General features: G+C 35.4%; 8 protein-coding genes and 1 long non-coding RNA gene across 14 annotated transcripts; 7 read left to right on the plus strand and 2 right to left on the minus strand.

The window, feature by feature from the left end:
- Positions 1–44,014: 44,014 nt before the first annotated feature.
- Positions 44,015–46,209, minus strand: LOC136821352 (uncharacterized). The gene is made up of 2 exons (XM_067077590.1): positions 45,257–46,209; positions 44,015–44,439 (listed from the first exon to the last, which is right to left on the minus strand). The coding sequence occupies exons 1-2, from the start codon at positions 46,014–46,016 to the stop codon at positions 44,015–44,017; spliced, it is 1,185 nt and encodes a 394-aa protein (XP_066933691.1). The 5' UTR covers positions 46,017–46,209.
- A 14,763-nt stretch (positions 46,210–60,972) lies between these two features.
- Positions 60,973–98,116, plus strand: LOC136821371 (RNA exonuclease 1 homolog). Of its 4 annotated transcripts, XR_010848727.1 has the most exons (20): positions 60,973–61,661; positions 62,045–62,259; positions 62,979–63,161; positions 63,466–63,732; positions 64,332–64,721; positions 65,340–65,456; positions 66,095–66,145; positions 66,896–67,067; positions 70,575–70,726; positions 71,067–71,235; positions 72,363–72,554; positions 73,327–73,458; positions 73,702–73,815; positions 74,073–74,146; positions 74,679–74,783; positions 92,416–92,531; positions 94,462–94,600; positions 95,575–95,695; positions 96,526–97,691; positions 97,756–98,116. XR_010848727.1 is itself a non-coding variant. In XM_067077606.1 (19 exons), the coding sequence occupies exons 1-19, from the start codon at positions 61,559–61,561 to the stop codon at positions 96,675–96,677; spliced, it is 2,964 nt and encodes a 987-aa protein (XP_066933707.1). In that variant the 5' UTR covers positions 60,973–61,558; the 3' UTR covers positions 96,678–98,116. The 4 variants fall into 4 exon arrangements, 3 of the variants coding, with proteins under 3 accessions (XP_066933707.1, XP_066933708.1, XP_066933709.1); XM_067077606.1 differs by having other exon boundaries at positions 96,526–98,116; XM_067077607.1 differs by having other exon boundaries at positions 60,974–61,661; positions 62,078–62,259; positions 96,526–98,116.
- Positions 78,636–81,225, plus strand: LOC136821379 (uncharacterized). 2 transcript variants are annotated; one of them, XM_067077617.1, is made up of 4 exons: positions 78,636–79,044; positions 79,680–79,763; positions 79,900–79,938; positions 80,364–81,225. In XM_067077617.1, exons 1-4 carry the CDS (start codon positions 78,762–78,764, stop codon positions 80,621–80,623), a joined length of 666 nt encoding a protein of 221 aa, XP_066933718.1. In that variant the 5' UTR covers positions 78,636–78,761; the 3' UTR covers positions 80,624–81,225. The 2 variants fall into 2 exon arrangements, with proteins under 2 accessions (XP_066933718.1, XP_066933719.1); XM_067077618.1 differs by having other exon boundaries at positions 80,481–81,225.
- LOC136821353 (uncharacterized) lies at positions 85,942–87,940 on the plus strand. The gene is made up of 6 exons (XM_067077591.1): positions 85,942–86,195; positions 86,302–86,599; positions 86,721–86,841; positions 86,944–87,143; positions 87,288–87,572; positions 87,719–87,940. Exons 1-6 carry the CDS (start codon positions 85,993–85,995, stop codon positions 87,938–87,940), a joined length of 1,329 nt encoding a protein of 442 aa, XP_066933692.1. The 5' UTR covers positions 85,942–85,992.
- On the plus strand, positions 88,100–89,584 carry LOC136821364 (uncharacterized). The gene is made up of 3 exons (XR_010848725.1): positions 88,100–88,150; positions 88,302–88,487; positions 88,654–89,584. It is a non-coding gene; the product is annotated as an uncharacterized lncRNA (long non-coding RNA).
- Positions 98,117–105,211: 7,095 nt separating the features above from the next.
- On the plus strand, positions 105,212–109,166 carry LOC136821318 (uncharacterized). Its single transcript, XM_067077554.1, has 4 exons — positions 105,212–105,550; positions 105,933–106,259; positions 106,972–107,247; positions 108,258–109,166. Exons 1-4 carry the CDS (start codon positions 105,317–105,319, stop codon positions 108,822–108,824), a joined length of 1,404 nt encoding a protein of 467 aa, XP_066933655.1. The 5' UTR covers positions 105,212–105,316; the 3' UTR covers positions 108,825–109,166.
- Positions 109,167–109,685: 519 nt separating this feature from the next.
- Positions 109,686–110,869, plus strand: LOC136821319 (zinc finger SWIM domain-containing protein 7-like). The gene is made up of 2 exons (XM_067077555.1): positions 109,686–110,044; positions 110,601–110,869. The coding sequence occupies exons 1-2, from the start codon at positions 109,853–109,855 to the stop codon at positions 110,802–110,804; spliced, it is 396 nt and encodes a 131-aa protein (XP_066933656.1). The 5' UTR covers positions 109,686–109,852; the 3' UTR covers positions 110,805–110,869.
- A 1,126-nt stretch (positions 110,870–111,995) lies between these two features.
- On the plus strand, positions 111,996–119,620 carry LOC136821332 (uncharacterized). 2 transcript variants are annotated; one of them, XM_067077567.1, is made up of 9 exons: positions 111,996–112,114; positions 112,433–112,550; positions 113,235–113,360; positions 113,963–114,079; positions 115,319–115,732; positions 115,939–116,050; positions 116,448–116,514; positions 116,941–117,183; positions 118,687–119,620. In XM_067077567.1, exons 1-9 carry the CDS (start codon positions 112,091–112,093, stop codon positions 119,425–119,427), a joined length of 1,962 nt encoding a protein of 653 aa, XP_066933668.1. In that variant the 5' UTR covers positions 111,996–112,090; the 3' UTR covers positions 119,428–119,620. The 2 variants fall into 2 exon arrangements, with proteins under 2 accessions (XP_066933668.1, XP_066933669.1); XM_067077568.1 differs by having other exon boundaries at positions 111,998–112,114; positions 115,517–115,732; positions 118,687–119,618.
- An 11,041-nt stretch (positions 119,621–130,661) lies between these two features.
- Positions 130,662–143,616, minus strand: LOC136821347 (uncharacterized). Its single transcript, XM_067077585.1, has 7 exons — positions 143,359–143,616; positions 140,000–140,347; positions 138,183–138,485; positions 135,065–135,370; positions 134,149–134,298; positions 133,747–133,773; positions 130,662–131,886 (listed from the first exon to the last, which is right to left on the minus strand). Exons 1-7 carry the CDS (start codon positions 143,420–143,422, stop codon positions 131,501–131,503), a joined length of 1,584 nt encoding a protein of 527 aa, XP_066933686.1. The 5' UTR covers positions 143,423–143,616; the 3' UTR covers positions 130,662–131,500.
- Between the last annotated feature and the right edge of the window lie 563 nt (positions 143,617–144,179).

Here is a 144,179-nt window from a genome sequence, read left to right on the forward strand (position 1 = left end):
AAATTACACCCGCCACCCCTAGCAGTTAGTACCCAAAAGTACGAAGTGTATTGATTATTGGCAGGTTGATACCACTCCCTGTTAAGCGGTTCTGAGTAGCCAACACTCAAGGATATCACTATTTGAAACCTGTTACTACTCCTCAACAGCCCTAACTTGGTAATTCTTCCTTATTCTAAATCTATAGAGCCTAATATATGAGGTAAAAAGCCCTTGAAATAAAAACCTTTTAGCGAATTAAATTAAATTACAATAGATCAATGGGGTATAAGCGAAATTTTAAGATTTCGCGGGGATTAATTTTCGCGGATGAGGGATTTCCTGATTTTTCGCGGGGATTTAATTTCGCGGATTGGGGTACAAATTAAAATTTTTGAAAAGGGTCAAAAATAAAATTTTTCCAGGAAAATTAAGAATTTATTTTTCAAGTAATAAGAGGGTGTTTTGGAATAGGGCGAGGAGATATGCATTACAACTATCAAAAGTTGAATTTGAACTTCCATGGTGCGGAGCTAAATTTTCACAGCCTATTTGGGAAAAAATCTTACATATCCTTTTAAATGTTTAATTTCAAGCCAGTTGGATTACCCTCATGCATTGAAAAGCTTTTAACAATAAGCGATTATTTTAGATAAAAAATTTTCAAATACCTCTTCCAAGTTTGTAAATTTGTGAAGAAAATTTTGAGGAAAACGATTTTTAGCTAACAAGCATATCAAGGATTTGACCTTTTTCGAGGGTTGCCTCATGTAGAAAAAAAAAAAACGATAAAAATAGAAATTTCGCGGATCGCAAAAAAAATTCAAATTTTTCGCGGAAACCAATTTTCGCGGATGAGACTTATTTTTGCGGATGACACCCAAATCCGCGAAATCCGCGATAATTAATCCCCGCGAAAATTTATCCCATTAAAGTAAGTCACGAACATTACTTACCTCGTATTCAAACAATTACCATGGTGATTTCGTCCCTTGAGACATAAAATGATTTTTTTATGAATAGAAAGTAGTTTTAATAAAATGCAATGGGAGTTGATCACCATGGCAATAATTTCAAAACGAGGCAAGTGTTGTTCGTGACGTAATTTATGAAAAGGTCTATTTAAATCTTTTCTAATTCATTCCCCACATTACAAATTAAGTGTAGATAGAGCCTTACAGAGCGACAACAATAAAAACAAGTATGAAGAGTAAAACAGATAAAGCTAAATAGAAAAGAAAGCTTATTAATTTGGATAAGAGCAGCCTTTTCTACAGTTAGTACCCTAAAAGTACCATTTGATTGACTTGAAATTTATATTGCACCACCCCTCAGAAGCGGTTAGTACCCTAAAAGTACCATTTGATTGACTTGAAATTTATATTGCACCACCCCTCAGAAGCGGTTAGTACCCTAAAAGTACCATTTGATTGACTTGAAATTTATATTGCACCACCCCTCAGAAGCGGTTAGTACCCTAAAAGTACCATTTGATTGACTTGAAATTTATATTGCACCACCCCTCAGAAGCGGTTAGTACCCTAAAAGTACCATTTGATTGACTTGAAATTTATATTGAACCACCCCTCAGAAGCGGTTAGTACCCTAAAAGTACCATTTGATTGACTTGAATTTAATATTGCACCACCCCTCAGAAGCGGTTAGTACCCTAAAAGTACCATTTTGATTGACTTGAAATTTGTAGTACACCACCCCTTACAGCAGTTAGTACCCAAAAGAGCAGTTAGTACCCAAAAGGTACTAACTGCAAAAATCGAAAATGGACCACCGCGGAACTAACTGCCATGATGTCTGAAACCAACTGCGTGAACCCCCCCCCCTCCCTGTGGCATTTTTTTAGCTTTGATATTTGATGATTCACATCACTATACTCTGGTGTACCAGTTTTGTTACTTTCTAGTCATCTTAATGAGCCTGAAATCAATTTTATCCCATAGCAAAGTAAAGCTTTATTACTTGTAATATATTTTTCATGCTTGAAGTTCATTTGATTCATTTAAAGTTAATTTACTGATAGCAGCAAAAAATTTTGAGTGTGTTACTTCGTTAGCCCATATCTGCCAATCAACAGTGTGATTGCAAACAACAACCACATATAGTTGACATGTCAAAGATTTATGTCCAATGCAGAATTTAAAAAAAAGTTGAAAAAATAAATTTAGGAAAAATGTTTTTCAATTTTAGCTTTTTTCGTGTAATCTAGGACCTTTATCCCCACGTTACGTTGTGCTAGCCACGCAATTTTAGCCTTCCGTGGGCTTTTTTCTAGGTTTTATAATAAAAAACAAACATATTTTTGAAATTTTCAAATGTCACAGAGCTTGCCTTTTTTATGAACATGTCCAAAAACCATCTAAACAGCTGAAAGGGCTTAATAAAAAATAGGTCTCCAATACCGGGTCATTTGTCTTATTTGGTCAAGTAGGTGGATAAATCTAATACACATTGTCATGTTTGCATTAAATTCTTAAAATAATATGGGTTGTTATAGGTTACTCGTTTAGATGTGTTCTTGGAACTAGAAAAAAAATTGTAAGAAATTTTCAGCCAAGCAAAGTTAATGTCCCCTCCCCCCAATTCATTTTCTTCATTTTGAATATGTATATTCAAATATTTAAACAAGTAAGTATTATCCATTGTCATTTACAGGTTTAAGCATCTTGCAGAATGGGCCGATTCCTCGCTTTTTAAAAGAAGAAGAACTCTTAAAGATTTTTTCCGAGACTGAGGCTGTTGATGAGTCAAAATACAAATACATTCGCAAAGCTTTACACGATCTTGGTATTTTGCAGGTAAACAAATATTCCAAAGCTTTTGACATGCCGCATTCCTTTCAAGCTGGAATTTTAATTTGAATTTTTTAATATGTTGCTTTATCTCTATAAATATTTTCGGAAGAGTATGGGAGCTTCGACTTCGGAACAGACTTCACTGGAATGCTTACCTTTCCTTGTTGGAAGTTAAGAATCTTCCTATTATTCTTTTTATTTCAAGTCTTTTGAGTTCTGGTGAGGTCAAAATAGATAGATGGAAATGAAGTACCTAACATTTTACTTCTTAATAAAATGGGTGCGGTGCAGAAGGTAAAAAGTACGATCACTACCTTTGATATTTTTCGAAAAAAGATTTGATTAGTGAGAAGATATGTTTGCTGAATGCGTGTAATGTTATCCAGATTGTTTTTGGTATACCCTGGTGATTTTAGTATCGCTCCAAATTGATTATCTTAAAACTCCCCCCATCTGAGTCATTTTTCAGTTGTGCAGCTAGAGCATAGTTTTCACCCCCTTTTTAATTCAGGGATGCCAAGATTTGCCTAAACTAGGTCAAATGAGTAAGGGGGTTTGAAATTTTGGTCTATTTAATCATATTAATAAAAACGCCTCGTGACTGGAATTCATTTTTTTTGTTTTTTTTTGAAACTGAGAAAAAAAAGGGGGAGTATTTGATTACAGAAAAGGTTATGGGTATAAAGTGTGGATAAATAAACCATACCCCTCCAAACTATGTAGAGCGCTTAGAAAATATTGGGTTGTTCACTGAATTTTTTTAATTGCAAAGCCTAAATGCTACATCTCTTCACTTAAATGTAATTTAATTGTTTTTATGTCATGAAAAGTAACGTTTAGCCACTTTTTTTATCAGGTTTTCCTTAGATTTCCAATAATGCTCCACTTGCTAAGACCATCGCCAAACTACAATCTGACTTTCAAAAAGCTTGTCCATCTCTTGGAACCAAGTTGGGAGGAAAATGGATCAAATGCAAACACGAGGCAGCGGTTATTGTATACACAGTTCCGGAAATATTTGAGACTTGTCCATGGTAAGTTCATTTTATAACTCTTGTGAGCGATTAGACAGTGGCTTATGTAACACGTGGAAAGCCTAAAGGGAAAATGGATACAATACACGTTTTTGTTTTATGCTTTTTTTAGAAACACATTTTGTTCACATTCTGGAAAGGCTTAAGATGACTCGGCTAGATTACTCTGATTTTTTTAAAGTTTTATTTTTCAAATTGTTCTCTTTTTTTTTAAGTTTTTTTTAAACCATAGATGAAAGTAAGATCGAATTTGAAAAAAAAGTTAGAGATTTGGTCGAAAGTTGAAAATATGGTTTGGGTTTATTTAATATTTCCGAGTGGTACAAGCGAGGGTCCGGGGGTTGGAAATTTTCGAAAAATTAACAAGCGGGGGGGGGGGCGTTTATTTGGCACCTAAGAGTATCAATAAGAGTTTAAAAAAAATAATTTAATAGTTCATAAAAATGATGACGTCAGCAAAAATAACGTCAGCAAATTTTTCAGCATGAATTTTAAGAACTGATTTTAAAGCTCTGATAAAAACCGGCAATTATGTTAAAGTAATCTTTTTTGCTTTCAGAAAATCAAAACAGAATTCGAAAATCTTACTTTGTTCAAACCCTACTTTTCGACTGGACAGCGGAAATACAAAGTTTTATGATGACGTCATCACTGCTACGATGACGTCATCACCGCTACGATGACGTCATCAACCTAAAATTTTATTATGAGCTCCTATAATTTCAGGGAACATTCCTGCAAAAATTTTTGTTCATAGCACTTCTAAATCAAAAGTTATTCAGACCTGGTGGAAAATACCTTCTTGATAGTAGTACATTCAAAAAAGCCTGATGATAGTAGGGTTAAAGTACAGTACGGCAAACTTTTCCGACCACGCCACCGGACTTTCAGGATAAGCTCAAGAAATCTTTTGAGTTGAAAATTTGTTAGTAATTGAACCCTTTATGTGTCAATGTCGAGTATATTGGACATGGGCTATATAGGAAGGTGAGGACCTCCCTGTAATGTCCAGTTTTTAAGCCAGCGAAAACCTCCCTTTAATGCCCAGTTTAAGTTAGTTTAAGTTTTTAGGGGTTTTACTTTCTATAATATCTGGACTATCCTGAATTAATAGGGAAAACCGTGAAAAGTTTTTAAAGATGGAAACTGCTATCAATTTCTCGCAATAATGAACTACTTTAAGGGAAGAAATTTTCGCAGGACTTTAATAAACACCTATAAGGAACCTGAGGCTGAGATTTGACTGTGAATCTTAAGGAAAACTAACACGTATTAGAAATCATAGTGTCCTCCCCCCTGGATTCAGGTGGGGGGGATGGGTTTTGAGGTCAAAAGGACGTATAGGGGGGAAAGAATTTTTTTTGAAGCCAGGGTGGGGGAAAACGAGGGGGGGATGGAAAATTTTCATTCTAGGCATGAGGGGGAACTCACCAAAATCAATTCAAAATTGAAAAACATCTGGTTTTATGAGATGATATAGCATAATGCTTAGTTTTATTGATATTATGGTTTAAAAACAACCATCCTTTCCATTTATTCTTGAATTAGAACTACCTTAGGGAAAACAATAAGCGTTAAGTTAATCAAATTACAGCTTTTTAATTTTATGCTTGAGGGGGGGGGACAGAAAAATTTTTGGAGGCAGGGTGGGGAAAAATGAGGGGGGTGGAATGGAAAATTTTCGTTCTAGGCATGGGGGGGGGAAGAGACCCTGAAGGACACTATGAGAAATATTGAACATACAGAATGAAAGAGGACAACATTTCATGGGGGGGGGGTACTTTTAGTGCTCCGTAATATAGGTGCTAAGCAAAGAAATTTTGCAGTTCGACGATTGTGAAAGATTTCGCGGATTGGCGAATTTGTAAAATTTCGCGGGAACTTGATTTCTTCCCTTAAGGTATATCTTAACTGGTTTTAGTAAATCTACTTATGACTTTGCCTAACAATCCCAATATGTTTCTAATTCTTGTCTTTTTAGGTGGTAACCGTACCCGAGTTGTTTTGGCCGATGTTTTACGATTTGTCACTGGATCTGAGGAGGAGCCGCTGTTGGGCTATGCCATTAAACCATCTTTAAAGTTAGTCCCAGCTATTGATAAAGATCACTTTTATCCTACCTCGAACACGTGTATTAACCAATTACAACTGTACACTGACACGAGCACTATTCCTTTGCCAGCTGAGGCTGAACTTTTTGCAAAGTTCGATACAGCATTTTCTATCCACGAGTTTGGATTGTCCTGAGCAAAAGCCTGAACCAATTTTAGGTTATAAAGCCTTGATGCAATACGGGAAGTTGTTTTATCTTGTGAATAGTCTAATTTAAGTACTTTGTGCAAATTTTATCTGTAAATATTTTTAAAAGCACTGGTACACTCAGACACTTAGGTTTTAAACGTTTTTATCTTGTGAATATTTTTAGAGAAGTTTATTCTGCAATTTAAACCCGGCTTTTCGGCATTTTCTGGAGATTTTATTATTGAGATTTTTCGCACAAAGATGCGTATTAGCAATGCCCAAAACAGGACAGAGTTCGATTTTTTAGAAAAATTTTTCCGAGCGGAACTGGCCCTTTTTGCTGAATTTCATTAGACTTTCCTATAAAAATCGCCGGAACAGCCAAGAATCACTGGGAAAAGGTCTTTCTTGAATTTCCTCAGTTGTACTTTAAATTTTTTCGTGAAACTTTGCAAAGTCCCAAAATTTGCCGAAAATCTTCATTTTCTTCGGGATTTTTAGCAAAACAGGGTTGGGTTGCGTACGGGGTTTGCGATTTCCGAAATACCGAATAATTTTGCCAAAATTTCCAAAATTCCGTAAAAAAAAACTTCCAATTCCGAAACTGTTTTTGGGGGTATTTTTCCTCGTTTTGATTAACTTTTCATCAAATTTGATTTTTCATGCATGAATTCCGAAAAAAAGGGATAAAAACTTAATAATACCGAAATTTCGAAGCAAAAATTCATGGATTTCCGATACCGAAGCAATTTCAGAATTCCGAAATACCAAAGGAATTTTGCCTGATTTCCGAAATTCCGAAGAAAAACGGCCGATTTCCGCAATTCCAAAAAACCGTACGCCTCCACAAAACTGGCCAAAAGCACTTAATTATGACTCTCCCCCCATTTTGTTGATTTCTACCTGGAGTACCCACGCCCCCCTTTATTCCACCCACCCCTACAATTAAGCACAAAAGAGTAATGCCGGAAATCGATAGCGATTGCCATTTGTTTATATTTTGTTCTGTCCCTTTGCGTTTTTTGTTATATTTCTTTTTTTATTTCCATTTTATAGTTGTCATTCGGTAGGTCCATTTTAGGTTGGTCTTGTTTTGTTTGTTTTTTAGCCTTTGCGTTATTTGTTATATTTCTTTTTTTATTTCAATTTTATAGTTGTCATTCGGTAGGTCCATTTTAGGTTGGTCTTGTTTTGTTTGTTTTTTAGAATTGAATTTGTCTAATCTCTAAGAAATAATACCAACTTCTATCAAAAAAGAGTCCCATTGTTCACTGATAAGTTCTATCTATGCACCCTTTTTCGGGACGTAAACACCAACTTTCAGCAATCCGATCGCATTTCCCTGTTTATTAGGCACTAGAGAGAAACCATTCAACCATTCGTTTTTGTTTTATTTATAGTTTATTTCCCAGCTCCTATACTCTATTTTTTTTTAATATTGCCATCAACATTCTGTTTAGCTTTTTGTAGAATCCTCTCCAGTTTTCAAAAGTAAACCTGACAGTCATCAGCAAATCGAAATTTACTATATCATTTAAAATAACTGCTTGTGCGAATTTTTTAAAACAAGGGTTTACTTATTAAATTTCTTTTTGTTGTCATTAAACCGTCCCTGGTAAGTTGATCCATGAAACTTTGAAGGATATTCGATAGGCTGCCAAAGGCCAAGTCCCTAGTTAGTATTTATCTTATTTTTTTTTAATTTTGACTTGTACTATTTGTTAATAAATATGTTTAGACGTTGCGTTGGTAATAGTTACTACCTTACATTCCTGTCCTTTTCAAATTCCCGTTTGTCAAATTGGATTATTCCTTAAAAAGATCTCGCATTATGAATGTACGAACATATTCAGCATGAGTCTATTGAATATATTTAGCTAACTTTTCCGAGGTAAGTTAAGTTTCTATTTTTTTTTAACTTAAATTTAGTCATTGGGCTTAGATAAGTCTTTGGAGTTTGCTAAAAACGCACTCAAATTATAACTGTTTCAATGAAAGGTATTTTTCATTCATCGGATAATATAAAATGATCAGAACAATGATGGATAAATCTCTAGAGCTGCATGAAATTCCCGGATTGTATACCTTAAGAGAAGAAATTTTCGTGAATTAGAGTTTCAAAATGGTAAATTTCGCGGAATTTAATTTCGCGAATGAGCCGATTTCAAAAGTCGCACGTAACTAATTTCGCGATTGAGAAATTTCAAAAGAATATTTTTTACAGAGAAAATGCTTTTCATAATTTTCATCGACATTCAAGACGATTTCAGTCACATTTCCAAACTTTAACAACAAAATAATAACGTCAAAGATGAATGTTTCAATGATAAGTCACGATTAAACTTCATCGCCTTCTTCTTCCTCCAAAAAATTGAATTTCGCGATGTAGACATTTTGATGTGTTTCGCGAAATTAAATTCCGCGAAAATTTCTTCCCTTAGTTAAGGTATTTTGAAGAGTTAGGGAAGCATTGTAGTCGCGAGCTGGGGAGTTGCTGGCTACAAGATTACGGGATACTGAAAATGAAAAAATATGATATAAGAGTGCGCTTAAAATTTGTAAATCCCGAGGGCTTATGTCATGCTTTGGCTGAAATGGGCTCTTCCAGAAAATGTTAGTACACCCGGGGTGGAGGACATATTGTCCGGGGATAGTAAAAATTCGTCAAAATTTGCCTTGTCCGGGGGTAATTTTACTTCGTCCAGGGGTAATTTTGGATGTCCGGGGGGTCAACTGATGCTTGTCCGGGGGAAAAATCACTGAAAATCGTTATATCCTCCACCACCCATATACAATTTTTTTCCGGAAGAGCCCAATATAGGATAGTTAAGTCATCATCCTAACTAAGTAAGGAGTAAGGTGAAATTACAGTATAATTTCAGGAACAAAATTTTCTTTTTTTTCTTTGCAATATTAACTTTCTTTAGCTTGAACACTAGCCTTTAAATCTGATATTCCACGCTAAAGCCCCAAAGGAGTGGGCAGGTTTAGCAGACATACCACTGCAAAATTCTTGACGGGGTCTCCCAAAATTCCGAAATGTAAACCTTCCGGATGCTGAAAATCACCCCGATCTTCAAAGCATAGATTGTTCAAGCATATAAAAGCTCTGTTTTTGGTATCTAAACAACGGCTCAATTGTTTTTTGAAATTGATGCCACTGGAAAATTGACTATATTTCATCACCTACTGAATTTTTTTAATGATGGAACAGTAAAATTTCTATCCACATAGGGGGCCCCCACATAGCGATTTTACTAGAAATTCTTATCCCTGCGGTGGGAAAAAATTGCACCTGGGCTGTGAGACAATATTGTTTTCTTTAAGAAAATGTTTGATGACTTGTCCCTTCCCCAGCTTTGCACACATTACTTCAATGTCTATGTAAAATTATATTGTACGTTGAATCAACGTTACGGATGGGATAGTCTAAAGTTTTGTGACGAACAAATCAGATAAATAAATCCAGAAAAAGATTTGCGTTTTACCGTTAGATTTAAAGGACGAGTCCCGGTTTTGGCGTAGAGTTCCAGTCTCATTTTCCAAAGTCCGGATACCCCCTAAAAAGAGGTCTTCAAAAGAGCTCATAAAAAAAGAGGTCTTCAAAAGAGCTCATAAAAAAAGAGGTCATAAAAAAGTGGTCTTCAAAAGAGCTCTTAAAAAAAGAGGTCATAAAAAAAGAGGTCATAAAAAAAGAGGTCTTCAAAAGAGGTCATAAAAAAGAGGTCTTCAAAAGAGGTCTTCAAAAGAGGTCATAAAAAAAGAGGTCTTCAAAAGAGGTCTTCAAAAGAGGTCATAAAAAAAGAGGTCTTCAAAAGAGGTCTTCAAAAGAGCTCATAAAAAAAGAGGTCTTCAAAAGAGGTCTTCAAAAGAGGTCATTAAAAAAGAGGTCTTCAAAAGAGGTCTTCAAAAGAGGTCTTCAAAAGAGCTCATAAAAAAAGAGGTCTTCAAAAGAGGTCTTCAAAAGAGGTCATAAAAAAAGAGGTCTTCAAAAGAGGTCTTCAAAAGAGGTCATAAAAAAAGAGGTCTTCAAAAGAGGTCTTCAAAAGAGGTCATAAAAAAAGAGGTCTTCAAAAGAGGTCTTCAAAAGAGGTCATAAAAAAAGAGGTCTTCAAAAGAGGTCTTCAAAAGAGCTCATCAAAAAAGAGGTCTTCAAAAGAGGTCTTCAAAAGAGGTCATAAAAAAAGAGGTCTTCAAAAGAGGTCTTCAAAAGAGGTCATAAAAAAGAGGTCTTCAAAAGAGGTCTTCAAAAGAGCTCATAAAAAAAGAGGTCTTCAAAAGAGGTCTTCAAAAGAGGTCATTAAAAAAGAGGTCTTCAAAAGAGGTCTTCAAAAGAGCTCATAAAAAAGAGGTCTTCAAAAGAGGTCTTCAAAAGAGCTCATAAAAAAAGAGCTCATAAAAAAAGACGTCTTATGGCAGCTATGGCGTTCCATAATTTTCTATCCTTTTGTATTATCAGCATCAAAATAATTAATGACACAAAATATTTTGAAATTGGTTTGAAAAGCCTTGTATTTAATCATCAGATTATTATTTCTGTCAAAATTAGTGATTTTGTCAGCGTAAAGACAATAGAATAATTGATTAGATTCATATCTCTAAAACTGGCCTTCCCATTTTTTGCCTACTAAATAGTATAATATTCAGTGTAATAAAGTTTATAGACGTCCTACTATGACCCTGTCAATATTTTTGTCAAATAGTTTCACTTTGTCAAAAAAATGACTGGTTACTTCAAAGGTCACTTTCTAGTATTCTGAGGACTTGATTTGAACCTTTCTACGGTGGAGAGAGCAGATCAACTCGATAACCAAAATTTATCTGGTCGCCGGTCGTGGTCGATGTTTAGAAACTTCCCTAATATTGGGTCATTTCAGACTGCGTGATTTCTGTGATATGATAAACAGTTAACAATAGGAAAACGAAGATAATAATACGAGAAAGATTTTTGACAGTGTGAGCACTTAAATACACGGGAATCCCCCTCGCACTGGTCGAATATCATTAAGTCTGGACACTAGTAAAGATATATTGAATTTCATCAAGCGCTAACCCAGCTTTGGTGCACCACTTTTGATGATTAGTAACAATAGAGGTGTGGGTGTCTATTGTTTGAAAGTAAGACGTTGTGTAAACAGAGAGAACGAGAGAGGGATAATAAAAAATTCAATTTTCTCTAAAAAGAATTATCTTCTAATTATGTGTCTAATTTTGTGTCTGAATGCGCCCTAAAAATGGATTGAGGGGAATCTGTGTGATGATTTTCTCTCGTTTTTAATTAAGGGTAAATAACCGATTAAGACAAACTCGTATCATATCTCGCAATGTGAATTGCCCCTATTATTTTCTTGTATTTTAGTTTCAAGTGTAGGTTGTGTGGGTTCACTTTTGAAGTTGGGGTTCGTGATTCGTCAAACAATAGGGCCTGTTCACATGGTCTGCTTGAGATTTGAGGCTAATTATCTTTTCGCCAGTGTGAACGGAAAAATAATTTCCTTTTCAGCAGTCGATAATCAAAAGTAAAGTTCTTTGCTTTTCCGCCAACGCTAGCCCAGCTTTTTCATTTGATTTGAACTTTCGAAACAAAAGAGCTCTCGAATATTTGTTTGTTTAAAATGTTTGTTTAAAATGTACAGCAAAATAGACAAAAGTATTTGGGTGTGTCGCGTCTAAAATTACAAGAAGAGAAGAAAAAATATCTAGAATAATGGAGCTGTGACGTCAAAGAAAAAAAATCAAGAAGGGAAAATGAATGCTAAAGTTATTATGTTTCTAATAAAGAGGAATCTTCTGATTTTAAATCGAGAAATTATCGAAAATCGTATCGTATTGAAATTTAGTGAGAATAGGCCCATTGTCATATTTGGCCTAATATAATGTTCTTATATATTTTGTTCTTATCTAAAAAACGTATATCCTTGGTATAGTCTTCATTTCATTTTACCAAATTAAAGCTAAAATATTCAAAAAATAATTTAATAAAAATTCGGCAAAGTTAATTCTCGCGAAATTTAGAAATACCTTATTCAAAGAAATTTTGGCGGGAAGAATATTTGGTCCATTTACCGAATTACGAATCCTCCAAAAATAAAGTTTCCGCCAAGTTTAATTTTTTTTCGCTTTATATCGCAATTTAGCCACTAAAAGTATGCAATGTCAATGTTTTGACCTCTATTTTCGACCTAAAGTCTATCCAGATATAATTGGCAGTGGAAACAAGAATGCCTGTAACTTTTGATAGTCAAATGTAATTATGGAAATTTTTTTTGCTTGTTTCAGAGAAACAAAAGTGCTATATTTGAATGTATTTTTGGTTGAAAAATTCGCGATTTTTAGCGGTTAAATTTGCGATTGCAAAAATTGAGCTTTTTTTCTGACTATGCTATAACGTTCATTTTTACACCAGTGGTAGTTCAACCTTAGGTTTAGAAGTTTGTTAAATTTCAAGGCGAACAAAAAAGTCCTTCGGAAGATATGGGACCCGAAATACCGCTTGGTAGCAATTTTCTGTGAAATATCAGATCTCCAACTTATTACTAAAACGGGGGTAGTGACATGATAAAACAATTGTTCGATCATAACACATTTTACGATCTCTTTAATGATCTCATAGCCAAACTGTGTTTAGTGTTTTGGGAATTAGCTAAGTTCTTTAATACCTTAAAAATAGCAAAGGCAATATAAGTTCATGCTTATCTTTTCAATAAAAACAATTATACTGTGATTTCACTTAGTTTAGAAATAATCAATGATACCAATAATACCAATGCACCAACACTTCCCAACTTTTAATTGCACTGTTCAAAAAAGATAACATAACCCCCGTTTTTAGTAATAAGTTGGAGATACGATATTTCACAGAAAAGTATTACCAAGGGGTATTTCGGGTCCCATATCTTCCGAAGGACTTTTTTGTTCGCCTTGAACAAACTTTAATATCTGTCGTCCGCCAAATTAAATTCCCGCCAAAAATAATTTTGCCCCTAATCCGCCAAATTAAATTCCCTGTAAAGACTTTTTCGGTAACTACATCTCTAATAGCTTATTGTTTTTGTGTGGTATCAATCGAAACGTGCAAAATCTAAATAACAATAATTAGAAGATAATTCGAATAAAAACTCCAGGACTAAAACTAAGATTGGATGCTTAGAAAACTAATTTCAAGTTGTTCGGTTTTCTCTGTTATGTAGGAATAAAATGTTGTTACAATTAAAAAGTACTACAAAAACAACACTAAGAATTTGCCGGAAATCGATATACTGTATTATACTTCACGGGTAATCAACAAGAGTGACAGAGTTCAAAGGCAAAAGTTTTTGGATGAGATCGTTTCTTTTTTCTATGTCAGCAAACTCGAAGAAATATATACATCTAAGTTTTGGGCCTAATCCAAAGGCACACGATGGCATATGATAAAAACTACCAAGATAATACACTGTGATGTGCTTTATGATGTTTCTGTCAACGTAATCAGCCACATTTTCACATACTTTCCTAGGCATCATGCCGATAGCCTTTTCCTCTACTGGAGAAGGTCCAAAAATTCGAATTGCGTTTGAGTCGTTGGTGTTGTGCGGTTCCCTTGGAACTCTCATCGGCATTTTCACTTCTGGTTTATTGCGTATTTTGTGATACCCATTAGCGGAAGCATAGAAACCCAAATAAACGTATGCATGATTCCACTTCTTTTCATTTCTATACATTTTAAAACTAAACATGAAAAGAGTAATTCTAAACAATTCAAATGTACAATATGTAACGCTGGATATGCAGCCTCTTACAGATTGAGAGATCACATGAAGTCAACCCACACAGAGGAATTCGACTACAAATGTAAATGGTGTGGAAAGGGCTTTTTACGGCTGGGTGCTAAAATAAAGCACGAAAATAAATGTAAAGTTGAGGACGATGATCTTGATGTCTAATCAACATAAAAATTGACTTTTAATATTGTGATTTCTTTAGTTTGTAAAAATATTCTTATGTTTTTTTTTCCTATTCATTGTAATAAAAAACACATACATTAATGATCTGGCATCAATGTGATCGAGAATGTGTTTTACTTGGTTGGCAAAAAGATACGAGAAGACGCGCTGGACCAAAATATTACAAAAGAAACATTGTAAGAGTTCAGTGAAAGATGTCAATTTCCCACAGGAAACTATTGATAAATAATTGAATCTTTATGGAAGCGCATGGATGAGATTATAAAGTGCAAGGGAAGCCGCATAGAATATTGACAGGTACAATATTTTATTTTGAACTTAGGAATGTCTGGGTATTTTGTTCTATTTAAAACAGGTTAAAATGTTCAGTTTTATGCATAAGGACTCTTACAGTAAACCTTCAAAACTATCCAGGCAAAAATAACGGTCTGCGGTGTAAACCGTTATATTAAAAGTTTTCTTTACTAATGGTTTACGCCTTAAACCCTTGTTTTTTTTTCAAAAATACCATTTTTTTAACGGTTTACACCATTTTTTTTACTAATAGTTTACGGTTACAGAGTTATTATACAAATCCTAATAACGTAAACAATATAAACACAAAAAAGAAAGAAAGCAGCGAAGAGGTCTTTTAGAGTCTTCTGAAGTTATCGAAAAACGAATGAAGCATTTTTAACAGGGTTCAATGATCACTGCGTCTTTCTCATCAATTCTATATTTCAATTCGAAAACGTTCCATCTGTTTTCCTTTCATCAATGTCACCGCTGATAAACTTCTTAACAATCTCGTGACTTGCTGTACTGAAAACCGGCTGCTTTTTGTCCCACAGGAGATCTTCTGCGTAGTGTGTTTTTTGGGCAGAGATATGAATGGATGCACCCTCCACCAAATTGAGGAAATTGTGCCAGGGCAAGATTTTCTCACTCCATCTGGAGTCGCTCCTGCTCCTACCCAAGCCAAAGTTCCGTATGCGGGGTTGAGAAAAGTGTTGAAAATTTCTATCAAGGGCATGAGTAAAAATGTTTTCCCACAGTTTGTAGATCCAGTGATGAAATTCACAAACTTTCTGCGGCCTTGGGACAGTGCGTTTTAGATGCCTGCAGCAAATTTTGTGATATCGATATCATTGATGTAAAGGACCTGAGCTGCCATTTTCATACCACTTGCAATACTCTGGGCAAGAGCATTCCAATTGGCCGGACACTTCAAAAATATCAATTATGGACATGCCTTTGCAGTCGCAAGCTTTCTCTGCGTTTTCGATTTTATTAATTCGCGACGCGACGCCTGTTCTTCAATATGAATTCAGCCAATTCAACTTTACCATCTGCCTTTTCTCTGCTCGCTTGCCTACATAACTCGTCATCAGTCTTAACATTCTGCTTTACAATCATCTCATGTTCATCCAAAACTGTGATCGATCTTCTCGAACTGGAACAACTTGCTGAACTTTCATCTGATTCACTCCTGCTTTCCTTCCTTTTGCGAGAAGCTTTGCCCGTTTTCGGAGATCCTGTGTAGACTGGGTGATTTGGACTCAACACATAGTTGCCTTCTTTAATCACATAGGTACACGCACTGTGATTCTTATATACGTGCCCATTGTAAAACTTTGCAATTTTCAAAAGCTGCGGTGATAATTTCTGCAAATTTTTCTGCACTTTCACACTTTTGTCTGTCCGCTTGACTGTAAGTCACCAAATAAACAGGCCGAGAACCAACTTCAGCCTTCTTGTTTTTTACTTTATTTAGTTTTTGACTTTTATTATCTAAAATAGAAGTTACCATGTACATAGAAGTTTTAAAAGATAGGACTTTCCACTTTTGGAACTCCAGACGTGCCCCCAGACAGGCCTTCCAAGCTTGCGGCTGAAGTTATGCAAAAATACGGACATTGTGAGAACCGCGTGGTCGCGACTCTTTCTTTCTAAGCAAATTTTGTGGGTTAGGGAGTCATGCTCTGGCATTTAATTAAGTGATCAATTTGAAAGTTGACATATGTAAACACTGCCGTGGAAAAAAACATATCTGGGATGTCTGGACAGTTATGTAAATAGTACATGTAAGGTCAATATTCCTTATTTCGCCCATTTTTCCTAGTATGTCCCTCCCCTTTTTTTAATTTTTTTTTTCAAAATTCAGACAATGTCGGACAAAATATTTCGCAAAAAGAATTGAAATAAAAAAAGTCCCCCCTTCCACCCCCAAAATTAGTGTTGATGGGTGGAAGAGGGGTGGAGGTGTGATATCCTTTTCAAACTACTTTCCAACATTTAATCGGGGGTAAAGGGGGTTTAGGTCTGATTTAAAATGAGCTTTGCCAATATATTTTGTCCAACATGGTAGTTTCTATAAATATGAAAACTAGATTATAGGGTTATTCTAAAAAATAATAGCTGTTTTCTTAGACGACTACGTTTAAAGTGGAATTTGCTGAGCTTACAGTTGCATTTAATATCAGAACCTAGACGGAAATTACATAAAGACACAAAAAGTTTCGACAAGAATAACACTCAGTGAGCGATATATTTCATAAAATAAAAAGCAGCAGTGAATTTGTATTGGATACGTCAGCGGCCTAGAAGAATAAAAGAATATGTTGATAAATCGGTTAAATCGTTGTTAAATAGACCGCTTGGAAAAACAATGCAGATTACTTTTTCTTCAAAAAAGTCGAAGGAAAATTAAGAATATCCCAAGAATATCCCAAGAATATCTCACCCTCAGCTTGGACAAATTGTTAAGAATACTTCACCCTCACCCAAAAATCACTATTCTTATAAAAAGAGGGTAGACTAGTTTAGACGAACTGAATTCGTCATGAATTGTAAGCAGTCCGGTCCAAAATCTTGAGAGCCGTTGAATACTAGCCTACCCCCTACCAATCCAGTACAAAACTTTCTACAAAGTTTGTATAGGCTATTAAACATCTAGAATGTGCCTAAAATAATATTTAAACATACTAAATCCAAGTACGTTTGAAAATTACAATATTATGACCCGTGATTGAAATTTTACCTTTTCTTCTGACTATTCTTGACTAAATGGACGTGATGCAAACTATCACAGCGTAAGTCTTTTCCTACACAAGATACCGTGGCTGAAGAGGACCTTTTAGTTTGTATTTAGTTTGCGTTGTAACGCGCGGCCGCGCCTTTTAACACGCGGCCGCGTGTATTTTTCAAGAAACGCGGCCGCATATTTAAATGCGCGGCCGCGTGTTATAATACACGGCCGCGTGTTATGAGATGCGGCCGCGTGAAAAACACGCGGCCACGTCTTTTTTTGAAAACACGCGGCCGCATCTTTTTTTGAAAACACGCGGCCGCGTCTTTTATGAAAAACACGCGGCCGCATCTTTTATGAGAAACACGCGGCCGCATCTTTTATGAAAAACACGCGGCCGCGTCTTTTTTGAAAAAGAGACACACGACGGCTCCCAAAATGTAGACTAGTAACTAGTCGTTGTATTTCTGTAGCTCCGTTTTCAACACGCTCACTACGTTCACTGAATACAAACCTCTCATTCCCGTAGCGTTTTTTTTTATAAGAATAATTTCCCCGCCCGCACATCACTTTATAACCACAATTTCCGCGTCTTGTGTCTCAGGAAAACCGGACGCTTGCTATTCTACCCAAAATGATGCCCACCAATGAGCGCACTGTGTGGGGTGGTATCCATGTCAAAAATATCCAGTTTAGACAACAGTGGGAGGTTTGAATAGGCACTTTAGGCCGATTTTCGAACTTTTAACTACCCCTGTCAAACTTGGTTCATTGGAAAGCTCTATCTTTTCTCGTTTCAACGAGGGGTCACTGACCTCTGTAACATTTATAGAAAAAAAGTTATTGGATTTTTTGTGAAGCTAATTGGAGCAAAAATTAGCGGATTTTTACTGCAAGGAGCCTACCAAAAAGTGGGCCAAAAGCAGGCATTTTTTTAGTCAAAAAAACTTAAGTTTGAGCAAGTTTTGGCTCTAACCCAAGTTTAGGTAACACTTTTTCGATTTTTTTCTTTCAGGTTATCTTTGATCATCATACTACAGGTTGAAAAAAAAATTGATGAAATTTACTTTTTCGCAGAATTAATACCACTTTATACCGGGAGGTAACGTAAAAACGAGAAAATCCGGGGGTAAAAAGTAACTAAAATCGCAATTAAAATTCAGGATTTCGATATTGAATGTCCATTTGATTCATTTCGGTGCTAAAAATGGTGTCTCGTGATACTGAATGTAAAAATTTACAATTTTCAAATTTTGGCCCAAAAGATTAAGAATTTCAATTTTAGGCCAATGATGACGTCATAAAATTGTTTTTTGTAATAACTCTATATACTTTGATGCAAAGCTAAAATTTTGCACACTGAAAGGTATTGTGGTAAACCTAGATTTTGAAAAATTTTTTTTTGAAAAATCGATGGACGCATTTTTTGGAAAAATTCGCTTTTGCTTTATTCCTGATGACGCAGCAGAAAAAATGGAAATTTTTTATTTAAAAATTTTCTTTACCTGAATATCTTTCAGTGTGCCAAATTTCATTGGCTAAAGTGGTTTCAGTCGACAAATATTGAGGATTTTAGATTCGATGACGTCATAAATGGCAGATGACGTCATAAATCCATTTTTTGCAATAACTCTTGAAATACTTTGATTGCAAAGCTAAAATTTTGCACACTGAAAGGTATTGTGGTAAACTAGAGTTTGAATTTTTTTTTTTTGAAAAAATCGATGACGTCAGCATTTTATTGGAAAAATTAGATTTTTGCTTATTCCTAATGACGTCAGCAGAAAATATGGAAATTTTTGATTTGAAAATTTTCTTCACCTGAATATCTTTCAGTGTGCCAAATTTAATTGGCTAAAGTGGTTTCAGTCGGCAAATACTGAGGATTTTAGATTCGATGACGTCATAAATAGCAGATGACGTCATAAACCAGTTTTTTTTCGCAGAAGCTACAGATCTGATCTACACTGATTGTAAGGCTAAGATATTGCACACTGAAAAGTATCAAGGTGAAGATAAAGAATGTATTTTATTGCATCGACTCGACTTTCGGTTATTTCTGTTGACGTCATCTAGATCTATCAAAATTAAAATTAAAATTTCAAAATCTCCTTGATTGAACTGGACATCTAAATTTTGTTTTCTGAAGTGAAAAGTTTGAATAGATAGATTAAAGTTTCAATAGATATATTGAGTAAAGATTTAATAGAAAATTCCGAAATACACCTTCTTGCTTTTCAAATGAGTAAAGACTATTTATTCTCCATTTTGAATCTAGAGTCCTCAAAATTCGTTGTCTAGATTTTTTTCTCTTCAAAATATTTTCCCATCCCACAACAGTCATTTCTAAATAACGCAAGCTTTTACTGGAAATGACGTAATTATTATTTTTTGAAATGAATAAATATTAGAAATTTACATGAATTATTACATTTTTGATAAAAGAATAAATTAAAAACTTTCTATAACCCTTATATACAAAATATATAATATAATAAATATATTTTCGTTTTTAGGTTGTCTCGTATACTTAGTATGTATTATTAAAGATAAGACACGTTTTTGACAGTACCATCAGGTACCATCGTTAGCTTTAAGCGAAAGGTTTGAAATATTATTCGCTGGCTTGGATAATCTAGTACTTCCTTTAAAAGAAACAAAAAATGGATTTGAGTATAAGGTAGCTTATTTTACTTGGACGCAGCTCAAAAATCTTAAAAAATTGAGTTGAAACAACAAATACAACAAATACAGCAAAAATCGCAACAAAAATTCTCTCTCATGAAAGTTTGAGATAGCTAAGCTGAACAAAGTCACATCAAAAAATTAATTTGACGTAAAAAATATTTCCATCAATCCGTCTACTTAATTGATCACAAAACACACAAATGCAAAAAGCAAAAAATCACAGTTGAAATCATTATGAGGTTAAAATATTTCAGGCTATCATGATGAAAGAAACCATTTAAAATGGAAAAAACAAATTTGGGGCGACAAGGCTGGCTTATTTAGACGAGGTGGAGTCGTTTATAAAAAGAGCATATTAAATACATTAAATGGAACCTGGCGTTTCCGGCGAAAATAGCTTAAAGATCCGGAGGAAAAATTTATCTTTAATGAGTAACTAACATGGAAGACAGAATAACAGTTTTGGAGGAGGAATACATTGAAGAAAAATGGAAAATGGATGAGATAAATAAAGTTACAAGATTTTAAAATAAAATTCATCTACAAAGGTTTGAAAAAACCTGAAAAGAAGTTCAACGAAAACGAAAACGAAACGCTAATGTGTTCAATCTCAATTCGACTTAAGATGTTATAATATGGTACTGGTAACCAGCCTTTCCTTGAACTTCAGAATATCCAAGTTAGGCTTCGGCTCTGGCAAGATAATGACTGTTTGAGATANCTTCCTCAACAGCTTTTAAAAGATTATTTGGATTTGGCCATTTTTTGATAAAATCTTTTATTGATAAATGGTGGTAAAACAGTGCAGCTCCATTGTAAAAAAGGATGTTGAATCTGTTTCCTATAAAGGGTGCAAACTTTGAAGAGTCCCCAAGTCCAGAAAAATATGACTCAAAATAAGAGGCAACACCTGATTCATCACTCCCCCTTGCATGAAAAGCCTTACACGCGGTCCACACAAGGCGCGCAGCACCTGATTCTTTTGTGTTGAAAGCAAACACTGTATCAAAATCATTTGATAATATAAGCTTTTCAAAAGAATTTAAAATCTTATCAGTTTCAGAAGCAAAATTAGCTAGAAGATGTAACTTGCAAAAGTAATTAGCCATTTCTGGCATTTCCTTTTGCTGTGAAGGACTCATTTCATTCCAGTTTTTTATAGCAGTTGGTAAAAGGTCCTGTCTTAGTTTTCTTAGTTTTTCATTAAATAGTGGATTCACAGGACCCAGGTCAGACATGGTGCTTCGAATTTTGATGATCATGTCTGAAAATGTTTTAGATTTATCCCCTTTCCCATTTGAGATTACTTCAGCAAGGTCTTCAATAGCCTCTGTAAAATACTTCATGACTGATGCAGCATCTCCTCCAGCTACCTCATCAAGTCCAAATGACAATGTCCTTCTATCTTGTGTAGTAAGCTGAAAATTTTGATAATGTCTGTGGTATTTTGATGTCCCATCCCCATGTAAACAATTATTTTCATTTTTATCATCAAGCAGTGCCTCCCCAACTTGTAATTTTGCTACAATTAAAGCCTCTTCTTGTAATCGACATTTAACGCCCGTTGAAGGAAGCTTTTGAATATCCTTATTGGCTAGCTTCTTTAACACACATTTAATAACAGCATCAATATTTTTCATACTGACATTCAACTGCAGTAGTCGCATAATGACCTCACGGATTTCATTACAATACATACCGTCAAGAAATGTTACAACTTCATCATCTTGCAAAAGTGCAACAAACTGTTGTAGCTGCCTGTTCTCGCAATTTAAAGTTTTTACCTTTGAGTGTAGAATCGCCAATTCATTTTCAAGTTTATCAATACCTTTGCCATCTACATCGGCTAATCTACTTTTAGTTTTGTCAAGTGTTTTTTTTCAAATAACGAGAATGTTTCCGAAAAGTTTCCTTTTCACCTGCAATTTCAGCAGCATTAAAACTAATCTCTTCTATGGTTTTGTTACAAGAATCTAGCTCTGACTGAAGAAATTCAATTTATTTTGAATCTCTATTTTTTCTTCAAGAGCTTTTTCTCTTCTTTGGATTTTCCTGTCGAGATTTTTATAGTTTTGGATTTTTCTTTATCAGAGACATCAAGTTTTTTGAATTTGACTTCAAGCTCATTTAGCTCTTTTTCCTTTTCGAAGTAACTTTTTTTGAATCCTTCTAATTCCAGTCGAGCTATTTTTTTACTTTTTATAGATTCAGACAATACACCAGAAAGGGACTTAAGTTCTCCCAGCATTTGATGATATGCTTCACTTACATCTTCACAAGAAGCTAATTTCCTTTTGAGACTCTTATTTTCATTTTTGAGCTCATTGGCAACACGTGTAAGACGAACTTCCTTATCAGTATTGCATGCTAGGACAGCTCTTTCCTGGGCATTCTGTCGGACAGGAATTATAAAATCTAGATCCAAATATGTTTCCTTCTCATCTGAATTATGTTTTGACAAATTCTGTAGTTTCACATTTAAACGTTGAAGCTTCATACTAATTGCACTCTCAGAGCATTGAAAAGGGCCAAAACTTTGCCTAAATTTGTTTGCCACAATTTGCTTGCTTTTTTTCTCATCTGGTTTTAAGGAGTGATACCAGTGAATTATTTCTCTATTTTTCATTTTCTGGCAGTTTTTTTCCTGAAGAGAGAAAAAATTAAATCTGAACGACATCCCAAATAACTTGAGTTTTACTTTAAGACTGTTGGTTAGCACAAATAATCCCAAAAACAAGAATCTCCCACTCAACATATTTATAAGCGAATAACTCCAGACAGTGTCCATTCGAACAAGTTCGAACGCGATTGAACCAATCGAATGTAATAGAATAATTGCGATTTGATGGCATTCAATTGATTCGGTGTTCGATTAATTATATTGACACCGTCTAGAAACTAGAAACCGTGAAGTTGGGTAACTTGCATCAGTGGAGGCTAACGTGCATAGCCCTCAAATGAATTTATGACCTGCCTGGTCCTTAAAATACAAAGTTAAATCAAAACAAAAATTGTAGAGTAGAGCTGCCAGCGAAGCTGCATTGTTCATTTGTTTTGAAATTTTGCTGCTTTGATTGGTCAGTCATTTGAGGGTGATGCATGTTAGTCAGAAAATCTGCCGTATACTATCTTCGCTTTCTGATTTGAATGATGGCGCTGCGATAGGACTCTCTCTCTCTACTTTTTCCCCCATCAGAATTAGTAAAGGCAAAAAGTAGTTGAGCTCCAGCTCCTGGACTAGATGCATGTTAGCCTCCACTGATCCAACTGATGCAAGTTACCCAATTTCACATTAATTGATATTGACTGTGTCAAGTGGGAGTCATGAAGAAATGTACTCTAAACAATGTACTCCAAAAATATTAATGTAGAAATAATGTAGTTGACCAAGCAAGAGACAGAGAGATAATCAGATGAAGTACAAAAATTAACCCTTACACTTTTATCTAGATCAAGTCCAAAAACTGAAATTTACACACACTATTTTGAGCAAATTGGTCCCTTACATAGACCAATGTCAATTGTATATTTATTCTATTGGCTATGCATTGACCAAGACCCGCAGGACCCATTTAATTTCACAACATTAACCAACTTTATTTCTTTAAAAGTCGTTTCAGTTCATTCTCCACTGAAATTTTGCCGCTTTTCTTCTGATTTCCCTCGCCTGCTCATTGGATACACTGCGCTTGAGATATCAAAATTGAGACGGGGGTCATGTTGGAAATTTGGAAATCACAACAGTGAACTTTGGCATGGTCTGCAATATATTGGATATAAAGTATTTATACATTTTGGAAAATTAAGTTTTTTCCCTATAATAATCAGGGTGTGCCATATTTTAATTTAAGCTTAGAAAAAAGTTCTGATCGAAAACAGTTTTCAAAGCTCTGTAGAATTTTACTGGAGAAAACTATAAATACAGCACACACAGGAGAAACAAATTCAGTCCTTTGAGCTTTGCCCAAAATCATTAGTTTTCTAAAAGGTTGGTAAAAACCCTTGCCATTTTTCGATACCAATATGGATCCTTTTTTTGAAAAAATCCAAAACCCCGTCTTTATAAAGAAACGATTCCCCGCTAAATTTTCGCGACAACTTTTAGTCACGTGACTGAAGTGCCTAGTTTGAAAATGATTGGGTCGGTTTATAAAGTGATTAGGTCGGTTTAAAAGGTGAGCGGCTTGGTTTTTTCGTATTTTCCGGGAAATTGGATTACTAAGTCCTCCTAAGTATGGTCTGGAAAATGTCACATTTCACTAGATCTAATTATGATAAAGCTAAGCGCCGATTTTTTGGTACCAACTCTTCCAAAACACCGAGCCAAAAAACCAAAGGTCCAATAGATGTATTTAATTAACGATTGATTTCTACAAAACAAGTCTGTACCTTATTTTACTTTCTTCTAATTTAGAAAAATTCCTACTTAAACTTAATCTAGAAAGTACTTTAATCGGATTAACTTTCGCGAGATAAACTTTAGCGAGTTTCGCGAATTTTGCCCTTTTTCGCGAAAATTTGTCTCGCGAAAAATCTAAAATTGCTCATTTGCGAAAGTTTATCTCGCGAAATTCTGCAACTTTTCCAATTCCATTTCCAATTCCTAATTTCTCGACCTCTGGAGCTATTGAGCCACTTCCAAATGGTCAAATCCTCACAATTGCATGGCCCTGGTGAGAACTAGACCCTTGGGAGTTGGCTGGGTTCTGTGGTTTGGTGGTTTGTTTTTTAATCAATTTCTTCATTCGCGAAAGTTTATCTCGCAAAATTTTGGGATAGCTCCAATTCGCGAAAGTTTATGCGCAACATTTCGCGAATTTTTGACCTCGCGAAACTTTATCTCGCGAAAGTTAATCCGGTTAAAGTAGTATAAAAATTTCAACAACGCACCATTTTTATTGCATATATCCCTAGCCTGTGCCAAACCCTACTTCTTTATGTAGCTGACGGTAGTAGGGTTTGTCACGTTTAGATGGATTTCGTATGCAAGCGTTTCTTCGAAAAGCCTCTACGTGAAGTGTAAATTCCTTAATGTCATGTGCAAAAGAGGGTTAAATTCTCTTCGGACATTAATTTACAAAAAGTTTATAACTATTTTTAGCTTTTAATGACACATGCAATAAAAGTTGACCAATTGACATTTAAATTTCATTTAATTGTTTTGACCTATATCGCGTTTTAAACCGACCCAGTCGATTTTAAACTCAGGTAATTTCATTTTTCTTGTTGTGGAAACCCAAATTACTCCCTCAAAAATCTAGAAAGTTAACTTACCCAGACACAGTATGCAGTGACACTGGGCTTCAATTTGATGATCTGAGTGCGAAAATTGTCGTTCTTTTTGTCTTTAGTTAGCCTAACTCGTCAGTATTGTCGTTTTTCTATTGTTTGTTTATTTTTAGTAATGCAGGATCATTTTGATAGACGTCCTCTAAAGCAAATTAGGCCATGTTTGGGTTTGTTGGAAAGCTCATTTCAAGGGCTATCTTTTCAGTGTGCCAGTTTTTTGAATAAGGTCCTCAAAAGTGGAACGATTTTAGCTGGGGCGGAATCGAAAGAGTTAAAGATTTTCAACCTTGAGGATATTAGCCTGTCGAAAGAAAATTTAGGTTAAGTTGAACATATTGCAGGAATTTTCGTCATTGGATTGGTCGTTAACTTGCTATTGAGACGTTTTATTAGATATTTACCATTTTCTGAAGAACGTGTCATCTTTATTGTTTCGAGTAACCAATTATGTAATATAATATAATATAAAATTTCTGCCACCAGATAAACTAACGTTTTCACCCACCTTTTTTTATCCAGTGAACTAGCCTGAAACATTTTCTGTCCCCGTATTCATGATTTTTAGAGCTAAGAATTTAGCTCGTGTTAATTCCGAGGAAGTCATTTCAACAATCTCCCGCGCTCCGTTCGCATATTATCTCTCCGCAGGGAGTTGGCTTCCCAGCCAAGTTAATGATTGAAAGCTAGTCTAAGCACAAACACATTTATACTCAGATCGAACATTCATACCCCTCTTATCTTCTTTTTTCTTTGAGAGTTTTCAGGCAAAGGTAGGTCTCCGAAGCGGAGAGCGCAAATAGCACTAGAGGGCTAATAATCAATCTGCAAGGGCATAATTAATGAACAACGACAAACGAAAACTTAACGCTATTACTATTATTAACCATATCGGAGATTCAAACAAAGTCAATGTACAATGTATAAACAATGTTTATTGAAAATCGGGCTCTGTCACATTTTAGGTATTGCCATTTTGCATCAGTGTGCAAAATTTCATGAAAAAATATAAAGTACAGCTCGAGAAATTCAAGAAATACCATTTTTCCGGCGAAAATTTGCTGTTCCGGCGAATTTTAGAAAGTTCCGGCTTCAAAAATCAAAGAAAGATCCGGCCGCATGTTTATAACGCGCGGCCGCGTGTTTTTCTTGACAAAAACACGTGGCCGCAGGTTTTATTCCCCGGCCGCGTGTTTTCGAAAAAAGACGCGGCCGCATGTTTTCGAAAAAAGACGCGACCGCATGTTTTCGTTTTCAAAAAAATACGCGGCCGCGTATTGTAACACGCGGCCGCATACTGTAACACGCGGCCGCGTATAATTAGCGCGGCCGCGCGTTACAACGCAAACTAAATACAAACTAAAAGGTCCTCTTCAGCCACGGTAACAAGACCATGTAGACACAATCTAAATTGATCCAACAATTTATCAACCAACCACCGACATACGCTAAGCCCCACTCACGATAGCAATACTCAGTTATCTATTACTTTGTGTTTTTACCTGCAAGATAAGAGAGAGAGAAAGAGAGAAACAATTTCAAAAAAAAGTTGAAAAATGCAAGAAAGAAGAATAACAATAATAATTTTTAAAATTCAGTTTTTTCTATAAGCACAATCATCTAAAATCACTACTTTCTACAATGCCCAATAAAGATCAGCTTAAAACTGAAGTCCATGGAGAAAGGTAGAATGAAATATTTAATTTTAAAATGAACAAATATGAGCGAAATTAACCAAAGAGGTGAGTATAGAAGGGCAAAAATTAGTTATGAAATGAAACTTTTATGCAACAGATTATGTAGGAATTTGATGTAAATCAAATGACGGGATGCAAGATCGAATTGGGCTATGATTTTTTCAAATACTTTGGATACTGTAGAAAGCATGCTAATAGGTCTGTAGTTTTTAACACTCGTCGAATGGCCTTTTTTGAAAACCTGGGTTATTGTGGCCCGTTTTTAGCGTTCAGGAAAAAGTACTTGGTTAAGACAAGAGTTAAAGCAATTCTTGAGTACAAAAGAACAGATATTGGCAGACTTTTGGAGAAGTTTCGAGCTTACCTCCCCAGATGTAGATTAATGACATTATCAATTTATGGACAGTTTCAGTGTCAGTATTTGTAAATTCAAAGAAATTGTCACCAAAAATGTTTCTGATTTTTATGATACTAGGATGGTCTAAATATCTTGCAATAGCATTGAGCACCGGATCACCAATGATCTGCTCAGTGTATTGCGGCCATTCGTAAATGTTCAGTGTCTTGGTTATGCCATTAAAGTAATTATTGAAAAGTTGAGCAGTAGTAATATCACTATTTACAATTTCCTCTTTATCAACTAAGATAATCTTTTCCGAAACGGTATGCTTATCTGAAAATTTTTTGTTGCATATTTCCCAAAAGTTTTGTCCAGAATTTCCGGGATACGAGGCAACCGTTTTGAAATAGTTTTTCTTAATTTTTCGATTCAAGTTACAAACATAGTTTCGCTGTTTATGATAGGCACGCATATCTGAAAAACTGTTGGATCGATGATAAATGTTACGAAGTCTGGACCTTTCCATTATGGCTTTCCGAAGGGTCCTGTTTACGTGAGGTTTTTCATTTGATGTCATTTGTAAAGATGGATCTGTCAAAAAATTATTTTCAACAAAATGATTATAGTATCGATAATTGCTTTACGCGGTGGTAATCTAGTATATCTACTTTTGAGCTGGGTGTATATTAAGTGGTGAAAATCACTAGGACCGGTGTCCCAAGTACCTGTCTTCTGCAACCCATATTTTTGGTTCGAAAGTATTAAATCAATGCAACTTCCTTCAACTTTTTTGAAGCAAGTTTTCGTTTTAATGTGACAATATAATAGCGATCTCGCGCTTTACAAGATTAGCTTAATTAATGGAAGTTTAATTACACTGATAATTTTAAGTTTCTCAATCATGAAGTTTCTTTTCAATATTTTGACGTATAGATTAAACATTTCGATTTAATCTCAGTATTTTCGTTTTACAAATAGATTGGCCTACAATATCAACCTAAAATCGAATGAATTGATGGAAAACTCGACCTTTAAATGAGGATTTCCTGTCCTGTAGTCGGGGGGTTTGTGTATACTGTTGGGGGCTTCTTTTTAATCTCCAAAATCAAAATCAATTTTCAGTTTTTTTAGAATCAGATTTCACTGTAACGAAGATCAATCTTCTTTCTTTCTTAATCTTTTTTTTCTTGTTAAACTTTCATCTGAATAAGGTCTGAATTTCAAGTTTTCTTCTTATATGGTCAAATTTAAAAAGATAGAAACAAGTTTTATAAAAAGTATTTATTCACTCTGATTTTATGTCTTTCTGATAATTGATCAACCAAGTTACCATGGAAGCGGAATTAAAAAATAAGTGTAACTTAGTAAATAGGGAGCATGTTCTACAATTAAATGTAATTAAAATTCTGACCCATTCGTAAAAGTTTCTAAATTTTGGTTATGGTTGGAATGTTTTGGTTATTTCCATGCTTTAGCTGGTGAGATTTACTCAAATTTCCCTTTTCAGTTGCTAAGCACCACTTTAAATGACATTGTTTTTTAGAATGGTGCTTTTCATGCCAAGGAATGCGTAGGAACAGACAAACAAAGAATGCTTGGATTTGAAAAATCACAATGTATTTCAATCTTGGGTTACAAGCTCGAATGACATGGACAAACATACCACCACAGCTAAATCCATGTATTTAACTCATGAACAAATGTGTAGGCGCGTAGTGAAGATGGAAAATTCCTTGAACAATTACAAATTGAAGTTTGTATCAGCAGCAAGAAAATTGAATACTTTGAATAAGTCATTGGAGTTGCATAAGCGGTTCATGTTATTGGTAAAAGACAATTCAATTCCCAAGTTGCATGAAATTGTCAAGTTATATATACAAGGTATATGTGGGGTCATGCAGTTTTGGAAAATCAGTTATTATTTTGTGGAGTAACTGTTAAATTTTTTTCTTATTTCTGCAAAGATTGTGAAAATTTTTCTTATAAAAAATATAATTTTTTTTTTCTGTCCTAATAACCTTAAAGATACTCATAGTTCTCCTAATAATAAGTGTATCCAGGTGTATCTGAGTTTATTTTTCATAGTTTGTGTTCTCTATCTATTCCAAAACATTGTATTTATACAGGTTTGTTCAGGTTTTTACCAATACTTCCATCAGGTGTTGTTTTCCTCTTCCATTGCAATCAAAAGGCGTTGTAAAAGAACAAGACAGATTTTTTTCAATCAATGTGAATAGTTTTTGATTGAACTAACCATTGATTTATACAGCTTTAATAAAGACATTTTCAACTATAGTTATATTTAGAATTTTTGTTAGAAATTGAATTCAATGTTTTGAAAAGTACTGTATTGAAGTTCTCAAAGTTATATGGCTTGAGTAGGTTTGAATGTTGTGGGAGTTGGGAAAATGTTAAAAGTAATCATTTATGAATTTGATTAATGGAGATTATATGTACTTTCGTTTTTTTAGAAATAATTAGAAAGAAACAGATATAAATTGATAGAGGAGAAAATGCAACAGATAAAGATTTAGCAGTATATGACAGTGACAAGGAGAATGAAAAGTCAGAAGAAATTATTAATAAATGCAGCTTTTGTGAAAAAGCCTTTCATGGAACTGGTCATAACAGAACTAATTTTGAGCATCATGTTGAGTCTTGCAAAGAAAAGGGGGAAAGACGAACAAATAAATCGGAACCACTTAATAATAAGAAGAACAAAGTCTATCAAATCTTCCTTCTCCCAAAAGAATTCATTTGGATCTGCAGAAAAATTTCCTTCAGAAGAATCTAATTCGATTGACAATTTTTCTGATAATGATATTGATCTAACCTCTGAAAATACTAACAATGATAATGATACTGTGTTACAAGACTATGAAATCGATCAGGATGTTCAGCCTATTGGAGGAGGTCCAAATATACTGGATGCTATAAATATAAATGCAGTATCTGTCTCAACTAATGCTTCTATAAAGGAATGTTTTGGTTATTTCCCTGCTTTAGCTGGTGAGATTTACTCAAATTTCCCTTTTCAGTTGCTAAGCACCACTTTAAATGACATTGTTTTTTAGAATGGTGCTTTTCATGCCAAGGAATGCGTAGGAACAGACAAACAAAGAATGCTTGGATTTGAAAAATCACAATGTATTTCAATCTTGGGTTACAAGCTCGAATGACATGGACAAACATACCACCACAGCTAAATCCATGTATTTAACTCATGAACAAATGTGTAGGCGCGTAGTGAAGATGGAAGATTCCTTGAACAATTACAAATTGAAGTTTGTATCAGCAGCAAGAAAATTGAATACTTTGAATAAGTCATTGGAGTTGCATAAGCGGTTCTTGTTATTGGTAAAAGACAATTCAATTGCCAATTTGCATGAAATTGTCAAGGTATATATCTCTTTCTTAATTGAATGATATTTCAAAGTTTTTGTAAAAATAAACCATCAGTAGGTGAGTGAGTTTCAAAAATCTAATGAACGTAAATACGAGCTTAAAATGGATGGTTAGGAATTATTAGGAGTTTATCGTGATTTTGAGTTATTGTGGTTGAATTTAAATCAATTTTTGTTTTCCATTTTCAAGGTTGCAATGAATCGCCGTAGAGGATTACAATACACCATAAATAAAATCATTGATGCTATTGACGGTGTTTATAACACGCACTCATCAGAAGATGACAAAGATCTCTCTTGAGCTCAAAATCAGGTTAAAATGTTTTCAATATTTTTTCTACAGTTCTAAAAGCAAACTTAAAAATATTATCTATTACAATATCATATCATCTCAATCTTTCAATATGACGGCAAATTGATTAATGAATTTTCAGGGACGCCGGGGACGCTTTACTTTTGTTTTTCTCAGCTGTTACTTATGTTAGCAGAGGTTTGTTTTTTCTCCTATACATTGCAAAGGTAAAGGTTTTGGTAGCTTGGATATCCAGGCTGTAAACTATTTCACAGTCTAGTTTTTGATATTTTTATGTTCTGGTTTACAAACTGGTCTCCTTAGAGCAATTTGCATTCTCTTTAAGAGAATGCAGCCCGCTTGCTTGCACTCACTTCGCTAAAACCGTAAGGGCCAATCTACACAGCGGGGAGCAATTCTAAAGCAAAAATAGGATAGTCCTCCAGTTGCTAGTGAAGATAGGGCTTTCTGTTAAATGAAAACATGAAAAAGAAGAAAACAGAGACAGGTTCATTTTGTAATCTTTGGATGCTTTAAATAGTTTTAGATCTTGTAAGACTGCTTTTTATTAATTTCTGTTTTGCTGCCCTGGGTTGACTAGGAAACATGGGTTTTCACTTTCTTTCTCTAGGGAGACCAAGCTCTATAATTTTAGAACTTTGTATGTTGAGGTAATTTTTGTTTTTTTTTAATTTTGAGCTTGGATATCCAGGCTAAGGTTTTGTTTGCTTGACTAAAAATATGACCAATAAAATCAAAAATTCTTTTTTCTTGACAATAGGTGGAATCCGAAAGACGATTCACTTTATGCATGCTACGAGCATGGCCGTGAAGTAAACATGAATTTCGAATCATATCAACACGTTCAAGAGCTTTCAAATCAGGTCAAGGATGGAAAATTACATGTTCCAAAGGAGACAATGGTCATTGTCTGCAGCAACAACACAGTAAAAGCTAGATTCCAGGTGGTAGCAGCTTTACCCATCTGCTCCAAGAATGAGATTGAATATCAAAAACATATAGTTTTGACAATTTCAAAAGAGTTCTTCAAAGTTCATAAATTACCACTCTTAAACTAGGCAACAGATGGTGATGCCACCAGACGAATATTGTTTGATCAATTGATGTGCTACGATTTACCACCAACATCACCAATCTATGACACAATCAGTAAACTCAAGCTGGTTGATATGAAAGTTGGTCCACACGACGAAACTGTTAACTTTGACCATAAGCACATAGCAAAACGTATCAGAGGAGCTATCACCAACAATAACTTTTGCATAGGTATTATCAATTTGTGGATCATGTTCTAACTAATATTTTTCTGTTGATATTTGTTATGCTAAGTCTGACAAAAAAGTTTTAACCTGATTCAACTGTATTCTTCAATTATATTCAAATTCTATTGTGGCACTCCGCATTTCGTTCTATTTTCTATTTCAAAAGCTTTTGAAGCATATCTATCATTGCCATCATATATCCTCTTGTTGGTTATTATTAGGTGATCGTACCATGTTGAGATCTGATGTTGAGAAGATATTGAGTCTTGCACCAAACGACACAAAGTTTTCCAACTCAAGTTTGATATGCCAAGGATATTGCTAAGGACAAGCAAAACGTACCACTGGCAACAACACTACTTTTCCAGTTTGTAAAAGCAGTTCGTGATGTTGACACACTAAAAACAATCAACCTTCGAGTAGCTGATGTTTCTGAGGAACTTCATTTGTTGGGATTCATCGTCGAAGCTGTCTTGAACACATACGCACAACATATTTTATGATGTACATAAAATGTCGACTTTAACAATTTTTATGTATACCGTAAAGATATTGAACTGCGGTTTTAAGGGTGTACATAAAAACAGCGTTCTTCTCTAAAACTCGCTCTTAGATTTAGCCTGTGGTATTATTACTCTTTTGAGAAGCCTGAGAGAAGCAATTTTATTTAGTAGTTCCAGTTCGGTCCGACCAGGGCCGTCCAGCCCTACTGCCTACTACAGCGGATTACCTACTGCAGCAGCTTGGATAGCCAGCAATAGTATCCAGATTTAGCTAGCTAAGCACATTCTGTATTATTATCAGATTATGGGTTCTGGTAGCCTGGGTCTGAATGATTGCATTTACAAAGCTAATGAATTCTCTGTTGTTATACAATATGAACAAATTAATAGGAAACAAACTGGCAACTGGAGCAAAATGGCTAAAAAGATAACTGAATGTCCTGATTGATGCCCGCCATGCCATGATGCCTGGCCTGAACTGTAGCTACAATCCTGGCCATAATATTTGAGACAAAAGGGAAATTCCCACGAAATCTTATAACCACAAGTATTTTGGAAGCGCTCTAAATTAGGTTAGACGAATAGAGTTTTAACTCTGTAACATTAGACTTAAGACTAATCTGAGGATCCAAAAGTCCCAGAATGGTCCAACAGGGCTCAGAATATAGCCTGGAAGTCGATTAACCCCACCCAAATCGAAATACTCGAATAAATTTATCAATTAGCCCAAAAACGACTTTCTCGCCCGAATTCCAAATTTTGAAAAACGAGGAAATAAGCTAAATTCTCAATATATTTTGGCCAGGATTGTAGTTTGCCATATTTTTGGCGATCATTATTGTCATTTGAAACTTCTTTCATTACATTTGATCATAAATGTTTATTCAGAAATTTATAGCTAGCTAATTTCTCATGCTCTATAAAGCTCTACACAATAATGAAAAATATACGTCATCTGACGAATTTGCCTTTTGTTTTGTGTGGGGACGGTATAATTATGTTTCTTGACCTGTCCTATGTAAAGATTTACTGTACAAGGTGTTTTTTTTTGTTTTATAATGAACCATAATATGATTTTACTCTTGGTTTGGATGAACTTTTTACATGTTTGTACATATTTTATACCTACTACGACTACTGTGGTCCTGAGAAATTAGCTTGCTATAAATTTCCTGACCCGTAATAACCTGAAATTCAGTTGGTGATATTTTCTATTGGTACGGCTGCTAAAGCTCCTCTAAAGCTATAAAAAGACACCAATGTTATACCATCTGACGAATTAGCCTTGTGTTGTGTTTTTTGTCGGGACCGTATAAAGGGCACCAGGAACCTGGCAACACACCAGTTATAGCGGATGTTGTCCGGTGTCAAATGAGGATACTTTTTCCTGCCAGACAACCCCTACACCAGACTTACAACCTTACAGCAGTATGGTGTGTCCGGTGCACATTATTTTTTGAAACGTGTGTGGCCACGATTGCCTTTATTATTTGTGATTTATTTATTGAACGGTGAACACTATTTTGAATCTAGTGTTTGCATATGAAAAAAAAAAAACAGATCGTGCATTATATGGCGTCTCACACAGAATAAATGAGAATGTATGTCCGATGCTTAAAGAATTTCCCTTTTTCACACCAGACTTAACTGTACAGTGTTTAGAGCTGCCGGAAATTTAACACCAGACAAATGTGTCCGGTTGCCGTAGAAAAGTGTATTTTTTGACACCAGACAAAACACTTGATCTTGTGCGTTGCCAGTGTCCTAGGGCACCTAGACCTAGGCCAAGTAATGTGTTGGGGGCTAAAGTTTCGCAAATTTATGGGTTTACATGTTCATTGGGGGTACCTATCTGCTCTGAATTTTTTAGCCCATAGCCATAGTTTCTGATAGTTTCCCATTTTTGTTTTTCTTTTCCAGTTTGTTTTTTTCATTATGCTTCCATTTTACTAGCATAACAACAAAGCTTTTATCTATCTATATCTATATATTTAAGTATCATCAGGCCCGAAGGCCCATTCTTGCTACATATAAAAGTACAATAATTGTCATATAAAAACCTTTATTACATGATTGAACTATATACAAAGCATACATCATATGCTCTTCTCGCGCTGTCTGGCTGGTGAATAGGGACACCTGACCAATAGCATATTCTTAAGGACACCTTCATTTGTTGGGGGCACCTAAAAAGTGGTTTGAAACATGATGGGGAGTCCAGGCAAAACTTAAAACTATGAAGAATTTTCAAATGAAGCAATTTTGAGCAGAATGGTCAATTGTTGCAATACACTTTTCCCGTATTAAGATTTTGCCGGAAAACATGTGTGCTCCACCGTTGTGTGAAAAATAAATTGGAGATAAACAAACACATTTTTGGCTGAGGGAAGGTAAAATTTTGACTTAGAGTATATCTTTTGATTCCCCCGATATAGTATCATGAATTGTAAAAATACTGAAGTTTGCAAAGTTTTCAAGTGATAAATGTTGACAAAAAGGCCAAAAACATCTCTTCCCTAATACTTTAATGGGATAAAATTTTACAGATTTCACGGATTTTGGCCCTATCCACAAAATTAAGTCCCTGCAAAAATCCAGAAATGTAAAAAAAGGAAACAGCCTTTAAAAGTTTTTAAATAGGCCTGTTGGAATTAGGTGATGGAGATTGCTTACAGAAAGACCCATTTTTTTAAGGTTCACTTTTTCACTGTATGTCTCTATGAAACTAGAATTGTTTTAGGAAAAAACTGATTTTATGCAGATAGTTCTTTCATCAGAACCCAAGGAAAACATTTTGGGTTCAAAGAGTGTTTATACTTTTGTGAGTCTATTTTAAGAAAATGAAAGGAAACAATAGTGTACTGTGTATACTCCTTTGCATTAGCAAATGCAATTCTGAAACCTAGAAAGGGAGAAAGTTGTTCTACAATAGGGGGCTAACTCCCTTCTGAATTTAGTAATTATAAAGTTTTTAATGTGTTAGGGTGTTTCTGTATCTATTCAAGCGCATTAAATATAAAAGGTGTCCACAAAAGCTAAGGCTACCTACTATGAAATAGGGGATATAGTTTAGTTTAGGGAGCTGATGGTGATAGGGCTATGCTATCTCAGTACAATTATTGAGAACTTTAGGTCAACAATAGATCCTTTAAAATTTTGAAATAACTCACAGTTTTGTTAGGGCTGATTTTTATTTTTCTACCCTTAGAATAAAAAGCAAAAGAAAAATGCAAACTACAAAGTTCATGGTGAACTATTGATAAATACAAGCAAAGAAAACGTGGTGTAGTAATATCCTGGAAGAATCGTGTCGTTCTTGTCTCCTCTAAAACAACCAACACTAGAATAATATCGGAATAGTCAATAAATATATTCCAGTTTGGTGTTGAACATATGGTAAAATGTCAAAAGAAAATCTTTTTGTTGGATATTAAAATGACACAAGCTCGGAAACCCTACGGAAATTGCTAGCTAATTCTTAAAAATGTATACAATAAAACCAGCCAACCAGGTAAACGAAAACCAAACTATATGAGGAGGCAATTTGAAAAATATGAGATTTCTAGAGGTAGAAATGATTGTTACCCTGGAAAATAAATTGTAGCTCTTATTTGACGATTAGGTGATTTTAAAAAGTATCTGTTTGATACTTTGATTTGGTACCTGACCTGACAATCAAGTGTTGAAAAATTGTCTGAATATTCTTTCCAGTCAAGGGAAAATCAAAATATAATAGCCGCATTCTTTTTCACCGTCCAACATATTCTCTACAGTCAACTCCTAGCAGAAGTCGTAATTCAAATGAGCTATATTTTGTGGAAATGGTGCCCCTTCCCTAAGAAAAGGGGGAACAATTTTGTAGTGCTCATTGGGGATAAGATTATTGTCTCTTGAGCAGCAATTTTAGAGTGGCCCTATGTTTTTAAACTGCAGAGAATCTATGAAAAACGTATTATATTAGTATAGAGAACCAAAGATAAATGACTAACCATTACTTTCTATTTAAATGGTGCAGAGCAAGCTCAAGGGACAAGCAATTCTTAGGGGTAAGCTGTGACTGTGAGGGGGATCGTTTCATAACTTTATGTTACTTTAAGTTGAAAGTTTCCATTTCGCAATAGTAATACTATTAAAAATAAAAATTTAATTTCAGTCTGAATCTAATCGTAATAAACACTTCTTCATCTTCATTTTTGGGGAGATCTTTTCAACGAAAAAACAATGGATTCAAAAGGTGCAGAAAGAGCTGGTAATTTTTTATTGTTTTGTTTTCTACAATAATTTTTTTTTCTATTCATAAGTGATTATCTGTTATTTCATTTGTAACTGAAGGAGTACTTGCAGTACAGCAATTGTATTGCAATAGTACACGTTATTATAGCAATGCATTATCGTTGAATGAATTTATTGTATTTAAATGTAATTTAAAGCATCCCTGAAATCAAATTTTAGTCAACCACAATCTGTGACTCATGTGGCCATTCATTCTCCTCCCCTTAATATCAGCGAGAGATTTTCCAAGAAATAGCCCCAATTACATTTAATAAAACATTTTGTCTAATGTTCCCCTATTTAATCATCAGGTGGTGAGAAATTCATCAAGGCCTTTATTTATCATGTATTTGTATTGCAACTATTATAGAACTTGGCAATAATAACACTGACATTTGACCAGACATGACAGAGATAGACATGACATGACAGTATTCCTACATCTAAAATTCATTATCCTGCCAACAGTGTGCTATTTTGTTGTGATTGTAATATTGAACCAATTTTGTGCATGTAAGCTTTCTAACAACTAAATACTGACAGAAAATCTGACACAGCTTTCAATGAATCCATTTTTTTTGGACAAAATACTTGATATAACGATAATATTGCTTGATTAACACAAATTACTTTATTCATTAATATCGTTTCAGTTTCAGTTTCAATTGAAGACAATCAATCGCCCCTTACTGGAAGGGCTAAAAACTTGAAACATGGACCAGTAACAAAAGTGAGATCATATTCTTTCACAGTCGATATTGAATGACGAGATTAGGTGATATTAATTATATTGTAATTAAACAGGTCAATTCTTTTGTATAAATTTCATAACTATCTTGTCAAATGATTTTTAGGTTTGTAACACGTGTAAGGAAGGGTCAGCACCAGGATGCAAGAAGTGTGTCCATTGTGGTAAAGTTTTTGAGAGAGATCCAAAACGATCGAACAAATGATGCCAAAATATAAAACAAATTTCACGACGCAAACGAAGCAAACTACTGCCAATGTAAGACTTTTCTTTTTGAGTCAATAAAAAAATTATAATAATTGCATTTAAAAATTGAATAAACCAGCCGAGGCTGGAAGGTCAGCCAATTTAGCTAGATTATTAATTGGATAGCTGGTAAAGAAGTTAAGTAGCTGCGATGGAAGGAAGTACGGTGGCTTCTACCCGCCATTTGAAAGTGTGTCACTTTTTTTTCGAAAAAAAAAGTCAACAATTTTTTTTGTCAAGATAAGCAGGTCCTAACTGAGAAATTTCTGAGATAATTCGCGTTATCGCGACAAATTCCAACTTAGCGAATGTTTTCGTAACAAATTCCAACTTAGCTCTAGTTATCTCGACAATTTCCGACTTAGCTCCAGTTATCTCAACAATTTCCGACTTAGCAAACGTTATCTCAACAATTTCTAACTTAGCTAATGTTATCGTGACAATTTCCGACTTAGCTCCAGTTATCTCAACAATTTCCGACTTAGCAAACGTTATCGTGACAATTTCCGACTTAGCACCAGTTATCTCAACAATTTCCGACTTAGCATATGTTATCGTGACAGTTTCCGACTTAGCTCCAGTTATCTCAACAATTTCCTACTGAGCAATTGTTATCGTGACAATTTCCGACTTAGCAATTGTTATCGTGACAATTTCCGACTTAGCTCCAGTTATCTCAACAATTTCCGACTTAGCCCAGTTATCGTTAGCTCGTGACAAATTTCCGACTTAGCTCCAGTTATCTCAACAATTTCCGACTTAGCAAACGTTATTGTTATCGTGACAATTTCCGACTTAGCTCCAGTTATCTCAACAATTTCCGACTTAGCAAACGTTATCGTGCCAATTTCCATTACGCTCCAGTTATCTCAACAATTTCCCTACTTAGCAATTGTTATCGTGACAATTTCCGACTTAGCTCCAGTTATCTCAACAATTTCCAACTTAGCAATTGTTATCGTGACAATTTCCAACTTAGCAAATGTTATCGTGACATTTCCGAAGTTATCTCAACAATTTTCTTGACAATTCCGACTTAGCAAATGTTTCTAATTGTCAGTTTTTTTTCAGTTTTTTTATAGTCACGTGGACGTTGAAAGAGCCAATCAAATTGCTCCAACATACACCTGATCGGATCGTTTTGTTTACATGTTTCAAAAAACACGCGGATAGAAATTGAGATACAACCAAAATGGACGTACAGAGCAGAGAGGGTTTGATAAAAGAATACTTTAGGAATGGCTATGAATATAAAGAGATAATACTCCTTTTAAAAGAAAACCATGGGTTGGATGTTAAGTTGAGAACACTAGAACGCATTTTACAAAGGAGCAATCTGAGAAGAAAAAAGTTGAATATTGACAATCGACAAATCGTGCAAGAGGTATACCATGAGATCACAGAGAGTAATGGCTGTTTTGGGTATCGTAAGGTTCACCAACGTTTGATTAGAAAGGGCATTCAAGTTGATAGAGAGACTGTCCGATTGACTATGAAAGAAAGACCCAGTTGGTGTCAATGATAGAAAACGAAATCGATTGAAGAGAAGACAATATATCAACAATGGACCTTATTATCTATGGCATCTTGATGGTAATGATAAACTTCTTCCCTTTGGATTCGGAATACATGGATTGATTGATGGCTACAGTAGAAAAATACTCTGGTTGAATGTTTCATGTTCGAATAAAAATCCTAAATTAATTGCATTTTACTTTCTTCAAACTGTTAAAAGTTTAAATTACAAAACAGCAAGGAGAATAAGAGCTGACAGAGGTACTGAAAATGGAATAGTAGCTGGGATTCAGCGTTTTTTTCATGGAGGTGACGAAAGTTCTTTCCTGTATGGTAAATCAACCGCGAATCAAAGAATCGAAGCATGGTGGTCGTTTCTCCGTAAATCGTGCTTGCAAAAGTGGATGAGTTTGTTCAAAGATATGCGTGACTGTGGAAGGTACGATAATACCAACCCTATCCACGTTGAGTGTTTAAAGTTTTGTTTTTATCCCGTACTTACAAATGAACTTGACGATATGAAGAATGAATGGAATGCACACAGAATCCGTCCTGTTCGAAATTCAGAATCTCCATCTGGAAGGCCAGATATTTTGTTTATGAATGAGCCTAAGTACGATTTACGTGTTCCTGAGAACAAGTTTCAACTTGCACAGACTTATCAAAAAGAACCCGAAGTGTTTTGTTGCACAGAATCTTTTGCAAAACTAGCTTCCCTGAAAATGAGAGAACATCAATACCAGCTACCCATGGGAATAAGCCAAGCAAAAACTCTTTATCGTAATTTAGTGGATTTGATTGACGCAGATTAAAAATACCTTTTTAAAATATATATTTTCTTCTTACACCAGATGAAATAGATTAATAAAATTGTCGCTAATAATCTTAATGAATCTTGTGCAAGTTTTTATTTTTATCAACTAGATCTTAGAAATTTGAGAACGCAGAAGTGCTCCCAGTTCAAAAAACACGTTTTATTTTGTAAACGGTTCACGTCAAAAATGAAGGGATTTTATTTATTTATTTTTTTGCTGAATCTAGGCGTAACTGAATCAAGTATCTTGTATTTTCGTTCATTAAAAGTTCATACATGACCAAAAAGAAATAAAATCTCAATTTACAGTTATATACAGTATTCTATTTTAGTGATTTTCTAAGCACTGCCTTATCAAGTGAAACCGTTTAATTTAAATTTTGAAAATATTCAAAGGAGAATCAAATGATTTGAGATATTTGGCTAACAAAATATCTTCTATAGCTGATCTGAGCAAAACCTCCAATCTTTTCTTTTTATGAAATTTTTAAAAGAGAACAGGTCATCAGAATGTGCCGTACTCTCCAGGAATGAATAGCTAGCGTTTTTTTTCGTGTACTCACAAATGGGGGAAATAAGTCGAAACGGGGGGGGGGGAAGTCTTAAAATCGGAATAACCCGCGGTAGTATAATTTAAAAAAAACTATGCTAATCGTAAGCAATTCTCGAATTCTTTACATTAGAGTAATAGTTTTTGAAGAATGCAAAGATAAACCTCATAATCTGTGTTATTTCCATTATTGCCAAAAGCAAAAGCCTATTCCTAACATCCCCAAGAAAGGAGCGCGAGCCATGATAAAATCTTTTAATACAAACGTTTTGAATCTTCCATTAAATGTTCGCTGGCTATATTTTCAGAAACAAGAAGCAGAGAGGGTAAATAGAGTGTGGGCAATATTTAACTCGCCTCTTTTCAAAGACACGATATCATTTTCACGCCCCGTCACAGTTTCCACCCAAATTTGCACCTTTCAAAACTTGTTATGTGTGGTTTACCAGTTTTTTGATAAGAGCCGATGTGGGGTTTTTTCTATGAAATTCATCATTCGCAAAATAAGCGGATCCAAAAACCATTAAAACCGGTTAAAAACCATCTTCCAGTGTAGGCTGCAAACATCCCTTTTTTATATTGGTATAAGGGATGCGAATCGCCTCCAATTTGCTCGTCCCGAGGTTGACCTGTTTTTAGGTCAACCTGAGGCGAGTTACAAGAATAATATACCCGCTTGGCGAGTCAGCAACTGCCATGGAGCTCAACTCAAAAAAATAACAACAAAAAAACTCGGCGTGTTCTGCAAAATATACCACTCAAAACAACAAAGATGGCGTAAAATGGGATTTGAAAATTGGAGCTGTTACGCATCCCCTATAACAAATTAAAAAAAAAAGGGGATGCGTGCAGCCTATCTTCAGTGCTATGTATGTTAAAATTTAAATTTAGAAATAAAACAAGTTACACTGTATACGTTTAATAGGATTCAATTTCGCGAGTTATTTCGGGTGGATTTAATTTCGCGAATGTCCCTAAAAATGGACTTATTCTACCTAAACTGCATGGTTTTGATAATTCATTTTTGCTAAAATGGTAGTTTCAAACAATTCGTTTGGATTTAATTTCGCGAATGGGACCTTTTAAAAAGTACGTACGCTCATAGGGGGGAGGGGGTTCTCACAAAAGCGTACAGGGGGAGGGGGTTGATGAACAGACGTACGTACGCTCGTAATTATTTAGATGTTGCGATACGCTCTTAAGACTGCGATATCTGGGGTTTGTGGCAATGATAATTGTTACAATAACAAAACAGCCTTCGCACCGGCTTCTGTCTTTTAGAAATCGAATGTTAAAATTGTTGTAAATTCGATTAAGTAGATACATTATATAGTCTATGATTTACGAATTTCAACTTTGTGTGGGGGGAGAGGGGTCATAAATTTGCGATTTTCGAGCATACGTACTTTTTGAATGGTCCCAATCGATGAACAAATCTTTTCCCCCTTTATCGACCCAAGACCTGAATTATTGGCCCAAAACCTGGGAAACCTTTTGAGTAATTAGCGGCTCAAGACCTGAATATCCATCACAACAAAATTTCCTAAACCTTTTTTGGCCGAAACCACGAGAAAATAAAGCAATTTGCTTGAGAAATTAAGCAATTTGCTTTTGCACTGAATAATGCGTATGGTTTACGAAAAACACAAGATTTTCGTATGAGAACCAATTTCTTATTTGCAAAGTCTCTCAGGTCTTGGGCCGCTTAGGGAAAAAAATTTGCATCGACCAACCCATGCAATTTCACGAGACCAATTTTCGCGGGTAAAAGGGCAAATAATCTAAATTTAATTTCGCGAAATTTAATCCTCATAAAGTAATCAATCACACATCCTTATTCAAGTTAAAATCGAATCAAATCAAAGCGTTGATCAAAAGAAAATGTCTATTTCGGTTTTAAAATGTTTAAATTTTATATAACTATGTAAAATAAGTTAAAAATATGAAATAAATTGTCGTTTTTCTGGATTATAAACACCCAATATTTACACGGAACGCATGTCAATACAATTGAAGACAAAAAAGATTTATCGAAATTCACAAAGCATATATATGCACTACCTTATCGGACAAAAAATGCCGGAAAAAAAGTGACAAAAATATTTTGGAGGTGACGAAAATTCTGTACGACGTCCGACATTATTTTCTGCGGTAAGGTAAGGTATGTACCATCATTTATGTAAGATAAATCTTGATAGTCATTTTTCGAATTATGATTTTTTTGTGCGGAATTAAATTACATATTTTGTCGAAACAAAAGAAGAAAAAAATCTAAATAAATAAATAAAAGCTAAGAATATCAACGGTAATTAAACATAAACATACCCCGTGTATCCAACAAAGGCACGCGATAGTTAACCAGAGTCTTAACTAAAAGAGAAAAAGGATTCTCAAGATTTGGAAACAAAAGAAGAAAAAAATCTAAATAAATAAATAAAAGCTAAGAATATCAACGGTAAATAAACATAAACATACCCCGTGTATCCAACAAAGGCACGCGATAGTTAACCAGAGTCTTAACTAAAAAAAAGGATTCTCAAGATTTGGAAACAAAAGATTTCAAATTTAACCAAATTCCTCAATTTCTTTCAATTTTCGCTCAATTCTTTAAGGGGTAAAAATAAGCCTTTACTTATATTGTTCTAGGGTTTTAATTCATGGAAAATATGTTTCTGGAATGCAAAATCTTAAATGAATTTAAACTTTTAAAAACAGACTCGACCGTAGGTAGTATAGCTCAAATTCTAAACTTTCTTGGACTTAGACGATATTGTTAATATTGTCACTTACCCGAAAAGAACCCCAGAAATTAATAAGTTTTTGATAAAAATTCAAGGGTGCGCAAAAGCACGTTTTTAAGGGACGCGCGAAAATTAAGATAATTCAGATAGTATAACAAAAACAAAAAAGTTTTTAGGACTGAATGATGACACCAAAACATAGTACTCAAGTCCATAACAAAATAATTGGCGGTGAAAGCATTCACGAGGATTCCTAAGGCCATCCTTAAAAAAATGTTTGTTTCCGGTCCGCAGGTGGACAAAATTTTCTTCACCACATTTTTTTTGCAAAATTCAAGTCATTTAAGTTTTTCTTTCGACAATGTTGAGGCCTCAAATCCCCTTATTATTGACTTTAAAACCAACAGAATTGGTTATAAGTTTTAAAGCTTATTTTTGAACATTTATATCATTCAGGAATTACGAAAATCAAATGATACATAATATCATCATAATAATAAAAAACCGGCCGGGTGACTCGTAAAAAAATTTCACCCGGCCGCGGACCGGAAAAACACGTTTTTTTTTAGGGTGGCCTCAGGGAGTTTCTTCTTTTAAAGTAAATTCTATTTGTGTATATCACACTAGTCCATAACCGACGCATTCACGAATGGCGTATTCCAAGTTATATGACATATTGTCCATAAAGATTGTAATAAACAGTCCACAATTTGAAGTAATTGGCATTTTTTCCCCCTCTTCGAAATATACTTCAAACATTTTTGGCAATCCAAAGACTGGTATTCTATCAAGCGCCATTGCAAACACTAAAAAGTCTTTCAGTGAGAGACCTTTGCAGCCACCAGATGCAAGCTTTACGAGAAATAATTCAAATTCGACAATGGAATCTTGTTTGGCTTCATATATATTGGATCCTTCCAACCCACAGTGGTATTGCAACACTTGACGTACACTATCTAAACCAACAACGATTTCTTCTGAAATGAAAAATTTCCTCAGGCAACAATTCTTCTTTAGAAGCTCCCCGTCGATTGATCGAAAGCCTAAATTCACAAAAAAACTGTAAATACTAAAAAATAGCCAACTTTATTACACGAATATAACTAGACATGTTATTAACACGACCGGAAAATTTCGTGTTAATAAAATCCCGTTAATCATTTGCTCGTGTAAATTTACCCTTTGCTAATTAATGGCTCAAAAAGTTAATTTTTAGGCGTAATTTTCTAAAATCCAAAATTTACTGTCTGCGAATGACACCCAAATTCTGCGAAAAATTTTTCTCTGAAAATTTCTTTCCTTATAAGGTACTTGCGAGTTAAGAAAGTGATCTTTACTTAATCCACTGTATAAGACATTCTTAAAAACCTTTGTTTTCTGCCTTTTATGCAAATTTGGGCTAAAAGTCGAAAAGGAATTCATAACTTTTTAAATATAAATAAACAGCTTTAAATTCAGACTTTAAAAGACCTAAAAATGGCCAAAAAAGCTAAAAAACGTTTAAGTACTGTTGCTAAGGTAACAATCTTGCCTAACAGAGAAATTGGCTTATTTATAGAGGATTTCACAAACAACGAACTGCAAAAAATTAAAGAATTGTGTGAAAAAGCAAAGAAACTTAATTTCTAAAACGAAGACATATAATTTTCATTTGCTGTGTAAGAGGTCTGTCTGTTCTGTTTGTGGCCCTTCGTGGAAACAATTCCTCAGCTGCCTAAAAGCTGTTAAATTTTTCGAAGCATGCCACATAAAATATTTGTTATTATTATTACGAGGAAGTCTGAGAACTTCCCTGTGCCCTTTCAAATTACGTAGAAAATTTTCGAAATTTAAACTTAAAATGAAATATACGTAGCATACCTTCACGGAATTGTTCAATTGCTGCAGCTTTGGAGATGACACAAAAATATTCACAATAGTCCTGTAAATCTTTCGATCGATCTTTTGAGGGCATGATGCCAGCATCTAAGAGGGAATCTGTTTCGCCATTTTTGATCGATGTGACATTTGCTTCATATTCCCCGTTCTGGATATCATCTAACAGTACAGGGTTTGGCGAACGTAGAATCCGATCAACAATACCAGGGTGTAAGCATTGGGGTCCTCTTCCGATATGCAGTATTGATAATGCACTCAATTGACCCAGAACAAAGTAATGTTTTTTTATGACAGCGTCAGTCAAAGCAGTAAACAAAAGCTTATATTTTTCACCGAAAAAGTATGAATTTAAAAGTTGAAATTGTTCCATACATCGTAATAAAAACTCTCGGAACGGGCCTCCGTCATCACTAGATGTTTCTCCGGCCCAAATGACTCGAAAAGGCCGTTTAAGATCAACGTTCTGTTTGAAAAAGACATTCCAAAAGGATTTTGGTCTTCTGTGTGCCACAAGTGTTGCATTGACATCGCCATGCTCGGTAGTTTGCTGTTTTTTCAGGTATTCAACTATATCACACTGGCAATCTATTGTTTCTTCTTCGATATCATTTACCGGTAGTCTTTGATTTATGTCTGCAATCTCTTCGTCAGCATACGCAAACAGATCTTCTTGGACACTAAATCCAGATAAAGCAACTTCTCCTTCTGGTTCAAGTTCTAAAGCGTTATCACATGCTTCCATATTTAACACTACTTTCCCAAAAGCAGAGACAGTTTTCCAAGGTTGCAAAAGCTGCCCGGAAGGGTGGATCAGTTGAAAATATTTAGGAACAATATCCAGGGATCCAACCCAGTCATAAACACACGAAAAGTTATCCTTGTCAAGAAACACTCTTCGACGAGTCCCAAGCTTTGGATGCCTCACCGAAATCACAGTGTGGGTCTTCCGATAGATTTGGTTCTGCTTTTACACGAGACAGCCTGGATTGACGTAAGTTTTTCTTGTTCTTGTTTTCGCGTTTCTGCTTGCCGTTTTTTCTCTTCAGCTAGACGTTCGTTTTCATCAGCTTGGCGTTTTTTCTCTTCAGCTAGACGTTCATTTTCTTCAGCTTGGTGTTTTTTTTCACCTCGGCTTTTCTTTTATCAGCATATTCACTTTCTTTTAAATGCTTTTTCAATCTCATTTTGAAGTTGTGTCCTTGATTGGGTTGATCCAATAAGTAAGCTGTCCTAAAAATAAGTAAAAGAAAAGTTTATGAATTCCGAGTATATGGGTATATTTTAGGTTTGAAGATCATGGCTTACTAGACCAGTACGAGCAAACCAGAAGACTTCAAAGCAAATTCTAAATAGTTTTGTTTTAGACGTTTTTGCCTCCAAAAGGCTAAACATAGTTTCCTCCTGGGTCAGTTCCCCCCCTGAGAAAATCGATTGCCCGATCAACAAATCCCCCCCTGGAAATAAAAAAAATGTTTTCCCCCTCCCTTTTGTGGAATCCCCCCCAAAATGTGCTAAAATCTTACCTCCCCCCTTTTTTTCGGCCCCCACAATTTTTCATATTGACCCTTGACTCACGCCCTTACTGAAGAGGACTTTTTCCAAAATATTATTTAAAAGCTTTATGACAAGAGATTTTAAGTAGTCTTAATCAAAGTTGTATTAACCTTATCTATAAATACTAGCTAAAAATCAGTCATAAACTGGCATCTTATTTTTCCACAAATTTGCAAAATAGAAAAATCCTTCCCCCCCCCCCCTGCAAAAAAACTTCGCCCATATAGGAAATCCCCCCCCCAGGATTTCAATTTTTTCCTTCCCCTCCCTCTTTTTGAAAATTTAGGGAAAAAAATCCCCCCCCCTGCAGAAAGGGAGGGGGAGAGGAAACTATGACTAAATCTTGATTTCCTGGATATAAAAAGATAATGCAGTGTTGATGACATTACTGCGACTTACATGGTTTTATCACATTTATTTTATTGTCACATAAAGTCACAAAGAGGGATAGTAACAATTCAAAGCAGCAGCAATGAATGACTTATTTATCTGTGGTCAAATTTAGGCAAGGGGGCAACCCAGTCTCCCAAAACAGACCAAATAAAAATTTTCAAAAAAAGAAAAATAATAGTGTACCCAGCCCAGTTTTCAAACTATTTTTGGCCTCTCCAGACTCCCCCAAGGATTTATGTGCACCTAACAAGTAGACAGATTGACATTGTCAGATCCAGCTCAACTTAAATTGAGAAAAAAACTCATTCCCTAAGCTATTCTTCTTCTCATATTTTTTTTTTTGGGGGGGGGGGGTAAGAAAAATTAAAAAGAATCAAAAAATTAAAACCTAAATTTTTAAATTTTGGGGGCTGTTTACGAAAAAATAGCTCATTTCAAAAGATATAATTGAAAGTTGTTTATATCTAACAAGCAACAAACTTTGTCAACTATAAACTGAAAGGGTCTGCACTTTAAGGGTTTGATTTTTAAAGCCAAATTTTATTCTGAACATTCAATGGCTTTCAGATCAAGTACCCCCAGGCTGTCCAGGTCAAAGTGTGAAAAGTGGTCAAGAGCTTTTATACCCCTCTCTTCAAAAAAGTACGTATATACCCCTGGAAAATCACCCTTCACCACAACATTGAATGTGCTTTTGAAATATTCACTGGTACTTAAAAGGAAAGAAAATTAGCTAACCTGATTATTCTGTTGCAATGTTTGTAATGGGACTGTATTTTCGTCTGTTTCTTTTGGTGACAATGAATTATTCATTGGAGCAGGAGGCAAATCAAAATCATCGTCTGACGATAGTTCATTAACCTTATCCAGAAAGGATAAGGATTTAGTCATGAGATAAAACTTAGCCTTTGTCAAACGATTTTCTTGCAGGTAACCACCCAAACTAAATTGAACTTCTTTTTCCCATCAACTTCAATGGTAGATGGCAATGGAGTTTCATCATCGAATTTGCCCAAAAGGTTATCATTAGAGCAAGCTGACCAACTTGTGATTTTCCCTTTGGAAAGAAGATCTTTTCGGCTTCTCCTAATATATCTTGCCTTGTAGATGAATCATGCATTTTCGCTGATCGTAAACCTCCTCCACGTTTGGATCGGACACCAGCATACCGCCCTGCCTTCCTATCATAATGTATCCAGCCAATGCTGATTGACCTTTCTCTTTTTGATTTTGTCTTTTTTGTTGATCCTTGACCTCTTTTAACTTCCTGGTAAAGTTTTTCTTCATTATCTTCAACCATTTTAGGCAAACAAAAGGCTCTTAATGCAAGCAAGTCACCTCTTGCTCGAATACCCATGTTTGATAAAACTTCATCGGCTGCTTGGTTTATCGCTGTTTTCGTCCATCTGAAAAAGGAAAACCACATATTAATGTATACCATTACATAACTACTGTCAACGTGCAGTAACTTTTAAGGAAAGCATAAATATACCAAATTCGCAGAGATAAAGTTAGGGATATTCTAACGATGTCATAAAACATCAGCATTCATAAAAAGTTTAACAACGATTATACTTACCCTACTTGGCCTGGGGGGTGGGGGCAAAAATTGCCCCCCCCCCTGTCACTTTTTCCCCCGGTGCATTTTGAGACATGGGTTTAGGGCCCTGAATTTTTATGACAATTTCTGAAATTCTATTCTACACCAAAATAAAAAAAAATCAGCCAAAAATTTTTCCCACCGCAGCCGCAGCGGTCTCATTTTGGATTTTGGATTTCCAAACGGCCATATAAATTGAACCTATGGTCAAATTGACCTGAAATATTGCACAGTAATTCGTATTTAGATATAGAATGAGACTGCATAATTTTTTTTCCCCAAAATCCTCTTGGTTTGAGGGGTCGATTTTTCGGGCAAGGGCGATAAGTCTTTTTGGTCCAAATTTTGATGTGACGTCATCACGTGACTTTTCGAAAACTTTTTTTTGCCATTTTGTTTTATTGGTGATGGGGTTTCTCTGTGCCAAATTTCATTCAAAAAGGACAACTCTATCTGGAGTTCTGAGGGGGGGGGCAATTTTTGCCCCCACCCGGTCCTTTACATACCCGACAAAAGCCCGGTCCAAGTAGGGTTAATCAAAAATTTGAAAAATAAAAAAGATTTTTCTCAGATTTCATAAAATTGTAACCCAAAGATTTACAGTCATTTTGGCTGATTGTGAGAACATGAAATTTTTGAAAAAATGAAAAAAAAACACCCCAAAATACCAAAGTGTACCAAATTTCATCCAAATCCAAATCCGACAATCTATGAAGCATTCACCCTGCCCCAAAGTTTTGTACACGGACAGACAGACAGACTCACAGACAGACATTTTAAGATTCTAGCTCAACTGAAGTTGAAAGCATATTACATTCTAGCTATTTCATATTTAAAATTATTAAAAACATTGAAATGAAGTAATTTATCCCCACAAACTTCTGTGGATTTTTTTAAATATATACACTGAATTTTAATAAGTCGAGCCATAATATTGACATGTATGGACCCAGCTGAACCCAGGGTTTTGGGGGCTGTATTGGAGAATGAGGTTAATCAGGGGAGACAATTTACAAATTATTTAACTCTTCGTTGTCCAGGTTTTCCCTGGCTGTTGGTAGCAAAATAAAAAATACAAAACTTACCTTCTCTTTTTTGAAGTTTGATATTGTTACTTCACTCATTTGTCTTCTTTTTAAGAATCGAACCACCTGAAAGATGTTTGAATTATTAAACAATGTGTGATACTAACTGCTTGACCTGACTAGAATATGATTCCAAATAATTACTTTTGTCATATATATGGTAAATGTTTTACATGTTGAAGCCCAGAACGTCCAAATATTTGAAAGTGTAAAATCTGCCACAAAATCAAATATATTTGAAATCATCATATTTTAAGGTCTATCCCAAAATTATGTGGACGCTTTACATTTTTAACAACATCTTGACACACAAGCATCACATTTAAAAGTTATTAACTGTTGGAAAGATCATTAAAAGAAGCTTACTTTCAAAATTCAAAATAATTCATAAATTGAAAAAATGAAACTTTTCTTGTTGATAAAAGTTATAGCCTCTCAAAGAAGACCTACTTTTCCCATTTTTTGGTCGTTTTAGGCCTACTTTGAGGGGCTTAAAACTCTTTTTGAAAACTCTCAAAAGAATCTGCTTCAAATTATAGTTCCAAGGGTGTATATCTTTTAAATTAAATTGGTGATGCCTGTGTGTCAAGATATTGTTTTAACATGTAAAGTGTTTACATACTTTTGGAGAGATTTAAGATGTCCATTTTCTTCTTCTAATTGTTATCAAATATATCATTTTCATAAATAACAAAAATTATTTTCTGTGAAAAAAGTAGTGTTCCTGAGTATATTTTCAACGGTATATACAAAATATATTATTAAAATGAAAAGTACTTGTTGGAAAATCTTTGAAAAAGCTTCCATTATTTTTATATTTGAAGAAATGTTATATTCAAAGAGAGATAGGGAGAGGACTAAAATTATTTCTTACCTCATTCATACTCTCTTCCATGTTTGTTTATTATTTATTAAAACTCTAAAAAATTAACATTTTAATTAAATGTGATCAGGTATTTTAGCACTTATTACAGTTTGGAAAATGTGTTGCTATTCCACTTTCTAATCAACCTTCTCATAGTGTGCAAGGGTGTTCCAGGTCCCACCTAAAATTTTCAGTCCCAGCACTATCTAATTTCCCCACCTGAAATATCTGAGATAAGGACCCACCTCTTTACCTTACCAGGTTGGAAAATTGTCCGGGCCAAAATCAGGGTCCCACCTTTAAACAGTATTATATTAGAGGTACCCGACCCATAACTTAGTAATCTTGAAGCATGACAATAGTAACATTTGATAAGAAAAGTGTTATTCTTCATATTTTGTTAAGAAATGGCGCCGGAGGCGCTACTTTTTTTGAATGAATCAATAGAAGATGTGTGAAAGACTCCAAATCCCACCTAAACGAATAAGCCCCCAGCATAGCCTCTATCCCCCACCTGAAATCCAAAATTTCCAAACTCCAAGCACAATATTTACAACCAAAATCAACAAAACCACCCCTACCAGGGTGGGGGTGCACACTTTGCTTCTCTCCCATTTTGTGGCAATAATCCCTTGGAAATTCAACAATTTTTATAAATTGTCAAATTCACCACCAAATCTCTGTAAAACTGATAGTTGTTAGGAAGCTAACAACCAATTTTTTAAGCTTTAAATGGCAGAAATACAACAAAAACACCCTTTATCAACGGTATATATATTAAAATTAAAAATAAAATTTGGCGGGAATTTAATTTGGCGCACAATCAGACAGGAGCAATATCTTAAACAAGGCGTATACCTTGTTCAAGTAAGAATTCTGAAATTCTTTTGTTTTATACTTCCTGTTTAGGATATGGTGGGAATATTTCCCAAACTAGATAAAAGAACGCTCTCTTGTCTATACCATTGGAAAGAGCATGAAAAACTGAATATTCATGCTGATTTTTATAAAATTCACATCCGGAATCGATCACAATCCTCATTAAGCCTTATTCAAGTCTAGTCTACATGAAGCAAAATTCGAGTTTCCTAAGATGTGGAAAGGCCTTTACGAAAAAATACAAAAAAGGATTCAAAATGGCAGCAATGTTAATAAAAAAAAATAGAATTCACTTTCCCTTCATCTTAAACTGACACAAGCCCACAAGCCGATGATGGGGTTCTGCGATGATGAGCCTCCCAAGAGGGATTTTAAGTTCAAGTTCAGCAAGGCCACCCTAAAAAAAACGTTTGTTTCCGGTCTGCGGCGGGGTGAAATTTTTTTTACGAGTCACCCGGCCGGCTTTTTATGATTTTTTTTATTATTATGATGATACTATGTATCATCTGATTTTCGCTATTCCTGAATGATATAAATGTTCGAAAATAAGCTTTAAAAACTTTATAACCAATTTTGTTGGTTTTAAAGTCAATAAATAATAAGGGGATTTGAAGCCTCATTGTCGAATGAAAAACATAAATGATTTAAATTTTGAAAAAAAAAAAAAAAACCCGGCCGCCCGAGTGAGGAAAGTTTTGCCCACCTCTGTGGACCGGAAACAAACAATTTTTTAAGGCTTAGGATGATCTCCCCCGGATCACCCCGGAAACCCCCAGAATCCAGTTTTCCGGGGGTGAAGGTAGGTTAGATACGTCGCCCCCGGAACACCCCAGAAATTTCCGGGGGTCGTCCAGGGTCGTCAACGGTGGAGCACACGTGTTTCCCGGCAAAATCTGAATTACGGGAAAGGTGTATTACAGTACACATCAAAGAATCAGGAAAAATCATGCTTACGTATCTTGAGAAAGTCACAAAAACTGTTATACTTTTCTGGTACATAATTTATACTTTTTTGGTACATAATAAGTAGATACAACAACGACAGTCCCGACTTGAAAATTTACTTTCAAAGATTGGGCCCATTCACATTTTGAGCATTTCAATCAATTACCTACACCTTTGTGCAAGTTTTCAGAAGAAAAATACCTACTTCAAACATGGACATTCAAAAACAAGAAAATGATAATAAATCAGAATATATATTTAGCTATATATATCATTCACGAGATGGAATATATTATAGAACAATTTAGAGGCTGAAAGTATAAAAATAAGAACCACAGCCAAGGTTAAAGCAAAATCTCCTGTTACCATTGAAAAACAGGACAAAAATGGTAAAAAAATATGCATCAATAACAACAGAGAGCAAAAAGGTCTCCTTAGTTCCCTAGCTACACTGACTGGACCCTCTCTTTAGAAATTCTCAAAGACAACAGGATCACCCTCAGTTTTCAGTATTTGACCATAATACATACATACATATTCATGTGATCAAGACAAAGTCATTTTCATTCCAAGCCAATTCCAACTCACCAAAAGGACAATACAAGTCTCTCATACTTGTGAATTAATTAGTCTTTAATAGATCTGCAGAGATTTCTGGATTTGTCCTGATGGATTTCAATGTTTTGATTTTGCGAGTGCGTATGCGCATGCGCAGAAAAAAGAAAGCTAAGTAGGAAATTGTTGAGATAACTGGAGCTAAGTCGGAAATTGTCAAGATAACATTAGCTAAGTTAGAAATTGTTGAGATAACTGGAGCTAAGTCGGAAATTGTCACGATAACATTTGCTAAGTTGGAAATTGTCACGATAACAATTGCTAAGTTGGAAATTGTTGAGATAACTGGAGCTAAGTCGGAAATTGTCACGATAACAATTGCTAAGTAGGAAATTGTTGAGATAACTGGTGCTAAGTAGGAAATTGTTGAGATAACTGGAGCTAAGTCGGAAATTGTCACGATAACGTTTGCTAAGTCAGAAATTGTTGAGATAACTGGAGCTAAGTCGGAAATTGTCACGATAACGTTTGCTAAGTCGGAAATTGTTGAGATAACTGGAGCTAAGTCGGAAATTGTCACGATAACATTAGCTAAGTTAGAAATTGTTGAGATAACGTTTAGTAAGTCGGAAATTGTTGAGATAACTGGAGCTAAGTCGGAAATTGTCACGATAACTGGAGCTAAGTCGGAAATTGTCACGATAACATATGCTAAGTCGGAAATTGTCACGATAACATTTGCTAAGTTGGAAATTGTCACGATAACGTTTGCTAAGTCGGAAATTGTTGAGATAACTGGAGCTAAGTCGGAAATTGTTGAGATAACTGGAGCTAAGTCGGAAATTGTTGAGATAACTGGAGTTAAGTCGGAAATTGTCACGATAACAATTGCTAAGTTGGAAATTGTTGAGATAACTGGAGCTAAGTCGGAAATTGTCACGATAACAATTGCTAAGTAGGAAATTGTTGAGATAACTGGTGCTAAGTAGGAAATTGTTGAGATAACTGGAGCTAAGTCGGAAATTGTCACGATAACGTTTGCTAAGTCAGAATTGTTGAGATAACTGGAGCTAAGTCGGAAATTGTCACGATAACGTTTGCTAAGTCGGAAATTGTTGAGATAACTGGAGCTAAGTCGGAAATTGTCACGATAACATTAGCTAAGTTAGAAATTGTTGAGATAACGTTTAGTAAGTCGGAAATTGTTGAGATAACTGGAGCTAAGTCGGAAATTGTCACGATAACTGGAGCTAAGTCGGAAATTGTCACGATAACATATGCTAAGTCGGAAATTGTCACGATAACATTTGCTAAGTTGGAAATTGTCACGATAACGTTTGCTAAGTCGGAAATTGTTGAGATAACTGGAGCTAAGTCGGAAATTGTTGAGATAACTGGAGCTAAGTCGGAAATTGTTGAGATAACTGGAGTTAAGTCGGAAATTGTCACGATCACAATTGCTAAGTAGGAAATTGTTGAGATAACTGGAGCTAAGTCGGAAATTGTCACGATAACGTTTGCTAAGTCGGAAATTGTTGAGATAACTGGAGCTAAGTCGGAAATTGTCACGATAACATTAGCTAAGTTAGAAATTGTTGAGATAACGTTTGCTAAGTCGGAAATTGTTGAGATAACTGGAGCTAAGTCGGAAATTGTCGAGATAACTAGAGCTAAGTTGGAATTTGTTACGAAAACATTCGCTAAGTTGGAATTTGTCGCGATAACGTGAATTATCTCAGAAATTTCTCAGTTAGGGCCCGGTTAGTGTAAAACACAGGTCACAGGTCGCAGGTCACAGGTCACAGGTCGCAGGTCACAGGTCGCAGGTCACAGGTCAACAAAGTGCAGACTGGAAAAAAAATAAGATCATAACATATACATAACATAACATCAATACATAGCGCATTAAATTACAAAAAAGTAATACATGCTATTTAGATATTATAAAATGACAATTGAATAGAATAACAACCTATTTTGACATAGTGACACTTACTTACAAAAATAATGACAAAATCATAAAAATATGATGCCTAGCAAGACAAAAGCACGAAAAATATTTATTATACAAAATGTGATGTGGATGGTGTGAATGGATATAAAATGGGACCAAACAGAAGCTTGCAAGGACTCTAAGAGAGTGTTTTAGAAGGATGGAACTAATTAATTATTCAGTTATTATTTTAATGTCTTAATGACAATTTTTGACAAAAATATTAACAGAATCATAAAATATGATGCAAGAACAGACAAAAAACGAAAAATATTTATAATACAGAATGTGATGTAGATAGTGTGAATGGATATAAAACGGCACCAATCAGAAGCTTGTGAGGTCCCTAAGAGAGTGGTTTTAGAAGGATGAAACTAATTAATTATTCAATTGTCATTTTAATGACTTAATGACAATTTTTGACAAAAATATTGACAGTATTACAAAATATCATGTCTTACAAGAGAAAAAACCACCAAAATATTCAGCATGCCGAATGTGATGATAACAATATGGCTGGATATAAAATTACACCAATCAGAAGCTCGTGAGTTCTCTGAGAAGGTAGTTTTAGAGCGAGGTGTGTTTTATTATATGTAACCATCATATAACATTACAAACATTACAATATGTAATATACCTGTTATACGTATAATATGGTTTCAAATATTTTCTGGTCTGCGTTATACACGGCGCAAACCGCGAAAGATCGATAAAAGCACATGGTTAAATTTTGATGTTTGAAATGGTTTTATATGGATGAAATTGCTTGAGAATTATGTTTTTGATAATTCTTTGTGTTTTCCAAACATTTTCATCTGCAATGACATTGATTAGAGTTTTAACCTGTCATCACTGACCTGTGACCTGTGACCTGCGACCTGTGACCTGTGACCTGCGTTTTACACTAACCGGTTAGGGCCTGCTTATCTTGACAAAAAAAATTGTTGACTTTTTTTTTCGAAAAAAAAGTGACACACTTTCAAATGGCGGGTAGAAGCCACCGTAGCTTTCAGCCAGAAAAAAGACTAGAATTTGTTCATTTCATTGCCTGGGCTTTGCTATGCATGGCTATCCCAGGCATTTAAAAATCATACAAGAATAGGGTATTGACAAACTTTTTTCATTATAACCCCCCTAGAAATTCGGACTGTCAAAGTTAACCCCTGTATAAGGGGGTAAGACCCACGACCCAGCACGGCATGGCCCGAACATGTTCGGGCCTGTTCGGACCATGCTCGGGCCACAAACTAGCCGTATTGTATAAGGGTTGCGAAGCGATCCAGACTCCACCACGATTCGCAAGTTGCTAGCAAAATAAGAGACTCTCTAATAAAAATCCCTCTTCTAATAAAGCCGCTATAGAGACAGGGTCGTAAGGGGTTTGTAGGGGTTCGAAATACCGTTTTCCCGTCAAAACTTTTGCTGAATCTCGGAATCCCAAAAATTGAAAAAAATAATAACACCGTCACACCAGTTTGTACAGGCTGACAGGTTCAAATACCGGCATAATGACAAAAAATATGGCCAAATACCGTCACTGTCTGATTTTAAAATCCCATTTTCCCGTCTTTTTTTTCGTCAAATCCCGTAATACCGTACTAAAAAAGGGCCAATCCCGTCACACCGTAAAAGTACAAACCCCCCCCTCGTAAGAGCCTTAATGCCCCAAACACATTACATAATCCACGACGGCACAACACCCGTCGCTGCACTGTATGGCGCGCCAAAGCGGAAATAAATACTATCTCTCATTTCGCGACACTATCTTTCATTTCACGACACTATCTTTCACTTCGCGGCACTATCTTTCATTTCACGATACTATCACCTACCTTTGATTACCTTTGATGTGTTTCAGCAAATTCTCTGCTCACTCAACCCGTGGGGTCCGGTGTTTGACCATTTCAACAATTGAATTCGAGTCAGCCATCCTGTAAGGGAGATAGGCAGGGAGCAGTGGCTGGTCGGGAACATCTTGCAGAAATTGATCAAGTTGTTTTTTGAAGGAATTTTTGGAACATTTGGTCATGTCACGTATTTTTCTTGGTAACACATTGAATAGTCTTGGACCGGTGTCTGAAAGGCAGCTCTTCCAAATGTTCTTGTTCGTTGTATTCACTGGTTTGAGGTGGCATTTTCTTCCCAGGAGTTGGTTTGTATATGAATAAATACCGCCTTCCCCTTCACCATAGTTAAAATTTGGCACCAGTTGTTCGATTATACACCATGTATATATAATTTGGTATCTTTCGCGTCTTCTCTCGAGACTGTACATGTTGAGGTGTTTGAGCTTCTCCCAATAATTCAAATTGGGTGGAAGTTGGATCCCTTTTATAAAGGATTTTTGCAGATACTCCAGTTCTTGCATCAGGGATCGCTTTGTAGGAGACCATAGCTGGGAGCAGTATTCCAGATGCTGAAGTACCAATGTCTTCCAAAGAGTGATCATTACTGATTTATTTCTGGACTTGAAGGTTCTGTATATCCAGGCACTTATACCCTTGACTCTGTCAGTGATCATTTGAATGTGCATTTCATATGACAGGTTGTTTGATAGCAGGATACCCAGGTCTTTCACTGCACTTTTTATTTCGATTGGCTGCTGTACATCTGATTTGTAGACTGAGTGTACTTTCAGTTGTTCATTTTTTCCGTATGCAATGTGTTCAAACTTTTTTCCATTGAGCTCCATATTGTTGATGGATGTCCAGTCATAGACTAACGTCTAGATCATCTTGAAGGAGACTCACATCTGCAGCGCAAGATATTGCCTTCATAAGTCTTGTGTCGTCAGCAAAAGATGAGAGGATGGAATGTTTAATCTTTTCGTTTATGTCACTAATCATTACCAGAAAACAGGAGGGGGCCCAGAACTGAGCCTTGTGGAACTCCGCTTGTAACTTTCGCTTCATCTGATAGGAACGTGTTTATGGAAACTTTTTGGTATCTCTCAGTAAGGAAGGATTGTATCCAGTTCAATAGTTGTCCTTTGATTCCATTGATTTTTAGCTTGTGTAGTAAGATGTGATGGTCCACCTTGTCAAAGGCCTTGCTAAAGTCAAGGTAGATTACATCAACATTTTCATTGTTTTGTAGGTGAGATATCAGTCTTTCTACATGAGCCAATAGTTGACTCAAGCAAGATCGCCCTGGTCTGAAACCATGTTGTGTTGGATTGTATAGGTTGTTTTCTTCAAGGTGGATTTGCAATTTCTCTCTGACTATTTTCTCAAATATTTTAGTAGTAATTGATGTCAGCGCAACAGGTCGATAATTCTCTGGTAAACCTTGATCTCCTTTCTTGAATATTGGTGTAATGTGGCTTGTTTTGAGAATCTCAGGTGTGATTCCTTTGTCAAAGTTGTTTTGCCATATCATCTTAAGTGGCTTAGAAAGTGATTTCTTGCACATTTTGAAAAACTTTGCTGGCAAGCCATCTGGTCCGGCTGACGAGTTGGCTGGAATAGTGTCAATTTGTTGGATGAAATCATCTTCTGTGAAAGTAATGTGCTCAAGGGTTGAGGAGACTTTTGTCTCATTTGAATTCAGAAAACTGTAGTCTGTTTTGGGAGTGGTAAATACTGAACAGTATTGCTTTTGTAAGATGTTTGCCATCTCTTGTGAGTCAGTTTTGTTAATTTGTTGGTGGTTGGATTTTTCAGTGGGCCAACTTTAGGTTTAGTTTTTGTGAATCTTTTTGCATAGGAGTAGAAGTATTTAGGATTGCTTTTGATTTTGAGTGAGGCATCCAGCTCTGCTTTATCACGTTCATTTTTGTGGGATTGCTGTAGCATCAGTTCAATGTCAATTAGTTTCTGATTTGTTTTATTGGTTTTGAAATTCTTTTTGGAGAGTCTTTTACGTTTTCTCATAAGAATACGACGATCTCTTGGAATCTTTGAAAATTTTTTTGGAGGTTTTCTCTTTGGCAAATGCTTTTTCACAATCAGAAGACATTTTTCAAGGAAGTTGGCATATTGACGATTTGGATCATATAGATTTGTGTCCAGTTCTCGAGACCAATTAATCTCTGTTAATTCTTTGTTAATAATTTCCCAGTCAATTTTATCATTTTGGAAGTTGTAGAGGTCAAATTTGCTTATTAAGTTACGTTCTTCAGTTTCTCCGAATTGATTATCAAAATTCAGATGTGTTGTAACATCTACAACAAGATGATCTGAATAAATAGTAGGTGAGCATGTGTAATTAAATACAGTGTCTGTGTTGTTTGTGAATAGAAAGTCTAAAATATTACCATCACGGTGTGTTGATTTGTGTATCAGTTGATTAATGTGCAAGTCTGCTTTAAAAACATTTAAAACGTCCAGAAGCTGTTTATTGCAATTTCGTGTTGGGGTTGAAGTCTCATCATTAAGAGGTGTGTGTGTTATGTTAAAATCTCCAAGGATGTATGTGTCAGGTGTACAATCATTAATACTATCAATTTTTGCTATCATTGCAGAAAGGAGTTCTTGTAATTCAGGTGCTTCAGATTTGTGGTCTGGATTGTTGGGTTGTCTGTAGATAACACAGAGAAGAATATTAAATTTTTTTGATAAAAGCATCAATGCTTCATTTACTCCGTTTGAGAATTCGAAAATAGGCTCGAAGAATGGTGCAATGTCATTACGCACATAAAATGCAACGCCTCCGCTTGCTCTACCATATTTCGATTTTACTCTGTCTCTGTTTTTCTTAAAAAAAGTGTAATTTTCAATCTCAAGTTCTCCTTTTTTGTGATTGTCCGTTAACCAGGTTTCGGTTACTATCTTTCACTTCGCGGCACTATCTTTCATTTCACGACACTATCTTTTATTTCGCGACACTATCTTTATTAAAACGACACTATCTTTTTTTAAACGATACTATCTTTCCAAAAAAACATTATCTTAATTGAAACGATACTATCTTTTTTGAGAAAGGCTCTAATTGACTTGTCTCGCTTATTTTAAAGTTATGAAATAGCAATGCGCATGCGCGCTCAAACACTCGGTGTTATAACAACTTCAAAACATCTTCAATACCTGACTACTTCAGACTTACAAAATGGATGGGAAACAAATTGTCAAAAAATTAAACGATTTTGTCAAGTCTCTTGACTGTGACGAAGAAGACAAAGAAAACAAAGAAAAAAAAAGTGTAAATGACGCCCTAAAGGACCTAATAGCCGGGGGGTTTGGAATAAGCAGGGGGGTTGGAAAAAATCTCAAAATTTAATAAGCGGGGGGGGTTGGAATAAAAATGTCCTGGGTGGAAAATGTTCCAAAAGGAGGCTGATACAGCAGAAATTAGGGCAAAAGAGGGGACTTGCAAAAAAAAATTTCCCAAAAATCAATAAGCGGGGGGGTTGGAATAAGAATGTCCTGGGTGGAAAATTTTCGAAAAATTAATTAGCGGGCCCCCCGGCTATTAGGTACCCGAGAGTATGCTTTGGCAAAGCCTTTGCAGTGCTCGACAGCACTCCTTCGCAGACTGTTTATAAAATTTCCATCAATGAGCAGCCATTCTAATTTAGATTTTAACATGGCTTCGCCCCCCCCCACTTATTTGGGGGGGGGGAGGTGTAAATCTAAAATCGGCCTAAAAGTGGGTGGGAGCTGTCTCATTTTTTAAACTCAGGGGAGGGGGCTAAAAAGTGGGAAAGTGGGGGGACCTGAAGGGCTGCACTAAAGTTCTGGGAGCTAATTAAATTATGAAATTGTAAAAATATTTTTTTGTTTGGTTTTAACAGAGCCCAATTTTCGAAAAAGAAATTTTTCCGGCCGCTAGAACCGGAAATGTCCCGAAAAAAGCGGTTTTTTGAGATTTTCTCGAGATTTTATCGTTAGTCTTTTGCGATTTTTTGCCCATAGATGCACATTAGTACTGCCGAAAAGGTGTCGAAAACCGTTTGCCGAAAAAAAGTTTTTTCCGGTCTGTAGAACCGGAAATGTGCCGGAAATCGTCGTTTTTTCACATTTCCGTCACATTTTTTCAACTTATTTAATTGTTTCTTTACAGAAAAATGTTCTTTATGATGATGCCCAAAACTTAGCATCGTTTGATTTCCAAAAAAATCATCCTTTGAATCCGGAACTCCTTAAAAATCGCCGGAACAGCCGAAAACCGGCGTAAAACGGTTTTCCTTCATTTTTTCAACTTATACTCGACAGATTTTCATGATTTTTTGCACAATGATGTAAAATGGCAATGCCCAAAATGTGACAGGGCCCAATTTTCGAAAAAGAAATTTTTCCGGCCGCTAGAACCGGAAATGTCCCGAAAAAAGCGGTTTTTTGAGATTTTCTCATTACTTCCATTAAATTCTAATTATTCGTTTTATAAATAGGTAGGTCCATTAAAGTATTACTTGTTCTATTTTAAAGAAACAAAAGTTTGAATCGAATTTTGAAGAAATTGTTTGACGGATAAAATGTTTGCATCCAGTGGTTATTTTCTTGGTGCTTATTGTCCATTTTATCAATATGGGTTATGTCATCGACCATGCTGCCATTTCAAACATGCCAAAAAGCCTGGTAAGTATTTCAATTATAATCTTCTTTCCGAAACGAGATTCTCATCTTCAGACGAAGCAAGCTGTTTACTTTGAAGTTGTTTAGAGGCCTTTAAAAATATCAAAAGTCTAAAAGTCCCCAAAAATTATAAATAACTCTTGAAAATCTTAAATATTCGTAGAAAAAGTTACAGATTCAAAAAGCAATTCTGTATACTTTCTTCGAAGCGATTTACTTATTCTACTTCGAAATTTAGAAAAATCTCATTGTAGAATGATTTTAGTAAGAACTCCTGTAAAACTGATACTCTAAAAGTACCACCATAAAATCTTACAATTTGTTTTTAAACAAAAATGGTGGTAATGCGATGGGTATTTGACTGAAATTGAGTATTCTGCATTTAGGTCACAATTTTTGGTTTTGTCTTATGATTTTAGTTCCAGAAGCTCGACCAGCTTCAGCCAGAGTGCCATCGCCCACAATAACACAATCAAAAGCAAGCAAAAAGGCTGGAGAAAGCACTCACGTCCAAGGCGCCTTCAAAGAAGAGGACGAAATGATGAAAATCTTAAAGAATGCTCCGTCAACGAATTTAATGGAAAAAGTAAAAAAGAGACAGGTACTGTTATCATTATGTTGTGTAACATTTACTGATATTCCGTTTACGATGTTAGGATATTCCTACAAAAGAAACTGAGACCTGCTGGAGGAGGTCCATTTCCTTCCCATGGGGGTAGGTATTGAAATGCAGTGGAATTCCATAGTGCTAATGGTTTAAAAAAATCAGAACTCCAGAGGGGGTATGATCCTAAAAAGTGCCTTGATTTCCAAGGGGGTAGATAACTAAAGTTTGGACTTACTCAACAGTGGGTGTTTTTTTATGTAAAAACACATAACTCTATTCATTACTCTAATTGTTTTGTGTTTTTTTTTATGAAAAAAATGTTATTAAGCAACAGAGAATTTTGAAAAAAGCATACATTATCATTGTAATTTACCAAAATATACAAAATGATGTCATCCAAAGTTCAAGTAAAGATCATGAATATTACAGGAAAACTTGATTTCCCAGCTGAAGTTTTCTCTTGATGTTCTCTTGTTCTCTTGTTCTCTTGTTCTTTACAAGCTCTGTAAATACTGATTGTATTGCAGACATTGTGTGAATTTCGCCATGAGATGTGTTTGTGAATGTTTGTGAATGGAGTTGATTTTAGGAGGTAGATTAATGGAATCTAAGAGATCATAATGGGGAAAATGGTCCAAAGGGGTGGATGTCCTTTTGTTGTTGTCTCATCACTCTGATTACATTATTTTTGTTATTTTTATTGTATAAACCAGGAGGAGGAAAAACTGAAAGCCAAGAAGAATGTAGAGAGACAAAAAACGATGACACCACCTCCTCCTTCCACCAGCTTGATTGAAACGTTTTACAAGAAGGTCGATGACACTGATGAGCCAGTCTTGGGAACTTTCACATCACATACTTCATTGAACGAAATCTCACCTCCCAACAATAAAACCGTATGAAAATCACTCTTTGTTATTTCTTTTATTATTCGCTCATTCAATTAATGTACATTGCCAGTTGGAATATTTGTTGAATTTGTTTTAAGTATAAGTGCAACGACAGTCTTCATTTTGAATAATTCCCTGTTGTAAATTTGATGAGTCTTTGAAAAATCTTGTGTTGACACAATGTAGTTCCTACTTAAAAGCAAGCAAGATTTTAGGGACCAAAACTGCCAGCTTATGGTATAATTATTAACCTTGGATATTAGATGACATCAAAAATTAGATTTGTTTCATTATTTTTATTTGCAACCAGGAGAAGAAGCGAAGAGTATGTGAATGTGACGATCCCGATTGTTCCGGTTTCATCACTGAATCTGAAGATGAAGAAAATGAATTTGGAGAAAATGGCAATGAAAAGGAAGAAGCCAGGAACATATTCGATAGCTTTGGCGTGAACTCTCATGATGATTTCCAATTGAATGGAGACTTAGGTGGTGAAAAGCAGTCATGTTTTGGGAAGAATAATCAACGTCCAAAATCGTCCGACACTGACCTCTTTGATACGGCTGATTCCCATGAGGTTAGTATTGATCAGTTTACACCTTTGACAAATGGTGTACATTGACATACATCGGACTGACTATTGCTACTTTGAATTTCAGCTGGGAAGTTCTACGGCACGTCCTGTATCGTCACTGTAATGTTTTGATGTGTTTTTCTTCCAGACTTTTCTCAGGTGAAAATCTTGAAAACACAAAGAACTAAAATCGCGTTGCCAAATTTTAAGGTTGGAAAGAAAAGATTTAATGAAGAACATGAATTATTCCTCTTAAGTTGGAAAGTGATATAAAATACTGTCTTTAAGTTCGAGTCTTTCTCACAGATCTATAAAGCCCGAGGGGCTAGAGAGGCAACTTTCTCCAGCATGAAAAGTGAAACAAAAATTTGACTTTTTGAATTTTGTGCTGATGGATAGTATCTAGCATTTTAATTGTTTTCGGTGAAATTGCTTGTTGTCACGTGATTTCTTTGGTAGGAAATCCTACCAAAACTTGCTTCACTTTTTGACAAAGGTCGCGGATCTAGCCCGTAGGGCTATGATAAATCATTGGTCTTTCTATGTCCCTAAGTATCGAATTAGAGAGAGAGCCAACTTTGTGACTTTTCAATATTTTCTAGGACAACAACAGTGCACCAGTCAGGAAAAAGAAAAAGAAAAAGAAGAAACTAGAAAATGATGAAGAAGGTGAAGACACTTTACCTGAAAAACCGACCAATAAGAAACGGCGAAATGATGATAAAGCTCAGGAATCCACCAATGGGAACACATCAATCAAAAAAAAGAAGAAGAAGAAGAAGAGTTTGGACGAAAAATACGAGATGGTTTTCTTAGAAGAAGGCGAACAACCTGAAGCCATGAACAGTGAAGATGAAGACATGGTGGAAAACACGAAGCAAAGCGAACACAAAGTGACTTTGAAACCCAACGATTATATTTCGGTTGACAGTGTGGCGAAGACAGGTCAAGGGAGCGTTAAAAAGAGGATAGCTCACACGCCATCGAATGATGTACGTGGTTTGCAAGTTCTTATGAAATACTTCAATATTCTGCTATTGACAGACGGTGGACTTTTAAGACTGCGTTTCGATTTCGATATCATTAGCAGCTATCTACGCGCTTGGCGTAACATCAAAGGAGTGAAGATTTGAACCAGCAATCTCGCTTACATGTCACTATCCCTTAAAATTTTTAGAAATTTAAGAAACGTGTTTTTTCAACGAAGACCTAGAATTTCGAACATAATGGCAATCAATTTTATGGGTGGATTTCCTTGTGGACATAAAACACCGTAACCCATGAATTCACAGTTCTGACCCCTTTTCCTCCATGTTTTGTTCAGTATCCTTGATTGCGATTCTGCTGGCTGAGGAACACATGAACAAAGTCTAAAGACTGTCTAAAAGTTTCAGAATACTGGGTTTTTCACGTCAAATATAGACTTCTTTATATCTGATTCTTTCTTCGAAAATATCGACGTCGTACACTTTTAATGGTTCTTGGATGACGTTAGTGGTCTATATTCACAACTCTTGAAGTTGGAATGCTATTTTCCAAGCGAATCTGAATGCAGAATTTTATGTAGATTTTCTTTTGCATTTTCGAATGAAATTCTCTTCATTTTACAGGTGGTGAGGGCGAAAGTGAAACCAGTTGGCAAACCAGCTGCAAACAAATCAAAGAAGTTATCATTCATCTCACCCGGTCTCGCAGCTCCCATCAGAGCAAACCAAACATCAGCTCCGGTAAGATACTGGTCTATCCAATGACCAGTTTTCTTATTTATGGACGTCTGTTTTTACGTATAAACCATGGGGGAGAGGCTTGAAATTCCTTCTGAAAATTTTAGTCCATTTTGAGCCAAAACTGGTCAAAATTTTGCCCTAGAAGCTGTGTTGTTCTAACTTTTTACTCCCAACTTATAGTGCACTTTCCCTCATTTCAAACTATACGGTGCTCTTTTGGAAGCCTGAAAATCTACAGTAGCTTGCTTACCTTGAGCCCCCCTTTCTCCTACAATCAGTACCATAAACAACATTTTGGCAATTTTGGCTATTTTACCATTTTTCAAAAATTTAAGTTTGAGCGATAATGTCAATTTCGGGCCTTCAACTTCGATTTCAAAATCGATTATTTCGATCTGGGAGGGATTTATTGGTTTCTAGGCTATATTTCAAGCCCTACTGGACCATTTTTGAACTTTTGGGTCCTCAGATCCTAAGTCTTAAGTCTAGCGTTAAAACTCAGAGTTAAAACTCTTTTCGTGGGGAATTTTCCTTTTGTGCCAAGTATTTTGTCACTGATTGTAGATGCTTTACGTAAATCAGAAAGTTTTTAGCGCAGTTACTTTTTATCTTTATTTGTGTTGTTCCTTTCATTTTAGAGTAGCACGATTAAACAAGTACAAAGACCTGAGAGAATTTCCAGCAAATCAGTAAAGAATGATTCTTTTGCATCAGACTATTTCAGCATTGAGCCTATGTATAACAGAACAAAGCCTTACCAATAAATTCGACCCTGTAGAAAGAAGTAGAACGAAAGCTTCAAGTTAATCACTAATTTTAAGTACCTTAAAGCCATTGACCTTTTACATAGTTATAATGTATGTTGATTCAGCAGATTGAAATAAATAGAATCTTTTGTAATGAATAAAGAAAAATGTGGAGCAAGATTTTTTTCTTCCTTTTATTTACAAATTTGAAAGGACTCTTTTATTAAAATTTTGTTGACATCAGTTTCAGACGAGTCGGGTGTATATAATATAACACCGTATAATCCCTTTAAGAGCCTCTGTATGAAATTTTTCGTAACAAACAATGGTCAAACAATGGTCAAATAATCAAAAGAAAGGCTGCATAGTTTTTCAAATCCCTCTTGATACAAACGTTCAAACGTTCAATTGCCTGCGACGAAACTAACTACAACCTTCCCACAAAGTTTCGCTGCTGTCTATTGACCAAGTTTTGTATTCGATCGACTCTATTACTCTCAAAGTGAAAAAAAATTGTCAAAACCTAATAAGCAGGGATTGAAATCGTGGGAATGTAAGGAATTCCTTGAAAAATTCTCCTTTCGAGCTCGAATATAAGCGAGAGTAAACTTAGAAATGGGTATTATTCAGGTACACTAGAATAATTGAATATTCAATCTTTAATCCTTATTCCTTATTCCTTATTCCATCCAGGCGGCGCCAGTGGTAGAAGCCACAGCATCCATGGGGTATTGTACTGAAAATGGAGTTTACGTTGGAAAGAGGCGTATCGCGCATGCGTCATCAAACAATAATGTTTCAAAAGTAAATGTTGCTGGTGCTAGCAGAGTTCAAGCGTCAGGGTCAAGTTCTGTCGCTAAAACCAGTAAGTAGTATTGAAATCATTTATTGCTGTTGAAATGTGTCTTAATATTTGCCTAAATCCTAAAATGAGACTTCAAAGAAAGAATTGATATAGTAGTACAACGGTCATCCGATATCCCTATCATTTATAGACTTATCGCTAAAGAGAAATTCAATACATAGTATAAACTTCTTGAACAAACTTCGCTACCTTATTTCAAAAGGGGCCTAAGTCCAGGTACCCCCCAGTTCAAAATGGGCCTAAGACCATTTTTATGAAATTTGAGATCTTTAGTCTTTCTCAATCAAACCTTTGCTCTCTTTTGATGTACACAACAAGTAGTTTTTAAAGTTAAAAAGACTCGAGACTTCATACTGAAGCTCTGATAAAAGTGATGTTTAATTCAAAAGAGGTCCATCACATCAACTTTTTACAATAGAAGAGCCTAAGTTCATCATCTTTTTACAATAAAGGGCCTAAGTCCAATTGATTTGCAAATAGACCTAAGTCCATTCATCCTAAAAAGTTTAATTGAGTTTTTGTTTCTGAGATCATCTTTTCTCTTTATCTTGAATCTAGGTGTAATTGGCTTTATTTTGGAATATCATATGTGCAAGTTTTGAACTTTTAAAGGCAGAAACTGACCCCCACACAAGTTTCAAAATTCATGTTTAATTAAAAAAAGACCTATACTGCAAGATTTTATAAGTCGCGCCTGCTACGTACAAAAATATGTACTTTCCAAAAGAATGCCTTTTTATTGAAAAACAAGAAGCCCGTTGGGCGTGAAGGCCCAGCGAAAAGTAACGTGTTGAAATCGAGCGTGCAAAACAGCAAATGTATGACCCCGCTGACATGGATCAAAGTGAAGACAGGAAAAAATTTTCAAAATAACCGCGGTACTTCTCATTGGTCAGACGCTTGAAATTTTATTGAATGGTCCCCTACCAACCGGGACTACACAGGTGAATAAGGCTCATCCGGTTGAATACTCTCCTCGGGTACCTTATAGCTGGGGGGTTTTGGAATAAGCGGGGGGGGGAGAGGTTGGAAAAAATCTCAAAACTTAACAAGTGGGGGGGGGGGTTGAAATAAAAATGTCCTGGGTGGAAAACTTTTGAAAAGGAGGCTACATGTTTTTTTATAAGCATTTGTTTTTTGGGAAACAAGCTTAGTTATGCTTAGAGATATTTTAGACTCAGGCTTGAAGTATGTTTATCATATTATGCATATTTTTCCGAAAAATTCGAGTCTCCAATTTTTCCAAAATCTGCCATTGCTATACATGAGGATAATAAGTAATGACACAAAGATTTGTCATTACGTTTTCTAATAGAAAAAAAATTTTCACTTACACACCTCAAAAGCAAGCTCAGTAAGTAATATGTTTATTTTTTAGACAAATTTAGGTCTTGGTATGCTTATAAACGTTATGCTTATAAAAAAACATGTAATACAGCAGAATTAAGACAAAGGAGGGAACTATTAAAATAATTTTCGCAAAGATCAATAAGCAGGGGGGGTTGGAATAAGAATGTCCTGGGTAGAAAATTATTTTCGAAAAATTAATTTGCGGGTGGGGCAGCTATAGGTACCCAAGAGTAAGAGTTTCAAAAATCGTCAATTTTTTTACCAATTTTTTGCCTTTACAGTTTTGCCTGTAACGTCAGTCTTTGGCCAATGAAATATTTTACCAGGCCTTAGCACCGGACCCCCTCGCGAAAATGTCTTCAACTACATTCAACTTTCCAATAAATTCAGCCTGGGTATCCAGACTCAAAGTTTCAGAAAAAAAAACAATACAAAGTTTCTAAAATTTTAGAGTCTGGTGTAACTAAAAAAGTCGGGTACAGTTTCTTTGATACTGCCTGTGAGTGAACCCTTGTTGACAGACTATCAAAACTTTGAAAACCCAGACACACATAATTAACTTACCATAAAACCTCTTTCACAAACTCAAAAAACTTTCAAAACTACTTTAAACTATATACATCAAAACATCAGCCACATTTTATAAAGGCTACTTTCCAGCGGCCATTTTGTTTAGAAATGAACCTGTGTTTTCATTTTCATTGGTTTATCTTTTTTCAGAAGGTCAGCTTTTTCCATTTCTGCTTAGTGAGTGGGCGCTTTTTAACGAATAAACAGATAAAGTGCACTCACCTGCACTCACATATGCAGGGAGAAATACTCCTGCAGGCATGTATGTTAGTTGGACCAGACCGTAAACCAGAAAAATAATCTTAAAAAAACTAGACGGTGAAATAGTTTACGGTCTGCATATCCAGGCTAATGAAATTCAATTAATGTTCGAGTTAACAATTAATGTGACAGATCCAGAAATTTTCACTGTTCATGCATTGCATGAGCTGCATTTTAGTCTCCATTAACATATTCCATAATCAGCTTATTTGAAATAATTCTGTGTCGAGTTTGAAAAATCAAGCCATCGCACCTTTCGTCAAACGAGACAGATCCAGAAAAAATCATTTTCACGCACGCGTAGCATCATGGAAAAAGTTCCAATCTTGTTCCAATTTACACATGAGCTCCATTTTAGTGTCCATTACCAAATTCCAGAATCAGTTTACTTGAAATAATTATGTGTTGTGTTTGAAAATCATACCACGTCCCACCACTGTTGACTGTACTGACCGATGTTAACAGCGACAGATCCAGAAGTGACTGTTTTCTTCTGTAGCATCAAGAAAAATGTTCCAATCTTATTCAAATTTACACATGAGCTGCATTTCAGTTCATTTATTTCTATATCAGAAGTCATTATTTCCTCAAAATAAAGTCTTTTTGAAAACAAGAAACTAAAAATGAAAGTGATTTAAGGTAGAATTTTCACTCATAAAACTTTATGAAAACTTGAGCAAAGACTATAAGATATGGCAGAATGTTGAAAAAGGTTTATAAAGAAAAATCTTTACAAAATTTCTTTGGTTTGAAAATCTCTTGAGACCACTAAAGCAAAGAAAATGTTCAAGAAAGTATGAATCAACCTGCTCGCTTCGACCGCCATCTTGTTTTGTTTTGAAAATTGTTTTGAAGGAGCGCTGAATCAGAAAATATATCTTTTATAGCCAGTATCCGACTTTAGCAAGCTTTTCCCTCTCCAGACGGCAAAAAGTGTGGTACTGGTTTTAAGCGCCGTTTCTACCAAAACGGACGGACAGACACACGTACGAACAGAACGTTGCAAATGAAAGGCCCACTCGCTTAGCGCTGGGCCAACAAGTTCAAGCTATGACTTTCAGAAAACAACTTCAAAGCTTTACCATCAAAAATGGTTTCAGAATCAAGGAAAAACTTTAATCGCAATTTTATCAAAATGACCAAAATGGACATGGGCTCCTTTTGAATTAAGGCTTATAGGGCTTAGGCCCCTTTTGAATTAACGTAGCGAAGACTTTATCCCTTGTCAAAATTTAATTTCTTATCTTATAAATTTAAATTTAAATTCTTAGTACTAAGTCTCAAAACTTCTTCGTCAAATGTTCCCCTTCGGAATTATTCTTCTAGGTGCAGTTTCGAGTACAGGGAAAGTACAACGTCCAAAACTTGTGATGGAGGTGGGAGGGAAAGTCCCTCATCTGCTGCGTCAGCGTTATTTGGATAAAATCATTGATGAACTTGTTGCGAAGTGCGAATCTGAAAAAGAAGCCATCGAAAAAGTTTGTCTTTTAATAATATATTTGCCTTTAAAGTTAGTTTTTCAATATTTTTTGATTTCTTGCTGGTGATTTCACGAAATTAGATCGAGCATTTCAAAATTTCTAATTTTTCGTTCATATTTTTAGCTGTAGTGCAAGCACACCACTATAATTTGACCTTGTCTCCTTCTAGGACATTGGCCATAAGAAAAATCTTCGATCTACTTATTCTTGTTGACTGTGACTTTCAACATAGCTAAATAATAGAGTTACCGAATTTTAAAATGTCGAATTAGAGAGCGTCAATTGTTTTAATTTGTCGTCGTTTATCATCATTTCTCCACAAATTTCTCTCCTTTAGGGCTTCGAAGAAGAAAAAATCGCCTGTCAACGAAGTAGTCGCAAACAGATCTATCTGAATCTTTGCGCCAACATCATCAAAAAGATCAGAGCCATGCCAAATTATAATCGCGTTGATGAGAATGCACCTTCATTGAATCCTCTGATTGCTGGTCAACCTACTGTCCAAGGTATAATAAGAAATTACTTCGGGTCGCTTTGCAGTAGTAATTTAAATTAATATCCTCCTCATACAATTTCCCGTTAATTTTTACTGATCCTCGTAGAACCATAAAATAAAATTTGGCAATCCAAAGTGTGTACTTAAGTCTCTCTGAAATTATAAATTAAACTTTAAGAAAAGTCTTACTCATAAGTCAAGGTCATAATATTTTGATAATTTTGGTTATTTTAACGTTTTTCAAAATTTAAAGTTCCGGCGAGAAAGTCGATTTTGGGCTATCTCTTTAATTTCATCGAATATTTCAATTCGGGAGGGGTTGGCAGACTTACAGGCTATATTCTGAGCCTTATTGGACTATTTTTGAACTTTTGAATGCTAAGATCCTAAGTCTCATGTTAAAACTCAGAGTTAAAACTCTACCCTTCCAACCTACTTTAGAGCACTTACAAATCGCTTGTGGTTCAAAAACTTCCCGGTGTATTTCCCTTTTTTCTCAAATATTATGACCTTGATTGTAATTTGAGGCACAATATATGCATTTGCAATTATTCAAGCTTGTTTTCGGAGAGCACAATTTTCTTTATTCGCCACAATCCAACCGTCAAATGATTTTGGTAATTTCGGGTATTTTAACGTTTTTGAGAAGTTCGGGCGAGAATCGTGTTTTCAGTACTTTATTCCATTCGATTTTCGGTTTGGGAGGGCTTAAATAGCTATATTCTCTGCTTATTGGGATATTTTTGAGCTTTTAGATCTTGAGTTCCTAAAGAAGTCTTATAGCTCATGTTAAAACTCAAAGTTAAAACACTATTTTCCTACTGTAAGCTAAAGCACTTAAAATCACTTCCGGTTTTTTAAATTTTGATGGGAATTAGTGCCAAATACTAGAGGTTTAGGTATGTGTATTTTTCTGCGACGGAAACGGTTAGTTTCTGATTGTCTAGTTCCTGATCAGCTGAGGACGACGGTAAACAAGCACTTTTACCGTCCTCGATTTTGCGGGTCAAAATTGCGGGTTGCTCCAAACTGCTTTAGTCACTTCGTTGTCCTCAATAGTTGAAATATATAAACTCGCTACTACGACGCCGATTGTAGCAAGTAACAAACATCTTTTATTTATTTGTTATTGTAAAGGTGTCAATCGATTGAAAGAATCCGGCATCAAGGGTTACAAGAAAGTGTCAAGTCAAAACAGTCTTGGAAGAACCTCAGTCAAACCTGTCTCCTCTGGTCTGGTGAATGCAACAAGACCCGCTTTAAACAATGGAAATGTGGCCACTAACAAGGTGCCAGCAAGAAGGTTATCGGAACCTCTCGATCTAAATGGTAATCAATTTTAAAGTAATAGTTGTAGGTCTCTTATGGGTGAGATTCCATAAAATCGTATTGAATGATTACAGTATATGAACGCACGTGAAAATATAGTTCTTAGAACCAATCCAGTAGTAGTCTCTAGTTTTGCTACACGTTCCAAAATAAAGAAATTGTTTAAAGTAAATAAAACTTACCACTTTAAACTTTGTTATGGCTTGCTTTGTGCTCTTACTTATTCGAGGTGAAACTAACAAAGTAATTACCTCATTATCATATTATTAGAGCTTTTTTTTTTATCAAAGGTTGATAATTAACGCAAATCGGCTGTAACAAAGTGTTTACGTGGTTTTTCATTAGCGCGAATTTTCTCCGAAAATGTAAGAAATTTCGGTCGCCTTTAATAGTAGATTTCAGGGCCGGCGAATCAATTTTGAAAGTGGAGGGGCCAAATAGTAAGTGTCTAAGGAGGCGCCACCATGGTTTGCGCCGACGGGCCTTTCTTAGAAAAAAAGTGGGGGGGGGGCCATGGTCCCCCCGGCCCCCCCAGTTTCGCCGGCCCTAGATTTTAAAGGACAATGTGCCAAAGTGACACAATGAAACATTGTTTTGACCAGTTCTTCGACAGAAATGTTAGAATTGTAAAAACTGATGTCTTGGAATTTGCGCGAGTATCCTCTTAACGCGGTTCTAATTAACCTGTGAGGTAACGAGTTGCGTTAATTAACTTCAGTAGTTATATAAGTGTAATGATGTACTCAGATCTAAACTTTCATTTCGCTTTTAGAGGAAACATTTTACGACTACCTGGAGAAGTTTTTATTGAACGACGGTCAGCTGTGGGAGAACAAATATCCACGTTGGAACTCTCAAGATTCTTCCATGGTGGAAGTCAAAGATTTTGTACCAGCTATTAATCGTAAGTTGAAGTGTTGTCTTGTTCGCTTGCGTTCGTTCGTTCGTTTGTCTAACTGTGCAACCTCATCAAAATTATTGGAATAAAAGTAAATCTAGCCCTCTCTATGTATTTACACCGCTATTTGAGTAGTGCTACCATTAGGGTATCGCTTTCAAAAAACTCTGATCAAAAATTTTGGTTGACCGGGATCGAGAAACTGTCTCCAGAGTCTATGTATAACTCAGTGCTTCAATTCTATTTTAGCACTCCGTCGCACGTGTTGCCGATGTGGTAAAGAATACTTTATGAACAAGAAAGGGAAATACATCACCAGGGAGGAGTGCAAATACCATTGGGGTAAACTACGCAAAAAGAGAGGTAAATAATTTTAGTAAGTTTGTAATTGGCAGTCAGACGTGATCTGAAGACTCCTCTTTTGAAAGTTAGAGGGCCCACTCTTTCCCCTGTATTGAATCCATTACCGTGCGTAAGGTAAATTTATTTATGCTCTACTTTAGCTTTTATAAAGAATTGAAACAAACTTAATGCTCGATAAGTATGAAACATACGGATATTACCAATCAAACTTTGAGTTTCTCCCATTTATGTCCTATCCTATCTGTTTTGCTTTCTAGAGGCAAGAACTTGGATTTCATGTTATTCCTGTTGCCAAGGCGACGATAGCGCTGACCCATGCTCCTTTTCGAGGGTAAGTTGACACGTGTTCTATTGTTATTACAGTGGAGTCTCCATAGTTCGAACACAGACAGGGAACACAAATTTAGGCATCGTTAACTGAAGGGACTGTAAAACTCGTTCGTGTTAAGGAGACATTCGAGTTATAGCGACTCCATTGTAATTTCTTTGTATTCTTTCTCTGAAATCTGCATTCTTAAAGGTTTTGTTTTTAAATAAAAATGATATGGTTTGCTTACTCATCAATTTTAATTTACAAGATTTTTCAAATTGGATTGATACGGATATGGAGCAAGATTGTTCAAAAAGAGGAAAAGAAAAACATTTTTTGCTCATGTCAGCATAATACAACACTAGGCAAACACTGTCCTGATATGAAATATGTGTCTGATATGAAACGGGAACACTTATGTAAAATTAAAATCTTTGAGCAGCACCGATCAAGGGTGTTTAACAATATCCAATATAAACTTTAAGATCTATGGGAATACCATCCATAGCAAAATGGCTCTTCGCTCCTAAACATGAAATTACGTATATTCTAGCTTCACGTATGCAATTGGGTTGGCCAACTGACGGATTACGTTTCGACGGAGAGTTGGAATAACGAGGAAACGAAGCGTAAAGTTTTCGCTATCGATTGTGAGATGGTAAGAGCGAACACTTTGTAATTCGTTTATCTATCGTTTTCTGTTTATTCGCCTTGTTACTGCAAAAGTTTTTATGTTTGGTTCAAACATTATGGAAGCAAACATTCGATTTCCGTAAGGGGTCGCCTTTACAGATTCGAACGTTTTCTTCGTTCTATGAATGAGTTACGTGACTTAACAAAACACGCAAACCTAATGGTGGAAATTACCTAGTTAGTTTAGTAATATTCTTAAGAGACGATATCTCTGAAAAGAATTTGATCTGTTTGGAATTGTCAGAGGAATCGTTAGAGATTTTTCAAGAACTTTTTGCCAAAATTATTCCTCCAACGCTGGTTTCTCTTTAGCTCAGTCGGTAAAGCGCTCGCATAACTCGAAAATACTTAGATGCCTATATATAATCCTCACGCGAGGAGTTTTTAGAACTAATTTCTTAGTTTTTAATTGATTCAATGTAATTAATTCTGGATTATCATCAAAGCGATTATCAGATGAATAAAAGAATGCGATTCCGATAATCAAAGAAATAGTCCATAAAAGATTTCGCAGATGGGACGCGTATGACAACCATTATGATAGTCCCCTAGTCCGAATAGGGTTAAGGGCTCTGACCATAGTGAATTTTTCATAATTGCCGTGTTTAAAATGTGTTTTCTGACTGATGTAACCAACAAAACTATGGCATGTTATACATTTTCTGTTAGACAAACTATTCCTGAATCTGAAAATTCAAAAATTGTATTGAAAAATTTGATGAAGAAGAAAATGAAGACTTTTGCGAGGAAGAGTATTTCAACTTTGAAGAGCTTAGTTTCGGCGAAGAAAAAACATTTTGAAAATCTTTTCGCAGTAGATGGTGTATCTTTTACCGAACAATAAAAATTTTTGCGGAAAATTTTTGTAAATGCTTTTTTGTCTCGAAATATGCAAAATAGTGTTTTTTCATCAATTTTTCATCTGGATTTTGCTTAAAAAAACAGTCGTAACTTTTGTCACATCTTTTTAGAAAAATTTTCCGCAAAATTTAAAATAGTTCAATTCTTTGCGGACAGTGTAAAGAAATTTTGAAACAAAAAAGTTAATTACCCATTAAAACTAAGCACTTTTTGTAAAAGAGGGTGATGCAACATATTATTAACATCTTTTTAAAGTTCATAACGTCATTTTTGCAATTAAATTCTTAATTACTCTTAAGGGATTCGATTAAAAAGCAATTTATAAAGGCAATTCTTTGTTAAAAGTGTTAAGGAACCTGAAATATAACTTTTATGTTCAAATACCAAAATCAATTTTTGGACTATGGTCAGAGCCCTTAATAATGGAGCACAGAAGACCCAATCTCGAAAATCGCCCTCATAGCTCGCCCCAATTTCGTTCCAACTACCACGAGACTGGTTGAAATGAATAACGGACCCTGGTAGTGACGGAATGTGTGACGCCAAACAGTTAGCAATACCACTTCGGAAAAATCCATTTGATTTTCGATTTACAAATTAGCTGTTTTTATTGCTTTTTTAAAATACCAATTTCGAAAATTGCCCTCATAGCTACTCTGTACCAGAGTGTATCTCACGTTTATCGCTTCTCGTAGTACACTCTGTGCGCATTGTCTGTTTGATAAAAAAGTTCCCGTACGGAGACCTGCGATGAAGCTTGATTTATAGAGAACAACACTTCTCTCATCGTCTCCCCTCTCTCACCAACACTCCATCGCAGCGGTCGGTTTGAAAAAACTCAAATGAGAAAAGACAATAACAACAGACACTCTACGGCAATGAATTTTAAAATCAACCGTAGATACTGGGTCTGTGTACAGACAACCCCAAAGCTCGCCCCAATTTCGTTTGAACCACTACAAAACTGGTTGAAAAGAATGGCTGACCCTGGTGGTAACGGAATGAGTGACGCTGAACAGATAGCAGAAGATAATCAGCAATACCAGCTCGGAAAAATCCATTTGATTCTCGATTTTACAAATTAGCTGTTTTTATGGGACTTTTAAAAGACGGTTTTTACTATTACCATTTTTGGACCTACCCCGGTGGGCTGTAGGTCCTATAAATTAACCTCTGTTCGTCCGTTCGTCCGTTCGTTACTAGCTTTTCTCGGGATTGGCTCATTAGTTTTTCCTAATTTTTGGCACAAAGATGCAAAATGGTAATGCCCAAAATGTGACGGAGCCCGATTTTCGAAAAAAATTCATTTCCGGCCGAAAATGCCGGAAATATGCCGGAAAAACCGGTTTTTTGGCATTTTCTCGAGATTTCATCATTAGTTTTTTCTGATTTTTTGCACAAAGATGCGTATTAGCAATGCCTAAAACATGGATTACTCCGATTTTTGAGAAAAATTCTATTCCGGCTGAAAATGCCGGAAATATCCCGGAAATCGCCGTTTTTGCAGATTTTCATTGGACTTTTTCCTTATATTTCGTTGTTTTTTCACTCAAAAACATTATTTGTAGCAATGCCCACCATCAAGCATGGTTTAATTGTCAATAAAAGTGATTTTTGAAGCCGGAACTTTCTAAAAATCGCCGGAACAGCCTATTTTCGCCGGAAAAACGGTATTTCTTGAATTTCTCGAGCTGTACTTTATATTTTTTCATGAAATTTTGCACACTGATGCAAAATGGCAATACCTAAAATATGACAGAGCCTGATTTTCAATTAACGTACTTTTCCGGCCGAAAATGCCGGAAATATGCCGGAAAAACCGGTTTTTTGGCATTTTCTCGAGATTTCATCATTAGTTTTTTCTGATTTTTTGCGCAAAGATGCGTATTAACAATATCTAAAACATGGCCTAGTCCGATTTTTGAGAAAAATTCTATTCCGGCTGAAAATGCCGGAAATATCCCGGAAATCGCCGTTTTTGCAGATTTTCATCGGACTTTTTCCTTATATTTCGTTGTTTTTTCACACAAAAACATTATTGATAGCAATGCCCACCATCAAGCATGGTTTAATTGTCAATAAAAGTGATTTTTGAAGCCGGAACTTTCCAAAAATCGCCGGAACAGCCTATTTTCGCCGGAAAAACGGTATTTCTTGAATTTCTCGAGCTGTACTTTATATTTTTTCATGAAATTTTGCACACTGATGCTAAATGACAATACCTAAAATGTGACGGAGCCCGACTTTCGAAAAATATTTTTTCCCGGCTGAAAATGCCAGAAATATGCCGGAAAACCGTTTTTTTTTTTACATTTTCTCGAATTTTCATCTTTAGCTTTTTCTGATTTTTTGCAGAAAGATGCGTATTTGCAATGCTCAAAACATGGCCGAGTTCGATTTTTGAGAAAAAATTTTTTCCGGTTGAAAATGCCGGAAATCGCCGTCTTTGCAGATTTTCATTATATGTTTTCCTTGTATTTCTATGTTCTTCACACAAAAACATTATTGATAACAATGCTCACCATCAAGCATGATTCAATTGTCAATAAAACTGATTTTTGCGACCAGAACTTTCTATTAATTTTTCCCTACAACCCTTCCCTCTCCCCCCATCAACAATCAATGATGAATTTATTGCGTTATGCATTTTCGCTAAACGATATATTTTCTGACTGATTTTTTTCTCCTCGCATTGCTATCTAACTTTCATCATCAGGTAGGTCCATTCAGCATCTAGCTTGTTAAATATCAATTCTTATAAAAAGTAGCAAAGATTTAATGTCAAAAAAGGGGAAAATTCTTAGAAAGCTATTATATGTGTATCTTCACATGATCAATCAAAAGAAGTCTTGCAATATGAATCGATTATGTGTGTATAGACATCGTTTTTAAAAGCAAGCTCATTTGTTATGATGTTTTAAAGTAGAGCTTTTTTTGTTTTGAGTTGTGTGTTTGTAAGTTGTTTGAGTTATTTCTAAAGGCCTTGAGATTTGATTTGACGGTTCATACTATCTCTAATTATTTTTACACGAAATAAATTTATTAAATTGATATTATAGTCGGCATTAAGGTTACAGAAAGAATGAGTTTATCCAATGAAGGAAAAAATATGCTAAAACTGATCATAGAGAAAGAAAATCGCTTCACACAACCCTGGAAAAACAGTGATGTCGTTTTGGTTGTTGAAGACAAAGAGCTCCATGTTCATTCGATTACACTGTCAATGGTTTCTCCTGTTTTTGAAGCCATGTTTAATGGAAATTTCAAAGAAGCACAAACAAAGAGAGTTGTTTTGGAAGGAAAACCATACGATACATTTTTATACATGCTGAGGATGGTTTACCCTTTTGAAGACGTTTTCTTGGGTAAGTTCTTTCAAGTTTTATAATGTGAAATGAAAAATTAGACTTAAGTTTTTGCAGCCACCTTAAGGGGAGAAATTTTGGCGAAAAGAAATTTAAATTTATAGTTCATTTGCCAAAATAAATTCTCGTCAAATTTAATTTTCTTTCAATTTAGTCTCTGTTTCTTTTTTCAGCTAAATAAAAATATTGAACAAAAATTGGTCGTTCGCCAAAATTTCTTCTCGCCAAATTTAGAAATTTTATTAAATCACCAAAATAAATTCCGGCATATTGCACCAACATTGGTGAATGGGCTCATTCGCCAAAATTTCTTCTCTTAAGGTATTTCTAAAGTTTTGAAGGAGGAAACTTTGACTAAAACTGAAATCTAAAAATAAAGTCATTTAGCATTTTGATTTCTACAGTAAAACGAGAGCACCATTGATTATGCCGTGAAGTTTCCATGGGGAACGCAAACACGCACGGGCAACGCAAAGTCGAATTATGGAGACATTCGAGTTATGGAGGTTCAAATACAAGAGGCTCAACTGTATAACTCTGTGATGAAAAAAACGATAAGGGAAGCATTTTTCAAAACTACTTTGTCACCATGTCTAATTCTTACAGATATTGTCTCGACTTTTTTCAATTAATAGAGGATGAAATTTTGTATTGTGAAGGATGTTCCACCGTCAAGAAAGGTCAACGAAAAGATTTCACAAAAGAACCACCACGTTTCGGTATGTAAAATTGAGTTTTTGTTTTCATGTGTTAAAATCACCAGCGACAGTTTGGAATTCTCAAGAACCGTATTTTTGAACGGTGTAAATTGTCTTGTAGCGTGTTGTCTAAATTTCTTGGATTCTATATTTTCAGGATATTATCATGGTTGCTCTGCTGAATTTAAAGAAAAAGGTACGTCGGAGAACTGGAAAAGTGCACGGGGAAATCCATTCTCTTTCTAATATGGAAAGATCCTCTTATTCTGAATTCAATAAATACAAAATACGTTTTTGACACTTATTTCGGGGAAAATTTACTTTTTCTTTATTGTTTTGTCGTAAAGTTATTCTTTGTAGCATTCAAAATTTCTTGAAGCCTTGGGATGTCCTTAACTTTTTAAGCTTTAAGTAATATGTTCTAAAAAATACATATTCTTATTTTCACCATTTTGTCAGCAATTTTGTATTATTTCTAAGAAATTGGATGTTTTAAGAGTCCATTAAAGCCTTAAAATTCCCTTAGCTTTTTCTTAATATCTTGGTCATCGAAGCATCCTGTTCTTTTGTAGTTTGCTCTTATAAAAAACGATATCTCTTTTATTTTCACGCACGTGCAAGCATTATATTCTCTAACAAACGAATACTTGATTGACACAATCACCAAGAAAATCAACGAAGAATTGTCACGCCAAAGCAAGCAAATGTACAACTCCTCACATGCCCTTCATCTTCTAGAAACAGCCGAGCTTATAGAGTCAGAAGATCTTAAAACGGCCTGCCTCGATTATATCAAACGCGATTTGTATTCATTATCAAATGTTGATAAATTGCTGGAAGGAAGAAGTTTCACACTTAAGACCGAGATGAAAATCAAGTAACAGCTCTTTGAGAAACTTTTGGGAAGGTTGAAAGGTTATTGCACCCATTATAATTACACCAGTAGCGCAGAAGAGTGTAAGAAGGAGATAACGAAATTAGGTGAAGAATTTCCGTCGATGGCACTTAAAGAAGGAAGTACATTTTGTCAATGTCAAAGGTTTGGGATTCGGATCTCCAGAAATGGAAGATTTAAAAAAAGAATATTTATGTAGCTTAAATATTTTAGATTTTTTGCCTTATTGGTGTAAATGGGTTTTTGAAACAGTTTGTTGGCACAGCCACAGTTCCAGAGAAACAATATCATTCGTGGTGGACATGGCTTTACTGCTTCTTATTATATATTCAGTATTCATTTTCTCATCATTTTTTACGGACTAATATTTTGAAGCATCGTGAATTGCATGTTGCTCTTACTACAGCGTGTCGAGAAAAAAAATGAGTCAAAAAAGAGTTCATATAATATCTAAAGACGTATTGGTAACAAGCGTTGAAATCGTTTTGTATTAAACGTGTAAAAGTAGGGGGTGTATGATGAAATGGCAAAATTTGACTTTTTTTCTGGAAATGTAATTTGGACAACTTTTTCTGATAATTTAATCTATTTGAAGACTTTCTGCAAAAAAATTAATTCAAAATGTTCAAAATTGACCATTTGCCCCAGGGTTTTGTAAAATCGATATTTTCGAAAATTTGCGAAAAACAGGGTTTTTGCCTGAAAAAAAATCCTAAAACCAACTGTGTTGGTGCTACAGCCCTGAAATTGGGCCTTAAATGTTCCTTGGAAAAAAGTAGGATTAGAATGTAACAATGATATAGCTATATCATACATGAAAATTGATAAAAGTAGGTTTTTAGGCCAAAAATGACCGAAAACGCAAAAAAATGGGGTTTTGCCTGAAAAAAATCCTAAATCCTGCTGTGTTCGTGCTGCAGCCCTGAAATTGGGCCCAAAATGTGCCTTGAAAAAAAGTAGGATTTGAATGTAACAATGATATAGCTCTATCATATATATAAATTACAAAAAAAGTAGGTTTTTAGGCCAAAAATGTCCGAAAACACGAAAAAATGAGGTTTTGCCTGAGAGAAAATGCTAAAACCTGCTGTGTTGGTACTACAGCCCTCAAATTGGGCCCATAATGTTCCTTGGGAAAAAGTAGGATTAGAATATAACAATAATATAGCTCTATCATATATAAATATTACAAAATATAGGTTTTTAGGTCAAAATTGACCGAAAAAGGCGAGAATTACACAAAATGGGGATTTTCAGTGCTTAAAGCATATTGAATCAATTTCTGACACTCTTAAGTGCTTTAAAGTAATAAAATAGATGTTTCATTATATATAATTTAGTACAATAAGCTATCCTAATGACAAAATTGAGTAAACATTTGGGTTTTTTAGGGATTTTTTATAAAAATACCCCCTAAATAGCGGAAAATAGCGATTTTTGAGCTTTCATAACTTTTAAAGGCTCAAATTCAAGACTTTGAAACTTGGCATAACGAATGAAAACTATTTGAACTGTTAAAATAACAAGCTAATTTCTAAAAATTATGAATCTCAAAACTCATTCTCAATCTCAAATCTTAATAAAGCGAACATTGGAACTGAAAGAACTAAAAAAACTTAGCAAAAAGAAAAAAAAAATCAGAAAATTTTTCCACTAAATCAACATTTGTCATCTCAAAGATAATAAGTCTCTGAGTGCTGAACTTGCTTATTTCTAAGCAAGGCTTGATGGACACTACAGAGTTTCTATGTATGGTTACATTGTCAGAGTTCGAAGGCCATTTCCAAAGACTTTTCATTTGGCCATTTACACTAACAGGTGTCATGAAATTGCATTTCACATCTTCTGTACCAACTCTCACAACTTCACCTAAAAAGCAAAAAGAATGTGTCATTACTAAGTAAAAGATCAGGTATTTCTTTCATTATTCAACACAGTATTATACATACTTAAAGATGAAATAAAATCTAACCTGGGTAAAAACCATCCTCAAATGCTCTAATAAGAAAATCTCCAACAATGGGTGGCCAATCTGAATCTCTTGCCTTTCTAACCTATACAGTATATTGAAGAAAATGATATATAAACTTTGAAATCTAGAGCATATTGAAATGATAACTTAAGTGCTTGTTTCTCCTCTGATTGGTAAATCAATTCATTTATCCTAAAAACACACAAAGGTTCATGGAATAGGTGGATTTAAGATTTACAGTTACCTCTTTTCCTCTAGAATTTTCTTGTTCATCGCGTTGAGTAATACCATCCATCAATTCATCTTGCCACCTTCCACCTCTGCTTCATTGTCATTTTTGCTTGCATTATTATTGATTGCATTCTCAAGATCCATCATGTCAGCTAAAACTCTAAATTCCAGTTGAGATGTGATAAGAGTCCTCAAATTCTTCACCTTCTGCTCAACTGTTAAGCCACATTGTTTAAACAAGGGACACGTCGTCTTCACTTTATAAAAGGTGAACTTTCTGAACCTGATCTCCAAATCCAATGCTTTTTGAAGCCCTTTTTCTGTACCATTCCAGTCTTGAACCAGGGTGTCAAGCTCTTCAATTGTAGTGATTTGCCCTTGGTGGGAATTTTTGCAAGCAGATACACACCTGATAACTTTGTTGCTGGTTGCTAGCTTGGCTGCATCTTCTTCATCAACATTGCTGGCTATCAATTCTTTTTGTTTTTGATCAAATAGCAGTTTCAATAGCTTTCTTTAATTTTGCCAAATTTCAAAGTCTTGAATTGAGCCTTTAAAAGTTATGAAAGCTCAAAAATCGCTATTTTCCGCTATTTTGGGGGTATTGTTGATAAAAAATCCCTTAAAAACCCAAATTTTTGCTCAATTTTGCCATTAGGATAGCTTATTGTACTAAATTATATATAATGAAACATCTATTTTATTACTTTAAAGCACTTAAGAGTGTCAGAAATTGATTCAATATGCTTTAAGCACTGAAAATCCCCATTTTGAGTAATTTTCGCCTTTTTCTGTCAATTTTGACCTAAAAACCTATTATTTTGTAATTTCTATATATGATAGAGCTATATTATTGTTATATTCTAATCCTACTTTTTCCCAAGGAACATTATGGGCCCAACTTCAGGGCTGTAGCACCAACACAGCAGGATTTAGGATTTTTTTCAGGCAAAACCCCATTTTTTCGCGTTTTCGGTCATTTTTGGCCTAAAAACCAACTTTAAATAATTTTCATGTATGATAGAGCTATATCATTGTTACATTCTAATCCTACTTTTTTCCAAGGAACATTTTAGGCCCAATTTCAGGGCTGTAGTACCAACACAGCAGGTTTTAGGATTTTTTCTCAGGCAAAACCCCATTTTTTCGCGTTTTCGGTCATTTTTGGCCTAAAAACCTACATTTTTTGTAATTTTTATATATGATAGAGCTATATCATTGTTACATTCTAATCCTACTTTTTTCCAAGGAACATTTTGGGCCCAACTTCAGGGCTGTAGCACCAACACAGCAGGATTTAGGATTTTTTTCAGGCAAAACCCCATTTTTTCGCGTTTTCGGTCATTTTTGGCCTAAAAACCAACTTTAAATAATTTTCATGTATGATAGAGCTATATCATTGTTACATTCTAATCCTACTTTTTTCCAAGGAACATTTAAGGCCCAATTTCAGGGCTGTAGCACCAACACAGTTGGTTTTAGGATTTTTTTTCAGGCAAAAACCCTGTTTTTTGCAAATTTTCGAAAATATCGATTTTACAAAACCCTGGGGCAAACGGTCAATTTTGAAGATTTTGAATAAATTTTTTCACAGAAAGTCTTAGAATAGATTAAATTACCAGAAAAATTTGTCCAAACTGCAATTCTGAAAAAAAGTCATTTCATCATATAGCCAGGAAACACTGGCTAAAATTTCCCTATCTTACAAAGTGATGAGGGAAATAGTAGCCAGGTCTAATCAACAAGTTTGAATTTTGTAACTGCCACTTTTTTCACATTTTCAAAAACAAAAGGGCAAATTAATTCGCATAATTAAAGATGGTAGAAAAAATAACAACAAACATAATGGCCGATTTTACAAGTATCAATAAGAGCTTAATTGAGAGAGATATTTGCACTGACTTTCAATCAGAGTGCCTTTTTAAACTGTTTTCTTTATAAATATTGAATTTTAAAACTTACAACCCACTAGCAATTAAATATTTCAATGCCCCAAAGAATTGGCGAGCGAAATCATGCAAAGAATGAAAAGATATCATGCAAATTTAAGTCTTAAATAGACAAAAATAGCGTTTAAACTCACAGACCCCCTCTTTTCCTTCGGCCATTTTGTTCTTATCATCTTGGTTTGCTTTCGCTTTCAAATGAGGTTTTCATATCCTTGGTTGTCTAGCCTTATAAACCTTTAAGGGTGTTATTCGAATATTTTTCATAGAATGTTTGAGCAAGGCTTTGTTTTGATAGTCCAAGGAGTGGAAAAAAGTTGAATGAAAGCAAACTCTTTTCTTCTTTAAAAGCTAATTGATTTAATTACGTGAATTTTCACAAGGACTGTTTATGAAAGAGTCATAATTATACTACAATGTTTATTCAATTATATCGAAAGAATTTTTGGTAATTATGTCCATAGTAATCAATCTATATCCCAAAATATTTTGATTATCATACTTGCTTTGATGACATCACTTTCGCTTTTGAACACGCGGGAAATTTTCACTTTCGTTTTTGAGAGCAAAACAAACTCCTCTCTTTTTATTCAAAACCGCAAATCGTCTTTCATGTCATCATGGCCTCAAATTTCAATTATATAGAACGTCCTGCAAACAATAGTAATTTCTGCAGATTATGTAATCATGCATATAAGGAATATAAGAACAAAAACGGCAGAACATATTCCGAATCAAGGGCGAATCTATTTATTAAAAAAGGAGATAAACCCTCTCTTCAACAAAGGCTTTCGGCTGTAAATCTGGTGATCGAAGATGTCCCGAATCTCTCGAGGTCAATTTGTGACAAGTGTGAGAATAAGGTCAAAAAGTTGGAAGAAGCAGAAAACATTAAACAAAACTGGTCCGGGGTCAAGAGGAAATTCCAAGCTCTAGACTGTGATGATCAAAATGATTCCCCTGAAACAAAAAAACTGAAAACTGAAGAGAATTTAAAGGTTAGTAATTTTTTCGTTTGGAGAATCCTTTCAATCCTATTCAAAAAAAATTCAAAATTACAATATGATTGTTCCTGTGTTGAGCTCTCTTTAAGCTTCCCAAGCAAATTTACATCAAATTTTATAAATTCTTCTCTTTTGCTAGATTGTAGTGCGATTAGACGACTTGAATGACATATCCAAAGCGTGCTATAACGAGTTTGCAAAAATGAAAGCGTTAGATGCAAACGATATGGAGTCTATCGTCAATTTTGATGACGCAGAAATATGCAAGAAGGTCGATGAACAATGTCCAGTTTTATCCAATGCTTTGAAGGGTGCTATGGGAGGGAAGCATCTACAGGTTAACGGAGAATCAGCACCCGATCACGCAGTACGCACGCTATGCTATGGCGCAATTCTCAAGGCCAGGTATAATCAGGTTTTTAGTATGTTTCAACATTTCGAGGGGCGGTGTCTAAAATGTAGGCTAAATAATCTATGATAAAAGCTATAATCTCCTGATAATCTGTTTTAGACACCCAAAGGACAAGAACGCAGTCGCTACACGGAACGATCAGCTATTGATTTCGGCAGGAGCGAGCAAACGATCTTTCGCGTGGTTTAATAAGATGGGAATGTCGAATGCCTACAGTACAAAGCTTTTAAAGAATGGGGAATTCGGTAAAGATTACGATTCAGAAGCTTTACGATGGAAAACAACAATCGAGAAGGACTACGGAGAAATAAAGAAAATACAGAAGGAAAACCCTTGTTCGTTCAAAGAGGCTACGGATATTCGCAGATTAACAAATCCATTACCGTTTCTCTATAAGGTATCGTGTTTGAAACTTTATTTCTAAATCAAGTTTAGGGTAGCTCGATTTATGTAATGTAATCGGGTGTAATTGTATGCATCGTGTTCGGTTCAAGAGTTTTTCATTAATTTTTCAATAGATCATTGGAGACAATCTCGATATAGAAAAGACGGCAAGACATCAAGGATTCAAAAACCGAAACACCAGTCTTCACTGGTTTCACTATATGGCTATTTTACATAGACTACACTCTTCACAGGGTACGTCTAAATTTAAATTTAAATTAATTAATCTTTCTGAAAATTGAAATAGAAATGATCTTTTCTTTTTAATTTTCATTATGATTTCGATTTTTTTTTTAGTTAACAGAAAGCTGGAAGAATACGAAAAAATGCCGATATTTCCCAACTCTAATACGCATGATGTACTGTCGAAAACATTCAAGCTACTAATTTCACGAAGTATTGTCACATACCTACCAGCCTTCAAATTTCTGAGAAAAAACGTTTGTTGGCACATTCCACATCCCTTTTCTGAAGAGATGTCACAAAAATCACAAGTTGTAAGTTTAAAAACAAATATTTTCTTTTGAAATCAATCACTCTCTTTCACTTTGCCTTAACATGTAGGAAGAAAAATAAATATTCCAGCTTTTTAATCGTAAATTCAATTCGTAAATTATACCTATTCCAAATTTAATTCTCAGGTACCCCTTGGACTACTCTTTCATGCAGAGAACTCGACGTCGGAAATAATTCAAATATTGAGAAAGGTTCAAGAACGCTATGTACCAATGGCCGACGAGACTAACGAGGACGGAGAAATAATCAAATATATAATTTCTGCATTGGCATTTGGTGGTGATCAGTTGACTGAGGAAAGGATTTTCAATGCTCAGCAAGGTTTTAGAGATGCCCGGAATGATTACGAAATGCTCCAAGGTCTCAAACCTGCATTTGAAGACTGGCACTTAAAACGGACACTGTATGAGGTAAAACATAAAAACTATATTAATACTGGGTTATTTTGGTAAAAGCAAATCATTTTGTACTATCATAATTATAATATCTTATTAAACAAAATACAAGAAAGCTTATCCCTGAGATGAAATACACAATCAAAATTGACTTTTCTCAGGTCAAAGAAGCAATTTTCCGAAAACGTGACTCTGGTGCACAACATGGCACAACCCAATGGAATATGAACGTGTCAAACTGTTCAAATGCAAAGAAAGGGGCGAAGGAAGACTTTAATGCTACCAAGGAGTTTACAGATATCGAAACGGATTCTCTTATTGTCTCAGCTACAATGACTTATTTTGGAATGAACAAATTTGATGGTAAGACTAAAAATAAATGAAATAAAATTAGCCATATAGTGTAATAGTATACAAAGTTGCCATATTCCAAAAGCTAAGGCTATCTAAATTCACTCTTAGTTTTCAGATCAATTTTTATCAAAATCTCAACATTTTCTTTCAGATGATATTATTCCAAAGAATATCAAAAATGGAGATGAAAAGGAAAAGTTCGAATGGTTAAACTATCACGTAGATAAAATTTTCAGCAAGTAAGTGTTTTGTCTATAAAAAAATTTGATGTTTTTTACTCAGAGCCCTAAATCAGTTTTAAGACGTGTTATTCTATTGTTAGATTTGATGTTTTTCCATAAAATATTCTAAAAATATTAAGATAAAATTTTAATCTAACTAATCTATCAGGTTCACTGCATCTTATGATATTGACATGGCAGCTGACAAAGAAATTTCCGAACCTGACGACAACGAAATTAAAAACATCACATTGTATTTTTGTGCAAAGTGTCCAAATGATAAGAGATACAAGAAACCATATAAAACTGCCACTGGTCGAAATTCCCATGAAGAAAAAAAGCATTCATACAAAAGGTTAGAATTACGAAAAGTTTTTAGAATAATCTGGGGAATAACAATAGAAAAATATAATGATGAATTAGAAAAATTAGATTTCACATATTACATTTTCCTACCAAGAAATATATTATACAACAGTATGGCTTCAAAATTACAACTGACAAATTTTTATCTTGTTTAGGAATGTTGAGGAACCCATGGAAACTGAAGAGATTCTACAGAACCAATCAACCACCGGCTAAGTTACCAAAAAGGCCTTCTTACGTTCAATCTACTACTGCGCTCAATTAACGATGCAATCAGAGAGGGAGACGGAGAACGGCTATTTGAATTTTTTCGAGTGGCTTTACTGTACTTCAAGTGCTATGGTAGAACAAAATATTCCTACACTCTTATCAAGTCACTGTTCCGCATTCAGATGGAACCTAGTGCTGCCTTTTTTCTCATCTGGGAACGATTTGTTAACACCCGTGGGATGAAAGGTTGCAATATCAGCATGGACTTGCATCTTGAGCATCTAAACAATTTTCTCAAAGAGCTCCTCAGAGATCTGAGAGGGAACCTCGATCAATCTAATGCAGACAGAGTATCCAAGGCTGTAAATAATCTACACACCATCGTGCAAAAATTTGAAAATAAAATGAAGATAAAAGTATCTTCCAGAAATAAGGCTAAAATCATTGAAGATGTCAGGAATCTGAGTGCAACATTTTTAGAAGATAACATTTTTGCTGAAGATCCAAACAAAATTAGCAGTTACGATTCTTTTCCAAAATTTAGTGAACAGACTTTGTCATCATTAGACATAGACAAGATCTTGAGATGGGCAAAAGAAAAGAAAATTGAATGTGAACGTATTTATAAATAGATTGAAAGAAACTTTGTAACATATCTTTGTTATTAGATTTTTGACGTAGAAAATAGAGGATTCTTATCTTACCACCTAACTATTTTGAAAAGTAAAGATAAAATGTAAAATCTAAAACACAGAAAGAAATAAAGGTACAATCTTTTAAAAACTTTCAAGGTCAACATCAATATCAGACATATCTTCATAATCTGAAAACGTATATTTTTCATTGTTTCCAGTCTCTGCAACTACCACACTACTAGGATCAGGTGTCTTTTCAGATTGTTCAATCTCCATATCGATATCAAATAAATCATTTAAATCTTTATTAGAATAAAAATCAGAAACAATTTCATAAACACTTTGAGCAATATTTAAATCCAGAATACATAGGTTATCCATTAAGAATTTTGGTGAATCTATAAATTCCAGTTCATCTAAAATTGTTGAAACGATGGATTGTGTCAAACCACTCATAGACGATGATGGCAAATTTAGATTATCTGATAAACATTTTCGATGATATTCATTCAGGGATATTCTGATTGATTCTCTATCGCTTAAAGACACTTCCCTGATCGGTACTTTTGGTAATGGCTTGAAGAACTCGCTTTCCTTCTCAAAAAGAAATAGAGAATCGTGATCAATGCCACATGTGCAGGACAAAGTGCAAATTGAACAGCAGTCATGACCAATTTCAAGAGGTGGGACGTGCTTTGAATCATTGAATGGTGAGAATAATTCGGTGCGAAGACAAGCATCAATTAATTTAGTATATGCTTTCATTTGTTGATTTATTTTGTTTCCTGGTGATGGGTAGGTGTACAAGACTGCATGACAACCTGACTCGTTGTTTCTTCCAGCCCGACCAATTTGTTGGCAATAGTCCACAAGGGAATAGGCAGGACCAAAGTGACAAACATGTTTCAAACCTTTTACATTTATGCCACAGCCGATAGCACTTGTGGCAATTACAATTCTTGGAAGGATGGAATCATTACATGTTAATGATTTCAAGCAACGATTCTTGACAAAATCTGGACTTTCAGAATGGAACATGTTTATAAATAAATTATTTGGGTCCTTGACACCATTTGCGTAAATAGACCTCCCCAAAGTTGCTTCAAATTGACCAAAAAGCCAAGAAACAAGATTGTGGGAATTACAGTAAATAAGAACTTTTGGACATTCCAATTTCTTCTCAATCAACAATTTCATTAACCAGTTAAAACAGCTTGCAGACTTGGTCTTGTTTGGCACAATTGACAACCGGATGTTTTGCCGATCACTACAAGAATGAATTAATCTGACATATTTGGACATGGAGCAGCATCCTTTAACCATGTCTGCAAAATCAATATCGATTGTAGCACTTAGAGCCAGAATTGGTACTTTCTCAGCACAAAATGAGCGGATCTCACCAATACGACCGAATGCCTCGCGAAATACTGCTTCACCATTGGATGATCCAGGAACACCCCTATGGAATATAAGTATAGACTATATGTTTGATGTATAAAGTATAAAATCTATGTCACTCTGCATCATTAAGATAGAGAACTTTTGTTAGTTCTAGTATGTATAACAGAGAGTCAAAGGCCTGCAAGGGGAAAAATTCAAAATTGAGAAGGAAGAACAGAAAATGTTAGAAATTTTCAAAAAAACAAATTTTGCAGCAATTTATTGTATGTTACGTACCAAAAAACTTTGTGAGCCTCATCTACAACTACACAGACAAGATTACGCCTAAAGTAACTAGATGCCAAGATTTCTTTCACTGGACTCGACAGCCAGACTTCTGGAATTCCAAATATAAGATTGAATCCCCCAGTTTTTATTGATTCGACATTGTTATGGTCATCCAAACTGCAGCCTTTGATTTTGAAATATGTTTCAAGCTCTTTTACTTCATCTAATTGATTTTTTATGAGAGCTTTCAAAGGTGATATTATAATAATTAGTGGATTTGTGGCCATCTTCAACTCAAGAAACAATGAAGGAAGCATCTGGTAGATCAAGCTTTTGCCATATGAAGTTGGCAAAATAGCGAGAGTGTCTTTCCCATAAACAACATTGCTCATACATTCTGCCTGCTTAGGCTTCACTCTGAAGGTAGAATTTAGTCTTTGGATAACGTTATCAGCAATTTTTTCAAATTCTGTTCTAGTTTCTTGTTTCTGTTTCCTTAAATCAACTTGAGCTGCCGCCATTTTGTTTCTCGTCTGTTTTGTTTTGATATGTGAAAAAGCAGCGCGTATTGTGAATAAATTAAAATTATGCAAGGTCACACTTGCAAAAATTTAAAAAACCGGGTTTGTTAAACGAAACTTTTTTAGAAGCTCTGACCACGGCTTTTGCGAGGTGATTTCACCTCGCTCAAAAAGACCCGTCTATCTGCTGAACAAGGAATTCGACATTTTGGAGGTTTCCGCAGTGAAGCGATAGGCGGGTTTCCTGTCTAATTCATTGTTTACTTTGTCGTTGAAATGATAAAATGCGTTAAAATATCTTTTTTTTTGGGGGGGGGTAGGCTGAAGACTTTAAGCGTGGTCACAAGGTTTAGCTCAAAACGAGGCTAAAACTTTTTTTTATCAAAAGTTTTCTTTTTTTCTTTTTTTCTTTTTCTTTTTTATGTTTACAATTGGGCCTTACAGTAATTTAAACGATACTGAAGTTGAGTCAGTGCGGTTAGCACATTCGACAGTTTGCTTGATGAATTATTGAAATATATTTTCTCTGTTTGTTGATAACACCAACTCTTTTCAGTTGACTGAAAACTTTTGTCAGTTAGATTTTCCTTATATATTGTTTCCTTATCAAAATTTTAAAAATACCTATATAAAACAAATAGAACTCGTTTCTTTTCGGCTGTCTACTTTATATGCTTACGAATGTTATAATGCGAGCGCTTTACCGAATGAAGCTAAAAAGGTACTCACATTATGTAAATTGTAAAGAAGGTTAAGTTTGGCATAAACTACACTCTTGACTATCCGTGAAACCTATAGGTGTGGTTGTTCCAAAAATATGCTTTCCTTCCTAATAATGGAATTGGTATTCGTGTAGTTTGACTATTAATGATTTTTATTATAGTGCTACACGACCCAAGGATTGGAGTTGACTCGTGTCACGGTAGTCGATTTCTATCTTGCACAAATCATCGATTTATTTGTCAAACCCGATAATCCGATTGTGGATTACAATACAAAGTAAGTAAACCGGTGAATGCCGCGTTTTCAGTAAGCCACCATTATAATGTGTACTCATGTAATAGAATTTTTAAAAATTGGACTCTGGTCGGTTCAATACTGAGCCGGTCGGATCATGGTGTATTTGATGCTTTGCAGCTGAGGAGAATAGAAAGGGGAGAAGAAGAGGCGTCCTACCTCCCTTCAGTGACACATTTATTATAAATTTCGGTAAAGTTCAAAGTTGCATCAGTACGACTCGACCCGTAAAGTGGGAAGTCTAATTCGGGTGCTGGCTTAACAACCAAATTAATACCCGGTGGATGTGTGAGACCGGACTACGAAAGCGACGAGCTTAGAAACCAAGGGTGAAGCATTATGTAATGATGCCAAGATATTTGAACGGCAGTGAAATAAAGTATAACTCCCCTCTAATAGTGAAGACTTGGCGAAAATCGAAGACGGAAGAAACAACGAAGAAACAGACCACCCCTTGTTTGCGTCAATGCCGTTTATCTGGTACCAGATGTGGAAATATGCTACGACACGCTTTGCTCTGAAGGTCGGGCATATTTTAACATCTGGAAGGTTTGCATTACGGGATTTGACTTGACCGCGTTTAAACATTTTGTGAGGAGCTTGGAAACGATCAACAGCAAGTCAGCATCTCATTCCAAATCGGATGCGGGTGCTAGTCAGAAAATATAACACATCGGATTCGCATCAGATTTGTTATATTTTCTAGACTAGCACCATATTCAAAATGCTTCGGAATCATATTCAGGTAGTAAACAAACATAAATAATCCCTAATTAAGCTTCATTTACATGAAAATACAACTTAAAACATGAATTTATTGCTTTTTCCTACTTACCTAGACATACTCGATAAATATTACACTAACCTTCATAGTTTTCAGGGCAACAGGACCTCAAAAGTGAATTTTCAATGTGCTCTGTAAAATTACAAAATTGGGCTGTTCTGTTGGTACACAAAAAGTGAGGTTTATCATTAGTAAGATACAAACTACCTATACAGAAGTCTGCAGATCTTTCTGAAGACAAAATTATCTGTTTTGTACACATGTTTGTACTGCTGCTAGAGACTTTGACTGACTTTGACTGCTGTCGGTCAGTTCGGTCAGGCGGTTGTGTTCAGTTGTCTGGCGGTCAACAGTCGTTTTGATAGGACCGCACAAGATTATACCAACATGAAACTTACTGAAAAAGCATAAGGAACATACCTGTTACTGTTTCTTTATGATCTTTGAGTTTGGATTTGAGAAAAATCAGTAAAAATCAGTCCACCAAAAAAAACAAAAAATAATCAACATTTGTGTGTAAAAAACCATCTTTAAAAGGTTGGTGCATTTACAGAAATTACACTGAATACTAAAAGTAATACTAAGAAAGCATAAAGACATTTATAATGTAAAAAAGTCCACCAAAACAAACCAAAAAACAACCAAAATCCAACAAAAGTTCTTCACTGTACTTGCCCTTCTTGAATCCGAAATTTGCTTTGTCATTGAAGCGCCAAAACTATATAAATAAAATTAGTTTTTGACGGTCGGCGCAGCAGACATTTTCATGCTATTGCAGTCGGGACGAACAATATTCTTGAGCAAGGGAAGATTAAGCCATTGAACCCGACTGTTGTCGGCACATCAAAGGGCCACTACTAAATCTCTCCGATGGTATATTGGTCCGCTCCTTTAGAGCTTTAGCGTGGGCGGCCGCCAATACGCCATCGGAATATCAGATAACAATGCCGTAGACGGTTCGATGATTGGTCAACTCGTCGGCACTTTTCTTTAATCGAATTAGTTACAATCTTGTTAATTTTAATTTAAAAAAAGCTCGAAATTTATAGGTTTGGCCTTTCCAGTCTGCCCAGCAAGTAATTTGTCAAGTTTCAGAAGTAAGCACCATTCTCTGATGTCCATTTTTAGGTTTAGCGGTGTAACGAAAGAGAATTTGAAGAACGTTGATTACTCTTTGAAAGACATTCAAGAAATCTTCATGAATTTGTTCGATAAAGATACCATACTGATGGGACACAGTCTGGAAAGTGATCTCAAAGCTCTCAAGGTAACGCGTGGTTTATGCTTTTAATACACCTTTTCGACCGTAGTCGCGTGGTCAAGCGCGTGCCACTTTATTATTTAATTATCCCCCTAAACTCGATTCGATTTTTTTACGCCTTTTTCTATTGTCTATAGGTGCGCTAAAAAGACTGGGTTGGTTTTATGGTGGTAAGACAAAAAAATGCTTGCGCGGCAGACCGTAAGCAACTACGGTCGAAAAGGTGTATTAAAAATTAGCCGTTGTATAATTGTATTGGATTGGAAATCCTTCACCTGAAATGCTTAGTTCGGCAAATTCACAGCATACATGTATGTCATTCGTCTTATCGCAAGACGTAATAAATAAATCAAATTGGTTGAGGTATTTACATAGAAGGTTTACTTTCTGAAACCTTTGCATTGATGAATTTTCATTTGGCGTATAGTTGAAAACCATTACCAGAAGTCGTTGTAGAGAGCCATAAATAATGGCTCTAAAGTAGCGCGGCCTATTGATGTTGAATATATAGAGAAGAGAAGAGAAGCTAACCCTCCGATATCATCGGACCGGGCCCTATCCCGGGATTGTTTCCTACCCCTAGATAGGGAAATCACAGCGCTTACCAGACATTGTACTCTGTGCTCGCGACACATCAGAGCCGTGCTGTATCGATGATGATACTCCAACAGTACGGGAGAACCTTGCGTTCTCGCAGGTACTGAACATATGAGTACCATCACCACACCACATTCAATGTCCAGCATATCTCACCATGCTCTTGTATTAGAGTGATGGTACCCTATTCCCCTCACATAGTATGGGTTGACCCGGGCCAAGGTACATTCACTTGCCAAGTGAATCGCAACACCGAGTGGGAATCGAACCCTGACCTCTAGCACGGATCTCAAGAACGATGACCACTACACTACTGCGCCTTGAATATATAATTGAATATATAGTTAGTTTATTAACAAACCTGCCCACAATTTTCTTTTCAGATAATTCACCGGCGGGTAATCGACACAGCTCTTGTTTTCCCTCATCGTTTGGGATTACCGTTCAAAAGAGCTTTGAAAACATTAATGGCTGAACTCCTTCAAAAAATCATCCAAGATGGAGGTACTGTAACATAGAAAATGTTTTTAATTTTTCCCTTAAAAACTACGCTTTCAACCATGTTTCTTCCTTCCAGAAGATGCATAGGCCGTTTCACAGTCGAAATGGATCATGGGTAATCAAAACTGATTGTGCCTCCATAATGGCTTTCTGTTGGCTCGATGTCATAGTCTTCAAAAAAATTTCAAAATTTTGGACCAATAGTAAGTCGTCATTAGTGTGTAGTGGTCCTGATTACCCATTGCGCTTTGCGACTGTGAAATGGCCTATTTTTCACTATCGTGTCAAACCAGAACTTCTCACCATACCGAACCCTCTCCAAGGTTACGATGGTGTATTTGTTGTTGTCTTGTTCCATGTTACCGGTTATGATGTCAAAAAAACATCTACAAAAAAGTTGTAGGTAAAATTGGCGATTTTTTCTTACCATACTTGGCTTTCAATTCTATGCGTATTTTTCTCAGAATGAGGTTTTTCGAAATCATGTATATATCTATGCTCTGGTATCTTCACTAGATTAAGTAAAACCTTATACACGCTTTTTTTTTTATAAGAATGGTGTTTTTTCATTTTATCATGGATATTCTTAACTTTTTGGCGAAAATCATCCAAAAATATTCTTACGGTATTCTTAGGTTAAGATCGAAATTGGCAATCTACAGGTTAAAATGCATTAAAAATGGCATTCTTAGGCTCAGTTCCTAAATTCCATGATGGTGATATTCTTTTACCATATTCTTAATTTTTTGGCCATTTTCATCATGGGCATTCTTATAAAGTGTATTCTTATAAAAAAAAAAGCGTCTATTTTAACTATCTCTATATCTTGACAGAGGGTGGTCACGACTCATGCGAAGACGCCAGATCGTGCATGGAACTGATGAAATACAAATTCAACGAAGACGCGAAAGCCGCCAATCGTGGCTCTCACAAACATATCTCTTCCTCGTCTTTTTACACCAAAGCTCCATTGATGAAATTCTGAGGTGTTTTACATTATGATATAGAAAGTATATTGTTTGGCGAGGTTTGTATACGGTGTTACGTTCAGTTTTGTGATACAGTTAGTATGGGTATCGTCACAGATTTATAAAGCTCAAAGAACTGTAGATGTCTTGCTTTGGGTGAAAAGTGTGCCGTAGCTAGGTAGGAAATCCAACCTAGGTCATGTGATATTAAAATAGAATTTCAGTGCTTGACCAATCAGAAGCTTTGTGGGTTTTCGAAAACAATAGCAGAAATATTTTTTGCGATGATTCACTTTCTTCTGACTGGAAGAGTTTAAAGCATGACATTTAGCCCTTCAAGCTTTATAAATCTTTGGTATTGTGGGATATTAGGGTTGGAGGAATTTCAGTTACAGTATGTGCTGACTGGACCTCAAAAAACTGTCCCTCAGAGAAACTAATTTCAAATCATCAAAAAACCGACGCTTACCATTCCCACACATACACGTTTTTTTTTTATTAGAACCTAGTTTATAAGAACATATAGGCTGAAATTCGTCGAAAAATTAAGAACATCTTAAGAACATGCGCAGCCTCAGTTTGGAAAAAAATGACAAGAAACTACAATTTTTTCCTCTTTTTAAGCAGTTTTAACCGAATTTAGGGGTGGATCTTCAAAAATCGAGAGTCAAATATTATCCAAATTTTGCCAAATTTAAGTGCTCTTTATTTTGTATCATATTGTCGATTTAGAGTAGTCTGAAAAATTAAGAACGCATTTAAGAACATTTTAGGCTGAAAATTGCTAAAAAAATAAGCACATCCAGGCTCAGTCAAATTTTAGGTGTTCTAATAAAAAAAAAAAACGTGTACCCAGCACATATTTTTGCCTAACTGTCCCTCCTCCGACCTCCTCGGGGTATCTTTACGTGAGGTCCTTATATTCAAGTAATTTTATCCAGTGTTTGTGGTACGTTCTCATTACCTTCCTTGTTTCTATTAGCATCTAGTTTTATTGGATTTGTAAATTACGAAATTTATTAAAAAGTTGGGTACTAAAAATGATTCTCTTTCTTTCTGAACATGTTTCCTCTCCCCTGTGGTACTTTTCTACAGGAGAGGTTGTGTGCATATTAAATTCCATCGCGTCCAATTTATTGCAAATTGTTTTGAACGCTGAATAGTTATCGACAAGCCTCAACTAGACAATGGGCTTTAGCGAGGGGAACACTCGTTTTGTTTCGACTAAGCCTTCAGACGTGTTTTTTTTTAATTGAATAATTATCTTGAAGTACTTAATATTTAACATAATTAGTTAGGTTTTTGAAATTACAGTAAGTCTTTTTTAAAGAACAGAGTTTTTATAAATAACAGATTTATATATCAGATATACGTTGCTTTTTGTTAAAAAGAGATATATTATTAATATTTATTACGAATTTTTTAGGAAAAAAGAAAAGGCCTTCATTATTTTTCATCATAGTTGTCCGTGTTTTGGTCGTCATCGTTACAGTAGTTCATAATAATGGCGCAGAAGATGTAGGGGTCAATCATTAGATAGCGCGTGACGTTAACTTACTTGTTGAATTAATATTAATTTGTTTAATTAAACACTGTAATGTGTTCATTTTAATGATCAGAGAGTCTATATGTTTTGGCTTCAAAACTCCGAGTTATGTAAATTCAACTGTAGTAGTGATTCTGCTATTAGTATTTCAATTTGTATTTCAATTTGTAAAATATTCTTGTTCATTTTCTTTTTAGATAAAAAGAACGAGAGAAAAACTTTTAAGAACATAAATTTAAATTTCTTTACACGATGTCACCAATAGAAGCACAATCTTTTCATTTAATTCGATCCATCAGCCAGCGTTGCAGATGTGGTGTGTTAATGACAGACTGCAGTAATTGCTTGGACGAATATAATCGTGAAAAAGAATGGGAAGTCAAACGATGTATAGGATGTAACGATGTGGTCCCTGACTGGGACATTACACGACATCGAAAACTGAACGATAAATGCATGAACAATGAATGCTCGAATACAATCAACTATGAATGTCCTACTGAAGATCAAGTCCGGATCGAAATCGTAGCCTATCAACAAGAAAGAGAAAAACTTTATCCAGCCAAAGTACTTTGTTTTAATATTCCTTACTCGGCCGAAACTTTGATATCAGACATTAAAAAGAGGATTGAGTATTCTCTTGGTATCCCTACAGAACATCAATTAATCATGGAGCCTCACAAAAATGTTTATGAGATTCTAGAACCGTTGGAAAGTGTATCATATTTCTCTTATCAACAAGAAGAAAGAACTGTTCGATTTCCTGAAACTTCTCATCTTGCCCAAAAGGATATCAAAGTAATACATCTCCATTTAGCGGTGTTACAAGATGAATTTACGAGCACTAAAACTAAACAAATTTACGAGGTGATGGGTATCGAACAATACCAAGAGCTCGAAATTAAAGCATTCGGCTCACGTAAAACTTTACTACCACCAAGGTATTACCGTTCAGGAGATTTAATACGAACCCAAATACAACAAGTTTTCGGTATTCCGGCGCGCAATCAAGTCTTAGTAGATAGTGAAGGGAAACGGCGCTTTGAGAATAATGAATACATTCAAAAAGATGTCTTCGACGCTGATGATGTGGAAGAAGTAAATGAAACGCATCAGGATCAGGCGGACATTATCCAAGGTGGTATTTTATATCTGACCGTTGTTTGTTACGGTGGCAAATTCACAAACGAAAAACAATTTGATGAAATTTGCGAGGAGCACCATATTAAACCTATAAAAGATTTCAATACGTTTAAATTACAGTTTTTGACCAAAGAAGAAGTGTTGAGGTCAGAACTATTCAAATATGTTAGCCATGTTCGTAAGTATGTTCGTCAGAAATACAACATCCGAAACTCCGACCAGGTCATCTATTTTAAAGGCGAAAAATTAAGTGATCATCGTAAAACATTCGATTTATTTTTAAAATATAATTCACCGGGCCAAATGATTTTGAATTTGGTTATCAATAAACATCCCTTTAACATTTGGATTAAACCTAAAGTAAATGTTCAAGCTCTTACCAACCGTTACGGCTCTTCGTCGTTCGTAATGGAAGTTACCGATAGTGATGATGTCAAAATTGTTAAAAACAGGGTGGCGGCAGCAGCTTTTAACCGGGAAGAAGACGACAATTATTGTTTTATTGATTTGCGGAGCTCGAAAGATAACCGACAGTTAGAAGACGGTCACACTCTTGCAGAGTATAATCTTTTAGAAGGTGATAAAATCTTGATGAAGCAGCGTGTCGTGATACAGCTCACATTCGTGGACACTGGAGAGGTAACTGTATTTTACGAAATCATTGAAAGTGATCTGGCATGTAAGAATGTCAAAGCCTTAATTAAGGAAATCTTGAAGACGCACAAATTGAAGAAGAGTCAGATTTTGGAGATGAAAGATATGAACAATGATGTTGTCTTGTCGTTAAATAGTGATCAAAAGTTGTATGAATTTCGTCGATTGCATTTGCGAATCGATAAATCTCGATCGGATTGTAACGTCATGTGATGAGAATGTTAAAGACCTGGTATAAATAATACATACCGGGTACCATGAATAAAGGGCCTGTGGGTTATTGGGTTTGCGATATTAAGCTATGAAGCTTTATTTGAGCCAAATTTCAAAAATTGACCCTTTTACAGAGACAGAATTTTGAAAAGTTTGTCCAATTTTTGAAGTTTATAAGACTCCCTTAGTAGAGAGACTAAGATTTTAGAACCATTTGTATAGACTGAATTACTTTTTGATGATTTTTATTCAATTTAGGGCCAGAACACGTCACCAGAGCTCTCTTTGCGCAACCCCTCCCCCTGGGATTGAGGGGCAAGAATTCATTTTTCGTGCAGTGTAGGTGAATATCTTAAGTAGAATTCTATTGTAAATTATAAATAAAACGCAAATATTTTTATAAAGCAAATTATTTAACAGGTTGTCAGATATTTTGTTGAGCTATGAGAAACCTATCATGAAGGGGTGATACTCAACCTAGAGCATAAAATTGTACAAAGTTATTCATAAAAATCATAAATTATGATGACTCTGCAAAACAAGGATAAAACTTGATTGTGGGAAACATTCTTTCACTGCTTTGGAGAAGTGTAGAGAGCGCCAAATGTAGTTTAGCCGAGTTAGGTTTACGCGTTCCAATGTTTTCCAAGGTACAAAAAGACGGTTAAAAAGTGCATTAATTTTAGCGTTGAATATGAGAATGTAAAGTTTTCGCATAAATTTACAAAAAAAAAACATTTTTTATGTAGGGAACTACTTAAAAATCACCGGAACAGCCGAGCTCAATTCTTAACTTTATATTCTTGTGGTTTACCAACAGTGTTCTCCGTCACAATTTTATTTTGACTTTTTCGCTCTCCCTATTTACAACTGTTTTAAAAATTAGAGATGGAAAGATTATGACCAAACTAGACAGATTTTTGTCTAGTGAAAATGTAATGTGATAATATCGTTTATATGATAGCATTTGATGTGTTGAAAATTTTTAAAAGAATTTATGATTGTAGTGTGTACTCTCGGGTACCTAATAGCCGGGGGGGGGGTTGGAATAAAGCAGGGGGGGTTGGAAAAAATCTCAAAATTTAATAAGCGGGGGGGTTGGAATAAAAATGTCCTGGGTGGAAAATGTTTGAAAAGGAGGCTAATACAGCAGAATTAAGAAAAAAAAGGGAACTTTCAAAACCATTTTTCCAAAAATTAATAAGCGGTGGGGTTGGAATAAGGATGTCCTGGGTGGACAATTTTCGAAAAATTAATTAGCGGGGGGGGACGGCTATTAGGTACCCGAGAGTATGTAAAGAGTTAAATGGCGTGCTATGCACGAGTTAGTTTTGATGGCTCCTTTATAGTTTACCGTGTTACTTCAAATAAATGCCCGGGTGCAGTAGCGTAGCCGAGAGGGGCGCAAACTTTGCGTAGGAGAGTAGATTTTCATGACACAGTAATTATCTATTAATGTTTATTAACGTGATTTCTTTGGTAGGAAATCCTACCAAAACTTGCTTCACTTTTCGATAAAGGCCGCTGATCTAGCCGATCGGGGCTATGGTAAATCATTGGTCAAAATCAGTTTGAATACTAAAAGAATAGAATTACAGGGCGTTGAACAGTTTTTCTCAAAAGAGACTTATTTTTTCGAGATGGGGGCATTTAAAAGTAGAGGGCGTTTATTAGAAGTAACGGCAACTGTAGAGTTTCTCCTTTTCTTGAGATGTGTAAGACAAGATTACGTCATTTTTCATATCGGAAACATTCGAAAAATCGGAATTTGACTCCTGTGTTGCTATTTTTAGTAATACTCAGGGTTCAAATTCCAGCGTTTTGGAGGTGTTTCCGATATGAAACAATGACGTAAGCTTGACTTAGCATATCCAAGAATATTTTTTATTGTATAAAAAGTGCATATTAGAAAAAAATACACAAAATACACAAGTAAAGAGAAGTAACAAAACATTCAACAAAAAGACGCTAAAAATCACTATTGGGGACATCATCTTTCCGTCATATCATAAAACCAAAAAACAACACTTGGTTCAAATAATACCCAATTTGGCAATGGACAAGAAATTGTTCGACATATGGATCGTAAAACCTAGAGTAAACTTTGAAGCTCTTGCTACTTCTTTTGGCTCTTCGTTCACCCAGAAAGTAAGCGATAATGACGAGGTCATTGTCCTTAAAAACAGGGTGGCGGCGGTTACTGGACAGGCAAAGAATGAGGAGAATTATTGTTTTATTGATTTGTGGAGCTCCAAAGATAACCGACAGTTGGAAGACGGCCACACTTTGGCAGAGTATAATCTTTTAGATGGTGATAAAATCTTGATGAAGCAGCGTGTCATGATACAGCTCACATTCGTGAATACTGAAGAGATAACTGTATTTTACGAAATCATTGAAAGTGATCTGGCATGTAAGAATGTCAAAACCTTAATTAAGGAAATCTTGAAGACGCACAAATTGAAGAAGAGTCAGATTTTGGAGATGAAAGATATGAACAATGATGTTGTCTTGTCGTTAAGTAGTGATCAAAAGTTGTATGAATTTCGTCGATTGCATTTGCGAATCGATAAATCTCGATCGGATTGTAACGTCATGTAATGAGAATGTTAAAGACCTGGTATAAATAATACATACAGGGTACCATGAATGAAGGCTCTGAGGGTTATTGGGTTTGCGATATAAGGCTATGGCGCTTTATGTGAACCAAAGTTCAAAAATATATATATATAGTATGAAAAAATAAAATGTTTTCTCCTGTCAGAACTACAAACAACAAAGAGTGGCCGAATTCTTTTTCCTCTTAGAGAGACGATGTTACAATGAAAGGGTAATTAGTCCTCTCTGAGTCCCTCTGTCTTTATCCTGGCTTGGGACAGGCTGACTATCATTTAAGACAGTCAGGCGACATTACCCCAGCGGCCTGTACAAGATGACAACAAACTCCAGGTAGACTGACAGGAGAAGAAAACAAAACATGAATCAACAAAGGTGTAAACACCTTAGACTCCTTTGGAGCCGATATATTTGTCGTTCTTTTTTGTCGTTCTTTTTGAAATTGGCGCAAAGTTATTCATAAAAATCATAAAACATGATGACTCTGCAAAACAAGGATAAAACTTGATAGTGGGAAACTATTCTTTCAGTTCTTTAGAGAAGTGTAGAGAGCCTCAAGCGTAGTTTAGACTAGTTAGGTTTGCGCGTTCCAATGTTTTCCAAGGTACAGATGGTTAAGATGGTTATTTGTGAAAAAAAGTGCATTAATTTTAGCGCGAACTTTTTTTTCGTAATTGAGAAATCTAAAGTTTTCTCGTTAATGAAAGTTTTGCGAATCAGCCTCTTGTTCACTTAATGTTCTATCTTTTATCCTTCGGGTTTTTCACGAGGACTGAATTTTGCGAAAAAGGGGAATGCGCAAATATTAATTTTTGAATTACCCAGTGACTATAAGACGGACTAAGTCTAATATCGAGAACATACTTTTTGGACCTACCTGGAGGTCCTTTAATTTCACCGTTGTCCGTCTGTTCATCTGTTACAAGCTTTTCTCTCGAGATCAGCTCATTAGTTTTCAGTCCATTAGTTTTTTCTCATTTTGCATCGTTACTGAAAAAGTGACGGAGCCCGATTTTTTGCACAAAGGTGTGCATTTTAACTGCGAATGATATGCTTAAAATCGTTTTTCTTAAAAGTTTTTTTCCCAGTCGCATAAGCCAGAAGTCAACGTTTTTCTCTGATACTTTTATAATATATCATTTTTTTGAATACGGAATTCCTTAAAAATCACCGGGACAGCGGAGCTCAGTTCTTAACTTTTGTGTATTTCTTACATTGTTCTCCGTCACAATTTCATTTTTTAAGGTTTTTGTATTCCTTTGAAGTTCAGAAAAGGGACCCCTATTGTTCGCTCATTACAGTCCTCCCCTGGTATTGAGGACGAAAAAATAGCATTTTGAATGCCGGGACTTGATCACAAATCTATACTCGACCAGTGCAGATAAATACCTGAAATAAAATTGTAATTTGAATTATTGAGAAAATTATATTGTATTTTTTTATTTTTTGTAATTGTAAGTTCTTTATTTTTTATTATTTCGTTGGAATTTTTTCGAATTTTCTTGAATTTTCTTGGGCACTTTGTGATGCTATTTATTTCACTGTATTGTATTTTTGTCCCTTCAGTAGGACACAGATTGTATTTTTTCTACATAACCAAATATTTAAACCAGATTGATAGTATAAAAGGTCTACATTTCTGAAGGAAAAAATAAATCTATTTTATATTGTTTTTTTGAAAGACCACTACACAGTTTCATATATGTAACGATTGGCTCAACGGATGATTAGATGTTTTGTTGAGACACGATATCATGAAGGGGTGATAATTAACATATAGCACAAAGTTGCACAAAGTCTGACCATGCGAAAAAAAGCATAAAATATGATAAGAAAGGCGAGACCAATTTGATTAGTCGTTTTACGGGCCCGACCGACCCTGAAATTACAAAAATTCGAAATCAAAATAAAATATATTTTGGTAGTACATTTTTATTTTCATTGCTTTACAAACTCCCAAATTTTCAAAACTTTGGTAGTATTTCCAAGGTTTTGAGATTTTTATGTTCAATTTTTCATTTTATCCATGAATTCGACCTTTTTGTGTCTTTTTATTTTCTATTTTAAGATGTAGTAATTTTTCCTACCTTTTTAGGTGATTTTATACAGGTGATTTTGTAGATGGAATTCTACTTTTACTTTTATTTTTTCGCCGACCGACCGACCCTCTTTTCTGGGTAGCTTGGCCCATAAACAAATTAAATTGGCTTTGCCTCACTTGGCATAAAAGGGATAAATTTGGTTTCTGGAAACCATTATTTCATTACTTTGGAGCAGCATTCAAAGCTCTCTAATTCGATTTTGAAAAGGACGAAACATTGAGGCTGCTTGGTAAAACTAGTTTCTTAAAAAAAAGCGTGTACAACATCAAGAATATCTTCTTTTTTTTTCATTTTTAGAGGGAATAAAAAAAAACACCAAAAATGATACTCAATTCTACTATTTAAGAATCCAAGAAAAGTGATATCCACTGACCAAAATATAATGGCTCTACACTACAAGAAACCATTTTTACCATCAAGCATACACAAGCTGGTCGATAAAGATGAAATATTAGACACTTGTCAAGATACTTTTCACTACGGATCTAATAACGGATTTGATAGCTCAGGATGCTACTTTTCAATATATTTCCAACGAGGTCTTGGACTTAGCAGAGATTACGATGGATGTAAAGTGATGTTGTATCGATTTGAAAACGACGAAGAAAAGATAGGTGTAAGTGTAACGATTTCTTGGTTATTGCAGTGGAGTTTCCACAACTAGAACACGCACGGGGAACATTAATTTGTTCGTGTTAAGGAAACTTCGACTTATGGAGTATAATGTGAGACCAGAAAACTTGTTCGAGTTAAGGAGACCTTTGAGTTATAGAGGTTCGAGATAAAGAAACTCTGTTGTATCTTCAAAAATATTTGCTCTCATTTTTTGTTTCAATAAGTTAGGAAAAAGAGGGAAACTTATATGAAACGAGGATAAATTAAACGTGAACAACACGTTTGGTTGAAAAAGATGAATTAGGATAAAACATTGATGACGTAGGTGAAAAGAAGGTAAGTTGGGTAAAGAGAGAATTCTAGCTTGTTATAACTTCTTTTAGACTTGTTTTATAAATCTGTACCGTTCACCGAAAGTCGTTCAGCCTTCAAATTTCAACCCGTTTGATCCACCCGAAAATGTAGAAGAAAGTGATTACGTCACTCAAAAGCTTGAATACGACGTTGTTACAATGCGTTGGTTTAACGTTGAAAAGACGTCCAAAGATGACGGGGACCACCAACTCACTGTTTACAGTAGCTGTTTGAGACCTCTGTACGAAAACGGTGGCAAAAAGACGATCAATGTTGAGAAAGCTGATAATGGCAATGATGTACTTGTGCTTTCGTATCCTAATATCCAAAAGTTTCTGGGAGCTGATATTAATAATGTAGGTAATGATTTCAATGATAAGGTTATATAAACTTTACTTTTCTGTTTTAAAGTGTTCACTTTATACATTTTTCGTCCTTTGATTTGGAACGAATTGAGTCTTCTTCATTCATTAGTATGGCAGAAATGATAATATTTTGAAGTAGCTTTATATTCTTCCTATTTCGTTCGTTCGTTCGTTCGTTCGTTCGTTCGTTCGTTCGTTCGTTCGTTCGTTCGTTCGTTCGTTCGTTCGTTCGTTCGTTCGTTCGTTCGTTCGTTCGTTCGTTCGTTCGTTCGTTCGTTCGTTCGTTCGTTCGTTCGTTCGTTCGTTCGTTCGTTCGTTCGTTCGTTCGTTCGTTCGTTCGTTCGTTCGTTCGTTTCGTTCGTTCGTTCGTTCGTTCGTTCGTTCGTTCGTTCGTTCGTTCGTTCGTTCGTTCGTTTCGTTCGTTCGTTCGTTCGTTCGTTCGTTCGTTCGTTCGTTCGTTCGTTCGTTCGTTCGTTCGTTCGTTCGTTCGTTCGTTCGTTCGTTCGTTCGTTCGTTCGTTCGTTCGTTCGTTCGTTCGTTCGTTCGTTCGTTCGTTCGTTCGTTCGTTCGTTCGTTCGTTCGTTCGTTCATTCAAACATATCAGCGTGAAATTGCTTCACTTTTTAACGCCACTACACGGATTTCGAATTAAGATTTTTTTGTAACTACAACTTTCTGCATATTTCCATATTTTTTTTTACAGATGGTTTGTGGCAATTTTCTGGTACTGATGGTAACTCCTGATGAAGCAAATTTCATTGTTGATCTGATCAAGTTCGATGACAAAGAAATCTTCCATTTCAAACGTCTAACAGCTCGAGGAGATTACACTGTATACAACCCTTTGTCTTTCGGCTTACCAAGCAAAGTATATCTGGACATGGAATGGCAAAGGTTTTACGTAATGAGTAATTATGAGTTATATTGCTACGATTTTAACGGTGAAAAGATCTTCGACGGTAGCATTCGCAATTACGAAGTAAGAATGATTTATCTTATTTTCTTGTGTTTTAAAGCGATTATATTTTAGGCCAGCAATTGATGCTTTAAAACGTTTTTTGGCTTTTCGTTAAAAAAACTGTTTGAGAACCATTTCCACAAGGTTTAAGGGTCCAATGCCCAGATATATCTAATATAAAATACCCCTACATAGCGCTGTAGTCAAGCCACGGTAGTTGAAGTAAAATAATACAACAGTAGAGTTGACCTCAGTAGTAGGCCACAGTTTGGTACCGCTAAATTGTTCAATCAGAACAAAACAACTGACGAGACGAGGATAGTTCTCATAAAGATAGTTATTACTTTGCTTCGGTGAAGGAAAGAGTAGCTTCATCTATTGCTTTATAAAAGATATATGTGGTCGAATATCGCCAAAACAACATTAACCCTTATAACGGCTTACCGTCTTAGACGTTAAAAACACCCAAAATCTTAGACCAACAGAAAGTCATTAACCAGAGCGTGGGGGTCCTGATTACCCATGCTTCTTTTTTACCTTAAAATGGCCAATGAAGGAGCCAATGACCAAACATGTGACGTCATTACCTCGAATCTTTTAACGCAACGCTTGAAAGGTGTTTTTTTGAAACTTTTTGGAAAGGCCTGAAAATTTTAGATGTCTTTTATAGAACACTGAGCTAGAGCTGATCATACACCGTCTTTTCTCAGTGGACCAAAGTTTGATAGCGGCAATTTTTTCAATCAAGACCATTCATTCGCCTCATCGTTTCCCGTCATGTCAGTTGTTTTGTTCTGATTGAACATATAACCCGAACCGAAATGCGGTCTACCACTGTAGTTTGCTTTACTCTTTCATTATTTTGCTTCAATTGCTTGAGCTTGAGAAAAACAGAGTGGAACTATTGTTTTTAGTGTTTTCTCCGAGGTATAAGAATGTCAGTTACTACTGGGAATGACAAATGTTATAGCAGTTTAAATGTGATGCCCTTATGGAAGGGAAGAAAGCCACTGATCCAATTTTTGCATTAGGTTGATAAAATGGTTATTGAGAAAACGATGCAAGTTTCGAACAGAGTCTTCATCACCGCCGTCCGCCATACCATCCCAGACCAATTTCCCATGGATACAATTAGACTGATTGAGATCAGCCGAAACGAAATAAAACTTGGCGATTGCATAAAGCTTTCAAGCAGCAAGTATAACTTCATGCATAGATATATTTGGGTTCAGAGATATCTCGGAAAACAATATTTCTGTTGGCTTGAAGCTCGACCAAATACCAATTGTTTCTTCAGCGTAAATGCGTATGATTTACAAACAGGTGGAGAATCAGTTGTATACAAATTTGAAGAACCATTTTATGGAGATTGTTATTTGAATTGGAATATGAGAGAAATGGCATTAGTTGGAGAATTGGATGATGAAGAGGGAATCAAACGTCTTTGTGTTGAAAGAATTCCCTTCTTTTTGAGTTCGGATTCGAATTGTGATTCTCTCAAAGAACAAGCACGTTTTGTTTGCTTGAACAATTTCCATGAAGGTTATCTGTGTCAAAAACTTCCGAAAGATCTTTTACGATTTCTTGACATTTTGTAGTAATTTGTGGATATCCCTATAGCTTTTCCTACAGGAGGTTGGGATAAATCCTACCCGGTGCTGCGATTCACTTGGCAAGTGATTGTATGTATTACTACATACTGGTCAACACACAATGTAAAGAATCAGTTTTATACAAATTTGAAAAACCATTTTATAGATACACGAAAATGGAAGATTAAAACACGTCTCCCGAAACTTTCGCTGATTATAATTTTGCATCATCTGAGGAAATTCACTCCAAACATTTTTGACGACGTCATGCATCTTCACACTTACAATTTTTTGTACATGTCTTTTTTTAGAGTATATATTTTCATTAAGATAATGATATTGATTTTATTCGCCTCGGGTGACTCAAAATATTGTCTACGTCCTGTGCAAAAAACACATTCTGTCTTAAGCTACGGAAAAAGACGCACGACACGCTGATTTTTGTCGGGCATAGACAGTGAGACTTTTTAATTGAAAAATAATCCTAGGGGGAGACTAAACACTCAAGGTTTTTTTAGTCACCAAACCTTTTTTAAGTTTTAAGGCTGAGGTTTTCGGCTTTTTGGCATCTTGTACAGTATAATTTCGTTTCTCGCTCTTCGTCATTTTTCGTCCATCCTTTAGAACCCATAATGCGGGGTAAAAGTTTGTTGTAGGCAGCCCTTATTCTGTAAGTGGTACTTTAAATGCCTTGAGGGAATTAGTTTTGACTAAGACTTTTTTTTGCGATGTAGCAAGTTTTTTATTAATTTTGGCGAGGCAGTTATTTCTTCAATATTGGCGAGTTAACTTAGCCAAAATTAATTACCTATAAGATATTTGTTTCGTTTATTGGCATGTCCTATTAATTACCTTGGAAATAAAGGATAGTCAGTTGATTGAGTAAAAAAATATCAGATTAGTTTTAAAATCAATGATAATGTGAGCTTTCAGGACTTGGACAGTTGATGTAAAATCCACTCTGCTTTTTCCGGACTAACTGTATTTCTTATGAAATAGATCAAAATAAATAAAATGAAAATTAAATGAACTAAATGACGAAACAATTCGAAACTGTCTGTGCTCATCTTCTGCATCAATGCAAAAATGTTGACGTCATCAGTGACGAATTAATTGTAGCACTACATAATGTTTTTCAATCTAATATGGTGGTTGAAGCAGCGAAATTAGTAGATGAAAAGAAGATTCAATCCTTGATGTCGGAATCTGGACGTCATATATTTAAGGTATAATTATACACTCCAATCATACCCATCTCTTCATTATAACGCTTCGATTCTAAGTCTGCATCGAAAATTGAACAGAAGGGTTCTAAATCTTTTTGTTTTTAGGTAAAATTGATACTTCTAAACAACGATATAAACAGAGAGCGTGGGGGGGGGGGTAACAAGAAATATTTAAACATAAGGCCAATGAAATCCATTCAATGAGGATTGTTGGTAAGAAGAAAACATACACGTGTCATTATTTTATAGACTGGAAAGTAGATGTTGACAAAGTAAATTTCACTTTATGAGGCCCTCCAGCGGACCTTCATTTCACTCAATCACGCAAATTTTTTCCCAAATTCACGCATTCGTGCAATGTTTTTTCGCAATTCACGCAATTCTTGTTCACGCAATTTTTTATTAATTTTCACGCATCCAAGTGAAAAAGCCTATTCATGCATTCACGCAAACCGCTGGGGGCCCCCTTTATGACATGACCAGAAACATGAAAAATATATATACTACCTTGATATCAAGTCCAAACTTTCCCATGATCCTTTCGTCCTTTTTTCAGGTGAAAGGAAGCAATGAGAAATGGTACATGGTTTCATCTTCCAGTTTTTATTGCAGTTGTCCATCATTTACTTTTCAATTTCTCAAAAAGAAATCTTCATACCTATGCAAACACGTGCTTGCAACGTTTTTATATAAAGGAGATGTGACCACAGTTACGAATGAAGAATTGACTCTTTTTCTAATGTCATGTTTTGATTCTTGATGTTCTTTATATCATAAATGTTTTTTTATAAGAAGTTTCAAAGGCCTTCAGATGTTCTTTAGTTTTTGAGTTTTAGGTCTGAAAATGGTCTTATAAATGTTCTTATAAATGTTCTTAATTTGACCATTTTGTGAGTGCTTTTGTGTAATTTCCTGAAAAATTGAATCTTTTTCCGAGTCCTTGAAGATTTACTTTCTTATATGCATTGTTCTTATAAAGAAACGTGTACTCTTTTAATCTAGGTCTAAAAGGGTTCCGAACATTGAAAAGATATTAGTCAAAATATTGAAATTTTGTCGGGTTTCCGCAAAATCAACAAAAGTTTACCCAAAGAACAATCAAGGTTAGAAGCCCTATTTTACACTATACTGAAAATAGCCTTGTGCTAGGGCAATTCCGTAGTATAATTAGCCTAATGGGGTTGTATTTACACGTTTTTTTTTTATACAAGGAACACGTTTATAAGGAACTCGAGGCTGAAAATGGTCCAAAAAATATGGAATTGTTTAGGAACTGCTCAGGCTGAGAATAAAAAAACAAGTTTTAAGGAACAGTAATAGATGGTTATCCAAACTTAGCAGCTATGTAAATAAGGAACTCGATAAGGAACTTTGAGGCTGAAATTCTCTGTAAAAATAAGGAACTCCAGGCTCAGAGCAAAGTTAAGGTTCCTTATAAAAAAAAAACGTGTATTATTGAAAAAAGAGATGTAATTATTTTTAACAACACAAATATACTTGTAAATAATTGTTTAAATTTGTTAAACATAAATAATGCGGAATTGGGAAAAGCAAATTCAATTACACTTTTTCAATGTAACATACTATAGTACAGCAATTCAAATAAATTTTTGTCCTATTGAATTTCGGCTAAACTGCACTGGATCTGTCTAAAATGTCTACTTATTTTTGTTTTTTGTTTTTTAGCTCTAAAAACAAAAATGATAAAAAATACACGCTTTTTTTTATAAGAATGGTGTTTTTTCATTTCATCATGGATATTCTTAATTTTTTGGCAAAAATCATCCATAAATATTCTTACAGTATTCTTAGGTTAAGATCGAAATTGGCAATCTACAGGTTAAAATGCTTTTAAAAATGGCATTCTTAGGTTCAGTTGCTAAATTCCATGATGGTGATATTCTTACCATATTCTTAATTTTTTGGCCATTTTCATCATGGGCATTCTTATAAAGCGTATTCTTATAAAAAAAAAGCGTGTATTTGAGAAATAAAAAGCCAACCAGAAGATGTGAACTGTGCAAGAATGATTGATCAAAGTGAAGGATGGGACTTATTGACCAGATCGAGGTAGCTATTCATTTTTGTTGCTTTATTATGCACGTTTTCTCGTTATTTCCGAAGAACCTTTTAAATTTTTGACGAAGCGAAGGTATATGTTTTTCTTAACATGAGGCTTCCAGAGAAAAAAATGCTGAGGACAAGTTAAGAACATTTTAAAGGCTTTACGGAATTTAAAACACTAAATTTCTTTGGGAATTGCACAAAAATATGCACGATATGGTAAAGTTAAAAACAATTCGAAAAAGTGTCTATCAATTTAAGAATGCCCTGGCACTGGCGCTGTTTATTGATGTCTCGCTTATTGGAATGACTTTTCGTTTACAGTTTTATACAGATTGGGTGAACAATGAATTTCGTTTGTCATGGAAAGATCATTATGTTGAAGATCTGATCGAAGATTGCAGCTCTGGTGTTTATTTGGCTCTTCTGATCAATGCCATATGTATGTTCGTTTTTATAATTGGTAATTTTTAAATAAATCAATCCTTCCATACATTTTCAGTATAAGATTAAGTAACAGAAGCTGCTTTTGGTTCATTTTTAAAATTTATTTTTTCTCAAGTTATGAACATTTTATTTTAAACTTTTACGGATTCTAAAACACCCGAGAAAATGGCACAAAAATACTCACAAAATTATGAAATTAAGAACAAGTAAAGAACATTTTGTTTCGTTAAAACTCAAAAACAGTTAAAAACATTGAAAGTTTTCAAAAAAAATTTCAGATGCTATTATGGAAAATATGTATGTTGTTGCCTGAGTGGTGTTATCTCTCCACAGAACAGACCTTTCTCTTCTCTTACGTTCTTTTTGATTATTTCAGCCTTTGTGCCTTTTTTTCTACTGCTTCTAAGTCAGACTTGGTATTGAACCAGTAGTATGAATTATACTGTAATTTGATGATATGAGGGACCCCTTTTAGACTTTAGAATACAATCGACTTTCGCTAGTTGGAAGTGGAACGGGGAATCTTATTGGTTCGAATTACAGAAATTCTGTTTCTGAATTTCGAAAGAATTTCTCCCTGAATGGGACAGGGAATAAAAGTTCGAATTAGCGAGAATCCATTGTATATGTTCTTCACACTTATTATACGACGTCAATTTTCTATTCTTTTTTCTTTCAGTCGACGAGGACATTCCCATCTTACACGACCCACCAGGAACGTCTTATGAACGTCAACAAAACGTTCAATTATGTTTTCCTATTCTTCGTGAAGAAGGAGTCAACTTAACGGGCGTAACCGTCAAAGGTGAAGTATGATTTTGATCATTTCTTTTTGGGTTCACTAATTTTAGATTCTGAGAAAAAGCCTTAAAGAATCTTTTAATTTTGTTGATATAAAACAAAATATGGTACCCGTGACATGACAGCTATGGTGCACAAGGCTGTGGGTTCGGCTTTTAGCCCGGTCATTCTCAAGATGGTACTCTGCTTTATGCTCTGCAACTAAAGGGACGGATCAAGAGAAAGTGGAGGAATCCAGGGAAAAGGAGATGTGCACTCCCCTACCTTCGGGCAGACACCAGAGAAAAGGGAGCCTTAGGGCCACCCTCGACTGTGGTCGCAAAGTTACAAAGTTAATTTTTTTTTGACCGAAGAACTTAAAATGTGTGCTTTCGTGGTATTGGATAATAGAGGAGACGTTAAAATGATGCTCTTTCATAACCGATCTATGTAAGTAGCAACGTCTTTCTTCTTTCTACTTATTGTAGTCTAGTGGTCTAATAAACAACAACGTCCGAATATAAGTATCTTTCTGATCTGGGTTTTAGTGGTCTAGTTTCAAGTGGTTTATTTTGAAATACTTTCTATGAGTACTTCTTTAACCTCTCAACTTTTTTAACATCTCAGGAATATCAGAAGGTGACGTTGACATCATCATTTCACTGTGCGCTGCCATCAAACGTCGCAAAGGGGTTGGTTTTCGTCGTTGGAGGTCTTGGGATAACCCTCAAGAGAGTTTTTTAGGTAAGAACGTTTACCGACCGTGCAACGGATTTATCCTGTTGAAGTCCCTTTGCATGTTTTCCAAAAGAATGAAAAACTTTCATGACTCTCCAAGAAGATACTTACATTGAAGAGCGAACTGCAAAAGTGGGATCTGTGAAAATGACATTTTATAGCATCTAGAAAGTCTTGCTCAATCCAAGAAAAGTAAAAATCATAAATAACTTAAAGATTTTCGGCATTCTATGGCACAAACATTCTCATTCCATTCACTACAATTCATGTTTTCCCCCTTGTTTTTTCTTTTCTGTCTTTTCAAAACAAAGCATTCGAATTTTGAGCAAAACATTCGAAAGCGCATTCGTCAGTTTCTTCTTATTTTTCTCAATCAAACTCGAGAGAGACATGATACGGTTTATATCCCCCACATGATGCCTTTTGACGAATGAAATCGCTAGAATCTTAATGATGCGGGATAAAAGTTTAATCGAAAAGCATTGGCTCGGTTGAATTATTCTAGAACTCAAGAAAATTTACTTGAAATAGAGAAACTTTTTTGTGGCGCACCTTCCAATTAACACGCTTGTTCTTTTACCTTTTATCTTTTTCTGGCTGAATTTCAGTCGGGTTTTACAGGTTTACTACCTTTTTCTGTCCCACGACATTGCGTTTGGCGGCCCCCTCAGGGGCCACCTTTGATAACCTGTATCGTGCGAAAGAGCACAAAATTTTTTATGATTAAAAACTCTGAATTTTCTTTTTCACAATAAGTGTAAAGCTCTGGGATTGAAACGGTTAAGACTAATAAATAAAGATGATGGAATGTATAAAAAGTCAGTCCGGATTTTCTCTTCAGCTGGCAAAAAACTTGTTTTAACGTTCATCTAATGTTCATGAAGACGTCAAATAGCATGTTTCGTTTAGTGGGCCGCCGTCATTTTTGTCTTTCCCTCGATTATGGTCGAAGTATATTGACATTTTAGTGTATTTTAACATTTTTTAGAATTTAAAGTTCGGGCTTTCTTTCATTCATTATTTCAATTTTAGAGGGGTTCGGTGGTTTCAAGGCTATATTCCAAGCCTTATTGGAGCAAATTTGAGCTTTTAAATCCTGAGATCCTAAGGTCCTTAAGTCTCGTGTTAAAACTCAGAGTTAAAACTCTACTTTCCAAATGTAGTTTAAGTCGCTTAATCATTTTTGGTGTTTAAATTTTCACCGGGAAATCCTCGTTGTCTCAAATGTTTCGTCCATAATTGTAGATCTTGGTTCAGTTTCATATCGAGATGACATATACGAACAACAGCAGATAAACGATTCTCCCTATCCGAACAACTTAAGAAAGAATGCCTCTCATTCGGTTTTCCACAACCAGACGAAAAGAAACAATCGAGGCGCATTCAATGAACCTTTATCAAATCGTGACCTGATTGTTCGACAGTCTGAATTCACATTGCTAGGAAACCAATCAAATGATGGAGAGTACGTAAACAAAGACGTTGATTGGTTGTACAGCAAGAATAATAGCCTTCTGGACCAATCAGATCAGAGAAACGAAACAAACACTCATTCTGATTTGTTGCAAGGATCAAACAATAGAAAAGTCGAATTCGAACAAAGCGCGGAAGATGTTGAGGGTCAAACATTTTATGACGAAATTTCATTCCTTGCAAATGGTACGTATTTTAAGCCTGAACAGTTCCCTCTTCTAAATAATGACTCTGTTACAGATTGTATCAATTTATGACCTTTAAAAATCTGACACGCTGAAAATATAGACATTTAGTTGATTAGACCGTATAATCCTAATCCCCATACTTTTTAGAAATCAAAACCTACCTTTTTCAAGATTTGACGATTTAACTTTAACACATTCTTTTAGAAAGCCAAAGAAATCCGTTTATGGACGGTCACATGATGTACCAAAAAGAAGATATCGAACTGTTCGATTGGATTTCAAAACTTCTCAATGTTCCAGTCTCTGATTACGGAAGGTACGTATAGGAGTCCAAAGCCTCGAAGGCACTAGATTTGAAAAGCCACTATTTTCCTTTTTAAAACGCTTGACCCACGTGGTTTTCACACAAACGCCAGATTAAAAGTAAAACCAATCGCCAGATTTTGAAAAATATGTAGCGCAAAAACAAAGAAAGTGTTAGATTAAATCTGTCATACCAAAAGCGCCGCAAAGGTTTACTTTTTTTCTTGCTTTGGAAAAAATGGTCTTTTAACTCAATGGTGATGACTCAATGATGTTTTAATGTGCCCGACCCTATCTATTTCGGACAGACAATACTTTATTGAATGTCTAAAATTTCTCATTTCGGAGAAATTTCCTATAAGCAAATTACAATTACATATATCTAATTGCTTGCTTTTCTTTTTTTTCAGTTTTGCAGATGGCATTGTGATTTTTCAACTCTTGAATAAAATCATTCCAAACTGTGTATCTTCCAAGGTATCTATGACCTAACGTATTTTTCTTGGTACAAAATTGGTACTTGATTTCTCTCTGCTTGATGCTCGGCAATTAAGAGAAGGATCAAGGGTAAGTGGAGCATTCCAGGGAGAAGGAGTGGCATCCCTTCCCTACCTTCCAGTAGATAACTATCGAAAGAGGAACCTTCGGGTGGCCTCTGACTGTGTTCGCAGACATACTCACCTACTTTGTGAGTATCATCTCCTTAAATTTTTATGGTCCCTACAGTTAAGAATGCCTCACAAACCAATCTTCATAACTCAAAATTTCCTTAACTCGAACGAATTTCAGTCCCCGCGTGTGTTCGAGTTATGGAGATTCCACTGTATTACGAGTGCTAAAAATAGCCTCATAAAGCTGTGCTAAAACGAAATCTTAATGTAGTAATTGTTTTTCATTTTCAAGGTATTTTATTCATTACCTAAAACAGAGCGTATCCAACTGCTTCTCGAAACTGCATGCCACGAACTTTACCTGACAACACATCTCACTGCTCTCGATGTCATACAGCAAAGAAATTTTTCACATTTCCGAATTTTCTTAACTTACCTGAAATCTTGTGTTCCGTCACAATCACACCGAGAGAACAATCAGAAGAAATTTTCGCTGAAAGAATTAACTACAGAGCTAGACATAAAATACTTAGAGGTAAAATACTTGCTTGGGAAATTTCGAAAATAGAGAAAGGCCAATTACACTTTGGTAATCAAGGGGGTCTGAAAAGTATGAAAAACCGAAATAACAGCAATAGATTTTTCTAAAAAAGCGATCCATTATGGGATTGTTTCGAGTGTATTACAATAGAAATCTCTTAGGAATTCCTCGAGGGAATTCTATTGTAATACACTCGACACAATCCCACAATGCATCACTTTTTTAGAAAAATCAAAAACTCCGATAAAGTCTATTGTTTCTTGAATATTGTAATAACGGACAAAACGAACTCAATAGACCGTCACCGACAACTGTTAAAGTGTTTTGAATACCTTACTCTCCCAATCTGATTCATCTAAGAATTGACGACTATGTTAAGAATTGACGACTGTTTGATTAAGAATTGACGACTATGTTAAGAATTGACGACTGTTTGATGAAGAATTAACGACTGTTTGATGAAGAATTGACGACTGTTTGATTAAGAATTGACGACTATGTTAAGAATTGACGACTGTTTGATGAAGAATTAACGACTGTTTGATGAAGATTTGACGACTATGTTAAGAATTGACGACTGTTTGATGAAGAATTAACGACTGTTTGATGAAGATTTGACGACTATGTTAAGAATTGACGACTGTTTGATGAAGAATTAACGACTGTTTGATGAAGATTTGACGACTATGTTAAGAATTGACGACTGTCTGATGAAGAATTGACGACTGTCTGATGAAGAATTGGTTACTATATTAAAAATTAGAATAGCAGCAGTTCTGTAGAGCGCAAAAAGTAAATCAGTCTTTTCCCTTTGAATGATCAAAATACTAGAATGATTCATAACTGATCTTTTCTCAAACATGATTGTTATTTCATTAACATGATGAATTTTCCCGTTTATTTTGACGTAAGAGTTTTCTCTCGTTGCGATCAGGTATCGTTGTTAGATGAACAACTGGCAGAAAAAAATTGAATATGGGGGTGGAGGATATAAAAATTTTCAGTGATCGGACGAAGTGACTTTTGGCCCCCCGGACAACGGGTTTTACCCCCCGGACAGAGCAAATTCACCCCCGGACAAGGCAAATTTTGATGATTTTTCACTACCTACAATATTTCCTCCACCCCCCCCCCCCCTGTACGGACAATTTCTGGAAGAGCCCATTGTTATGTTGTTTCTAATGCTGTCAACTTGTGATGCACTGACCGTAGTTTTATTGGTCCCGGTGTGTATTGACATCCAATTGACAAGGCCTAATGTCGACATCCCTCTGCTAATTCCGACACCCTACTTTAGAGATATGAATATTATGAAGGTCGGAATCGCTGATGAAAACTATTTTTCTTTGCTTAGCGATTAGAGAGGTAAAAATCTTTTGTCTATCGTGGATTCCGACCTTCCTTCTATTCTTATCTCTAAAGAAGTGTGTCAAAATTTGAAAAAAGGAATGTCTGCATTAAACCAACTTACGTTACATATCCACTTATTTCATTTAGAGTTCTGGTTATCTGAAAGTTGACAACACTGAAACATCTCGTTTGAGTTCCTCTCCATCAAAAGGTCCACTCAAGAGAGAAAATCCACCATCGTCAAAGTCAGTTCAAGCAAAAGTAAATGAAGAAAAACATCAAAAAGCGATCCCAAAGAAAATTCTACCTACCATCCATACAGAGTACGTCTCCCCTACATGGTCCAAAATATTGAATGAGGAACTCCAGCTTCGTGCATCTAGAAACGAAAGTCGTCTTTCTTCCGGTTATCTTACTCCGGTACCCGCCACAGAATCCGGTGCAAGCTCAAAAAGAGATAACACGGAAAACAGTCAAAAGACAATCAAACGTGAAGAGAAAATCCCGGCTAGTCCTTTTTCGGAAGAGCTGACGATTTTTCAAGCTAGCCCGATATATAACCCGGATACAGAACGGATTACCAAATATGATAACGAAATTGCTGCCATATTTGATGGTAGTGATGACGATGAAGAGAGTACTCTCCATTCTTCTGTCGCGGCCGCGCGGACTCCTACGACGGAAAAAAGTGTCGGGAATATAAATTCAAAAACATCAGAAGTTACGGATACGGACGCACGCTCCACAACATCTTTAGTTACCGCTTTTACAGGTAATAGTAAGACGAAGAATAAATTTTTAGAGATTACAGACGTAGTCCGAAGTATGAGTCGGTCGCCTTCAGGATCAAGCCCGGCAAGTAAACTATTGACAGAATTGTCGTCTTGATTGTGCACTGGTTAAAAAATGTGATTCGAAACTTCCAATGCATAATTAGTAAATTCTCTAACATTCTTACAATTTAGAATTTTTTTTAATTAGGTTTTTAAGGAGTTTGTCTTTTCAATTCTTCTGCCTTTAAAATGGCAAGAGCAAATAACTTTTACTACGGTCAATCCTGTCTCGATATCTCAATATGATCTGCAGCGGGGACGAAAAAGGTTAAACCTTTTGATTGAATTCAATAGATCCAGTGGCTTTCTTTGTTGTTCTTCTTCGTTGAAAAGATAATCTGGAGTGGAATTAATATCAAATAAGATCAAAAAAGTTGTTTGAACCGTCTTGTGTCCAGATATCCGATGAAGAGCTTTTTTTACGTAGAGTGCATTATATTTTCACTTTCAAAATTTTTATTAGGTTTGTGAGTATCAAATCGTATAGTATATGTTTGTTATATATAATATATTTTTACTATTTTCTAACCAAATTTCTCTAGTTTGAAACCGTAAAACAAGTCTCAATCCTTCATCAATTTTGGGATTTTCCTTTCCTGGTTTAAGTAACAGAGCCTCTTTGTAATTCTATCAGAACTCGCATTAATTTTCTTTGACGTTTAAGAAAATAAAAAAAAGCTGTTCTTCATTTTACAATCAGAGGTTTCCTGGTTTTTGGAAAGATAATCAGGAGTGGAATAATATCGCATAAGACAAAAGTAAAATAATTTAGAAAAAAAAGTAAAATGAACACGAAGAAAATCAACTTTTTTGTAGAATTGTGGTGCTTCAAAAATAGAAAAAAGAAAAATTTTTAAGATAGGCTTGTATATACCAAACTATAATTTTTATCATATAGTGTTTGTTAAAAATAATATATATTTACTGTTTTCTAGCCAAATTTCTCTAGCTTTTAGTTTTTCAACCCTGAGATCATCTTCGCACGTAACGGTTCCGTTACACTCCAAACGAAACGAAGTCATTCTATTGGTTAAATTCAAGTTTTACGTCACTTCTAACCAATAGAATGGCTTCATTTCGTTTCGGAGCGAAACGGTATCGTAGCGTGTGAACATGGTCTAAAACATTCTTCATTTGCCTTTACCATACCAAGAAACAACTCTGGTAATTTTGCCATTTGACGCAACTCCGCATCCAACATATTGATTGTCAGTCATCCCGCTCTTCATATTAGATCCAGAATCATACCTAATAAAGATTACAGAATAGGGATTTTACACAACTTTCAAACACTGTTTTTCGCCGGGGATGCATTTCTGATTAGGTCCCGCCATGAGCCCAATACTGCACAGTGTGAATGTGAGTCGAGTTTTAATTCGTCAGGAAAGCCCAAGATGTGGTGAGAATCTCGTTGCCCGCACGCAATATCCCAAAATAAGCAAACAAAAAGCTATTAAAAGTCCTCACAATTTCAGCAATACAAGTCTTTGCCACGGAAAGTCATGTGACATCTTTTTCGACCAATAAGATTTAATAATTTTGAGGGTAAAACAAACACTATGGTTTAACTCACTAAAAGATTATGTTTACTGAAAACACAGAATTAATCTTTAGTAAGTGTTCTGTTGTACCCCAGTTCTGACGTCATGCCGTGGCGAATAATTACTTCCCCAACCTCGTTCCCTGCTCATTATCAGTTTTTTGACTTTACCGGCTGATAGCGCTAGATAATACCCTGACATTGTCTGTTTTTCGAACACGTAAGATTACGTAATTCAAAAACAAAATGTCAGATTTCATTTGTTCTAAGATTTGAAACCATTTCTTCATTTTCGAATATTCTGGGCATTATTGCGGTGCTGTCGGAATCACTTACCAAGCTTTAACGGATGACTTGAGAGCTTCTCCAAAATCTTTACCTTCAAAAAAAGCATTCAAATTACCAACCATTGTTGATAGGCCAGGAAAATTGTAGCGTTTCAGACAATCATGTTTGTTTGTCAACCCATTCTTTACCATATATTCAGCGTAAAGCTGCGCGTAGTGAGCCATTTTTGGGTGAAATTTCAGATTGACACCAGCATATTTATTTTGTTCAATAGCACACAAGTCTAAAAGAATGGAGTATGATATTTTCACAACCATGTCTCATTGATGACCCGTCGAGATACAGTGGGCTATTGCTTATTCGAACTTCTATTATTCGAACTTTTTTCCAGTCCCCGTCAAAGAGAAACCCTTCTTAAAATACTTTTTATAATTCGAATCTCTCTATAATTCGAAAAACAACAAGATTCCCCGTTCGAGTTCGAATTAAAAAGAGTCAACCGTGATATTTCCACAACCCTGTCTCATGGACCCGTCAAGTTGTACACCTCTGTGTCACAGACCCGTTGGGGGATCCCAGCCCCACTGGAAAATTTGGCAAAAATTTCGTCCCTGGTGGGAAAATACCCTGGAATTTCAGCCCCACTGATCATTTGACTTTGATTTCATCCCCATTCGAGAATCAATGTTTGAAAACTGTATTCTAAAACCATCCCCACTGGATTTTTTAACCCTGGAATAAAAGAATTTATATCCCCATTTGAATTTCGATAGGAATTTTCATACCCACTGAGGAAAAAGTTCCACCGGGACTGTGAGACAGGGGTGTAGATATCTTTACCCAGTAGGGATAAATGAAAATTTGCGATTCATCATTACCATTTCATTTTAAAAATTTGGATTTTGGATTTGGAAGTCTATTGATTTTAGTGTAATAACTGGACCGAGAGTTTTAATTTCATTATTTGGATTCGAGCTTTAGGAAGTAAAAACGGTAAAACTTTTTCTGTATAGTATAGAAGAGACAGTTTATGTTAACGTTCAATCAATGATTTTATACAATAACGTAACACAATCATAGCATGTGGAAGAGCATTATCCCGTTATGTTTTACTGACTGTAGTATGATAGTATGAAATTTTCGTATTGATAGAGAAATTGCCGATTTCATACATGACAATTCTCACTTGCCGTACGTCAGTTTATTCCATTAGACGTGAAAAGCAACGACATTTTCAGACACACATATATTGCGACCTAGCCCTTTGCAATGTTAAAAATCAACATCTAACGGCGCTACATCATCAAAAGTATTCGAGGGAAAGTAGACCTAGCACTATCGATGCATTTACACTGCTATTGAGTAGTGCCGTCATTAGTTTCAAAAAACTCCGATCAAAGACTTTGCTTTGCCGAGTTCGAAGGTATATATAAAGCATATATAAAGGACAGTGACTAAACCAATCAATTACTTACACCATAAAACGAAATTTTAAGCCAAATAGCAACGCAGCTCTGAACAACCAGGTCAGATCGTCACATTCACCACATCTCTTTATAGCAGAGCATGGATTATCTGTTTCTGAGATTATAAAGGTCTTGTTAGACGATAACATTCGGTAACATTTTTGTGTAACATTTTCTAAAAATAGCAAATGTTGTACAAAATGTTACTGTGTAACATCGATTAACATTCAGAAACATTCAAATATTAACGAATGTTACGCGCAGATAGCAAATCAAAAAAAAATGATTTGCTCTCGATGGTTAACATTTTGAATCCAGACTCTGTGCATATATATTTTCCCACGTTTACTGACCCTCTAAACGGACGATAGCATCGTCTGCAGAAACTTTCAAAATGAAAAACACGAATCCTATGAAATAGGCTAATTTGAAATATCATCGATGGAAATATCAACGGATTTTTTTTCGGACAAACTGTTCGTACCTGGTATGGAGGGTTGACATACTTTACAGGTGGCACGGAATGTGCTTTTATATCGACCACCCTAGTAATCACAAATCCATGTCGACATTTTAGAGCAATTTCCTTCAAAATCAATACAACCTTAAAACAGAATAAAAATATTTTAATTTATAAGTACAAAATAAAAGGTTGCAAATAACATTTATGGGCTCTTAGTAAAGAAAGCATTTAGCTATGGTCCAATTTGTAAATCATTTTCTCATTAAACTCCGGTTAAGGGGTTTCTTAAAATCAGTGTTTTTCATTTGTAATTGTGCGTCAATCCAATTAATCGCGATAGTCGGGTTCGATTTCCCGATCTTTCCGGTTTGATTTCCCGATTCGGTTTGCGTTTGTGCTCGCACTTACTATGACATACTCTTTTAGATTTTATGTTAGATATATTAAGAAAGGCTGACCACGATAAAGATGTTTGCATAATGGTTCGCTATTCAAAAATGAAAATTACCGGAGTTTGCAGCCGTTATTACGGCTGTTTTATTTTCTAATGTTTCTGCTATTTTACAGCCTGGTCCGCTAGATTCTAATCTTGTAAACCCGTGGTCGTTAGTATTTATTTTGCGCAATGTTTGAATTTACAAAATACGCATTCGCTGTCTTTTGATATTGGAATAAAAGTCACTTTAGCAAGACATAAAAAATTTCAAAAAAGTTTACAGCCTGGATATCAAGGCTATGGGACACTCGACTTTATTTGATATTAGAAGATTTTGAGTTTGGTATCAACTATTACTTTTTTACTTTGAAACTTGCATTGGGAAAAGTGAACGAACATTTTGCGGCGTTATTTTTGTCTGCTTATCGAAAGCTTTTATTTCTATCATATAAGTTGATCACACCGGTTGTAAGGATTCATCCTTAGTTCCCATGAGAAAACTCCTCTGCCTTGACGTCTAAACTAATTAATTTTTATAATAGGCAATTATTTCACGCGTCCCTTAGGGACTTGTTTCTACTTCAACTATGTCACAGCATTTTCTCTCGATACTCACTCAAATTTTTAATCAGAATGAACATTGTTGTTAACAAGAGAGCGTTGAAAGAACTTTGAGACATGAATTTGATTTTCAATTTTTTGGTTGATTTTTGATTTACTTTGATTTTGATTTCTTACTTACCAGTGGATACCCCTTAAAACCCACAATAAAAAGTGGTACCCTCTATCTCATTGTTTAGTTGGAGTGTAAGGCTGAAACTTTTTGTGTTGAAAGTACGTTGTCTATGATTGTCTTCCCTAGCAGTGATGTTTTGTAGAAAACAGTTTTCAGTTTTTCACGAGGAAGTGAAAAAGTGCAGTTTTAGCTAATTACCCCTTAAAACCTACAAAATGGTTTTTCTCGAATAACTTTTTACAAAAAAGTTCTTTTGACCTCAAATTTTGAACAGTGATTCACTGTAAAGTTACTAATGTTATGAATATACCATTAGTACCTAAATGATCTCAAAAATATGTGTTAAAATCAAAATACCCCTTAAAACCTACAAAAATAAGGCTAAAAACCACAAAGTCCGACCCTTGCTAACGGGATACTCAAGCTGATGGATACAAATTTGGTGTTGCTTCGTGATTCATTGGTTCAAAGACTTGCTAGAAATTCATTCCCACAACAATATTTTCATTTTTCAGGATTTCATGCCCATAATGCAATTGTGTGTGGTTTTTTCGTCAAAAACGGCTACGAAAGGCCAAAACCTTCATTGGCTTCATTTTTGACCTATGGTTCTAATGTTTTTCTAAATCTCCATCAAATTTGTGACATTTTGGTATGCAACATGACCAGGTTTTGAGAAAGTCGATTTTCAGATTTTATTGATCATCACCATAAAAGTGCTTTAAAGTAGAATTTTAAGGGCCTGTCATTTTCGTTGGGGTCTATTCACGAAGATGAAAATGATTTTTTCATACCTACCATAAGTATAGGTATCTAAAAAGTATAGGTTTTATGACCTTAAATTCAATTGTGTAATTTCTAGGTCCAAAAAACCTGATTTTTGAAGGGATTTTTGATAAAATTTTGAATAACTTCGAATTTTAAGATACTTTAGCATCTTTAAAATCCTTAAAATTTGGTATTTTATGAAAGAACATTTATAAGAGGTTGTAAAAAAGTGAAACATACCACATAAAATTAAATCTGGTAGTTATGAAAGCCAAAAATGCAACATTGTGGGTTTTAAGGGGTATGTGGTTTTAAGGGGTATCCACTGGTACATTGTCAAGATCCATGAATGCTTTATTAAACCACATTTACCCTAGGCCAGTTAGGGAAACCATCCAGGATCCTGCCATTCTATAAGCCAGCAAAAACTAAATGACACTTGTAAACTTAAGTTTCTTACCATTTTCCATCGAAAACAACCAAAAACAATGCTACTTCCCAAAGCCGGAGACCAAAACAAATTATCTTCCAAGATTATGGCGCCCTTTTGGATCTATTGTTAAGGCCATTTAAAATGGTGGAAAGAGTTTCGGAAAGACAAAGGCGCTCGCTGCGTCGAGGGTGGTAACGCCAAAACGCCCAGTATGATCTTCCAACAGAAGGCGAGTTAGTTGCCGCGCGAGTTACGTCATGTACTACACCGCAGCGCATAACGAAGCGTGTTTAAATGAATATCATTAATTATAAGAATATCTTATATCTTATGTGCTTACTTTCAGTAAACTTCGAGTGCTTCATTAAAGATGAAGAAGGTAAGAAGATAAAAAATGCGCTGGATAATTTTCATTGTAACAGTTTGATCAATCATCGCTGAAAGTTTGAAAAAGTTTTTCCGACGCAAAAAAAATTGTGCGCCAATTAAAAGCACAGTGTGCTTATATTTACTATGTTTGCTACATCGTCTAGGCTAAAAAAAGTGCGAAAAGACACGAACGCCATTTTTTATTGAGTGACGTTATGATTTTTTTGATTGTGGCCGCGTACAGGAACTCGCCAAATGTTCCTAACTGTAGGCTATCTGGTAAGAACAATTTTTATTTTTCATTCAATTTTTCTAAAGTTTCAATTTTATCCTAAGTTTGATTTGTCAACTTAGCCAAATTTTCAAGGAGTAAATTTCTCCGTATTTCAATTTTTCTAAATAATTTTCAATTTTTTCCTAAGTTTGATTTGTCAACTTAGCCAATTTCGAAGGAGTCAATATCTCCGTATTTCAATTATCAAATTAATTTATCAATCAATTTTTTGTCAATTTTTCCAAACTTGTGAAAACTTAAGTCCTGTATTTGGATTTTGTCAAATTTTCAATTCATAAAATTTAGAAAATTTTTGTTTCAGTTTGAACAGTCGTTACAAACAAAGCCTGATCGCATTCCTCCAATCAACCCCAAATCCCTACATTCAAACAGAATCGCCTCAAAATCAAACAGCTGCCAATTACATCTACTGTCCAATCGTCTTCATCGCCACGCCCTATCAACAATTTGCCGCTGTCGGAGCAAAAAGAAGTACCAACCACGGATAGAACCTCGAAAGTCCAATCCAAAAATGGCAACCAAACCAGATGATCAAGTGATACCAAATCAAGACGAAACTATTCCATCAGAACTCCATCGTGATGTACCAAAATCACAAATCGCTATTGCAAAGCTGGTGAAATCTGCAGAGCCTGGATTGAAACTCATCCAAGAAGACATTGAAGATTTCATAGACGAGAATCCCATCATTGATTTGGTCGATATTGACGAAATAACTGATTCCCTGAACGCCATTGGAACACTCAAAGCAACGTATAAACGATTGCATACCGAGCTTCAATTTGATGAAGATCAAAGCTACCAGACAACCTTGCAAACCATCAAAGCATACATCAAAGAGGGCCTCGCCAAGAAACGTACCTTAAAAAGTGCTATCACTCAAACAAATCAATCGGCAAAACTCAAATCTATCGAATTTGCCACCAAAAGTATTCATCAGAAACTCAAACTCGTCGAAAGCAAGACATCCTTTGTTCCATCTCAATCACCAGATGCTGAACTCAAAAACGCATAAAAAGGAACAAGTGACATCTACAAATCACTCGAATGCATATCTAAAGATCTTCAACCACTCATCAAAGAAGCGTTTAGTACCACCAAACAATCCGAAGTTTTTGGCCTTCAAACACGGTATGAAGCTTCACTCACCAATCTTCGCATACTCATCTCACTTATCGACAAAGAAGTTTCATCTCGTGAACTTGAGAAACATTCAAAATTCAAGGACTCCATCCTCAAAATCAAGCTTCCAAAGTTCAGTGGATTCGAATCAACTATGGACATCTACACCTTTCAAACTGAGTTTGAAAAGATTCACCTTCGTGATACACCAAAAATCTTCCTACCAGACCTACTTCGAAATAACTACCTGGACCAGCCAGCACTGTCAATTATCAAAGCTGACACCGATATTGATGAGATGTGGAAACGCCTCAAGTCGTCTTATGGCAACACAAAGATACTACTCGACAACAAACTTTCAGAGCTCTCCAAACTTGACATCCTCTCTAAAATCAAATCACCATCCAAAGCTGCAGAAGTCGTCAGCAAAATAATCAGCACCATGAAGGATCTAATGCTACTCAGCAAAAGGCATAAGATCGAACAAAAGTTGTACAATGGAGATGGACTGCAACGTATCTACCTTCTCATTGGCACAAGCATGACAACAAGATGGCTCCAATCAACGTGTGAGGACGAACTTGAAGAGAATGATCTATGGGACCAACTCATCAAATTCCTTAAGATCGAACGAGCAATCCAAGAGCAAAAACAACTCATCTACAAGCAAAAACCACAGAAACCTGAACAGAAACCACACAAACGAGATTCACCTTCCTATCATTCTGACGTCAAAGACGAACTGGTATGTCATGTCTGTGGTGATCGCAATCACGTCGCAGCCAATGGTCCAAACAACACCAAAATCGTACAATATTTTGGATGCCCGAAATTCGTCGAGATGTCTCCACTGGAAAGATTCCAAAAACTACGATCAAAGGGTCTATGCTACCAATGTTTATATTCAGGTGCACAACGTAAATCCGGCAAGCATCAAGATGGTCAATGCCAACGAGCCTTCATCTGCAAGCATCCGTATCACGACCCATTCACAACCAAAATGCACGTCCTCGTATGCGATTCCCACAAAGATGGCCAACAAAATCTTGATCTGCTCGAACATTACAAATCAAGATGTATCACACGCCAACGTCAACTTCCATCATTCTCTAAAGAAATCAATTTATCACATCTTGCAATTGAAGAACATCCACCAATCAAAGACGAAGCCAACACCGTCGAAGAGTCAAACCCAATCATCAAAGCAATCTACATGCTCCAAACGATTGAAGTCGATGGTAAGGAATATACAATATTCTACGACACCGGATGTGCTAACTTCATCACAACAATACTCAGGCACAGTCTCGATGGGAGGAGTCGGTGCTATCACATCTCACACAGACCATGGCATCTACAAAATCGTTCTTCCACTGGCCAACAATCAAGACACAGAGATGGTCGGAGTCTGCATGGATAGGATTACAGCTACGTTTCAATTCTATCCTTTCCAAGGCAAAGTTGAAAGAGATATCCAGTATCATTATCAGGAACAGGGTGGCGATCCAATGGAGTTACCAAGTCTTCCAAAACGAGTCGGTGGAGATGTTGACTTCATGATTGGGATTCGACATCTTTCAAATTTCCCAGAGAAGATCTTTGAGCTTCCATCAGGATAAACAATTTACAAGTCAAAGTTCAGAAGCGTCGATGGCAGCCAAGGAGTTATCGGTGTTCCACATGAAGTATTTGGAAGAGTCCATGCATTCCATTCCTTCCAATCAAGCCAGTTTATCAACAACCAACTGAAGATTTATCGCCAAGGATACAACGTCAATCCAGACATTGGACTACTGGGTTACGAGGACATCAAACAAGACTACAACCAATTCATTCAAGTGGAATCAACTGGTAGTGAAATCAGCTTCAGATGTGTCAAATGTCGAAATGTACCACCTGCAAAGAACACAGTACTGAAGACACAATGAGTATCAGAGAAGAAGTGGAGCAGGACCTAATCAATCGTTCTGTGAAGATCAACGTCAACAAGTGCATAACAACTGCTACATTACCATTACTCCAAAATCCTGAGACTGCACTTGTACCAAATCGAAACATTGCTCTACGTGTGTACAATCAACAAGTCAAACGTCTTGCAAAGAATCAGCAGGACAAGGATGACATAATCAAATCGGAATCCAAACTTCAATCACTTGGTTATGTCGAGTATGTAAAGAACCTACCAATTGATCAACAAAGAATGCTCCAATCAAACCCTGTGCAAAACTTCATTCTCTGGCGTGCAGTCTGAAACCATCATCAATCTCCACACCATTTCGTGTCGTCTACGATGCTTCAATACCAACTGAATCTGGGAAATCACTGAACGACATCCTACCCAAAGGACAAAATGGTATGAATAAACTTCTTGAAATCTTCCTTCGGTGGAGGGGACATAGATTTGCATTCCACACTGACATCCAGAAGATGTATAACACAATCAAGCTTGATCAATCTCACTGGTGTTTACACCGATACCTATGGCATGAATCACTTGCCCATGATGCATCACCAGACGAAAAAATCATCAAGACTCTTATATACGGAGGTAAATCAAGCGGAAATCAGGCATTGTATATTGTATATTGTAATGTTCTTTTTGGCTTTCTTGAAAACACCCCTGTGTCACAGACCCGCTGGAAAATTTAGCGAAAATTTCGTCCCGGTGGGAATTTCAGCTCCACTGGGGAATTTACTTTGATTTTATCCCCACTCGAAATTCAATGTTTAAAAATTGCGCTCCAAAGTCATCCCTACTGCGAGATTTGTTAAAGGAGCATTAAAGTAGTAAAATGTAAAAATTGCGCGAACCACGTGTCATTAAAGAGAACAATTAAAATCACGTGTCCAAAACAAACTTGTAAAACAATTGAACAATCAAAGTTAGCCATAAATCGGAATTTTTATCCCCATTGAGGAAAAGAGTTCGGCCGGGGCTGTAAGACAAGGGTGTTTGAAATTAACAAATCTGCTCTAAATCGGAGTTTAGAAGTTGAAAGTTTCACTCTAAGTGCTCTTATAAATCGGGTTCTTATAAATGAGGGTGGTTCTTGAAAATGAGTCAGATTATTTTTTGATAAGCAATTACTAAGAATTCGTGTATGCCCATATATGGTGAATTTATTACGTAATCTCTCCTTATAAGGCTCGAAAAGCTTACAAATCAATTATTCTGCACTCACATACTGTGATATTAATAAAAGTAAAAGGGGGATTTGTGAATATTTTATAATTTTATGTTGTGAACTTTAAAGCCTTGAAATGAACAACAAAAACATCTAATATTATTTATCTATTTATTTACTATATATTTTATAGAAACATATTTCACTGGTCTATAAAACAAAACTGAAAGCAAATCTGATTTCGATATTATGTGCTGTTGTTGAAAAGTCACGACTCATAAGGGACGGAGGATTTGACTAAATTTTTTTTGTAAAAGAAAATTGTCGGTAAAAAATTCGTCACTATTTCTTTGAAAACATTTACGATAAGTAAGGTGAAGATTAGATAATTGGATAATTGGATTAATTTTTGCGGGGATTAAATTTCGCGGTTGAGCTCATCCTTGAAATTTTAAGATTTTGCGGGTACTTAACTTCGCGAATGGCAGTTTTGGGAGACAATATTTTCACGATTTTGCACTTTTTCTGCTTGTCGAGCCGTTTGAAGTGAGGGGACCAAAATTTTGACGTGACCCATGTAGATAATAAAATGTCATATCGTAGGCTGCCGTCACCTTATCGCTGTAAGACTCGTCGGCAAAAAATAACGACAAATAGCTTGATGGCGCTTTCATTGCTTGGTATTCAATTCAGTCTTTTACAGTTTTTACGCTGTTTTATGTTTTGAAAAGATTCCTCAACTTTCAGATCAATTTGATTGGTCAAATTTTGGAAGTATAATGTAATTAAGTTAAATCAACCAACAAGTGCTGTTCAAAAAACTTGAAAGTTTAGACAGAGTCTTTGAAATAAAACTAAAATAAAAAGCTTTATGCTTTTTAAGTCTCTATGACTTTTTTCTTAGACCATGTTCACACGCTACGGTTCCGTTTCGCTTCGAGACAAAAAGAAGCCATTCTTTTGGTTGCATTCAAGTGTTACGTCACTTCTAACCAATATAATGGCTTCATTTCGTTTCGGAGCGAAACAGAACCGTCACGTGCGAACATGGTCTTAGTTCTCAAAGGTCATTAAATTGCATGCTCAATCAGTTCAGCGCAATCTGTTGTTTCGTTAGAAGAGGGGCAACTTCCATAATCTGAAGGTTCATACATTTCGTTTTCACTCTCCTTATAAGGCGTCCCTTCATCTGGATTTCATCCATCATAGCTTTCTGCTTCGGAAGCTCCGGTTTGCTATAAACCCGGTCGTGGAATCGCGGAACTTTGTATTTCGATTTCCCCGATGATCTTCTCCTTGCGCTGTTCATGATTTCGTAGTCGGCGGGTTTTTTGAGTATCGGATTTTTATCCAAGTCTGGATACTCGTAACTGTGCTCGCTTTGGATGAGACCTTGATAGGCAAGTTCTTCTCCTGAAGTGAACGCGTCTGTGTTAAGTTCCGTGTAGCTCATGGTGGCAGTCCTTTGGTTTCCTGTTGTCAAAAGAAATCAAAGAGTTGTTTACTGAACTTATTTTTGCGGGAAGTAATTTTCGAAAAACAAGTTAGTTTAAAAATTAGTACCCTTGCACCGCGAAAATTAGTTCCTTTAAGGTAGGGGTTTGAGTTGAAATTATGGCACTACTACAGGGGTTTGGTCGTTTTTGGCCTAACAGTATTACGTAAGTAACGTAAGTTTGTCTAATGGCGACATTCTTCATCTAATTCCGACACCCTTCTTTAGAGTTAGTCAGGAATAATAAAGAGCTGGGAAATGCTGGTGATGCTCGCAAGATTTTTTCCTCTCTGATTGTTAAGCAAAGATGTGTAGTCTACTTAAGCGACTGGAACCATCCTATTATTCCTATCTCTAAAGAAGGATGTCCAAATTAGAAGAGGGATGTCGATATTAGACCAACTTTACAGTATAACATTCTCTTCTTCATGTTCATACTCTGAAAGAGATGATCAAATGGTTTGAGATTTTTCGCTTGTTGATAGATTCCATCTCAAACCTCTAAATGATTTTGTCTAACTATTATCTTAAGATATTCAAGTAGTGTTCACATTAAGCAAAAAAACAATACAATTCTGCTCTGCTCTGCTCGCAATATTTCTAATTATTTTTATCAAATTACCTATTCTAGCCGTAGATTCATTTATATCTTACATTAACATAGGCACTTATTTTTATAAAAATTTCTGTGTATTTATTTCTTGTAACTTAACAATTTTGCGACCACCTCCTTAGTTTAGATTTTTTTCTATGAGTGTGGTCGCTAGTCTTGTTATAGACAAATAAATAAACACTACATAAAAACTCTCCCCCAGCTTTAGTCGACCCACCACGCTACTGATTCAAGCGCAAGAACCGTTTCAGAGCCCAATTTTCAGACATATTATAATTTTTCGACTTGGAAAGAAATTAGTATATGTAATCACATGATAACGAGTGCAATTTTCGAATTGTACTACTTTTTCCCAGTTAGGAAAGTAAATTACAGAAATTACACTGAGAGTTTTATATTTTTCTCTTCTCTCTGTGTCTTTCTTTTATTGTTGTTTATTGATTTTCGTTCTCAAAAAATGAATTTCGAATGCAATTAAAACGTTCGATGCAAAAAAAAATAAGAAAAAACATTAAAATCATTATTGTAAACATTGGCGCAGCATTGAAGAGTGTGATTAACGATTAATTGCTCTCTACAGGATGCAATTAACGATTAATTGCTCTCTTTGAGGGCGTGCGAAATAAGAAAAAATAACCCGTCGTGCGATTACAGGCCAAAGATCTCGAACCATCTGAATGATTATCTATTGTAAGTCTAAAAAAATATTCGTTTTTTAATCGCTCTGACCATAGTCGAAAAATTTTATTATTTGAACATAAAAGTTCCACTTTTAACAAATTTCAAAAGTTATGGCTGTTTTTCTATGACAAATTGGGATGAAAAATTGGTCAAAAAGCACAATTTTCAAGATTTTGAGACAAATAAGCTTTTAGAAAAATTTTCCGAAAATCTATTTTAAGTTCGGTTAAAGATACAACCATCTACCGCAAAAAAATTATTCAAAATGTTTTTTCTTCGCCGAAAATAAGCTAAGTACTCTTCGCAAAAGTCTTCATTTTCTTCTTCATCAATCTTTTTCATTGCGATTCTCAAATTTTCAGACTCAAGGATAATTGACCTAACAGAAAATGTATAACATGCCACAGTTTTGTATGCTACATCAAGTAGAAATTTATATTTTGTACGTGGCAAATATTAAAAATCCACTATGGTCAGAGCCCTTAAAGGAACTTTATGTTTTTTGGTCGAGAGTTCGCTTCAGTTGGAAAACAACTTTTTTTACCTTCATTTTCTCTTGCATTTTTCTTTCCTAAAAAATTAAGAAAGAATTGGTAAACTTTTTCGGAATCCTTTTTCAATCCTAGACAATAAAGGTTCTCTTTCTCTCTTACTCACTCATGCTTAAAAACTCGCTTCTAATCGCTGAATCGAACCTATATTTTTCAAATCTTTCTATAATTCGAACTTATTCTCAGCTCTCGTCAGGGAGAAACCCTCGTAAAATACTCTCTATAATTCAAATCTTTCTGTTTTCGAAGATTTAGAAAATAGAAACAGTCAAAAAGCCTGAAAATTACAGCCGGGCCTTTAGAAAAAAATTAGCATTGTGTTTTAAGTAGCGTTTGGTTTTCTAATCAGACCGCCAATGCTTTTATATGCTCCTCAAAAAACTGCCGTAACTTACCGTGACAATTTTTGGAAACCAAAATGGCGGTCAAAGTTATGACAACAAGTAATGCTCCCATGACAACGAGGATTATTATAACTGTGTGCGAAAATAGAGGTTTTTTTATCTTCGTCGCCTTTGTTTCTTCGTGTTTTGGTACTTCAGCCACTGCAAACAAGATTAAAAAAATTCATTCATTGTTGATAAACACTGGGTGTCTGAAGGTAGTCTCAATCCCAACAAACTAAAATCTTTGATCGATTTTTTTTTCAAAAGGGAAACCCCAAATCGGAGAGAGCGTTAGATCTACTTTCCCATTCGACGAGGTCCCCTAGCGAACTTTCAATTCACGCAATGACGCAATTTTTTTCGAATTTCAAAATTTTCAAAATTCACACAATTTCTTTTCACGCAACATTTTCCAATTCACGGCTTCACGCAGTTTTTTTTTAATTTTCACACATTCACGCAAATGAAAAAGCCCATTCACGCATTCCCGTTAGAGGTCGATGCATTCACGCAAACAAAATCACATAAAATCCTTTTCGTAATTCGAATATTTCTCTTATTCGAAGAATATTGGTTGTTATTTGCTTGAAAATCGAATTAGATGGAGTCAAATGTATAAAAATATTAAGCAAAACTAATAAGATATGAATCTACACGTTTTTTATAAGAACAAACTACATAAGAACATAAGGCTTCGATGGCCAAAATATTAAGAACAAATTAAGAACATTTTAGGGCTTCGCGAACTCTAAAACACCCAATTTCTGAGGGAAATGGACAAAAATTCTCAAAAAATGAAGAAAATAAGAACATTTTAAGAACATTTAAAGGCTGAATACTCAAAACATACGAACATCCGAAGGCTTTAAAAATTTTGAATGTTCTTATAAAAAAAACGGTGTATCTATCGAAGTCTTAAAACTACCTTGTCTTTCGTCTGTTGTTTGAAAGAATTGAGACATCTCACCAAGCTGGCCATCCCAAGTAACTGCTTGTATCCTTGCAAATTTGATCCGTCTAAACAAGGCCTTATCATTACAATTTGTCAGTTGATTCTCCTCATGATACAGCTTTGTCATGATTAAGGTTTTATTGACATCGTATGCGAAAATGTTAAAGGTCTGTTTACACTGTGTTTCAGGTGCTGGTAATTTGAAGATGGTACAACAGGTGCCGGAAAATGTCGATAATTTGACAATGGTGAAATTTTTCTTCACTTTTGATGCTTTATCTAAAGGTTAGTGAATACACGTTTTTATAAGAGCATAAGGATTCGATGGCCAAAATATTAAGAACAAGTTCAGAACATTTTAAGGCTTTGTGGACTAATACCCAAAAATACTCACAAAATCGAAGGAAATCTTTGCATGAGAGTTTGTATAGCTAGTTCATAAATATCTCATTTCCCAATAGCAAAATAAGAACAAACTATTTAAGAACTTAAGGATTCGATGGCCAAAATGCCAAGAACATACAGGGTGTCCCTAATTAAAGTATCGAGTCGAAACACAACTATGAGTAGAAAGTTTTATGTGTGTATTCGCAAAATTGTATTTTAAGCTCTCCCTCTTTTTTCTTTGTCATTACGATTAATTTATACGTTGTAACTACCTTTTGTAATAAGCCTGTGTGATGGAGAACGTTCTTATATTTTAGCGATAACACACACGTTCAAACTCGATACTTTAATTAGGGACACCCTGTAGAGGTATAAAGAAAGACAGGATATGAATTTGTCGGTAATTGGTCGTTAAAGTCTTTTGATTTCTTTTATGTAATAAATCAAAAGAAATTTTAGGCTCGCCCGACGAAATACGACTTTTTAGTAGAACTCAAGTCTGTTCTGAACATCCTTACTATCAGCATCGAAGATTTCTAGCCTTCTAATATACGAGAATAAAATGAAATTTAGCTCCACGAAATAAGTTTGCGTTCAATTTTGGCATCCATTAAATTTTGTTTTGAAAAGATATTTTCTCTAGCCAGAAAATAAAAAGTTCTTTATAAGCACACACAATTTCAGACCCAATTTGTAGACAAAAAGTCGCTGGAGAATTTTGGAGGAAAGTATTAAGCAATAGGGTTCACCTTGAAGAAAATGTTGATAGAAAAATCTTGTCATTTGATGAAGGATTGCAAAGTTTACAGGCCCTTTTTTAGTCCAAATATTTTCTTACACCAATGTCAGAAACAATGAATCTCGCCTCATCTTATTTCCAACACTTAAGTTAGCCAATAAGATTTAACCTATCAACAAAAGAGCTCATTAAAAATGCACGATGTATGAGATTATGAGCATGCATACCTCGTAATTCTTTTAATCGTAGGGCGAGCATGGTTACAATAGCATACTTCTCCTGTTTCTTTATACCTCCATGCCAAGAACAAGTTAAGAACATGACTATGTGGACTCGAAAACATTTTATTTCTTAGGAAAATGGGCAAAAATACTCAAAAATTGGGGAAAATAAGAACAATTTTTGACCTTAAAACTAAAAAAGCTAAGAATATAGAATATAATAAAGGCTTCAGAATCCTTGGATTATTTTGTAAAAAACATGTAAACGAGTGATCAGTTTTTGGTCAAAAACAAGGACAACAATTAGCCTCTGTTCCAGCTTGTAGCCTGATTACCACGTATTTGTGTTAAAATTTTCAACATTTTTAACTGTCCCGTGACATAATCTGCAATCGCGTTTTCATAGCGCTGGGGCCACGACTCCACTTTGAAAGTGGATAGGGCCATCATATGGGGACTAAGAAGGAGCTATTAGTTGGCGCCAAGTGAAAAATTGTACAAATTTTAGCCCTTCTAGATCGCCTAAAATAGGTCTGATTTAAGGTTTCTCAACAGAATTAGGCTTATTAAGTAAATCTTCTTTTTGCTCTGAAAAAATGTGGTCAGGCCCAGGCCTGATCGCCCACCCCCACGCCCATCTTCTTTCTTTTTTGCATTTTGAGCCTAAAATTGTTCTTATCATGTTCTTATTAATAGGCTAAAATTGGGGTATTTTAAATTTTTATATCTTATTTCTATTTATTCGGTCCTTATTTTACTCACCTATTTTTCGCGGAACTTATTTTCGCGAAACAAATTTTCGCGTTTTTGGGTGTCTAATGTGAAAATTAGTTCCGTGAGATGCAATTTTTACTATAAATTCTTGTAACTCCTAGGAAAGAATTTCAACAAAAAGTGGGTGTCAAGCGCGAAAAATCTCCAGCCCTCGCAACACGAATGTAAGTTCCACGAAAATCAGTTATTGCAAAAATTACACCCCTTAAGGTAAGTAATCCTTCAGTCTTTTACAGTGCTTGATACATAAGTAGAGCGATCTCAGTGTCTTTTCTTTCTGACATCTCTTAAGGTATAACTCAGCCTTTTCACGGCTCTGCTTTTTTCTTTATACTTTGACATTTTTTTAGCCTTCTTGTTCTTATAAAGATATTCTTATAAAATAATGTAAGCAGAATTTTCAATTTTGTATCAATCGGACCAAACTGATTGCAATCAATCGCAATCGAAACTGTATCGAATAGTTTTAGAAATCTTTAAAAATGAAATTCTATCTGATTCTATGGGCTCGATTGCTGTTTTTGTTTTCAATCGTGTTCGATCTCTATCAATCGAACGAATCGAATCCGAAAAAATAGTAATAATTATGCGATAGAGTTTCGACCATTACGTACAGTAAAATTCATAATATGCACCGGTGCAATGTCTTCTAACATTACATCATAGACCCAATAGCTGATTGGTTGCAAGTGACGTATTGACTTATTTTACGTCACTTACAACCAATCAGTCATCACCTGTTGGATGATGCAGAAGACATTGCAGTGATGCGCATATCATGAATTCTGACATTATATCGCGGACCAAATAGTTGATTGGTTGTAAGTGACGTAAAACCCGTCAATACGTCACTTGCAACCAATCGACCGTTGGGTGATGCATAAGACATTGTAGTGATGCATAAGACATTGCAGTGATGCATAAGACATTGTAGTGATGAAAAGACATTGCAGTGATGCAGAATACTCACATTTGACCATCAATCTGGAGGAGGCCATCCATCTTTTGAATCCGAAAGCTTTAAAATGGATCTCACTTCCACAATGTTTTCGAGTAATGTTATACAAATCGATACTATATCGATATTTTCTTGTCTTTGCATCTTCAAAATCATGATTGATCCTTGCTAAACCATTGCTCTCTTCAGCCCAAGTGTATTTTAATGAAGGTGTTGGGTTTCCACATAAAGTTAATGAGATATGTGTAGAAAATCTATCTTCTTGGATCTGGTAAACCTTTTGAACCACCCTACTGCCGCAGTTCGTTACTCCACCTTAAATATAAATATTAAAATAGTAATACAGTACAAGTCTATTTTCTTCTATCTGCAGAAAGTGCTCCAATGATATCAGAGCTTGTTCAAGTTGTTAAAGAAAGTTATATGAAACACTTATACGGGATACGTTTATTTTCAAGGTTTAACAAATGGTGGTTTAATCCACTAGTCTCTAACTAAGTGACTGGATCGGGCTTCCCATATAAAAGAAAGCGTGTCCAATTTAAAAGCTGACTAAAGCGCCTTGTTGTTTTCAATTCTTGTCGTCAATAGGGCTTTTCGAATGTTTTGAAATTCGAACGTTCGAAAATCTAATGTAATATAGAAAAACAACATGGTAGACTAGTCGACTTCAAAACTGGACACTGTGAGCAGTTAATCTATCTAGTGTGTGAAGGAATCTGTGGTTTTAAGTAAGCAGGCAAACAGAATTTTCTTGCACCAAAAAATATATCTGTGGTTTAATCAAATAGTGCCATGATTTACTGATCCTGACGTGACGAGAGGGTGGTAAAGGAATGTGGGAAGAGTTGACTGAATCCCGGCCTCAAAGGGGGGAATTTTCTGTTAATTGCTTAAGAGGTTTCAGGTCAAGTACATTATGCATCATCCCTTCTATCTGTGGCACGCGCATGAGTGTGAAGTCTTCATATCTCGTGGACGTCCCCCTAAAAGATGGAGCGATCTAATCCAAGAAGACACAGGGATCCCACTTCCTACTGCTGAGCGCCGTGCCCGTAACAGAGAAAAGTGGAAAGAGTTTGGCTCTAAGAAGTGTGCAAAGATCCCCATGGGATTCTGCACTTAATTCAAGTTAGTACCTTTCACATTTTGAAGGAAGATAGTCTTTCTTGTGAGACTGATATTCTTGAAAGACGCTGTCTGACCAAAAGCCTCAACAGAGCAATTCAAGTGTGCAAAGATCCCCATGGGATTCTGCACTTAATTCAAGTTAGTACCTTTCACATTTTGAAGTAAGATAGTCTTTCTTGTGAGACTGATATTCTTGAAAGACGCTGTCTGGCCAAAAGCCTCAACAGAGCAATTCAAGTGTGCAAATATCCCCATGGGATTCTGCACTTAATTCAAGTTAGTACCTTTCACATTTTGAAGTAAGATAGTCTTTTTTGTGAGACTGATGTTCTTGAAAGACGCTGTCTGGCCAAAAGCCTCAACAGAGCAATTCAAGTGTGCAAAGATCCCCATGGGATTCTGCACTTAATTCAAGTTAATACCTTTCACATTTTGAAGTAAGATAGTCTTTTTTGTGAGACTGATGTTCTTGAAAGACGCTGTCTGGCCAAAAGCCTCAACAGAGCAATTCAAGTGTGCAAAGATCCCCATGGGATTCTGCACTTAATTCAAGTTAATACCTTTCACATTTTGAAGTAAGATAGTCTTTTTTGTGAGACTGATGTTCTTGAAAGACGCTGTCTGGCCAAAAGCCTCAACAGAGCAATTCAAGTGTGCAAAGATTCCCATGGGGTTCTGCACTTAATTCAAGTAAGTACCTTTCACATTTTGAAGTAAGATAGTCTTTCTTGTGAGACTGATGTTCTTGAAAGACGCGGTCTGGCCAAAAGCCTCAACAGAGCAATTTAACACGTCTCCATAGTTCAGCTTGTGGACTCGAACAACCACACTATTCGTGTCAAAGAGTACACTTATTCCTTGTTCCCATAACAACTCAATGGCTTTTTTATTGTTAGGGCCAACATGTACACAATGAGTATCATTGAAACTCAAGTTCAGAAATGAATGTTTGTAAACTTCTGCTTTTGTGTAAGTTATATTCCAGACCAGAATTGCTGATTTTCCAACTTGGTATACTTCGGGGGATACCGTCTTGATTTCAACTCCTAAAAAATGGACTTCATGTAAATATAAACAAGAATCGCAAAATTGCGACTAAATATTTCCTTAAAAATGAAGGTCATCATTGACATATATAAAAAAGGGATAGCCTTAGTAAAAGAAAGGTGAGAGTTACAAGTTACGTGGTTCTAAAGGTTCCTCCAAGTTCTTGTTTACGACTATGAGAATCAAACAAATACAATTTTGAATGTTTTAAGGGTTTTTTTTCTTTTAAAATCGAGATGTAATAGACGATATCGGATTTAGATAAATGCAATGCATTCTGGTTTCTAGGGACTCTCAAAGGAATTATAATAGATTAATTATAATAGATTATAATTCCTTTGAGAGTCCCTAGAAGCCAGAATGCATTGCATTTATCTAAATCCGATATCGTCTATTGCCTTCAATAACAAGGTAGTTTTTATCAATAATGTCATCTTTGTCAGAAAGTATTTCAACAGAAAAATCAACTTGTCCAATGACAGTGATATCAAAGTAATTATTTTCAAAAATAATCCGAGGAAGCTCATCATTTAACAAAAATCTTTTAATTCCAGTATTTTTATAAAACTGGGTCTCCTTTGTGTAAAAAATAATCTAGATCATTTTCTTTCCAAATATTAACACAACGAACTTTTGTCCAACATATTGAAAAAAGTGTGTTAGTAGCACACTGCTTACCCGCAGTCTCTCCAAACATTTTGTGTGCCTGATTAAAGTTACCTTGGATTGTTTTTTCAAAAGTCATTTTCAAAAATCTTAGCGTTTTATTAGCAAGAGCTTTTATCGTGAGAAAATAATATTTTAATCCACGAAAGTGGTAAAAAATACTTAGAGAAAATGGTACTATGAAAGCCCATTCTATACTCCTAAATGATAGTTGAAAGATCAGCAGTTGAGAGGGTTGATTAAAATAGAAATCAAAGCACACATAATGAGTATACATATATATTTGTCCAGAAAGAACTGGCATGTTGTTTGCTTTGTTTTGGTGTTTAAAAATATGTACTTATCAGTCCTAAAAAAAATACATTTGAATATAATGAGGGCAATAAGTCTGGTTAAATGTTACTTTATTCACAAGATTTAAGGATTACTGAAAAAATACTACTGCAGATGAACTAAACTCAAAAACTAAAACTTTACAATAAATTTACATTACGACAAAGTAAAAATTTATCTTTAATAGCAACAAAAAAAAAATATGCCTCAAAGTTTTAAAGCATCTAAATAGCTTTAAACAGAGCTAGTCAGAGCTTCAATTCAGTTCAGTAGGTATAGAGAATTCAAGATTTGAAAACAGACACTGCATTGGTTTACAAGACTAGAGAAAGATGTCCATACGGTTCATGAAAAAAAATAAAGTATTTATCAAAAAAAGGTTCTCTTTTTTTGGTAATCAATTCCAACAAACACCAATCAAGATACCCTAACAGGATCCCACGGTGTAAACATTATCAACCAACAAAACTCACACCACCAAAATTGTAAAAATAAGTCAATATAATTTCTACGACAATTTCTCGTAAAATGTTTTTTTTCCAACATTCTGATACCAATCATGACTGGAGTCATCATGTGTAGAGTGACTGTGTATAACAATAAAAGTTTATTGAAAATCATCCCACGGTCATGGTAAAGCTAAAGATTTATCAACCAAACAAAACTGACGCCAAGTCAAATCTGTCGATTAAAAATTTCCATGAAAATTATAATTGAAACTTATCTCATAAAATGCTTTTTTCAACATTCTGGAGGTGCTCAAAGTTAGAGGTATCATAGAGGCCCCCCCAGCGGCACCCCTTATCACGCCATCACGCAAAAAAATTTTCTCCATCACGCATCACGAAAATCGCTAAAATTTGTCATCACGCAAAAAATAGCGAAAAAAAGCCCAAATCACGCATCACGCCTCAATTTTTTGCCCTATCACGCATCACGCCACAATCTTGATCACGCCATCACGCCAAAAAAAATCTCTTATCACGCCATCACGCAAGAAAAAAGTCCCAATCACGCCATCACGCAAACCGCTGGGGGGGCCTCATCATATGTAGAGCCAAGCAATACATGAAAAGTCATTTGCTATCCCATTTGCCATGAGATATATGAGTCAAGAAATCAAACAAAAACCAACAAATCAAAAAACCAACAAGTCTCTTCACTTTCATGTCACATCGAATCGTGTTTATATGGGGTAACCAGAAAGTCAATCCACAAGAACAGCCATCTTCCTTTATTATGGAGTGTTCCAAAACTATTGGTAGGTTGTTTGAAAGTAAAGAAACCCACACAGTTTGATTTATTTTAAAGATTTAACTTGAAAACAAAACAAACTGCATCTTTCTAGCAAAAACTCATGTTTCAACCTGCTACATAACAATTGCCAGTCGGGTCTGCTACTAACATGTAATAGTTTTATTATAACCGGGCTTGAGAATCCGTAAGGAAGTTGTAACATATATTATATATATAGTTTATCAGTCGACTTGAATCATGATACATTATTTATATTTCACTGGATGCATTTTTCGCTGTGAAATTAAAAACGGGCGTCAGTCAGGGCGTACGGAAGGCGTTTTGACACGGGAAATTATTATGACGGAGAAAGCCCGTTTTAACAAATATTTCCCTTTTGGAAAACGGGAAATATTTAAAAAGCGATGCATTTTGTGAGATTGTTTCGAGTGTATTACAATAGAATTCAATTAAGGAATTTCTAGGAGATCTCTATTGTAATACACTCGAAACAATCCCACAATGCATCGCTTTTTTAGAAAAATCAAAAACTCCGGTAAGGTCTATTAAAAAATTATAGTTACTCGATGATCAGATTTATACTGCAATTTATCAGTCCAAATCTCAACAGACTATGTTTCACAAGTTATGAACATTTTAAGGATTCTAAAACAACCAATTTCTTATGAAAATGGCCGAAAGTAAGAACATGTTAAGACTACACATGTATTCGCTAAAATTTTTTGCATGAAAATATCATAGGAGTTAAACTTACCTGAGGTCAATGAAATTGAAGTCAAAATAGCCACCAAAGAAGATAGCAAGTGCATATTAGACATTCTTGGAGATTAAATGTTTCATTGGCGCGTTTGATGAATACAACTTGATAACTTCTTATATCTCAACGTTTGAAAGTCTCTGCATATCTGTTTTTGTGCATACACGGCGATCTTTAATCGGATTCAAAAATGTTCAATTTTGGTCATAAAGAAAAATCGACGATGTCTAAAGACATGATTTTTCCTTTATCTGATGAAGAACTAAAAAGCGAATATATTGTGAAAATTTCAAAGTTCTACTCCTTTCCAATCCGGAATAATTCCAATTCCGATTTTGAGGGAGCTCACGCGGGATGCGGTGGGATATTGAGGGAGCTAAAAGTAAACATTTCCAAAAAAATCCGATTTTGAACAACTGTCTTAAAAAAAAAGTTTTGTGTTAAAATTGTACATACTAGGGCTTTATTCACCCAAAGAAAGGGGTTACTTTAAGAACGTTTACAGCACCTTTAACAAAAATAGACTTTCGATTTCCCCGATTTTTAAACATTACTGTAAAGATCGCAGTGATAATGGCATAAAACCGAAGGTTATATATAAGGTAAATTTCCCTTTGTAGCATTTGAACCTACTTATTTTATACGTGCGGCCCGTGCGGTTTTCAAACAAAAGCTGGATTGAATATAAAATTTATCACGTGAATTCGAAAAATGCGAAACCGAAAACAAATAAAAAACTGCTAAATTCGAGGACGGTAAAAGTCAGTCAGGATATAGATAAATTGGAACCTTGCCGTCTCCGTCGGAGAAAAACACGC

The sequence above is a fragment of the Clytia hemisphaerica genome, unplaced genomic scaffold, assembly GCF_902728285.1.
Source record: "Clytia hemisphaerica strain Z4C2 unplaced genomic scaffold, Clytia hemisphaerica genome assembly, whole genome shotgun sequence".
NCBI lineage: Eukaryota > Metazoa > Cnidaria > Hydrozoa > Leptothecata > Clytiidae > Clytia > Clytia hemisphaerica.

Coding starts and splice junctions, on each gene's coding strand:
- LOC136821379 (XM_067077617.1), top strand. CDS start 78,762: ATGAGTTTATCCAATGAAGGAAAAAATATGCTAAAACTGATCATAGAG. Junction 79,764..79,899: donor AAAAGAACCACCACGTTTCG/GTATGTAAAATT, acceptor CTATATTTTCAG/GATATTATCATGGTTGCTCT. Junction 79,939..80,363: donor TGCTGAATTTAAAGAAAAAG/GTACGTCGGAGA, acceptor CGCACGTGCAAG/CATTATATTCTCTAACAAAC.
- LOC136821319 (XM_067077555.1), top strand. CDS start 109,853: ATGACGAAACAATTCGAAACTGTCTGTGCTCATCTTCTGCATCAATGC. Junction 110,045..110,600: donor CTGGACGTCATATATTTAAG/GTATAATTATAC, acceptor TCCTTTTTTCAG/GTGAAAGGAAGCAATGAGAA.
- LOC136821318 (XM_067077554.1), top strand. CDS start 105,317: ATGGCTCTACACTACAAGAAACCATTTTTACCATCAAGCATACACAAG. Junction 106,260..106,971: donor TGGGAGCTGATATTAATAAT/GTAGGTAATGAT, acceptor TTTTTTTTACAG/ATGGTTTGTGGCAATTTTCT. Junction 107,248..108,257: donor GTAGCATTCGCAATTACGAA/GTAAGAATGATT, acceptor TTTTTGCATTAG/GTTGATAAAATGGTTATTGA.
- LOC136821352 (XM_067077590.1), bottom strand. CDS start 46,016: ATGGAAGCATGTGATAACGCTTTAGAACTTGAACCAGAAGGAGAAGTT. Junction 44,440..45,256: donor AATTGAACAATTCCGTGAAG/GTATGCTACGTA, acceptor TTGTGAATTTAG/GCTTTCGATCAATCGACGGG.
- LOC136821347 (XM_067077585.1), bottom strand. CDS start 143,422: ATGTCTAATATGCACTTGCTATCTTCTTTGGTGGCTATTTTGACTTCA. Junction 134,299..135,064: donor AACAACAGACGAAAGACAAG/GTAGTTTTAAGA, acceptor TCTTGTTTGCAG/TGGCTGAAGTACCAAAACAC. Junction 133,774..134,148: donor GGTTTCCAAAAATTGTCACG/GTAAGTTACGGC, acceptor TTAATTTTTTAG/GAAAGAAAAATGCAAGAGAA.
- LOC136821371 (XM_067077606.1), top strand. CDS start 61,559: ATGTTTGCATCCAGTGGTTATTTTCTTGGTGCTTATTGTCCATTTTAT. Junction 63,162..63,465: donor CACCTCCCAACAATAAAACC/GTATGAAAATCA, acceptor ATTTGCAACCAG/GAGAAGAAGCGAAGAGTATG. Junction 73,459..73,701: donor TTTTGTACCAGCTATTAATC/GTAAGTTGAAGT, acceptor ATTCTATTTTAG/CACTCCGTCGCACGTGTTGC.
- LOC136821353 (XM_067077591.1), top strand. CDS start 85,993: ATGAAAGCGTTAGATGCAAACGATATGGAGTCTATCGTCAATTTTGAT. Junction 86,842..86,943: donor TAGACTACACTCTTCACAGG/GTACGTCTAAAT, acceptor TTTTTTTTTTAG/TTAACAGAAAGCTGGAAGAA. Junction 87,144..87,287: donor TGTCACAAAAATCACAAGTT/GTAAGTTTAAAA, acceptor TTTAATTCTCAG/GTACCCCTTGGACTACTCTT.
- LOC136821332 (XM_067077567.1), top strand. CDS start 112,091: ATGGGACTTATTGACCAGATCGAG. Junction 116,515..116,940: donor CAAACTGTGTATCTTCCAAG/GTATCTATGACC, acceptor TTCATTTTCAAG/GTATTTTATTCATTACCTAA. Junction 117,184..118,686: donor TAGACATAAAATACTTAGAG/GTAAAATACTTG, acceptor TATTTCATTTAG/AGTTCTGGTTATCTGAAAGT.